General features: G+C 48.5%; 8 protein-coding genes, 2 long non-coding RNA genes and 2 pseudogenes across 15 annotated transcripts in view; 5 read left to right on the top strand and 7 right to left on the bottom strand.

The window, feature by feature from the left end:
• Nucleotides 1-15856, bottom strand: part of LOC120660752 — a 20912-nt pseudogene extending 5056 nt beyond the window's left edge. Inside the window, exons 1-6 of the transcript XR_005669720.1 lie at nt 14979-15856; nt 14046-14322; nt 8277-8462; nt 7936-8088; nt 7109-7529; nt 1-867 (exon numbers count right to left, since the gene is read on the bottom strand). The exon at nt 1-867 is cut by the window's left edge and continues 1287 nt beyond it. The product of XR_005669720.1 is annotated as an uncharacterized LOC120660752 (transcript). The remainder of the gene's footprint in view (nt 868-7108; nt 7530-7935; nt 8089-8276; nt 8463-14045; nt 14323-14978) is intronic.
• A 3503-nt stretch (nt 15857-19359) lies between these two features.
• LOC120658857 lies at nt 19360-20531 on the bottom strand. Its single transcript, XM_039937004.1, has 3 exons — nt 19851-20531; nt 19657-19737; nt 19360-19547 (listed from the first exon to the last, which is right to left on the bottom strand). The coding sequence occupies exons 1-3, from the start codon at nt 20433-20435 to the stop codon at nt 19443-19445; spliced, it is 771 nt and encodes a 256-aa protein (XP_039792938.1). The 5' UTR covers nt 20436-20531; the 3' UTR covers nt 19360-19442.
• Nucleotides 20532-27959: 7428 nt separating this feature from the next.
• On the top strand, nt 27960-29878 carry LOC120660750. Of its 3 annotated transcripts, none has more exons than XR_005669718.1 (3): nt 27960-28359; nt 28813-28941; nt 29563-29878. It is a non-coding gene; the product is annotated as an uncharacterized LOC120660750 (long non-coding RNA). The 3 variants fall into 3 exon arrangements; XR_005669719.1 differs by having other exon boundaries at nt 27961-28323; XR_005669717.1 differs by lacking the exon at nt 27960-28359 and having other exon boundaries at nt 28366-28941.
• Nucleotides 29879-32341: 2463 nt separating this feature from the next.
• Nucleotides 32342-38319, bottom strand: LOC120660749. 2 transcript variants are annotated; one of them, XR_005669716.1, is made up of 4 exons: nt 38083-38319; nt 37067-37147; nt 34485-34596; nt 32342-32978 (listed from the first exon to the last, which is right to left on the bottom strand). It is a non-coding gene; the product is annotated as an uncharacterized LOC120660749 (long non-coding RNA). The 2 variants fall into 2 exon arrangements; XR_005669715.1 differs by having other exon boundaries at nt 38093-38319.
• Nucleotides 38320-48086: 9767 nt separating this feature from the next.
• Nucleotides 48087-53348, top strand: LOC120662682 (probable E3 ubiquitin-protein ligase RNF144A). The gene is made up of 2 exons (XM_039941777.1): nt 48087-48544; nt 53282-53348. Exons 1-2 carry the CDS (start codon nt 48087-48089, stop codon nt 53346-53348), a joined length of 525 nt encoding a protein of 174 aa, XP_039797711.1.
• A 6578-nt stretch (nt 53349-59926) lies between these two features.
• Nucleotides 59927-62446, top strand: LOC120662681. Its single transcript, XM_039941776.1, has 2 exons — nt 59927-61275; nt 62356-62446. The coding sequence occupies exons 1-2, from the start codon at nt 59927-59929 to the stop codon at nt 62444-62446; spliced, it is 1440 nt and encodes a 479-aa protein (XP_039797710.1).
• Nucleotides 62447-78163: 15717 nt separating this feature from the next.
• Nucleotides 78164-80940, bottom strand: LOC120660748 (ethylene-responsive transcription factor 1-like). 2 transcript variants are annotated; one of them, XM_039939381.1, is made up of 3 exons: nt 80454-80940; nt 78524-79443; nt 78164-78415 (listed from the first exon to the last, which is right to left on the bottom strand). In XM_039939381.1, exons 1-2 carry the CDS (start codon nt 80758-80760, stop codon nt 78569-78571), a joined length of 1182 nt encoding a protein of 393 aa, XP_039795315.1. In that variant the 5' UTR covers nt 80761-80940; the 3' UTR covers nt 78164-78415; nt 78524-78568. The 2 variants fall into 2 exon arrangements, with proteins under 2 accessions (XP_039795315.1, XP_039795314.1); XM_039939380.1 differs by having other exon boundaries at nt 78164-78420; nt 80454-80939.
• Nucleotides 80941-93893: 12953 nt separating this feature from the next.
• On the bottom strand, nt 93894-103877 carry LOC120662680 (annotated as a pseudogene).
• Nucleotides 103878-106747: 2870 nt separating this feature from the next.
• Nucleotides 106748-109611, top strand: LOC120660747 (E3 ubiquitin-protein ligase AIP2-like). Its single transcript, XM_039939379.1, has 5 exons — nt 106748-107169; nt 107856-108069; nt 108410-108651; nt 108851-109060; nt 109165-109611. Exons 1-5 carry the CDS (start codon nt 107011-107013, stop codon nt 109312-109314), a joined length of 975 nt encoding a protein of 324 aa, XP_039795313.1. The 5' UTR covers nt 106748-107010; the 3' UTR covers nt 109315-109611.
• A 2227-nt stretch (nt 109612-111838) lies between these two features.
• On the top strand, nt 111839-118749 carry LOC120660746 (AT-rich interactive domain-containing protein 4-like). The gene is made up of 16 exons (XM_039939378.1): nt 111839-112928; nt 113015-113268; nt 113365-113556; nt 114046-114099; nt 114661-114749; nt 114823-115075; nt 115160-115216; nt 115824-115855; nt 116275-116410; nt 116486-116656; nt 116805-117401; nt 117499-117636; nt 117732-117830; nt 117976-118076; nt 118163-118253; nt 118342-118749. Exons 2-16 carry the CDS (start codon nt 113104-113106, stop codon nt 118471-118473), a joined length of 2307 nt encoding a protein of 768 aa, XP_039795312.1. The 5' UTR covers nt 111839-112928; nt 113015-113103; the 3' UTR covers nt 118474-118749.
• Nucleotides 118750-119207: 458 nt separating this feature from the next.
• Nucleotides 119208-119870, bottom strand: LOC120660745 (16 kDa gamma-zein-like). Its single transcript, XM_039939377.1, has one exon. It carries the CDS (start codon nt 119802-119804, stop codon nt 119340-119342), a length of 465 nt encoding a protein of 154 aa, XP_039795311.1. The 5' UTR covers nt 119805-119870; the 3' UTR covers nt 119208-119339.
• Nucleotides 119871-122675: 2805 nt separating this feature from the next.
• On the bottom strand, nt 122676-123688 carry LOC120662679 (50 kDa gamma-zein-like). The gene is made up of 2 exons (XM_039941775.1): nt 123356-123688; nt 122676-123256 (listed from the first exon to the last, which is right to left on the bottom strand). Exons 1-2 carry the CDS (start codon nt 123686-123688, stop codon nt 122897-122899), a joined length of 693 nt encoding a protein of 230 aa, XP_039797709.1. The 3' UTR covers nt 122676-122896.
• Between the last annotated feature and the right edge of the window lie 17809 nt (nt 123689-141497).

Below are 141497 nucleotides of genomic sequence, written 5' to 3'. Positions count from 1 at the left end.
TTGTTTCTGAAACTGATCGATCATATTCTCAAGGACTCCAAATACACTGTTGACAGCCATTTGAGTTGAGTCATCAAATCCAGTTAATGCATCTAATGCTTGGGTCATAGTAATAGGGGAAGGTTTTGACTCTTCTGTTTTAGAGACTTGCGTGCTTTGATCATCCACATTATGAGCAGCCTTATCTTCACTGGTGCGAATTGTGTCACCTTCCTTTTCTATTGCATGGGATTGTGGATTCTGATCTGCTGTAGAATCTGCTGACTGCCCTCTTTCTCTAGGAGACCCATTTGAGTTGGCCACTGATGGATCATCTGAAGCTTGTTTTGGAGTTGTTTCACTGCCCTGATCATCATAAGCTTGCTTTGCAGTCGTTTCGCTTCCCTTCTCTGTTCTATTCTGCTCTTCATTGCTATCGTTGGTTCCTGAGTCAGACTTATCTGATTTATTGGGTTGAGTTTGTTCACCTCCCATTTCTGTTACAGTTCCAACAGATCCAGAAGTTTGGGATGGCTTTCCTTGTGATAACTCCATGCTTTGTCCAGGATTGTCATCATTCATTATGTTAATGTTTTTCTGATCCCCGTCACCAGCGGTTGCAGAACTTCTGTTCTGATCAGCTATTTTGGCATCCTTAAGCCCACTATCATGGTCTGAATCTTTGATCTTTTCCTGGGTCACTGTCCTGGTGGTGGTTGGTCTTACACTGTTCCAGCCAAGTCGTTTCAATGCGTCTAAATTGAAATTTTCTCGTTTGGAATTTAAAATTTCAGTCACAGAAGTTGTAAGCTTTCCACGCACATCTTCAGGTACAGTTTCCTCTAGAGCTTTCACAAGAGTTTCGCCTTGTTCCACTGCTACCAGAACCTTATAACAAGAAACAAACATGTAAGCAAGCTCGATATATGTCACAAGAATCTAACAGGCAATATTTATACCTTCCCCAGAAACAAATAATCATAGTTTTCGTTGCTAAACAAAATCTGTATGTTTATTGAAAAAAAATTACTCTATGTACTGAGTCAATCATTTTAAAAATATAGCATAAAAGAAGGAAAAAGAATAAGAGAAACTAAGCACAAAGTTTTAAAAAATACAGCAAACTTAGAAGCTAATCCAATACTCCAATCTGGCAATTCCCTTTATTTAGGACATAGGGATGACTAGAGTTTTCATCTTCACAACCACTGCTTCCGTTGCCTAGCCACCGATCACCAAGTCGCCTCCTGCCGGGAACCGGTCCGGTGTCGGGCGTGCTTCCGCTTCGGCCACCGCAGCTCGACGTGCCCCATGGCGGACTCAAGCTTTCGCTTCGACAAAGCTCGGTCCCCGGTCCGGCCACGCTCGCCGTCCAGCGAGGAGACGCCCTCGCCTCCATGTTTTCTCCCGACTGGGCGATCTTCGTGGACCCTCCGCGCCGTGGCGCTCTGGCGGTCACCAACTGTCGACCTTCACCCAGGGCGTGGGTGCTCCATCACCCCTCCACCTGCTGCCCCCCACCGCTCTCCCTCCCCTCCCACTCGGGGGCATACTCCCACAGTCCACTTCGACAGCGCCTCCTTTGCTCCTCCCACTTCACACGCCCGCCGCGCTGCCTGGCGGACTGCCACTCCATTCGTCCCCGCTAGTGCTCCTTCCCCACCCGCCCTCAGCCCTCCCGCTGGACGTGGCTACGTTGAGGTCCACATGCCCTACGTGGACATGGAGCCAAGCCACCGCCTTGCCTACGCCTTCGTTGAGCCCGAGTGCGCTGACCCCGGCCTCTTCATCCACCTTGCTCTGGAGCGCCGGGGCGGGGACCTTCCCATTCGCCTAGCCCCTTCCTCCCATGGGGCCATGATGGTGGTCTTTCGCCATCCCTTCTTCAGGGAGGACACCATCCGCAGGGGCCCATCCACCATGGTGGGCGGACTCTGTGCCTGATCAAGCACGAGGAGGCCGACTTCCGCTTCACCCGCCGGTACAGTCGCATGGCGGAGATCGCCGCCACCAACTTCCCGACGGAGCACTGGACGCGCGAGCGCATTACGCATGCGTTCCAGGTGTTCGGGCAGGTCTGCGTGGTTGATCCAGACTGCATCCGCACCGTGGACGGCACGCGCACTGCTACCGCCGCCGACGTTGCCGACTTCTCCGCCGTGCGCGTGCTCGTCCTTCTCGGCGACGAGTGCGAGGTCCTTCCTCACATGGTGGTCCGCAACCTGGGAGGGGGCCTCGCCGGGATCGCTTGTGTCCAGGTGGTGAGATGCTGGTCCCACCCGTCCGACGAGCCGTTGCTCACGACGCACGACTTCTCCGACGACGGCGCCAGCGGCGGCAGCTCGAATCCCCGCCCCGTTGCGGCGGTGTGGTCTTCTCTGAGCCCCCACGCCCCGGGCACCGCGGGGGCTGCGTCGTCCACACGACACCCTGCTGCTCTGCCAGCACTCCCCCGTGGCGATGCAACATGTGTCGCTCCCTTGGTGCGGTGCTCTACCCGTCGGCTCCACTCTGGTCGTTTGTTTCAGGTGCCTCGACGACTTTGGCGCGCGCCGCGTCGCTCGTGGGTGTCCCTCGAGTTGTGATCCGGGACCTTCCCACGCCCCAGCGCCCACAGACTCCCCCACCTATCGTGCCCCCCCCCGAGATCTTAAGCGCCGGCGACGACGCCCAACCACGACGCTCGCCCTCCTGCATCCCCTCCCTCAACGACCTCAACACGAGGTCTCGGTTCGCCGTCGCCGCGTTCGTCACAAGCGCGCCTCGGACAGGGCCTCCAAGCTCCGCCGCAGCCGCCGGTTGGCGGCCAAAGAAGACCCCTTCTACGCCGACGCCGTCACCAAGGCTGCCCAGTTGGATCTCTCCCGGGCCTCCACTCACATGCGCGCGGCCTTGGCGCAGTCGGGGATCCTGGAACGTCCTCCACCTCCGCGCATTCCCTCGGACAAGCTCCGCTGCCTGGGCCGGATCTGCGGGCTTCAGGACCTGCCGGCCGAGGCCGGCGTGGCGGAGCAACCTGCCGCCTGATGCTCCTCAACCCTTTGTTGCTGTGCTCCCTGACGGGGCTCTTTAGGGACTGGCGGCGCTTGCGCTCCTCCCGCCTATGTGTTGTTGATTTTCTTCTTGATGCGTGTTCTGATTATTGTGTTCTCCCCATTGTTAATCTGTTTCTTCACTTGCTCTGCTGTGTTGGCCGGCTTTATACGTTGTTGGGGTCACGGTTTAGAGGTGACCGGCGTAACCTGTACACTCATGTTTGTAACGTGCTCAATGTTATGTTTGTTCTGTTACCCGGTGTGTGTCCCCCGCTCATGTTAAGCAAATCTTTCTCCTTTTTCTCTTGGAACGTGCGTGGGTTTGGTCACTCCAGCCGCTGCGAGGATGTGCTTGCGGAGCTCCTCTCTGTTCGACCTTCCTTCGTCTCGCTTCAGGAAACCAAGCTCCCTTACCTCACGAACGTCAAAAAGCGCTCTTTCCTCTCAGCCCGCCTGGCCTCTTGCGCCACGGTCGATGCCACTGGCGCCTCCGGCGGCATTTTGACCGCCTGGGACTCAACGCTTTGCACCGTCGTCTCTACGGTTGAGCACCCCTTCACCCTCACTACTCGCTTCGTTATGGCGGCAGACAACACGCGCATCACCCTCACAAACTTCTACGCGCCCACCACTAGCGCGGATCGCCCCAGCTTCTTTGCTGAGCTAACTGATATCAGCAACTCCACGCAAGGGCCCTGGATCATTCTCGGCGATTTCAACTTAACACGGTATGCTAACGACAAGAACCAGGGGGCTTTCAATGCCACTGAAGCCGCTCGCTTCAGCGACATTATCAACTCGTTGGCTCTCATTGAGATCCCCTTGGTCGATCGCGCTTTCACTTGGAGTAACAAGCGTGACACTCTCACCCTCATCCGCTTGGATAGGTGCTTTGTGAACACATTTTGGGATGCCACCTTTCCCAACACATCGCTATCCTCGCTCACTCGCGTTGCCTCTGATCACGTGCCCCTGCTGGTGACGGCGTGTTCCACTGTCCCGCGCGGCAAATGTTTTCGCTTTGAAAATTCGTGGTTACTCCGCCAAGACTTCATGGGCCGTGTTCTGCGCGTTCTCACGAGTTCCTTTCCCGGCCCAATCAGCCGCAATTTTGTGAAGCATCTAAAGTCCTGCCGCCAGGCCTGTAGGCTGTGGGCCAAGACCATCCGGCCTGTCGAGCAACACGCCAGGGACACCAAAATTTTGATCTCCGCGCTTGATCTCCTCGAGGAGTCTCGCCCCTTGCACCCTGATGAAGCTGCGATCCGATGTCTTGCCGTGACTGGACTGCAGAAGATCAACTCTGAGAAAATTGCTTACTGGCGTCAACGCTTTAATTTGAAGATTGCTACGGAATGGGATGAGAACTCCCGTTTCTTCCACGCCGGAGCATCTAGGAGACGGAGGAGAAACAGCATCCCTTGCCTTGAGCACGATGGTTCCACGGTCTCCTCCCACGAGGCCAAGAGCACACTTCTTTTCAACTTCTACTCTGATCTCCTCGGCACCACTCACACCACTTCCTGGTCTTTCTCCCTCCAGGATCTATACCCACACCTCACTGTCCACACCATGCCTCTGTATGCCCCTTTCTCCTTGGATGAGATTGCTGAAGCTTTGTTCGCCATGGACACGCACGCCAGCCCCGGCCCGGACGGTTTTGGCCCCTCCTTCTACAGGACCTTTTGGCAACATATCCGAGGTGACCTCTAGCTCTTATTCAACGACTTCCACTCTGGCGAGCTTGATCTGGATGGGTTAAACCGGGCCCTCCTTGTTCTGCTCCCAAAAAAGGATGGGGCTCGGACAGCGGACGCCTTCCGACACATTTCCTTGCAAAACTGCCCAATGAAGTTATTCTCCAAAGTCATGGTGAACCGGCTCAAATCTGCCATCCCCGCTCTGATTGATCCGGATCAGACCGACTTTGTTCACGGGCGCAACATCGCTGAAAACTTCGTGTATGCAGCCGACCTTCTTAGCTGCTGCCACCAAAGGAAAAAACCGACGGCTGTGCTTAAATTATATTTCAAAAAAGCTTTTGATTCAGTCAACTGGAGCTCCCTGGACAGGATTCTTCATGCTCGAGGTTTCGATGATCGCTGGTGTATGTGGGTTACCAACATTCTTTCCACCGGCAAGACCTCTGTTCTTTTGAACGGTGTTCAGGGGCGATGGATCACCTGTCGCCGCGGGCTACGTCAGGGGGATCCTCTCTCCCCTTACCTGTTCATCATCGTCACCGACGTCTTACAACGTCTGATTCAGCGTGCCTGCCGCTCTGGCGCCCTCTGCCACCCCGTCGATCCTGAACTTCCATGCCCTGTCCTCCAATACGCCGATGATACTTTGATCCTCACCAAAGGTGATGTGGAGTCCATGGTGGCCCTCCGATCGTTGCTTGATGAGTTCTCCTGTGCAACCGAGCTAACAATTAACTTCCACGAGTCTACCTTTGTTCCACTACACGTCCAACCAAATACTACTTCTCTTATGGCCGACGCCCTCGGATGCGGGTCCAATTTCCCTCAAACTTATCTGGGTCTTCCACTCTCTCCGTGGAAGTTGCGTGCCTCATATTACCAACCGCTTGTGGACTCCTTTGATCGGTATTTGGCTGGGTGGAAGGCCAAACTCCTTAGTTCCGGTGGACGCGTGGTTCTGATCAACGCCGTCCTTGGTTGCCTGCCTATCTACCATATGTCTTCCATTCTCTTGCCTAAAGGTGTGCGCGAAACTTTGGACGCCAAGCGGCGTGCTTTCCTCTGGGCTGGGGATGACCATTGCAATGGCTCACAGTGCCTACTGGCTTGGGACCGAGTCTGCACTTCTAAAGAGTCTGGTGGTCTCGGTGTCAAACGCATGGAGGATGTGAACCACTGCTTACTCATGAAATTCGTTCACAAACTCCATGAACCCGGCCTTCCTCCCTGGAAACGCTGGTTTCTTTCGCACTCCCCTAGTCTGGGCGGTCACTCCTATCTCGAACGCCTCATCTGTGCTAAACTCCCCCGATACCAGAGCATCACGACCGTTCGAGTGGGGAACGGCGAAATGACCTCTTTTTGGCACGATCACTGGCTGTTGAGCGATGATCTTGCCTCGGCCTTCCCCTCCCTTTTCTCCCACTGCCTTCACCCGGAGCTCACAGTGGCAGGTTTTTGCTCGTCTGACCTAGTGACACTTTTCCGCCCTCGGCTCTGCCGCTGCCGACACTGAACGCCGCAAGCTCCTTGACTGCCTTGCTTCCTTCCAGCTCCAGGGATCACATGACAGTCGGCGCCTAGCGATGGCTCCTGGAGAGGTTTTCACCTCCTCTGGTGCCTACCGCGCCCTACACCCCCCAGGGGTCCTGCCCACTGACTCCACGTTCATTTGGAACATGCGTCTCCCTAACAAAGTCAAATTCTTCGGCTGGCTGCTTCACCATGGGCGCCTGAACACACGTGCGCACCTGCTCCGCCGGAATTTGTGCTCCCCGGAAGATTCCACTTGTGAGTTGTGCCCTGATCTCCTTGAAACAAACACACACATCTTCCTCGAGTGCTCGCGTGCCCGTCAAATTTGGCATTGCCTGGATCATGTTCCGCTCGCTGGCCAGCTCCGCATGCCTTGGGTCCTTGGGAGCGGACTCCTTCTCCCTGAACAAACCCGACCTGACATCATGCTGCTCCTCCTCTGGCACATTTGGAAAGCTAGGAATGCGACGATCTTCGATCACACCAACATGACCCCCTCCGACGTTCTACGCCACATCGTCCACAACCTTGATATCTGGTCTTGCAGATACGGCCGACTCTCCCCTGACTTGGATCTTTGGAAAAACTGGATGCGCTCAAAATTTTGATGTAATCCATCTGTAACTACAAACCCCTCCTTGCCCTCTCTCACCGCCCTGTAATTCCCTCCTGGCCTGTCAGGACTTATTTGTACTGAGCTGTACGGAACACTCGATCAATATAATCAGTAGGTGGGGCTTCTTACCCCCCCCCCCCCCCCCCCCCCCCCGATATTGCTCGGAAAAAAAAGAGTTTTCATCTTCAGGAAACTGCAGACAAACTGTACAGCTGGGAAAAGTTAATATGTCTGCATACCTTCTTCTTCTGATCATCATTAAGAGTACCAGGCATTGTAGCATCTAGCATATTCATCACGAGACTTGCTGATTGTAGTGCCTGGCCTTTTTCAGCATCTTCAGAACTTTCTTCTGACTCTTCTTCTGGATCTCTGTTTACCCTTTCTACGTCACCATTATTTTTTAACTGCCCATTTTCATTGTTTAGAGCACTAGAATACTCTTGCAGAATCAACTAGCAGCCCATTTATTCCATGAGGAACATTATTATACAAAGTAATCTCAGATTGAGGGCGAAAACTATTATCTTTTTGAGCTTTCCTCTCATTCACTTGAGGTTCAACAAATACTTGACCTTTGGATGGGTTAATTGTGATGTCTACATCTTTGATAAGTGGATGGCGACCCGTCAGAAGAGCAAACTCTACTGCTGACAGCCACTGCATAAATTAAAATTAAAAATTTTGCTTGCCAGCTGAAAATGCACATAATACAAGAAGCATGTGCAGGAGATACATAAAAATGACAAAGGGACACTGCAAGCAACACTAGTGATTTTTTTTTCTTACAATTTTCATGAATGCTATAACATCTAATAGAGGCAAAAAAAAAAGGGAAAGAAATCGAGGTTGTGATTGTACATCAATCTTATGTATGTTACTGGTACTTCAACAAATTATCTATATTTAGAAGGAATACTTCTGGAAAATTAGTTGCTGGGACTTGTTGTGAAGAAATCTTGTTAATAACACCAAAATATACATGTGTACTGCTGGAAAGGTGGTACGAGTATGCTTCCATTTGGATTTTGGAGTCCTAGAGAAAAATAAATAAAACAGTGCTCACCTCTAAGGCAATATTCTGGCACCATAACACTGTGTATCTCTGAAAGGTGAAGATAGTGGAATGTACACAGGAACAAAGGAGAAGGTTTGTAAAAGGGTTCTCTGATATTGAACTGCGAGGTACTGAAAGAAGTGGCACAGTCCCATCATCGCTCTGCAGTACATGTCTTCAAATTAGATAACTAGAAAGATCGTGTTGAAAATGCATGAACTAGATTTCGTTATAATGTTAATTAACTTGTAGTTGTAGATATATAAGTACTAGAGTTCATAGTAATATGTATGCAAATAATAAGTTATTAATCTCTATCATTGTTTACATTGACTAAGTTAGAACTATACCTGTATAAATAGTAGCGGTATTTTCACATAGGCAATTGACAGCCTTGTGCTATTTTCAGAATAGAAGTCATCAAGATTGCAAAATCCACGTGATACCATGGATATTGCTCCATCAAAGTCACGCAAACTCCTAGCTGATAAAGCCTTTTGAACATTGAAATCTTTATCTTTACCTTGAAAGAGTTCCTGAAAGAATACAACATCAGTTGTTCGGCAAAATGTACTTACAGGGCAAAGGCTAGAAATACTTGTGGTAATGCCATGGATTATAGACATCACTACAATAGCAGAATGCTGGTTGTTAAGTATCTCAACTTTCACAGCTTACATACTGTGAGACATAATCTGCCGCTTGCCCACTCTTAATCTTGGTCAAGGTTCAGCAGGCAGTCTGCAGCAGCTTGCAGCAATTCTTGACTTATGGCACTAGGCCACTATTGTACAAATAGTGATAGAAGTCATCAGCCATGCTGCTAGTGGCATGATCTGAGCAGTACTAGAGTAGTGGGGCTGTACACAGCCATACCTTGTTGTACCTTAGAGTAGGTAGCAATTGTGTATAAATATGAATGCAATGCAATGTGAAAAGTCAGTTCATTTGCCACATCCTAGTGTCAAGCTCTCAGCCAACGCAGAGAGCAGTGTGCGTGTGTGTGCAGAGGAGCTCAGCTCTTCTTCAACCTTGAACTGAGGTGAGGGAGAGGGAGGTGAGCGTGTTGCTTACCTGGTCCTTGGGTTCCAGGGGCCAACACGTGGCATCAGAGCCGTACATTGTCGTTCCGGCCCAGCGGCTGAACGATGACAGGCGAAGACACCACCGCGACTAGCGCAGGCGACAAGGGCAAGGGCGCCTCGGAGGTCGTGATCAGGACGGTGCGGGAGACGAGCTCGCGGGATTGGCCGCAGCTCACTCGCACCAACTATGGCGAGTGGGTGGTGCTAATGAAGTGGCGGCTCAAGGCGCGCAAGCTTTGGACGGCCGTGGACGTCGGCACCAAAGATGAGGATGAAGACGTCCAGGCCATGGACGCGCTGTTGTCGTCCACGCCACCAGAGTTCCATGAGGCCATCGGCAACAAGCAGACGGCGAAGGAGGCGTGGGACATGCTTGCTTCGTTCCGCGTTGGCTCAGATCGAGCCAAGAGGGCCAAGGCGCAGCAGCTGTGCAGGGACTTCGACGACCTGAAGTTCCGCCACGGCGAGGCTGTGGAGGACTTCGCGCTCCGTCTCCAGTCGCTGGCGAGCCAGTTGGCAACGCTGGGGAAGAAGATGGAGGAGGAGGACGTCGTCTGCAAGCTGCTCCGCGCGTGCCCGGCCAAGTACAGCCAGATGGCGTGTACAATCGAGGCCACCTTGGACCTGGACCAGGTCTCGCTCGAGGACGTCGTCGGACAACTTCGCCTGGCCGAAGGGCGTTCTGATGCGCCGCTGGAGCGGAAGGAGGAGAGCGGCAAGCTGCTGCTCACCGAGGAGGAGTGGAACGTGCGCATGAAGCGGCGGACCGTGGAGAACTCATCCGGCCGCGGCGGGAACGCCTGCGGCAACAAGGCGCGCGGGAAGCCGAGAGGAAAGGGGAAGAAGAAGAAGAATCTCGACCCCAATGCTTGCCGCAAGTGTGGCAAAACCGGGCACTGGGCGAAGGAGTGCCCGGAGCGGAAGGAGAAGGAGGCCGACCTGGCTCAAGAAGAGAGCGACGACGACCACGCACTGTTGATGGCGCAGTACTGCGCGCTGCAGGATGGCGAAGCAGAGGAGGCGGACACGGAGCAGAGGACTGCGCCGCAGCCCGTCAACCTTGACGAGCCAGAAGCGCGGGTGCTGCTGGGCGCGGTCGGCGACGAGCTGGAGCAGAGGTGGTACCTGGACTCTGGGGCCAGCAACCACATGACGGGTCACGGGGAGCAGGGCCGCCTTCTCCGACCTCGACGAAAGCAAGACCGGGACGGTCAAGTTCGGCGATGGCTCGCGGGTCATCATCCGCGGGCAGGGCACGGTCCTCTTCTGGTGCCGCAATGGCGAGCACCGCACACTCCAAGACGTGTACTACATCCCCCAGCTGCGCTCAAGCATCGTGAGCTTGGGGCAGCTAGATGAGCGCGGGTCGGAGGTGCTCATCAAGGCCGGCGTACTGAGCATCAGGGACCGGGAACGGCGTCTTCTCGCCAAGGTAACGCGTTCCCGTAACCGACTTTATCTCCTGGACTTGAAGGTGGAGCAGCCGGTGTGTCTCGCAGCGGCATGCACGGAGGAACCATGGCTGCACGGAGGAACCATGGCTGTGGCATGGGAGGTTCGGCCACCTGAGCTTCGAGGCGCTCGGACGCCTGGGCAAGATGGTGACCGGGCTGCCACAGATCAAGCACGTCGACGAGCTCTGCAACAGCTGCCTGGCCGGGAAGCAGAGACGTCTGCCGTTCCCAAAGGCGGCCAAGTACTGGGCGCAGGAGGTGCTCTAGCTAGTCCACGGGGACCTGTGCGGTCCCATCACGCCGGCGACGCATGGTGGTCGGAGATACTTTCTCCTGCTCGTGGACGACTGCAGCCGGTTCATGTGGCTGCAGCTCCTGACGAGCAAGGACGAGGCGGCGGAGGCCATCAGGCTCTTCAAGGCGCGAGCAGAGGCAGACTCCGGGAAAAAGCTACGCGTCCTCAGGACCGACCGTGGCGGCGAGTTCACGGCGGTGAAATTCGCCAACTACTGCGCCGGGGAAGGAGTGGCGCGTCAACTGACGGCGCCATATTCGCCGCAGCAGAATGGCGTGGTCGAGCGGCGCAATCAAACCATCGTTGGGATGGCGCGCTCGATGATGAAGGCGAAGGCGATGCCGGCGGAATTCTGGGGCGAGGCGGTGAGCACGGCGGTGTTCATCTTGAACCGCTCACTGACCAAGGCCCTGAAGGGGATGACGCCGTATGAGGCGTGGCATGGGCGCAAGCCCAACGTCTCGTACCTACGCACGTTTGGCTGCATCGGGCACGTGAAGACCATCAAGCCAGGCCTCGGGAAGCTTGAAAATCGGAGCACCAAGATGGTGTTCCTGGGCTATGAGGATGGGACGAAAGCCTATCGGCTCTACGACCTGGCCCAGGGGAAGGTGGTGGTGTCCCGGGATGTCGTCTTCGACGAAGCAGCGGCGTGGCGATGGGACACGTCCGCGACGGGGGAAGCAGAGGGGACCGACGGCGGCTTGACCGGCGAATTCATCGTCGAGCAGCTGGTGATCGAGCGCCGGAGCGGCGCGGAGGAGGCATTGCAGGAGCCAGGGGCGGAGGCGGTGGAGCCGCCAAGTCCTGGCACGGCGGAGGTTCCGCCAAGTCCTGGCGCGGTGAGCTCAGCGTCCCCAACCTCCCCTGATTTTCCAAAACAGGGGACCCCGACAGCGGCGGCGGACCTTGAGTTCGCATCCCCCCGTCCACCTACTCGGAGTTCGTGGATGCCTACCACGACGGAGAGGAGCTCCGATTCAGGCGGGTGGACGACGTCATCGGTGATGCAGCGTTGCCGGGGCTGGCCTCGCATCTCACCGATCCAGAGCTCATGCTCATGAGCGCGGAGGAGCCGGCCACGTTTGCTGTTGCGGAGCGCGACGCGAACTGGCGGAAGGCCATGCTGGAGGAGATGCGGTCAATTGAGAACAACCGCACCTGGGAGCTGGTCGATCTGCCGGCGGGATGCCGGCCGATTGTCCTGAAATGGGTCTACAAGGTAAAGCGAGACGAGCACGGCGCCATTGTCAAGCACAAGGCTCGGCTCGTTGCCCGTGGATTTGTGCAGCGTGAAGGGATTGATTTCGAGGAGGTGTTCGCGCCGGTGGCTCGGATGGAGTCGGTGCGGTTGCTGCTAGCTCTTGCGGCGGCAAAGGACTGACAGGTCCATCACCTCGACGTCAAATCGGCGTTCTTGAACGGCGACCTGGAGGAGAAGGTCTACGTCAAGCATGCGCCGGGCTTCGCGGTGCCGGGGGCAGAGCACAAGGTGCTCCGGCTGCGGAAGGCTCTGTATGGGCTGCAGCAAGCTCCCAGGGCGTGGAACGCCAAGCTCGACACCACCATGGGTGAGCTTGGGTTCGCACGCTGCGCCACCGAGCATGCGCTGTACACACGACGACGGGGGAAGGAAGAGCTCATCGCCGGCGTGTACGTGGACGACATGATCGTCCCCGGAGCTCGGGCGCAGGACATTGAAGCATTCAAGTGCGAGATGGTGGCTCGTTTCAAGATGAGCGATCTCGGCGCGCTCTCCTACTACCTCGGCATCGAGGTGAAGCAGGGGAGGGACTCCATCGTGCTGGGGCAGCGCGCCTACGCGCTCAAGCTGCTGGAGCGGGCCGGGATGACGGGCTGCAAGCCCATGGCGACGCCGATGGAGGAGCGGGTCAAGCTGTCGAAGAACAGCACGGCGGCGAGGGTGGACGCAACGCGTTACCGGAGCATCGTCGGCGGGCTGCGGTGGCTGACGCATACTCGGCCAGACATCACGTTCGCGGTCGCGTATGTGAGCCGCTTCCTCGAGGACCCGCGGGAGGACCACTGGACAGCGGTCAAGCGGGTGCTGCGCTACGTCCAGGGCTCACTGGACATGGGCGTCGTCTTCCCCAGGCACTGCGGGTTTCAGCTGACGGCGTTCAGTGATGCGGACATGGCTGGAGATGTGGATGGACGGAAGAGCACTACAGGTGTGCTCGTCTTCCTCGGAGCCGCAACGGTGGCTTGGCAGTCACTGAAACAAAAGGTGGTGGCGCTGTCGACCTGTGAGTCGGAGTACGTTGCAGCGGCCACCGCGGCGTGCCAAGTCGTCTGGCTGCGCCGGTTGTTGGGTGAGCTCACTGGCGTTGAAGCTCACCCACCAGCACTCAAGGTGGACAACCAGCCGGCCATTGCGCTGGCAAAGAACCCCGTCCTCCACGACCGAAGCAAGCATATCGATGTGAAGTTCCATTTTCTTCGGGGCTGCGTCGATGGGGGGCACCTTGTCATCGAGTTCGTCGACACCGGACAGCAACTCGCTGACATCCTCACCAAGTCGCTCGGACGTCTTCGGTTCTCGGAGCTGAGGAAGATGATCGGCATGGATGAGGTCCAGGGCTAGCAGCAGGATTAGGGGAAGTAATGTGAGACATAATCTGCCGCTTGCCCACTCTTAATCTTGGTCAAGGTTCAGCAGGCAGTCTGCAGCAGCTTGCAGCAATTCTTGACTTATGGCACTAGGCCACTATTGTACAAATAGTGATAGAAGTCATCAGCCATGCTGCTAGTGGCATGATCTGAGCAGTACTAGAGTAGTGGGGCAGTACACAGCCATACCTTGTTGTACCTTAGAGTAGGTAGCAATTGTGTATAAATATGAATGCAATGCAATGTGAAAAGGTAGTTCATTTGCCACATCCTAGTGTCCAGCTCTCAGCCAACGCAGAGAGCAGTGTGCGTGTGTGTGCAGAGGAGCTCAGCTCTTCTTCAACCTTGAACTGAGGTGAGGGAGAGGGAGGTGAGCGTGTTGCTTACCTGGTCCTTGGGTTCCAGGGGCCAACACATACTAGGTCTATTTAGAGAAAAAGCTGAAATGAGACCAGTAGGGCTACTTTCTACAGTGACCTTCCACTTTATTTGGTGGAATGATATATTCACATGCCCACCTCTGAGGAGATTGTGTGCACATGAAAGCACATGGTAGGAAGGGGGACATTTTTTTTTTAATGTGCGTGCTTGTGTGTGTGTGTGTGGGGTGGGGGTGGGGGGTGGGGGGGGGGCAACAGGGTGATCACAACCAACCTTATTAGCGCGCAGAATATCGACCAAGCCAGTCGTGAGCTTTTGATCAAGAGCTATATGATGAGGGAACGATCTTGTTGCTTCATGTAGGTCAAAAGGGTTGTCGATACAAACAGCAGCAGTGAGAGGAGTAGACTCTCCAACTTCCACGAGGTACTTTGTCAGCATGTTTGCACCATATCCCCATCCAACACCCATTAGTGTTGTCCAAGATCTCTTGCTGTTTATGAACCGTACTGCTGTGCAGATATCATCACTGTCAGCTGCTGTAAATAACCTACATAAGCAGTTAGTTTAGAAGCCCTACAATCTAGAACAAATATACATCACTGCCACATCAAAATTTATGTACAAGCATCAGGAGGTACACTAATGCAATGAAGTGTAAAATAAGATGAGTGCATGATTGACCACATTAGAGTCCTCATGATGTTCCAAAACTACAGATTTTTTTTGAAAAGCTTAAAAGAACTAAATATTTTCAGTGTAAACAACAAGAACCTAACACTTATGGAAGATGACATTGTCTGAACTTAGCAGTCATGGTGCTAGTGACAAAGATTTTGACTACAGACTTGTCCAATTACATTTTTGTAGCATTTCAGTACTTACAATCACTAGATTGTGTAAGCAATATCGTCCAAATTCTTTGTAAACCAGCTTCAGAATGGACAGCAGTTATGCTAGCATATCTGTGGCATACTTATTTTCTATTGACCATAGAACAGCACAGGGCAAACATTACGATTATGGTACTACATCAGGTCGATGAACAAAAATGAGGAGTTTAAGTGCAATGAACACCTAAAAAGTAACTGCAAGCTTCTAGTTGTGGCACCAAGGAACTTGTTGTGACAGGCAATGATTTACCCCAATGTTTTCCAATTAAGTAGGTCAACAATTCAGCACCAAAAATGCAGAGAAGAATTTCACCTTGGTGTAGTGAGTGGGGAGCCGCCGCACCCTCTGGGGTTCATCACAATAGGAAAATACCCATTCTCCAGCGCATCCACCACGAACGCCTTGATGCTCCTCTCCATGCTCCCCTCGGGCGTTCCCGGCACCACGAGTACCGTGGGAATCCAGCCCATGCTCCTTTTCCAAGTCCAAATTGTCGGGCCCATCGAGCGCGATCACCCCGCCGTCCTCGAGCGCGACGCAAATCCTCTGGTAGGAGACGTCGCAGGCGCCGTCCCCGCCGCGCGCCGCGGGGATGCGGCCCCGGCTGAGGTTCACGTAGTGGCGCTCCTCGGTGAGCAGGCGCTCGTTGATGCCGTCGAGCAGCACGCCGCCGTCCTCGAACGAGACGGACGGGCACCGCAGCAACACGCACCGGTTGAACGGGGTCGGGCTGGTGAAGAGGATCCACTGGCCCGCGACGTCCCCGCACGCGTCGCCGTAGCCCTCCGGGTCGGGTGACGGCGGCGGCAGGCCGGTCCGGGGCGAGGAGGAGGAGAACCAGTAGGAGGAGGCGGCCGCGGCCGCGGCGGCGAGCGCGGCGGGGCCGACGAACGCGAGGGAGGAAGGGAGGCTCGCGAGGAGGTCCGAGAGGGAGGCGCGGGGAGGGAGGCGGTACGCGCGGTGGTGGTGGTGGCGCCTCCGCTGCCGGCGCCGGAGCACGAGGACGAAGGGCGCGGGCGCGGGCGCGGCGCCCCCGCGAGGGAGGTGCGGAGGAGGCGGGGGTCGGGAGGAGAGAAGCATCAGCGGCCGGTGCGGCGGGACGCCACGCGCCGAAGTCTCGGGAGTGGGAACGCGGCGGCGGCGAGGGAAGCGCAAACGGTGGTGGAGGGATGCGCGGAGCGGATTGGGGGGGGAGAGGGGGAACGGGACGTCGACGGTGAGGCGCCGAAGGCTCGCGGCTTTTCGAGGGAAAAGCTCCCGCAGTTCGTTGCCGTGGCGTCGACCGGGCCCACGGGTTCCGTCACCGACCGGTGGGGTCCAGGGCGTCGCGTGGAATGTCCGACTGCCATTCCGCGAGGGAGCGAAGCGTACGGCGACGTGGGGGCGACGAGCCCATGGGCCGAGATTTGTGTGGGGTGGGGAGTGGTGGGGTCTCCTCTCCGGCTCTCCCTGAGATGAGGTGGTGAATGCCGTAGCAGTCAGAGCTTCGGTGATGAAAACGGGGCACCGCGCGGTGGCGGGCATGCACGACAACCGGGGGAGAAAGGAGTTTCGAGCGGAGCGGTCCCGCGACTGTACCGTTCAACTCCTCGCTGGATTTTTTTTATTAAAATCGTGTTTGATGCTCTGGCTAATAATTCGCTAGCTAACATTAACTATTAAAAATTCTAACAAATCAGATAAGGTCAGTTTTAGTAGGAAATGTCAGTTAGCAAATGTGTTGGAGGAGTGTCATGGTGAATTGGTGACGATACTCCCGCCTCATCTCCTGACACCCATATTCTTTTTCCTCATAAATAACTCTATTATATTAGTAAATTTGCTGTTGTGGCATTATATTTAATGCTCATGCAGATGCGGAGGCTGCTGGTCATCACGGTGAGAGAGAAGAACGAGAGATAGGAGGCGGGTTGGCGGCTGCCGGCTCCCGGAAGCTGGATAGGTTGAGGGAGGGGTGAAAACTAGGATTGAGGGGAGAATTTTGGGCTATTAATGGGCCGCCATCGGGCATGATCTTTACCCGGGGCGTGCCCAGGTGGGCACTACGAGTCGGGGTGGTGGTCCAGGCATGGCCGGCTTAATCGTATCGAGCCAGCTCGGGCACTATAGCAAATCGTGCCCGGTCGTGCTTTTCTAGGCCTTTTCTAGGCCGTGCTTCAAGCCGTCCATTTGGTTTAGTCCATCTGGCCATCTATATAGCCATCCTCCACACCACTAGCAATCGTAGAGTCCCGCTCTCGGGCTATCCACACCGGGGCCGCTACCACTCCCTTCAGGAAGCGGATAGCGGAAGGACGAGCTGCCCCGGGGTCCTGTACAGGTCCCGCTACGTCCCGGAGGCTGCCAAATCTAGCGCAATAGCGGGCGTACGTTGCACTCGTGCCGGCCCCACCTTATATGCCTGCGGCGCCCTGCAACTGCCGCGCCTCGCAACTGCTGCTCCACCCCGCCGCAGCCACTACCCGGTTGCGCTGCCGCTGCTTCGTCCCGTCGTAACACCTCGCTCCACGCTGGTGCTGGGCACCGACGCTGTCGTCCGCGCTCGCTGCACGCCGGCCGCCCTTGTTCCTCCTCCTCCGCTCCGCCGCGAGCGCCCCTCCTCCTTCTTCCCACGCGTGCGCCGCCGCAGCTCCGTGCCGTGTAGCCGCAGCTCCGCCTCGCCGGCTGAGGGAGCAGGGGAGCGGGTCCCTTGCCTCGCGCGCACACCGTGCCGCCTCCCCCGTTGCTCGCCACCGCGCTCGTTGTCCTCCTCCTAGCGGCCGGCCAGCGAAGGGTGCCACAGAGAACCAGGAGAGAGAGAAGGCGGGAGGGAGGTAGGGGCGGTGCGTGCAGCTCGTGCTCGCCGCTCACGCTTGCCCGCGGCTCGCGCTCGCCTCCGCCGCGTGTCCGCGGAATGCCATGGAGCTGAAGCCGACGCCTGCCCGCGCCGCAGCTGCGCTCCACTAGCGCCTCGCCTGCCCACGCCGCACCCGCAGCCGCGCTGCCTGTGCCGAGGCCGGCCCGCCGCGCGCGGCTCGCTCTGCCGCGGCCGCTGCGCCTCACCGCCGATGGAGAGGGCCCGCTCGTCGGCGGCGAGAGTTGGGAGGAGCGCCGCCGGGGTCAGACCGCCTCGTCATGCCTGCTCCACCGCGTCGCACCTCCGCGTGCGGACTGCCCCGCCGTGGCCGCCCGCCGATGGAGAAAGCAGCGAGGGGGCACGCGGGCCGCCCCGACGTCTACTCTGCCGACCCCAACTAGCTCATGCGCACAGGCCAACGACACCGCACAGGCCGCGCCGGCCACGCTCCGCCACCCGGTCGTGCCGCTCCGCCCTACCCGCGACTGCGCGCGCCGCTCTGCCGGCGAGGGAGGGGGCGGAGGGCCAGCAGCGCTGGATCCGGTCGCCGGCGAGGGAGGGGGAGGAGGGGCGCCGGTGAGAGAGAGAGTGGAATGGAGGAAGACGATGGGGACTGTGCGGGAGGCAGAGGGAAAAGGGGAAAAAATGATGATGTGTGGGCCCGCAACCTTGTAGTTGGTATAGGGGCCGTTCAGCCAGACTGGATCCGCTGGGCTGGAGCTGCTGGGGCCCAGCCGCAGCCGCATGCTTTGCAGCCAGTTCAGCGCCTGCCCCAGCCCCAGCCAGCGATCATCCCACCAAATCGAACATGTTGATAGAGTACAGGTATAGGGGATGAACGAGTGCGAAAAAACTAGATATAGAGTAGAGAATTTCGATGACCGGGGAGAAATATTGCAAAGTCCTCCAATCACTTTCAAGTGTATGCACTAAGAGTTAAAATGACATCCACGATATGAATAGGAACAAAATGAAATATTATATTAATTTTAGACAATAAGTTTTCTAGAATGGCAGAGGTAAATAGTTAGATGAGCCCACTAGTGGAGAATGGGCATTTTGTCCCGATTTTCAACTCCCTTTGGTCCCGGTTTTCAAACCGGAATCGGGAATCGAATCAGAGATGTCTCTCTTCGCGTGTAATTTCCTTACCAACCCACCTACACAGTACATGTGACTTTGAATGGGATGTCTTTTTTTTAAACTAACACGTGAAAGACCCCACCAACTTAGACTAAATGCCCTTTTGGTCCAGGTTGGAGCCACCAACCGGAACTGGTTATCTTTTAGTCCCGGCTTGAACTACCAACTAAGACTAAAAGTCACCTTTTAGTCCCGGCACCTTTTAACCCCGGTTGGTGATTCCTGCAGGGAGTCCCGGTTGATAGTTACAACTGGAACTAAAACTTTCCGCCGTCTCATAGCCGTTGGATCCGGAACTAAAGTGTTTATTGGTCCCGTGTCTCATGGTGGCTGGAACTCATGTGCAGGACCAAATGCTATTTCTGTGGTAGTGGCCTCTTGGGATTTTTTTTCTAGTGGCAGACAGGAATGCATTTTAGAAGTGGGCTCTACCGTTGAGCAAGCTGCAAGGTTGAGGAGGCAATGAGGATAGAAAGAAGGTCCGAAACTCTGTCTGATCGACTACGGGAACTCTTCACATTTTAGTAGTAGAGATAGAGATGAGCTCCTCTTCTGTTCTACTATGTAGATTTGGCGTGGTGATGTCACGCGTTCTGTCCTATGAACTTCTATATATCTCATAATTGATTATTTGAATGTCGAAGCTCCTGCCCATTTCGATAAAAAAAAGTAATCATTTTACTATGTCTGAGTGTATTTACATCTTGCATTGGGATGAGGGCACCGAAAAAGAATTATTCTGCCTAATGTAAAAATTTTCACACAATTAAAAAAATCTGAAGCTGTGAGACTAAGTATCAGCATCCTAGATCGTCAAGACTAGCCCTCTTTCGTCTGGACCTCAAGTCAATCTTGATAGAGCACTTCTGCGAGATGTGAGGCAGTGAAGATACGACGAGAGCCTGCACAAGGAACCACGAAAATTTCATATCAATCGTCTGAAAGAAGCATGCGCGTCTGAACGTACAATAATACCACGAAACATTATATACATAGGCAATAGGCAAATACCTTGCGTGTCATCATGGACTTGATTCCTTCACGCAGCACAATGTCGGTGTAGTTGGTTCCAAACCTGCAATCCAGCCAAAACTGCAAAGAAAAAAAGAGAAAACGATCGAATTTCAGAAACATTATTATTTAAAAGAATAAAAAAGAACCTCAGAAGTAAGAGGACAAGTGTTGTGGTGGTCTGAACTCTGAACCTGAACTTTTGGCAGCGGGAAGTTCATGACGTGCGTCCGGGCGACGATGCTCCCGGTGACCCTGATCTCCATGTAACTCCGCCGCGCCGACAGCTCGCTCACGAGGAGCCGCGTCACGTTCCGCTCCGCGAGCACGGCGTGCATGGGCACCGTCACGTTGCCGCTCCGCGGGGGCTGGTAGAACGCCGGCACGTCCATGGCGCCGACCGACCCGTTCGCGTACGCCACGCCCAGCACCGTCGTGCCGTACCGTATCCCGACGCCGTTCGGGTTCCGCGCCGCGAACAGCAGCGACGCCACCGCGCACGCCGCCGTCCCGTTCGGCGACGCCGGCGGCGGCAGCCGGAGGCTGAAGGACCGGTCCATCTGGATGGACTGCAGGTAGAAGGCCGGCTTCTTGAGCCTCGCGACGAAGACGGCGACCAGCACGGCGGCGGCGGCGACCAGGAGGGTGACCGAGAGGAGCAGGTAGAGGCAGAGGCACCTGGCAGAGTGTGGATGATGCCAGTGGTGGCCATGGCTGCTGCTCTCCTTGTAGCTACTGTACCCTCGCCTGCTGCTGCGGCTGCTGGCACCATGGTCCATGGCTAGCTACGGGCGGCGAGATTATCGATCGAGGAGGCATTTGGATCGGAGGAGCGTGATGCATATATATGTTTCCGTTTTGCACACAATGCGAGGGGAAAGCATTGGCTCATCCCCTTCTCCTTGGTCGCAAGCCCCGTGCAAATACTTCACTTGCCTTTATTCCTTTCGTGAAAAGTTTGTGTGAATCTGAGATCCTTGAGAAAGAAGATGGAGCATCACTTGGAGGTGCAGCTAAGCAGGTGGCTGCTCGGCTCTGCCATCCGGCCAAGTGTTGACTAATGTTAGCCTACGTTTGAAACAAGGTTTTTCTTTTTTTTTAGTTCGATCGGAATTGAAGTGTTTTCTTTGAAGTTACTTTAAACATCTGTGCTCACTGCTCAAGACAGACCAATCTATTGTTACAGTTACAATGTATTGTCGTTTGGCTTGTCAGCCAACCAGTCAGCAGTGTTTTTCTCTCACATCAAATCAACACTAGCCACCAGTCAGTCAGTAGTACTTTTTTCATAAAAAATCAGCACTAGTCACCAGCTACAGACATGCGAACATATTTTGGAATTTTTTCGGAAATAGCTCAGTTCGGGGGAATTTTAAAAGTCCCCCCCCGAAACCCCCCTCCAAAACAAGTGGAATGGTTGATCAACCTACTACTAGACGGAATGGAATAACTACCGCCCACCCCCAAACCCCCTCAAGGGGGCTCTGAGGTTTATAATTAGGGAAAATTGGATTCATACCATTAAAAGATCTAGATTTTGGAAAAATACCATTGAAAGGTTCTAGCTCCCCTCAAATCCAGATTTTATAATGAATACAATTACGCCTAGGGCCACCTCTCCTACCTCCCCTCGCTAGGGGAGTTGCTTTGAGGTTATTAGGTAGTTATTTCATTCGGGGTTCTAGCTCTGCTGCCATGAAAAGCCAAGTCAAAAGAACTGAACACTTCCCTATACCTTTCCTGGCAGCATAGCAGAGGGAGCCAAGCCCTCGCCCCGGAGGGGGGATAGTTCTATGCTTTTCCTCTTCAAGTATTAAACCCGAACCACAGAACTTTGAGCTCATCTACACTTTCCGTTTCCACAAGTGAGAAGTCTAGATATAGCCCAATAAGTCATAAAAATGTGACATGTTCCGACATCATGGCTAATATGCAACTCAAACCCCCCCCCCTAATTTCTTAGAAAATGGTAAAAATGAATCGAGAGATTATCATGAGAACAACATCCACAAATAATACAATGATATTTTATCAAAATGATCAAACTATTTTTTAAAATTAGTTTGATAGCGAGACATTTGTGATGACTTCATCAATTTAAAAAATATGACTAGCTTAGTCTCTTGGATGTGTTTATAGACGTAGGTTTGCGTGCATGTGTTCATAGGGTTAGTGTACGTGCGTGTATGTGACTATGAGAGTATCTGTTGTACTGTATTTCATTAAAAAAGGCAATTAATTTTTTTTCAAGCTTTCTAGAATGTGATACACTTAGGAATAGCTAGAATATCTTGGCGCGGGAAGTATGGAGGCGAAGCTAGTATAAAAGTCAAGGTGGTGCACAATGCTCTCAGGACTTTAGAAACATGTAAATATTTAACTGATTTATATGGTCAAAATAAGATAATCAGTACTAAATATTTTCTTTTGCTTGGTGCTAGTGCACCACCCTACCTCAACATGGCGTCGCCCAAGAAAATAATTACTCATTCCGTCAAAATACAATGTGTGAATGCATTTAAATATTAAAATTTATAATCTTTGACTAATAATGAGCGTAATGTATGTTTTACAAAAATGACATCATTTGATTGATATTTAAAAATACTTTTGTATGGTGATGATTTGTTGTTATAAATATTGTAGTACCAGAGTAATTTAGAATCAAAGATTAATTTTTTACACCATGTCAAATCATTGATTATATTTTGAGACATCCCAGTTGATTAGCTTACATGATTGATTTATAATATATTTACCATTTTACATATGTTTTAATCATAAGTTATCTGGTTCATTGTTCTTGCTCAAATTTACTTTTTTTCTTGGAGGGCTCAACAGAGGGGGAGAGGGTATCACTTCTTTTTTCAAACCACAGGTTCCACTACAAGAAATCTATTCAACCGAGCATGCTCAAATTATGCTAAGGTGTATTGACCAGTTTGGAGTTCAAAAATTTCATTGGAGTTCTGCAGGGTTTTCAAGTGCTATTGTCTGGTTCTCATAGAGAATTAGGAAAAACCACCGCATTCCAAACAAGATGGCAGTTATAACGATTGATTCCACTATACAAATTTAATGGAATATAAGTGCCAATAAATCATTTACTTCATCGGACAATATTTCCATGTATAGTGTGTTTCTTATTAAAAAAACATGTAGTCCACATCCCCAAAGAATAGTGTGAACACACAATTTCCTAATCCTGTGTGAACACAAAAGATGTTTTGAGCACTAATCGATATTTTTACTTATCTCTATGCCCCGGCCCATTCTACTTTGGCTGATATATAGCCACCACTTTTCCAATGCGCTACAACATATGCACACGACGAGTTAAGACCACCGCCTCTTACCCTTTGCCATCGAGAAAACACATCTGTTGTTCGGGCCGTTCATTTGCCCTCGGTGCTGGAATCTCCTTCTTCTTGGGCATGACGCCCTTCGATCCCCCGCTAACCCTAAGGCCAGTCTCAGTGGAGTTGTCATGAGAGTGTCATGGGCATTAAATTTGCTGATGTGGCAGATGAGAGAGAAGGGGGAGTGTCATCACAACGACACTCTTCTGGCTCGATTACCTAGTTTATGATCTTGGTAACTGTATCGATGACACTCCGACTGAGACTGGCCTAATAAATCTCGATGCCCCACCCATGAGGCCCACCCAACTATCCATAGGTTGTGTTTGGTTTCTCCGGAACATGCAAGCCGAGAAAGGAATTTTGCATGCATAGAGTACTAAATGAAATCTATTTATAAAATCTCTTCACGGATGGGTGTAACTTTTCATGATGAATTTAATGACGGTAACTAATCGATGATTGGCTACAATGATGCTACAGTAACCATCCTTTAATTATACGGTCAAAGACCTCATTAGATTCTTCAGGGTTCCTAGCGCAAGGGTTCTGGAGTTGGTTTTGTAAACTGATTTTATTTAATACCTCTAATTAACGGTCAAAGTACTTTCTTTAAATCTTCAAGGAAGAAACCAAACGGACCGTCTCCGCAATGGGGTGCTACACAACCTCCTCATCCTACCCACTGCCACCGTCAAGCCAATAGCCCTGCTAGCTGCTACCCTCTAAACCTCAAAAGCCACAAAAAGGTTCCTGAATCCCGAATCCTAGCTCCAATCCATAACCAAACATTAGCCAAAATCTTGTTGGAGTTTGTTGAGGTCGCAGGAGTTGGAGCGGAAGTTCATCATCAGTTGTAAGGTAAGAAATTCGGTAAATTTTATGGATGAAATCTTTTCTGAATATATATGCACCGGCTATATCAGATCTAAGCACTACTAGAGAACTAGCTATTGCAAACGACCTATCACCGTCGATTCAAAACGAACCGGCGGTGATGTCTTATCACCGCCGGTTCCAAAGTAGGTGGACGTAGAGGTCACTAGAACCGGCGGTGATGAGACTCATCACCGCCCGAACCGGCGGTGATGGTGTCGCGGAGCATCACCAACAGTTCCAATCATGAACACATCACCGCCGGTTCGTAACACGAAGGTAGTGATAAGTTTGTACAGTACAAAATCTCAACCATTTTTTCCTCCCACCACCTTTCTTCTCCAACCCGACGGCCACACCAATTGCAGCTTTATCTTATGTTGTTGCATTAAGGTGATGTTTTACCACGCTAAACTAGTGTGGTAATATTTCAAAAAATGGTTGCAACAAAAAAATTATTATTGCCACGAGTGAAGTAGCGTTGCAATATATGAATATCATCGCAACATTTTCTAACTATTGCAATGTTTTTTTATTCATTCTCATGGCAAATAGAGAGGATAAGGGTAGACTATTAGCAAAATATACAATAAAAGTTGCTCTGGTGTAGTTCAAGCTAACCAGTAGCAACTTTTATATTTTCAGTTCTAATAATTTTTATCACAAAAATTATATAGTTGCAAGAGTACTTTATTGCCACCATTTACAAAAAATATGGTGGGTATATAACTTTAATTGTCACGATCATGTATGTTGCAACTGTAACCACTTGTAGCAAGAGTTCTCTTTTTTGTCGTTTGAGTGCACCAACTTGTGCTATGTTGAGTATTTGTCTCCTCTGTCTCCTCTCGTCCCCTTTCGATAGTAGCCAGGGCGACTCTCGTTCCGCCGCCGTTTCCGACGGCTCGCCGGCCGCCGTTGGAGGGGGGGAACCACCGGAGCGACGTGCGGTGTATATACCCTATACTAGTAGCTCTATAGGCGGCAGTTTAGGGTCTTTTGTGCCCCCGGCGGCGACGCGGGCGTGGCTCTTTTGTCTCGTTTTCGGCTCCGGCGACGGCGGATGTGGCTGCGTGGCGGCGACTTCCTCGTCTTTGGCAACGGATCGACGAGAAGCTCTTCCCTCCATGGCGTTGTGTTTGTGCGGCGGTGCTTTGTGCGGTGGTGGTGGCAGCGCCGTTGGCCTACCTGCGTGGAGGGATGTTCTCTCCCGGCGGCGCTGGAGTGGTGGGGGCGGCGCGGCCTTGGTGGAGTGCCTTTCTCCGTCCCTTCCTCCACTACGTTGACTCGTGCTCTGGGGTTGACAGCGGGGTTGGGAGATCCTTGTACAGGAGCTTTGGATCTGGAGGAGCTGCCGGCGGGCGTCCTCGGCGACGGCGATGACGGATCTTCCTGGTCAGTACCACTACGGGTTTGCTTCTCTTTGGGGAAGGTGTGCAGGACGGGCCTGGTTACGGTTTCTTGGCTCCGGGCGTTGGCGTTCTCGCCGACGGCGGCGGAGTCTCCCTCCTGCTGTGTTTCGAGGTGAAGGTGCCGATGTACGTTCTGCGTCCTTCAAGTGGTCGAGCGGAGTCTGCGGCCGCCGGATCTTGCGGCTTCAACATGAGTTGGCCTTCCTCGGCGCTCGTGGCAGGAGGTTTCTTCGTCCGCGGTGGCGGCGGCGATGGCGGCGCGGCGCGACGAATGGAGAAGGCTCGGGAAGCGTCGGGCTTTGCGAATAGGCCCTTCGGGGAGTTTGTTGTAATTTCTATTTTTCTCGAGGTCCTTTCTGTAATTGGGGTTGTACTGTGCGCCTTTTCTTAATGGAACAAAATCTGTTCGCAAAAATAAAAATAAAAAATAAACTTGTGCTATGCTAGTGACTAGCAATCTATTGGATTCATACCCTATATCTTAGGATTAATCATGCGTTTTGTGATGAAGTGATCATGGAGAGTCTCTTATTCTTGACTTTAGGATAATTTCTCATGAACACTCATCACGAGGGCTTGTCTTTTTGGTTGTCTGAGTGCAGCAACTTGTGCTAGGTTAGTTGTAGCAATCCATTGGATCCATACCCTTTATCTTAGAATTAATCTTGCATTTTTTTCATGAATTGATCATGAAGAGTCTTTTTTTTCTTCATTTTAGTACAAATTCTCATCAAAAGTTATCATGGAGGCTCATTGTTTTTAAGGGCTAGAATTCACATACTTAATTCAAGGTAGAAAACTAGCTATTTAAGGTTAAATTGTTGCCAAAATGATTATGATCTTGGTGTAAGGGATCTTTCTTAATTAATTAATTAATTTAGAGGGCTTTTCTTTTTTGAAAAGTAAACAGGCAGCATTTCATTAAGCTGTCATATCATTACATAGAGTAGACCAGAAAAACTCTGGTGGTACATGAAGCCATACAGATTCTGAAAGACGATCTGCCGATCTAGCAAGAACATGTGCTGCCTTATTACAACATCTGTTTACATGAATAAAGGAAAAAAGCCACAGTAGAAGTACAGACCACTTTTTTTATGTCTTCGATGATAATTCCAATATTGGAGCGGTCCGTGACTCTCGACTGGAGCTTCGTAATCAATGACTCACAGTCAGAAGCAATTATAATATAGTCATGAGGGAGCTGGGAAGCAAAGTTAACTGCTCTCCTAAAAGCAATGGTCTCCGCCAATTCTGGGTCTGTAATTTTGTCAATTCCCTGCTTGCAAGTAGCCAGAAAAACACCTCTCTCATCTCTAATGACAATACCCAAGCCCATGCGATTATCTTTGTGGAAAATTGCTGCATCAACATTGACCATAATCCACCCTTGGGGCGGTGGTTCCCATCTTTTCCGATTAAGGACATCAGACTTTCTAGGATGGGCTGGAGTACACCAATGCACAAGCACCATGTCAACATATGCTAAAATCTTCTCAGCTATGCAGTGGGGGTGCATTTTATTTTCTCCATTTCGCACAGCATTCCTGGCCTCCCAGATATGCCAAAAGGCTATGACAAGGATAGTAGCCTCCCTATCTGTGCAAGCAGCCAACATGTAGCACGTGTAGATTAATCTTTTGGCCCGACCCTAACTGTAAATCTGCAAAACTGATTTTAAAGCATTAACACATGTATCATCAGCATGTGTAAAGAAAATGCTATCATCCGCAAATAAAAGATGTGATATAGCTGGGCTAGTGCGACCATTTCTCACCCCCTTTAGACGAGCAGCTTGTTCCTCCTTCTTCAATAAGCAAGAGAGGCCTTCAGCACATAACAAAAATAAATAAGGGCTGATTTTAAAAACGTCCTAATAATTGTGATTATTAGGATGTTTTTAAAATTCATTATTCATAAAATCAGATGACTAGATATATGTAGCATTCTTAAAGTACGATTTTCGTTATGAAACTTGACAAATAAGTCCATATGTAGAGATTATATATTTATTAAATTTAGATTCACAGATGAATCGAAGATGGATATATGGTACGACATTAATTTTATGATCGGTTAGATAGACATTTATGCAATCTTTTATGCAAAAATACTTAGTATTAATTCTTTATATAATTCTTTATGTAAAAATATTTAGTATCAATTATATATACTAATACTATACTCTAATTGTTTGTAAAAATATAATATCACCGGCGGGTCGGGTCTGTACCCGACGGTGCAGACCAAGGGTGGATCCGACAGTGGTTGTTGTTTTTTCCCTTTTGCATAAAGGGGCCGTTTAGTTCCTAAATCAAAATTTTTTGGGTGTCACATCAACGGTTTGACCAGATGTTGGGAGGGCTTTTCGGACACTAATTAAAAAACTAATTTCAAAACTCACCTGGAAACTGTGAGACGAATCTTTTGAAGCCTTTGACTACATCATTAGCACATGTCGGTTACTGTAGTACTTATGGCTAATCATGCACTAATTATGCTCAAAAGATTCGTCTCGTCGTGTACATACAAATTGTGCAATTAGTTTTATTGTTTAACTATATTTAGCGCTGCATGCATGTGTAAAAAAGAAAGACACAAATTTCGAGGTGAAAATTTTTCGGAACTAAACACCCCAAAAGCAAAACGGCCAGAGCCCCCATCCGCGCCCCTCTCCTCCAAAATTCCCGTGCCCCTCTCCTGCCGCGCAAGGAGCTGCCGTGCGAGGAGGTCCACCGCCCGCCGTTCCGCCCCGCCCCGAGCCCCGAGGACCGCGCGAGGAGGCCCGGCGCCGCACGCGAGTAGGTTCCGCGCGTCCCCGCTCCGAGCTCCGAGGAGCTGCCGCACGAGGAGATTCGGCGCGCCCCCGCCCCGACCCCCGAGGAGCTGCCGTGCGAGGAGGTCCAGCGCCGCCGCCCCGCGTCGCGAGCGCGAGGAGCTGCCGTGCCGCCGTCGGGCACAGCCGAAGAAGCTCTGGATAGACCCTGACAACGGGCACCTGCAGCAGCGGCGCCCGGCAGGTAGGCCTCCGGCATTGGATTACCGTCGAGCTGCAGGTACTCTGCTCTACCAGGCTCTAGGCAAGTCTAGACGAGTGCTCGCAGTTCTGAATTCCGTTGATCTCCTCCCTTAAGTCTCCACTTCTCTGCCTGTTCGGGGCGGCATGGACCCCCGTCTCACGCTCGCTGGGTGTTCGACGTATGTCGCGTGAGTGTGGTGACTGCATTCGCGAGGTTGTGTGTGCTTCCTGCGACGCAGCCGTGCATTGGCCAATGGCCAACAACGTGTTGCAGCGCCATGGACGAGGCCGGGCCGTGTGCTGGGTCTATGCATGGAGGTCGTGAGGTCATCATGGCCGCTGTACCATACCAGTTTCAGAGCTGAACCTTTGCCAATTTCTTTGCTGCACGGGCATGGGATGGACACCATGTCCTCGATAGTATATCTGTGCAAGAATGATCAGCTGATTTCAACAAACTAAACAAATAACTATGCTCATGTTTCTGCAGAACAAAGAATCCTTGCCATTAATCAAAGATGTGTAACTGCCCATGAAGCTCAGAAGGCACTTTGTTTTGATGATCGAAGGAAAACAGAGACGAAGTAGAAGAGAAAATGAACAGCTGTGCTTAGCTAAGGTAACTATATATATTATCTGAAAAAATGAAGCATGATTTTCTTTTCCTAAAGCAATAACTTTTTCATGCAGAAATACCATGCACTTGATACTTAATGTATTCTAGGCATCATCTCTGAATTTTGAGGTATAATAGATAATTTGCAGGGCACAAAGTTAGTGCTATACGCAGTTGTGCTCCGTAACTGTGGTTTTGCATGTCACGGGGGCATAAAGATTGATATATCAAAGAAACAATGATGAAAAACTGAGATAATAGGTGGATTTAAATTTCTTACGGGGCTTCAATTTCTTTTTACATTTTCATCTGTCCTCTTAAAGACTAAACCAACTAGAACACCTTCGAGACAGAATGGATGGCTGAATTAATGATGCAAATCAGTCACAGGTCAAGTTAATCTTATCCATTATGTAAACTGGCTTGCTCAACGTAGGGAGCAGCAAAGCGTGCGTGGTTTCCTAGTTCTGCCTCTAACTAAGCCGATTCTCAATATTGGATAAATCTGCAGATATATGGCTGCCCATTTAATAGATGCAATTGCCAGCACACGGTGGTTTTCAGTTTTAGGCTGATTGTGTCATGGTTACTTTTGTCTAAATTGTGTCAATTTGTGCAATGCAGGTGACTGTTGAGAAGGCTTAGAGAAGTGATATTCCTGACATGGACAAGAAAAAGTCAGTTCTCAACTTCTCTAACTAGATACCTGAAGATTATTTCTACTTATCCTTTCTATGATTTGCCATAGAAAAATGGAATCTAGATGTAATGTATAGATCGTATCGTTCTTATCAAACATTGTAAAATAAATTGTGTATGGACTCTTTGTTTTAATCTTGATTTATGGACTGTTTATTTTAATCTCGATGTATGGACTCTTTCATTTAATCTCGATGTATGAGCTCATATGGTTGAATTCTACTACTATAATTATATATTATATATGTTGTACAAATGGTGCAATATTGTTATATGAATATATTTTTTTATGGGAAAAAGGTCATCACCGCCGGTTCCTATCTTGAACTGGCGGTGTTGATACCCATCACCGCTAGTTTAAGAAACAAACCGTTGGTGATGAGCACTCATCACCAACGGTTGGTGCCCTCATCACCAACGGTTTGTGAACCAGCGGTGATGAGCCCTCCCATCACCGTCGGTTTTACAACTGGCGGTGATGGCCCCTCCATCACCATCGACTTAAATTCAACACCCCCCAAACTGACGGTGATAGCCATTTTGAACTGGCGGTGATGGGGGCGCTGAAGTAGTGAAGGATTTATTTTTAGGTGGGAAAGAGGAAGGGGGTTCACAATTACCCGCCTTATAGAGAGCTATCTCGTTGAAGTGAGGCCTAGTTGTGCCAGTGGACGTGTGGCAAGGTGGTGGTTGATGGGTGCGCGACCGGCTCTGGGGAGCGGCTATTGGTAAAAGTCAGGACGAGTCTAGTTACCATGGGAGTGAGCCCGCATCGGTCAGGATGCCGTGTGGACGACGAGTGAGACATGGAGGGCACATCTTAATGATGTAGGGCACATCTTCATATGAGGGACAAGAAAGGTCGTGGCCCATTGAATTCCCATCCAACAGCTAAAACTATTTAGGTAAAAATATAAACTAGGGTTTCGTGATCTGGTAGAATAACGTGAGACACACTTTTGGATGTAAATATATCCCCTCTGTCCTGAAATATAAGGTATTCCAACATTTTTGGAGAGTCAAAGTTTTTCAAATTTGATCAAATTTTTAGAGAGAATCATAAAATTCATGCACCAAACAGATATATTATAAAAATATATTTAATGAATAATCTAATGGTACATATTTGATATCATAAATGTTATTACTTTATTGTATAAATTTGATCAAACATGTGTTATATTTCAGGACGGATGGAGTATACCACAATCTATAAAATCATGCGTTAGGCGCTAAACAATCTCTGTGTTTTGCACTCTCTGACCATTTTTCAACCACCCATGGCACGCTACTACGAAACCGGAACTAAAGTCTCAGGCTCGTGACGGTAAAACATATTAGGCCGCACAAGAATTGAACTTGAGACCTCTTGCCTTACAAACAACTTCCTTCCCACCCCACCTATATAGCACACATGACTCTATATAGGATGTCTTTGTTTTAACTAACCCTTGAAAACCCTCTAGTTCGGGTTGGTGGTACCAACCGACCCTAAAAGAACTAAAAATATAGTCCAGAATAGTGGTACCAACTTGGACTACTCGTATTAGTTTCGGGTCCAATACTGGTTGGGACAAATGTAAATGATCAAATAAAGCCAATGTCTACAGTAGCGACACACTTATTTTCTTTCCTAACACAACAACGACACACCGTGAATTTGTTTTTCTCCAACTAGGGAAGATGTACGTGCCTGCATTTAATTTTTCTTCCATCAAGCAATGATGTTATTTATTTTCTTTCCAAAAACAATACACATCTTTCTTTTCCTTCCATAAAACAATGATGTCAATTAATATCCTAACAAAACCATCAAGCAAAAATGCCATTTATTTTTCTTCTAAAAATAATACATGTTTTTTCCTTCCATAAACAATGATGTCAATTACTATCCTTCCAAAAGAAAAAATGACGTGAATTATGAGTTAACGTATGTGCAAAAGAAAATATATGTATACTAAAGGAAAGTAATACGTTAATACACGTCTTTCTTTTCCTTCCATAAACAACAATGATGTCAATTATCCTTCCAAAAGAAAAAAATGACGTGAATTATGGGTCAATGTATGTGCAAAGAAAAGTATGTGTATGCTAAAGAAAAGTAATATGTGGGTACAAAAGGTGGGTATAGGAAATTGCTGGTGTAAAAAGTAATAGGATTTTGGTGGAAAACATTGACGAAACCAATCTCCCCATTCCTTTCGTCAAATCTTTTGGCCTGACAAGTGGAGCCTCCGTGAGGGGTACGGTGGTCCTAATCTTGGAGAAAGAGTTTCAGTTGTTTCAACTTTTATAGTATACTCTCCCGTCCTGAAATGTAGGGCATTCTATGATTCAAAATTTGTCCACAATATAAGGCATTATAGGTTGAGAGTGGACCCAATCATTTTAATTGTGCATTATTTTTGGGTCTTCCCAATGGAAAGACGTGCATGCAACCATATAGAGAGAGGTGTATATGGGGAGGTGCATGGGAAAGAGCATGCTACTTTAATTGGAACATATTTAGTGATCCAAATAGAGTTTCAATGCTTAATAATTGGGTCTGCCTCCATGTAAAGTGACTGAGTTTTTATTATGTGTCACTGTATTTTTTGGGTAACTTATTTTTTGCTAATGTGTAAGTCAATGCCCTGGACCATTGAATGTCCATCCGAGGGAGCCTAATTATAAGTGGGCTTCGCTATGTTTTGTAAGTGTTGAATTCAAATTACAAGGAGCAAAGCCCAAACATATATTAACAACCCAAATATGACAAAGCCCTTAGGTGCTGCTCTCTCCTTACTGTTTCATACAAGAAAAGATAAGAAAACATGAGAACGTCAAGCATGTTCATATGACAAAGCCCATCGAAAGATGTCAACAGAAAGTGACCAGAATTTCACCACCAAGCAAATTGCCATCCAAAATAGAATAAGAGCCACCCTGATCTTCAATCCATATGCAGACTCTTGGGTGCTGGTTGATGTCATCATAGAAAGGCATCATCTCAACACTTTTAACCAAGTCAAAGAAGAACTTGAAAGCTGCCAACAGTAACATTCATAGCCCTCAAAGACTAAGCAGCAACATCATTAGGGCATTGGATGAATGCATAACTGCGAGCTGGTCAACAGCAATACGGTAATCTGGAACATTAGCAGATCCCACCAACCGTCCCGAAGCACAAACAGACAACATGAAAAGAATGCTCAAATCTTTAGAAGGTTACCACCCTAGAATCAGAGAAGACTGAGGACCTTCTTCAATAAAGATAGGTGAAAATGTCTCGAGCAACTGGAATGTCCTCACGTACAAAAGCATTGGGTTGAAGAGCTCGAGTCGGCATGTCTAAAGACAACCTAAAGAAAACAACCAAAACATAAGAGCCCACTCACAAGAAGCTAAATCAATTCAGAATAAAAAAACAAAAGGAAAAGCAAACTTCAACTTCACAGGTTTTATCTATAGTCAGTAAGATGCAAAATTTTCAATGGTGCCTGAGGAACCCAGTCAGATGCAAATTGGACATAATGCAAAATACCAGGAACAAATGCACTCTCCCAAACAAATGTGTTCAATGGAAATTTTTGAAATATTGCATCATTTACACATTGTTGACATACATCTCACGGTACAATCACCACTGTAACTTTAGATATTATAAACTGGAACTGATAAGAAATGAAACCATAATAATATATATCAACAGAAAATTTCTAAAAGCATAATTGGTTGAAGGGAACATAAAGAAAAACTAGAAATAAATCACCTTTCATATACATAAATGTATTTTTAAACTCTTAATCGATCAATTAAAAGAAAGATTTTGAACATGTAGCCAAATATTAAAAATAGAATAGGAATTAAAACAATATAGATGTATCACTCTACTTATATGATAATTCTTCAAGATTTACACTAGGATATGAACTGAAACTTATAAGTATCTAAAATGTAATTCCAGCAAAAAGGTACATGTAACTCAAATTCAAGAGTTAAAATGAACAGTAATGGATTGCAATATAATATAAGGTGAACAAACTTATATAGAATGCACTAGGTTACCAATGAAATTTCATTCATTTGATTATGCAGTGGATGAACATATATCACTAAAATGAAAATGAGCAGACTGCATGAGTGCATGTTTGGAAACTATAAAAAAATATAATTAAAAAAGGACTGGAAATAGTAAAAGGAAGAAAGACAAAAGTGAGAACGCTCAGGACAAACCTCTTCTCTACCACTTAGAAATGGCACAAAGTACATATAGGATACAAATTCCATAGGCAGTGGCAGGGGGATAAATAAAAGTGGAAGGTAAAAGGAGGGCAGAGAATTGAAAAGTGTAAGCAAGTCATAGCTCAAATTTATTAATACATTGCACATCAAATTAGAGCTATTGATCCTATTAGAAGTAGTATACGATCATGTTACCTAGTGTAGCCTGAATGTAACAAAGAGCAAAATAGCAACATGCATAACTCAAAGAGACAAAATATAGGATAGGAAAATTTAATACAACCTAACACTAAGCAGCATGTCAATTGTATATATTAAAATTTCTAATGTATCCAACCGGTGGGGAATGGGGAAAAACAGATCAAGGAAGCAGCACTAAAAAAAGCTGACACTAGTGGAAGTACAGTAATCACAAAATCATATACAAGAATGGTCTATAGTATAAAAAACAGAACTAAATAACCTTAACAACCTCATCTTATCTATTATGTTCTAGTTATAATCTTCAAAAATATCTTCTAGGAAACAAGTATAAAGTAAGCAGAAAATAATATAGAATAAGTTTATATGTACAGAATTCATATTGTATGAAGAAATCAACCATAAGCAAGCATAAATCTCACTTGCGCACCACCTCGGATCCCAAGAGCATCAAAACAAGAACATGGAGACAAGTTGATTGGTTCTCCATTTAGAAGTTGACAGCAGCACTACGATGGGAATGCCTTTCAACAACTACAAAAATATGTATTAAATAATTAGCTCCAAACAAAGAAAGAAGACAACAAATGTTTTACAAATGTGTCGTTACGGTACAAAAGAAATATGGATTACAGTTCATTTATATAATAGTTACGGTGTACCACACAATGTCATTATAGTATGCTTTGTATGTAATAAGTCAGCAAGAACTAGACATTAAAAATTTAAGGTAAGATGGAACACTACAGATAAACTAAATATGACAAATAGCTAATTTAGAGTGAAGCACATTTGAAGAAATTTTCAGCATATTTACATGCAATATTCAACAAAGACTCAAAGAGTAGGTATATATTTGGCAGAAATACAAGAATCATGCACTAGGTAGACACAAAAGTAATAAAATAACATTAATAGGTTGGCTATTCTGCAAATGCATCAGACAAAAAATATTAATTACTAAGCACTACAACCTTATGACACAAAGGGCGCAGAAAATATACATAATCTATAAATATGAAATAAACAATTGTCATTACAATTAGTAATCTATACCTTGACACAAAGGGCACACAAAGGAAATAGGAATTACAATTCATTTGTACATCAATTACAGTGTCACACATATTGTCGTTGTAGTGTGTTTTGTATGTAAATAAAACTATACATTCCAAAAATAAAAATGTAGGGTAAACAAATATTCATTAGGTTGAAAATACTGCTTAAAAAATATAGGATGCTGGCATTGTGTTTCAGTGAAATTGCAAGCTTCCTCTTGAGCATCTTCAATTTAGTGTGCAATAAAAATATAAAAAGGGTGTGTGAAGAATTAAAACACACACAAAAGAGGAATAAAGAAAAGTCTGCTAGGACATCATATTAACAAATTCATAGAAAATATCAAACATAAAAAAACAGATTGGGTACATCCAGAGGATATCTCACTCACATAGTGCTTGAACAAATTAAAGCAACATTGTCATTTGTCATCAGATTCATGGGAAAAAAGGGATATTGCACACATAGCTAGGTTAGCACATATAGATAGGTTAAACCCTTTACTACAAGAATCCTGGCTACAAGAATGTATAGATCAGAAACATGAATGGAAATGAAAAGTAACTTATACTAGAAACATGACACATGGTGAAGTTTTAATTATAATCAAGAGAAAAACCATCCTAAATTTCAATTGAAGAAACAATAAAATTTTCATTTTCGAAAAGTATATAATTTCAGCACCCACAGGGACCGCAAAACTGTGACAAAATTATAGCAAAGCATTCATCATGAGGCCAAGCAGCAAAGCACATAAAAAACTAACTACATATGAATGGTTAAGGGGGGCACGGGAAGCAAAAAGAAATCACAGCATCAGACAAGGATTTCCACTTGTCATGAGTTCACGATCAACCTTGTCAATGTGCATTTCTAAAGCCATAAGAATCATAAATGCAAAATACATAGGAGAAATATGGAAATTACACAAACTTCTCCAGATGTAAATTTAGAACAACGAGCATGCAATTTTTCCAATAGGAACTGCCAAACGCACCACGCAAATTAAAATGAATTGAAAACCATTAGCAACCAAAAAGAAAATCCAAGAACCTGTAGAAAAATAGACCATATCCCAACCTAGAATCCCCAAATACAACACTAACACACCACAAATCCAACCTAATTGGCCATGAATCGGACACAAACCAACTGGAATTAGACAAATCATACACTAACAGGTCACAAATCAAACCATTAGCAACAAAAAAAAAACCCAACAACCTGTAGAAAAAAAAGACCATATCCCAACCTAGAATACCCAAATCCAACAATAATAGACCACAAATCCAACCTAATAGGCCATGACAATTACAAGATTTGTTAACCACTAAAAAACACAATTACAAGATACAAAGAAAACTTTATGTAGCTTTCTAATATTAAAGTTGTGATTTCATAAACCCATACAAATATACCACTCACATAAGTCTTTCTTACAATTAGCATAATCATGAAAAACAATAAAAAGTTACACTTAACAAAGAACTAATGGTTGTTTGTAAACAATTTTTTCCATACAACTACATGTAAAAGGAAATAGAAAAATCACTATGCTTGGTCAAGTGGGCGTAACATGCATAAATACAAGGAGAGGTAGCACATAAGAGGAACAAAAAAAATACTTACACGAAACATCACAGTATAATGTGCTGTGGACTAATAACTAAAGAAATGAAATAATTTCAAGAAATTGGAGGATGGGTTGGGTGGGACATTAAATATGTTGACACCAAGAACATTAAAAGAATGTGCAATAAGCTCTAAGTTTTGATACTCATAGAGAGATATGCAGCTTAAACACTACTAGTGCCATCCAGTTTTTCTTAAATAATTAACCTATTTGAAAAGTGAGTCACTAGCAGCAAAGAATAAAACAACAACAGTGCTAGTGTTAACAGGAACACCAAACAAACTGGCATGATGACAGCAACAAAAACACTACCTCTCTGAATCAACACTTGCAATGTTGGTGTTCAGCTGCACTTGGTTGTGTGCCTCGTACCTCCCAAGGAGTAATTGATTACTTCATCATCCGTTCATCCCCATAAGAACTAGTAAACTGGAGAAGATGCACCTAGAAAAAGGAGTTGTCCATGATAAAGGAAGCTATTTGTATAGGCAAGCAAGACCTCGACATGCAAGAATTGTACATTTATATGACACGATCACACATGATTTGGTTAAAAAAAAGGTTGGCCCAGGCCAATGTCAATCCTACCACTCCTACCAAGATACAGTAAAACTCTCAAATTTCACAAAGCTACACCAGCAAGTCTACCCTGAATTTTTGGCAGGGAACAGAGTAATTTAACACTTACTGGCCACAACTAGGAATATTATAACTAACAGAGTCATATACTAGTAGGCCAACATATTGTTCGTTCCCGTGCCAAAATGTAAAAATCCATTTAATACTCTCAGACCCATTAATGCCTCTCATGGGCGTTATACAAATAAAGTCATGCATGATTCTAACAAACACAATATAGATAATTCTCGTTGTACCTAGAAGTGCTGGTTTCAATCAGATGCATATGACTGAGAGTTATAATTTTTAGTGTACCTGAAGAATCAGTGAGTAACATATACTGAGCTGCAGGCCATGAACAGAATCAAGACACGAACAATAGGCTTGTGCTCCACATCAATATGCCAAATCTCAATCTAAACAACTCTGATTCACACCTAATTTAAACTACAAGCTCCTCTCATCTAGGGAAAACAGATCCTGGAAGAAAAACTTCAAAGGATCATGAAACCACCATCAGTTTTGTGAATTTCATCAAACCCTAGGTGACTAACAAATCAAGGGGGGCAATAAATTGGTGAAGCTTAAGTGGAGAATTTGCTAGGGGATCTCCCTGGCAATAATCACAAATATCCTAACACCGATTTCCCCAAGAAATTTTCCTCAAATCGCACTCGAATCTGAGGAACAAAAGGCACCTAAAAAATCACCCGAAAATACCAGGAACAATCGGCAATATCTAGGGCCATCCCCTGCTTCCAATGTGAGCAGGCGGCGCCCGATTCGGTGATGGATGAAGCAACACTCCCTCCCGCCCTCCTGCTGTCGTGCGCGTGAGAGCAAGGAAGAGACTGGAGAGAGCAGAGCGAGAGAGGAAATGAGAGGAGTCAGAGAGCCACACAAGGAACAGACTGGAGAGAGAAGAGCGATAGAGGAAATGAGAGGGGGGACAGAAAGATAAATGAAAGTGGACTCGCAAGCCATTAAAATGGGCGACGACACAACAGAACGGGCCTGATAAGACTATGAGCATTTAAAGCGTCGAACAATAATCGGAAGATTCACAGCGGTGACTTACGCCAAAACAAGATTTCAGTCAACTTAAAAGGAGCAAATCTGTTAATAATTAGGGGTAGGAGAGTCATTTTCTACATAGTCATAATCTGTCATAAAAACTCCAGAATGCCCTACATTTCAGGACAGAAGGAATAGATAGATAGAAAATTATGAATTCAGGATTCGGGGAACACGCGTTTGTCTTGGGCGCTGCGTAACACCTCATTACTCCATCGGATGGGGTCCATCCCATATACGCGTATTGTTCCTATTTTTATGCAGGATTAACTTCGTCTGCATCCCAAATAACCTCGAGCGGCTGCAATGGAAGGAGAAAACCCTAGCATGGTCAGCATCAGCCGGAGGAGGAAGCAGTCCGCGATGCCGCCGCGGACGGAGCGGCGGAGAGCGCGCAGGCGCATCCCATGCAGGAGGATGTCGCTGTCCTGATGGAGGATGCCGCAGGTCGCCCGGATCTCGATCTCGACGCCATCGCGCTGGATGACGAGGCCATGGCGCATGCCTTGCACATGGAGGAGCTCATGCAGGTGGAGGACTGGGACCTGCGCCGCTTCGAGTTCGAGGAGCCGGACCTCGCCGGCGCTCATGGACCGGCGGTTTTCCACGCCACTCCGGCGGGGCAGGCCGTCAATCTTCAGTTCGCAGAACGGCAGCCAATCTTCGACGGCACCGCCTTCATCCAGATTGACGCGATCGGCGCAGCAGTAGCTCCTCCTGCTGGAGGCGTCGGCATGCAGGAGCTTGTTGCCGACCACGCCGCGGAGGGCCTGCAATTCTTCGCCGCCACTCAGGGCAACGCCACCGGCAACCAGCATGGCGCGCCGGCAAGATGTGGCGGCGGCTCGAGTGGCGGCCCCGGACCCAGAGCCTTCAACCAGACGGCGCGCCATGGCCAGCAGCCCGTCGGTGGCATCGAATCCAATCAGTGCATAACCATCCGTTTGAGCAGGGCCACAGCAGATGCCGTCATCTCAGCAAGATAGGCCGTTCTCGGCAGCGCTTCCTCCCCTGCCGTCCTCGCGGGCATGGAGGAAGAGCAAGACAACAGCTGGTACGAATCCGTCCTCCGCGAGGCTCAGAGGATGGAGCAGATGGAGGAGCCGGGACCCAATGAGCTATCTTTCCAGGCACTTCCGAGCTCCCAGCAGAAGCCCTGCTACAGCTCCACCAAGGGGTCGGGCTTCCAGCCGTCTGACATGGACCCCGACGACGAGCCTGGCCCGTCGACGGTGAGGGTGCCGCCTCTCGGCGACGACGAAGTGCCCAGGTTCAACTGCGGCATCTGCTTGGAGACCCTCCCCATCATGGACCTCTTCCACGGCATGCAGTGCGAGCACAGGTTCTGCGTGGAGTGCATGGTGTTGACAGCCAATTCTGGCAGTTCAGAGGCTGACCGGTCAGACCGGTCTGTCCAGTTATAATCCGAGTAGGCTTCGTTTTATTTTGGAAATTCTTGTATAAACCGACTTGGAGAGGGGTACGACTTCCCCGGCCTATAAATATAAAGGCTAAGGCCGATTGAGGTATTCCCAATCGAATCAATCAAAATATCGCATTACTTTTTTATCTCTCAAGCCCTAGTCTTTTCCAACCCTAGATTGCTTTCTTCTTTCGTCTCGACGACATTTGAAGACATTCTGAGTGGCCTGCCGACCTCATAGCAACCCTAGCCGCGCAAGCTCCGACGGGGTCCCTCCCGAGCTCGCATTTCTAGGTCTTCGCGGTTCTCTACTCCACACCAGTTAGACCGGTCTGTGGAACCGGTCAGACCGGTCCGCCAGTGCATCGCTGGTTCTAGCGCACTTGAGTGTGTTGGCGCGATTCTGTGTCAACACACTTTTTGGCGACTCCGCTGGGGAAAAATTAATCTGGTTTTAAAACTGTTCTAATCTACTCCTTGAAGTAGATGGGCTCTTCAGAGATCGACAAGAAAAACATCATCACGGCTACAATGGAGGAGCTCACCGAAGAGGAGCGCAAAGCCTACCTTCTCGTGGAGGAGCACGTCAAGGCACAATTCTTGAAGGGCTTCAAGAAGGATCGTAGTGGCCTCGTCAAGAGGGTGGAGGAGTTCGTACTACCATCTCTCAAGCTTAGCAAGGATAAGATTGAGGAGATCCCCAATGTAAGCGTCTCTCCCTCTGATATGTTTGATAGAATGTCATCCAGGACGGATCAAAAGATTATTGCTGCCCCTAGCCGAACTAATGAGTTGTCACTGTATACACCATCTCGCAATACTACTGTAGCGGGAGGGCCACGAGGATCTGGACCTAACCAAGGACCGATCCCGACTTCTTCACAGATGATGGCACATGGAAATTCTAATGCACACCGTTTTTCTGAGTTTTATACCAGCCAACACTATCAGGCCGATCTCCTTAAGTTCAAAGAAGATCTAGCAAATGCGATTAAAAGTAAGCTTGGGGTGGATATCGGTACTGCGCGTTTGTATCAAAAACCCTATCCCGCCGAGTTTGATTTTACCCCTTTTCCTGCTGGTTGGCATATTCCTGAGTTTACTAAATTTAATGGTGATGATTCTCGTACGACTTGGGAACACGTTAGTCAATATGTCTTGCAGTTGGGAAAAGCCGGTTTCAATGACGCTTTGCGTGTGCGTTTATTTTCTTTATCTTTGACTAGAACGACTTTCTCTTGGTTTTCCTCGCTTGCTCCTAATTCTATTCGCAATTAGGCTCATTTGGAGCATAAGTTTCATGATCACTTCTTTAGCGGGGAAACCAAAGCGAAATTGTTGGACTTAACATTGATTAAGCAAGGACGTGATGAATCTTCTTCAGATTATTTTAAAAGATTTAAAGAAATTAAAAATCGGTGTTTTAGTTTGACGATTTCTGAAAAAGATTTGGCGGATTTGGCATTTAATGGTTTACGTTCTTATTTGAAAGAGAAACTCGAGGGCTTTGAATATCATATCGTGAATTTCTTGCAAGTCAAAGTCATGGGTTTAGAGTTTAAACTTAAAAATGCCAAAGACACCTTCAAGCCTCATCTGTCCAACACGCATATTCTTGATCATGATTCAGATAGTTCGGATGATGATAGCAAGGAGGTATACGCTGCTGAATTTGTTTGGCCATCAAAGGCCAAACCCGGTTCAGTTCCGTCTTTCAAGCCGATTCAAAAGAATCGGCAAGAGGAGCTGAAATTTACTTTTGATGTTTCTAAATGTGATCGGATTTTTGATGAATTACTTAAAAACGGTAACATCCGATTGTCACATGCTATTCCATCTCCCGATGAGCTTAAACGACATGCATATTGTAAGTGGAATAACTCTACATCTCATGCTACTAATGATTGTAATATTTTCTGTCGACAGGTACAATCGGCCATTAATGAAGGACGATTGGTACTTTCTGAGATGCAAATTGACAAAGCTCCTTTCCCTGTTCATACGCTGGAATTGAACAATCCAAAGGTGCTCATTGGGCCGGAACAAGCCAAAAGAGCTAAGGGGAAGAATGTTGTCGTCGGTGATCCAAGACCGATGGATACAAGTGACAAAATCCTCGCCCGGGAAGTCATCAAGGAGAAGACTAATGATGGCAAGGATACTCTGAAGATCATAGTCAGAAATCCCAGACTCGGGGGGGTGCAAGGAAGCTCTCCACCAGAAAATCGGTCTGCTGATCAAGCACGACCGGTTAGACCGGTTCCTCCAGCCGATCAGATCGCTTTGGTGACCGTCCTCGGACTTTCAAGGCAAAGCATCCGGAAGTGGGTACTTGGAAGACCAACGAGGTGAAGGTGCAGGGAAGAACGGCTAATCAGAAGCTCACCTTCAACCAGTTGTTGAACAAGTACACAAAGGCCGTTCAAAATGATCGGCCGCTAAAAAAGAGACCGTGATCACCACCGCGTCAAGACCGTCTAGTGTCCCCAAGGAGGAAATCTAGCAGGCACAGGGGTGATGTTGTCACATTGTATTCTCCCCAGATGTGTGCTACCATGCCATGGGTGCCTCTGGCTTCAAATGCGACAAATCTGGCATGGGAGCATGGGTGGATATGGATGCAGTGCTTTCCGATGCCATATCTTCCACATTATCAAAGAGAAAGCTCCAGAGTACCTGTGCATGACCAATTGGGGCCATGACAATCTGGTCCAGTGCTGCAGGATGCACCGGTCAGACCGGTCGCCATGGACCGGTCATACCGGTCTCTCCAGAGGCCGGGCCAGGCTCCTGTTCCAAGGTTTGAGCATCGCGTCAAGGGGCAGAAGCCTGTTGCTGATCCAGAGAAGTCTAAAGCTGATGTTATTCAAATCGGTGAAATCAAAGTGCCCATAAAAGACACGGGCAAAAAGCCGATGAATATTGAAGAATCGGCTGATGTTCCTTCACAAAAGCCGCTCATAGCTAATGATCATGAGGCCGGTAGCTGCAAGAGCGCAGCGGACAAGTACCATCAGCCTAAGTGGTGTCCTTCAGGTTTAACTCATACACAGAAGAAGAAATTGCAGCGCCTTCGCAACAAAGAAAAGAAGGAGCAGGAGAAAAAGAAGATGAGGGATGAGGACTTCAACAGATACAGGCCCATGTTCTCTCAGAGCAAAGTTTGGAAGGTCAAGAAAGCTAATCAGACAGCCAGACCGGTCAGACCGGTCAGACCGATAGAGCCTACTGCAGAGCCAGCAGTCGAATCGGCACCGCCCATTTCGGTTACTTCTGTAGACGAAGCCCCAGCAGTTCCTCTGACAGCAGAAGACGAGGAATTGGTGGATTATGAAGCGTCTCTGGAGTGCACCAACTTGGAGATTAATGTGGTGCACTTGTCTTCGGATTACTTCGTGGTTCCAGAAGAGGATTTGGCTCATCTTCAGTTTGGGCCCCGTGAAGCTGTGTTCCAGAAGCCAAGCAAGAAGGACAACCATCTGAAGGCTCTTTACCTGAGGGGACACATTAACGGGAAGCCGGTGACTCGCATGCTAGTGGATGGTGGGGCCATTGTAAATCTTATGCCCTACTCGCTGTACAAGAAGCTCGGTGGCCAAGACGAGGACTTGATCAAGACAAACATGACGGTCAGTGGTGTTGGAGGGAGCGAGCCCCTTAGCGCCAAGGGAGTTGCTTCCATGGAGCTCACCATTGGGAGCAAGACGCTTGCTACGACTTTCTTCGTCTCGTAGGTGCAAGGTAACTACAATTTGATTCTTTGGAGGGATTGGATTCATGCAAATCAGTGTGTTCCTTCTACCTTGCATCAGTTTCTTGTTCAGTGGATCGGCAATGAGGTTGAGATTGTCCATGGAGACACTTCATCCTTTGTTGCTTTAACCGATTCGGATTCTATTAGTACACACGACAACGTCAAGTGTTTATCGGGCGTGGATCTGTCCGATTATGATTTGATTAGTTACACTAAGAATGGTTTTGTTTCTGCTGTACTAAAACCGATGGATAATTGGCTAAATCATTTAATGTAAATCAGATGAGTACAATAGAAGCTCCAGAAGCGACCAGTCAGACTGCTTGTGCCAACCGGTCAGACCGGTCCAGTCCGGTTCGGTGCACAGAGCCGACTGGTCAGACCGGACACCCTGACCAGTCAGACCGGTCCAACACAGAGTGGTTACAGCAGAGGCTAGATCAGTATCGGGCGCGCACGAACGATATGTGTGAAGCCATTGAAGATTCTGATGATCTAGACAAGCTGGGCCAAGGGTTTGCATCGGCCGATCCTTTAGAAAAGGTAGACATTGGTGATGGAACTATCCAAAAAAATTTATCGGCTGAATATAAAGCCGATTTGGTTAATTTATTGAAGGAATATGTTGATTATTTTGCTTGGGAGTATCATGAAATGTCCGGTTTAAGTCGTGATCTTGTTTAGCATCGTTTACCGATTAAAGCCGGTTTTAGACCTTATAAACAACCGGTTAGACATTTCAATCCCATTATTTATGACCGAATTAAAACTGAAATTAATCGTTTACTTGATGCTGGATTTATTCGGTCTTGTCGTTATGCTGATTGGATCTCTAATATTGTGCCCGTTGAGAAAAAGGATTCGGAGAAAATTAGAGTGTGCATTGATTTTAGAGATCTTAATAAAGCTACTCCCAAGTATAAATATCCTATGCCTATAGCCGATATGTTGATCAATGAGGCTTCCGAACATCATGTCATTAGTTTTCTTGATGGTAACACCGGTTACAATCAAATATTCATGGCCGAAGAAGATATATCTAAAACGGCTTTTAGATGTCCAGGATTTGTCGGCTTGTTTGAGTGGGTTGTTATGACTTTTGGTTTGAAAAATGCGGGTGCTACTTGTCAAAGAGCTATGAATTTAACCTTCCATGATTTGCTTGGTGTCATCTTGGAGGTGTACATTGATGATATTGTCATTAAATCGGCTGGTTTGGATCATCATTTACCCGATTTGAGACTTGCTCTTGAGAGGATGCACCGGTATGGTTTGAAGATGAATCCACTCAAATATGCTTTTGGTGTATCGGCTGGAAAGTTTCTTGGCTTCATTATTCATGAGAAGGGAATAGAGGTTGATCCTAAAAGAATTGAAGCCATGAGGAAGGTTGAAGCCCCTACATGCAAGAAGGATTTACAGAAGTTCTTGGGCAAGGTAAATTTCTTAAGAAGGTTTATATCTAACTTGTTCGGGAAGATCGATGTTTTTACTCCTATTCTTCGATTAAAAGATGAAACCGAATTTCTTGGGAGTCAAAACAGCAAGAAGCGTTTGAGAAGATCAAGATTTATTTGTCTTCGCCACCCGTACTCAAAGCACCTAGGAGAGGAGTACCTTTCAGACTTTATGTGGCTGATGAAGACAAGGTTATTGGAGCTGTTTTGACTCAAGAAACCGAAGGGAAGGAGTATATCATTACATATTTAAGCCGACGACTTATTGATGCGGAGACGAGGTACACATTTGTTGAGAAGTTGTGTTTATCTCTTTATTATGCTTACACCAAATTAAGGCATTATCTACGATCTAGTACTTGCATAGTAGTATGTCAAACAGATGTGATCAAATATATGTTACAAAAACTGATTTTGAGTGGTAGAATTGGCAAGTGGGCTTATGCTTTGGTTGAGTATGATTTGGCTTGTGAACCTTTAAAATCTATGAGAGGCTAAATTGTAGCGGATTTTATTGTTGAGCATCGGATTAATGACAAGCATGATCTAGAAGTCGGCTATATTACATGCACACCATGGAAGTTGTACTTTGATGGATCGGTTTGTGATGATGGTCAAGGGATTGGTGCTGTTCTTATTTCTCCGAATGGTGCTATTTTTGAATTTTCAAACCGATTGGAAGAAGAGTGCACAAATAACCAAGTTGAATATGAGGCTCTTCTATTTGGCTTGGAATTCTTGCAATCCATGGGCGTGAAGCATGTTGAAGCCTTTGGAGATTCTTTTCTGGTGGTGCAGCAAGTATCTAAGGTATGCCAGTGCTATAATGGTTCTCTAAATGCATATCTTGATAATTGCCTCGATATTATTTCTTCTTTCGATGAATTTATTATCAAACATATTCCGAGGGAATAGAATGGAAAGGCAAATACTCTGGCTCAGCAAGCATCTGGCTATAATGTTACGAAAAAGTATTTCAACATTCGCAAGCCGATGCAAACGAAAGCTGAGTGTCTAGTTATGGTAATGCAGCTATTGGTTCTGATTCGGCCAAGAAAGACGATTCAATTGTCTCGGCCGAAACTCAGGATTGGAGGGTCCCTCTTCTATCATATTTGAGAGATCCTGGTCGTGGAGCGAAGAGAAATATTCGGCGTTTGGCTTTTAAGTATGTTTTAATTGACGATGAGCTTTATCGTCGAACTGCCGAAGATTTGCTTCTCAAATGTTTATACTCGGATCATGTCCGGGTTGCTATGGGTGAGGTTCATGAAGATATTTGTGGTACTCATCAATCGGCTCCCAAAATGAAGTGATTACTTAGAAGGGCCGGTTTCTATTGGCCCACCATGCTATCCGATTGTTTTAAATACTATAAAGAGTGTGAAGAATGTCAGCGGTTTGGTGATTTGCAATTGGTGCCTGCTGCGTTAATGCATCCTATTATTAAACCATGGCCGTTCCGAGGTAGGGGGTTGGATTTCATTGGACAAATTAATCCTCCATCTTCAAAGGGGCATCGCTTCGTATTGGTTGCTACGGATTATTTCACTAAATGGATCGAAGTGGTTCCTTTGAAGAATATAACACATAAGAAGGTAATTGAGTTTATTACTGAGCATATTATTCATAGATTCAGCATTCCAGAAACTTTGACAACGGATCAAGATTCTTCATTTATATCAAAAGAGGTGCGTGCCTTTGCCGAATCTTATAAGATTAAGTTGCTCAATTCATCTCCATACTATGCTCAGGCAAATGGGCAGGCCGAGTCTAGTAATAAGATTTTGATAAAACTTGTAAAGAAGAAGATAGAAGAAAATCCTAAGAGGTGGCATGAAGTGTTATACGAAGCATTGTGGGCTCATCGTATATCTAGACATGGTGCTACTAAGGTTACTCCTTTTGAGCTTGTGTATGGTCAAGAGGCTGTTTTACCCGTTGAGGTAAATCTGGACGCATATAGATTGGCAAAGCAAAATGACATCTCTGTTGTTGATTACCATGATTTGATGATAGATAATATTGATGAGGTGACCGACAAGCGTTTGAAGGCTTTGAAGGAGATTGAGAAAGACAAGTTTCGGGGGGCCAGAGCTTACAACAAAAGGGTAAAACTTAAATCTTTTCAGATTGGGGATCTGGTTTGGAAGACAATTTTGCCTCTTGGGATGAAAAGCAACAAGTTTGGCAAATGGTCGCCAAGTTGGGATGGTCATACAAGATTATCAAAGTTATCTCCGGTAATTTATATATGGTGGAGACGGTGCAAGGTGAGCGTCTACCAAGGGCTGTCAATGGGAGGTACTTGAAGAAGTTCTATCCTAGCATATGGCAAAATGCATGAGGACGAAGATGGCCCGTATTGGATATCGCCCTTAGTTTTATTTTTTTAGACTTGTATGCTCTGTGTAAAACATGTACATCAGGATAGTTCTTGATTTTTGGCTTGTGAAACTCACCAAAAAGTAGGGGGGCATATGTTGACAGCTAATTCTGGCAGTTCAAAGGCCGACCGGTCTGACCGGTCGGGCCGGCCGGTCAGACTGGTCTATCCAGTTGTAATCCGAGTGGGCTTCGTTTTATTTTTGAAATTCTTGTATAAACCGACTTGGAGAGGGGTACGACTTCCCCGGCCTATAAATATAAAGACTAAGGCCGATTGAGGTATTCCCAATCGAATCAATCAAAATATCGCATTACTTTTTATCTCTCAAACCCTAGTCTTTTCCAACCATAGATTGCTTTCTTCTTTCGTCTCGACGACGTTTGAAGACGTTCTGAGTGGCCTGCCGACCTCAGAGCAACCCTAGCCGCGCAAGCTCCGACGGGTGTCTCCCGAGCTCGCGTTTCTAGGTCTTCGCGGTTCTCTGCTCCACACCGGTCAGACCGGTTTGTGGAACCGGTCAGACCGGTCCGCCAGGGCATCGCTGGTTCACATCGTTTTGACGATCTCCTGCGCGTTCTAGCGCACTCGAGTGTGTTGGCGCGATTCTGTGTCAACACATGGCCACGTACATCGAGGGCTGGATCCACGCCGGCGAGGTGCCCTTCCCGTGCCCGGACCCGGCGTGCAGGGAGGGGGAGGACAGCCGCGCCCTGCACCCTGAGGTGTGCAAGAAATGCATCGACTTCGCCGCGTTCGGCAGCTGGGGCTACCGCCTGACCGAGGCCGCCATCCCCGCGAGCCGGCGCGCCTACTGCCCCAACCGCCAGTGCGGCGTGATGCTCGAGACCACAGGGGGCAAGACGCCGGCCATGGCCTTTTGCCCGGCGTGCGGCCACCCGATGTGCGCCACGTGTGCCACGGACTGGAGCTCCAACGGCAGCGGCCAGCACGACTGCACCGAAGGACCGAGTGCCGTGCTCGTGAAGAAGCTCGCCGAGGAGCGTCGATGGAAGCAGTGCCCAAAATGCAGGATGCTTGTTGAGAAGACCTACGGGTGCAATGTCATGCGGTGCAGGTATCCCACTCGATCTCCTCCTGTTTATTTGCCTCAAGTTAAGTCTTGTGTTTATGCAAATTAATTATTCCGTCATGAACACTTCTTGGTGAAATTAGACCAAAAAAACTATCCAATATTGAAATAAATTGGGAGGAAATGAATTCGCTTCTCTGCCAACAATGGCAATAGGGCAATACAAAATCTTTGTTATATATTTCATACTTCATTGGTCCTTTAGTTCTTAAGAAAACTAGTTAATACTTATTCCGGACATTGCATCTTTTTTGTCAATTCATACTTCACTGATTTTACATCTCATCTGATGGTATAATGCACAGTACAATATCAATTTTAAGTCATGGGACCAATGAGTTCCCATTCAGGTTGGAGTCATCTCACACTCGAATATGAGTTCCTATTTCTTTTCCTTTGCACAGGCACCAAGTTTGTCTTAGATTGAGTGTTTTAGATCAATCTCTTATTCAAAATCCTGAATTTTGATTTGCAAGCCAGCAATTTTTTATTGTTCCGATGGCTTGCCATGTTTTTTTCTAAACTTTTTAACATTTTGATCTTGATGTATCTCTATCTTGATATGCTTGATGCAATTTCGCGCAATCTCAAAGACTCTTAATAACCCCTTGCTCCAATGTTCTGATGGTGTCTTTAGGTGCCATTTCGTCTTCTGCTACTCCTGCGGGCTCCCAACGGGACGACAAGCGGGGATGGAGGAAGGGCCCGAGCTGTGTCACTGTGCTGCGCTGCTTCATGCCGGCTGGCATCAGGAGCCCCAGTAAACAGCGCACCGCATCTCGCCGGCGCCGCGAGGGAAGGACGCCCGGCATCAGCTGATGCGTACCAGAAGTCTGAAGAACACATACGGCAGCTGCTTCTTCATCGTTTCTTGGACCTAGTGGGTTTGTTTTTTTTATAAGAAAGATAGAGATTACCTCAGCCTATACATATCTCTACTACTAAAAAAACTGCAAGGTATCGTCGACACCCCGCGACCGTGGCCTCGCCCTCCCGCCGCCCACCTCTGCACGCTCTGCCTCCACGCCGCCCTACCGCGTAACAAAAAAAATTGGAAAAAAGACTCGCCTCCCCCTCACGCTCGTCGCTGCCGCCGCTCTCGCATCCTCCTCGCGACACTCTCACCTCCCCCGCGCTCCTCGCCTCCGGCGGCCGAGGCCCAACCAGCAGTGCCCTCACCCTCCCCCTCTCGTTGGTGTCGTCGCCCCCTCTCCCCCTCTCGTTGGTGTCGCCGCCCTCCCCCCGCCATGGCCGTCCCGCCGCCACTCGCCGCCGTCCCCGCCGCCACTCGATGCGCTGCCCGCCCGCACAGCCACTGTGGCCACGCCGCCCGCCCGCCGCGCTGCCATCCCACCCGCCCGCTATGCGCCGCCCTCCTCCGCCGCTCGCTGGAGATCTGCTCCGCTCACCGCTCGGGCACGCTTGCGGCCGTGCGTGCTCGCCCGTGCCGTGCACGCCCGCGGCTGCACTCGCCCGCCGCTGCAGCCATGGATCCGCCACGGAGGTAGCAGAGGAGGGGTGGCCAACCGACGGAGAAGGAGGCCGAGGGGGTGCGGGAGGAAGTGAGGGGAAGAGCCGGCGGCTCCCGCACAGGGAGGGGAGCAGTGGCACGCCGGGGCTCCGCACGCCAGGGGCCGCGTAGTCAGGTTAGCAGGGGGGATGCGGCGGAGGGAAGGAGGGCTCGCCGGCGTGGTGGGGGGTCACGGCGGCCCAGGACGCCCTGCGGAGCGTGGCACGTCCGCGGCCCCCGCTCGCGGCGGCGCGGCTCGCCCGTGGAGGGGGCTCTCGGCGGCCCAGGACGTCCCGCGGAACATGGCTCATCCGCGGCCCCCGATCGCGGCGGCCCGGCTCACCCGTGGAGGCACAGCTCGCCGGCGGGGAAGGGAGGCAGCAAGCGAGCACGACGGCCGCGGAAGGTCCGATGGCGGCACGCACGTAGGGAGAGGAAGGAGGGAGGCTGGAGTGTGTGAGAGGGAGAGAAAATAGGGGAGGGGACCGGCCGTCGTGCCTCCACTGGAGGTCGCGGGAGGCGCCGCGCTGCCGCCCGCGAGGTCCGCCGGGGAGGAACCGGTCGAGGCCGAGCTCCGCCCGCCTGGAGAGAGGAGCTCGAGTGGAGAGAGAGAGAGAGAGAGGGAGGGAGAGAGAGAGGGAGGGAGGGAGAGAGAGAGGCGGCGAAGAGGGAGGGAGCGGACGGGAGGGAGGAGAGACTGTGAACGGGATGGAGGGAGGAGGGAGGAAGAATAAAAAATCTGAAGTGTGGAACCCACGAGTTTGTAGTTGATATAGAGTAGAGATATAAAAGATGTTTGGATGCAGGGAAACTGGTTATAGAGTAGAGAATCTGGATAACCAGTCATGAATATTTTCTTTATAGGATGAATATAAAGGAAGATGAGTGCGGATAGCCTTAGCAAATGTGTCTATTATCTGATTGTACCATATTTCTTTAAAATTATTTTATTTTATTCAAATATTGTTGTGCCCGTAGCATCGCACGGGCTTTTACCTAGTCGAAACCAAATCACCTAGCTGCTTATTTTATTACATCATGATGTGGGCAAGCTTGAGCCTAGTTGCTTGATTCATATAACATGCTCTGCTTGTAGCCACAGCCAATATGCAAGTGGTAATGGACCATGGCCATAAATACTCTCTTTACAATCCAATTTGACTCTTAATTTTTTAGCTCAAAATTATATAAAATTAGACACAGCCCTTAAATTATCTAAGTTAAAAATTAATTAAGGCCCTTTACCACCCCTAGATGCAACAGTTTGCCTGTGAGAGGAGACCTATGCTGGATTGGAAGAGTGAAACACATTTAGATGTCTTCGTATGTCTCCGCTTTTCTTTGGTGGCAAACGCTTAGAATGGCTTTTAATTTATTCTTATCTTGAAAAGCTTGGGTGTGAATTTGAGATCCTGCTTTAAGGATGAAGGACCGGACAGGCGACTACAGGGGTGAATGTGAGCCGATAAAAATTCTCCGAGAGAACGAGGCCTATGTCCCGAATTCAACCCGACGCACCTCTCTTCTAACCGCCAAAGCGACACACGCCAACAAGTGACGAGTTCACCCTAGGAACAGTTAGGAAAAACTCGACGCAAAGCGGAAGCAAGCGAAAGCAATCTCTCGAGTCAAACACAAGCGGAAATGCCGATTTATCAAAGCGCCGAAAAAGTTTCTCTCAAGACTAGCAAAATATATTTCTTCACTAAACACGTAAAGAGTTAGGCCTTGTTTAGATCACAAAACCCAAAATGCAAAATTTTTGTAAATCGCTTGCATGGTGTACTAAATGTAGTAAAAAATAAATCGCATTACACAAATGGACTGTAAATCGAGACGAATCTAATGAGCCTAATTATGACGTGATTAGACACTAAATTGCTACATTAATGCTAAAGTAAATATGCTCTAATGATGTATTAATTAGGCTCATTAGATTCGTCTCGTAGTTTACAGACGAGATCTGTAATTAATTTTGTGATTAGTCTACATTTAATACTTCAAATATTGAAGATGTTGTAGGCATGATTTTTCTCTTCAGTCATCAAACTAGCAGCTGCCTCCTGCAAATCACAAGTACACAAACAAAAATACAAGAGCTGTTGCCGTGCCCTGCTGCCCTTGGACAGTGCGCTGCTGCTTGCCTTGCTGCACGAGCGCCGCCGTTGCTTGTGCCCCTGCCTGCGCGCTCAAGCAGCTCCCCTTGCTCTGCGCCAAGTCCAAACCGAGAGCACCGCTCACTCTGCTGCCGGCCGCCGCATGATGCCGGGCCTCCCTTGTGCCTGCTGCTGGCCGCTGCGGGCCCAGCTCGTGCTGCAGGCCGCCCTGGGATCCGCACAAGGAGAAGGGCAGGCGCCTTAGTGCTCCTGCAGACCAAGAAAAACAGAGGCAAATACACACCCGACAGCACAAGACTCCAGTGAAACAAATCAAGCGCCCAAGACAAGAACAAAAGGCACAGGATTAAATCAATCGAAAGCCCAGAGGGCACAGGAGGGATGGGCCTCCATTCCCATCAATCCGCAGTACAAAAACTCAATGATCCATGGTAATTTCGTAACCCTTGTGAAGGAGGAGGAAGGGGAAGGAGAACAGCAGAAAGAAACATGAGAAGAGGGGCGACGGGATGAAAAGCCAGCCCAGGAACCAGCGCCCCCCCCCCACCCTCCTTTTTACTCAAGACTTCATCCTAAGAGCATCTTCAAGAGCTCTTGCATCTTGAGTGAGTTAGCTAAAAAAATAAAAAAAACTCCTATTCAACAGAAATTCTATCTGCCTCGTCTTCTATCCTCGTTTTTTTATCCGGAGGGTGCCGTTGGGCATCTTTGCCTAGCGTTGAGCGCTAGCCATCTCTTTTTGGATTTTGGAGAAGCCGTTGAATTTCATCTTTTTTTCGCTAGCTATTTCGTTTTACATAATAGCTATATCAGAATTTTAGCTATCCATAGATACAAGAGCTCTTGGATATGCTCTAAACCTCTTGCTTACGAGCAAAGAAATGAGCGCTACTCCCGATCTTTCTCATTGCTACAGTGAAGACAGGCGACTCCAGAGCGATTCGTAGATCCGGCGTCGATCTCGTCGCCCCCCCCCCCCCTTCCCCTCCGGCGGCCTCTCTGGCAGCCGAGGAAGGGTGGGTTGGCCGGATCGACATCGGATGCAGTACCTAGTATATGTTAGTATTAGGTTTGTAGTTTCTTTGGTTTTGGTAGGGTTCCTGGCGGCGGCTTCGATGAGGCCGCTGGCCTGGCTTTTGCTGCTCCGAGCTACTCCCTTTGAGGCCGCTGTCGACGGCGGGATCTTCAGGAGGAGCTTTGGAAGGGTTTGCCATGAGGGATTTCCTATGTGGCGTGTTTTCCCGGGCGGCGTCAGCGAGGCGAAGGCGGCGGCGTTGCTACGGAATGTTGTCTCCAGGCTTCTACCTCGCTCCGGTGGCGCTTTTCTCCGGCGTCGGCGGTGGAGTCGTGGAGTTTTGTGCTGGAGGTCGGTGACTGGCGCTTCTTTGCCTTGGCCAGGTGATGTTGCTGCTGGTCTCCTTCTTGTTCAAGGGTACGGAGCATGCTTCAGGGTTTGTGGACAGTGGCTAGCTGGATCTGAGCCAACCTTCCCTCGGTGACGGCGGTGGTTGTCTGTGGCGAGCTCAGATCCAGGAGCTGGAGGAGGCGGGGCGCGGCCCCAGTCGATGGGCGACCGCCGATGGCTTCTTCAACTTCGACTCCTCTCAAAGCCAATGTGGGATGGGTCTTCTTCAGCTCAAGGGGGTGCTCGTCTTCCTCTCCGGTGGCGGTGGCCGGTGGCGAGGAGGGCGACCTGAGGAGGTTTGCGGAAGATCTAGGGGCATAAATGTAAATTTTGTTTTGTTTGGGTCTTTCGCGAAGTTTGGTTGGCGTAGCTGTTCCTGTATCCTTTCCATACGTGCCTGTATCCGTATTTCCAGCTGTATGTTTTCCTAAACTAGAAATACAGACGCGTATTATCCAAAAAAAAAGACTTCATCCTAATGACTAAAGTACTCCAACATTAATATTTAAGATACACGCCCACGCAGGGGCAAGTTCGTCCAGATTTTTCTCGGAGCATCGAACGGACGCGGTGACTTCACGACTTTGCTTTGCCTCAATGCAAGCTTCGCGATCCCGCCATCTGTCCTCTAATCTCCTCGGGCACTCCGCCCCGATTCCCGCCGGAATCCTTTCCTGGGTTTTGAGGCCCAAACCCGGAAATCGTCCACCGATCTTCCGATCCTCAATACGTGTCAACACCATCCTCGACCGCCGAACGCCAAGTCTTCCCGAGCCTCCGCTCGACTTGCACGACCGCCGTCTTCACTTGGTAAACACGTTCACCCTGTGTACTCTTGCGCTTGTCGATGTCCCCAGACGTCAGTCATCGCAGCTAGTCGCCCGGCCTCCTGGTCCCTCGGTCCAAGCCCAGCATCCGTCCATAACCGCTCCCGGTCCATCGGCACGAACCCGCATGACCTTCACCTTCGCCGCCGACCACCGCCTCCGACTTCCACGCCTGCGCATCACAAACTAAGAGACATGCCCCCGGTTTTGAGGCCCAGACTGGAAAACCCTCGACACGCCCCACCTAGACGTGGCACACCCCACCGGGCGTGACTAACTAATCTCGACGCGTGTTCCTCATCCAAAGCCTCCGCCTTGACTTGGGATCCCCGCCATTTCGATCACCTCGTCGTCTTGACTCTTCATGCACGGTGTGGACCGCACATAGACTCCGCACGGTCTCTAGGTCCCTCAGCCCTGAGATGGTGCTTGCCTTCACCAAAGCTGTTGGCAGCCATGCTGCATCCCTCTAGATCGCATCCCTCCGGACCGCATCCCTTTGGACCGCACATTGACTCCACCCAGCTCTCGAGGTCCCTCAGCCGATGCCACCACTCGTCTTGACCTTTCTTGCCACCGCAAGCCATGCCGCATCCTACACCTGCAATCCGCAGCCAAGAGACACATCAACACACAACGGTTGTCAATCACTCATCACAAAGGGATGACCACCACTGGTCCTCAAAGGAGAAGATGGAGGTCCAGTTAGACAGGCTGCATGCTTGCATGATGCAACTATCTAATGGCACGAGTTTCTCTGCCAACCTCGAACCTGAACAAAGAAAACCCTATGTGCAACACTTCTGACCAAGGCGGTTGAACCATGAGTCACCATAATTCGACTATCTCCCTTGTTGACGGTTGGCTGACAAACCTACACAACCAGACCGAGAGCCCGAAACATAACCGAAACCACTTCTTGTCCTAGCCAAAGCGCATAGACAATCTGATCAACACCCTAACCAGTCCGACCAAGGATAACTTGATAGCACACCTACCCTTACTCCCTTTTCTCAACAAGACAATGGAGTTCTTCTCTTCATCCCAACATCAAGCATCCAAATCAGTACCTAAATGCACTATTCTTGATCCTTGCACCGTCATATCTCCCACGTTCCCATCTTTGCAACTTGTATCCATACCTTGAAGAGATATTTATACACCATTTTATAGATCATGTGTCTTTGTATATATGGACTGAATAGGCGACAAAGAAGAGCACTGAGTGGAACCCGGAGCCATCGTGTCACTACACATGTGCTAGGCAGGACCTATGTCTCTTGAACATTATGTTCTTATTTTGCTATTACTAAGTATTGATTTTTGCGTACGCTTGGCTCAACATAGAAATGCGAATTGTGTAGAACGTACCAAGGCATGTTCTATCTTATAGTTTAAATTTAGAATAACTATTCTAGCAAGGTGGAGCTTGAGCATTAGACAACAAAAAAGTAATGTTCTTAACCATGCTTAGATACTGATAGAAGTCTAGTGGGGGAGGGCCCCACTAGTTGAAAGCTTTTAAGGTGTAATGACTAATCACTAATAGCTACACGAAGATGGTTAAAACTTGATTAAGATTAACAAGCGGATTGAGACTCACGCAATTGTGGCATATTCATTGGGTTGATTCAGGACTAATTCATTGTTATTGTGGCTCTTGAAGACCTCTCCCTACAATGCATACTATGGGAGCGATAAACTAAGTATAGTAAGCTGCACCTTTCACTAGATGGTGTGTAGTTAGTGATTCCATTACACCTGTCCACTCCAGCCATTCTATTAGCATTAGGGATGGTATGCAAAAGGTTGATATATTGAATCTATGCTTATCTTGGAACAAAGGTATATCAGTTGAGCTTGCATCGTGTGAGTATTGGTGTATGCCCATATAGGTATGAACAAATTCAAATTGTTGCGCTCTCAGTTATGAGCAAGCTCTAGGGTGTTAGACTTTAGCATAGAGTTCTCACCAATAGTTGATGGAAGATAGAGCTCATATCACATAATAATCACTTTGGTTTCACAAACTGTTAGCGCTAATGTAGAAATTATGGATGCTATGTCTTTTCTACTATGTTATTCTCATATGCCCTTGCGGGTTATCTTGCTTAACTTTAATTCAACATGGGGTAGTTTCTCACATCAAACATTGAACCTCTCAAGTAGGATACACTATTAGAAGAGTCACATCATATGCAACTAAAGCTGCTAGTGGTCTATAATCTAGATTAAACTTGCAACAAACTATTTTTGGTAAACGCGCCAACATAAACCACTCCCGCAACCATCCCATCTCATGTGAAAATCAAACCACACCACACCATCAAAGGTAGAGAGGAAGGTGGAGATCTGCAAGTAGTACAAGAGCTTGCTGATGGTGGTGCTCTTAATTACTACGTACTGCTAAAGGCTAAGATGATGAGAACGGCTAGTCAAGCAAGCAGGCGGATGTGCACAGCAGGCGCCAGGCGCTGCTACTGCCCCAAACCAAGTTAAATTGTTTCTTTTGTGAAACCAAACCAAATTAAACTGATTTCTAGAGAAACCAATTTCTACCAAATTGAAGTAGGATCAAAGCAAAATTCAAACTTTAAATTAGCAACTTTATATGCAACACCTCATAAACCTCACACTTGTCATGTATGTAGTGGCTATATTACACACATCAATTGCACGACTACCAACATCTTTATCCCCTTCTTATTGTCTCCACCATTGAGGTTAAGTGGCTTCCTCATTGTATCCCTGAATATACAACCTCCACTTATCCTAATTATGTTTGTTATCATTGTTCAATCTCCAAACATAATTAATCTTAATGAGGATCCTCATCCTTGTTGTGAATAATCTTCATATTCAAGCATGAATTTTTTTTTGGCAATAAGCCTTTCGATTATTACTTCCTTCTACAATGATTATTTCATTAAAAAAATGGATATATGATGCATCTACAAAAATCAAACACAATTAGATGAGTTAAAAATGGGTTTTAGCATTGAGTTTTATATTGCTTTAAACATGTAGCAATGCATACAGGAAGCTTACCAAAAAGAATTGGGTGCTGAAATTTCTTATTAAAGCATGAGTCCTCGTACGACTACCTAGCACCCAAAGTTTAGGGCCCATTTGGAACCGCTCTCCCGTTTCTCCCACCTGCCCTAGCCCAACCCTATTTGGTATCACTGCCCAACCAGCTCCACTAGCAATTCCTCCGCATGTTGTACAGCACGGGAGGCCACAATGGCGGAAAAGGAGGAGGGCGAGTTGTCGGGGTCAACGACACTCATCCAGGCAAATGCAAATTGACCATCGCCTACGCGAATCGACCTCAAATGCCTTCAAATCAATCTCTAGCAAGCAGCTCAATCTCCAGTGCCTCTGAATCAATCTCCAATGAGCAGCTCGACCTCCAACACTTAAATTGTGCTATGGCAGTTCTGAATCAAACTCTGGTAGATGCGAATCGAGTAGATCAACCTCCAGTACCCGTGAATCATGCCCTAACGGCCATGAATCATGTGAATCAAACTCCAACAATTGCAAATCATCCACCTGACATCCAGCTATGAGGGGTACGAGACCAATGGTAAGGGGCCATGTGAGTAGAGAGGGACAATGTGGGTGGAGATGTGCAGCGCATACTAGGGTGAAGAGGGTGAAATCAAGAGCGAAGGAATGGAAGTGGTTATTTCTGCTCCTCCTGTCTTGTTGGAAAACATGAATTGATTCCCATTGATTAGGCCTGTGAGTGAGCCTATCAAACATTTGGTAGTACTCCTCGGATTCTCACTTGGAGCAGAGTCAAGGAAACAGTACCAAACGGGTCTTTAGTTGTAGGCAGTGTATCCTATGGAAACCAGCCATCATGTGCAAACTTTGGAAACTCCAATCAAGACCTTTGGATGGGCATCTGATGGATAGGGATGGAGGTGGGACAATTTTGCAAAGAACCGCCCCTAAACTGCCTTGCTAATCTCGTTTTTTGCAAAATCCCCCCAAATCACAGGGCACCCTACAGCCGCCCGCCGCGGGAATCGCGTCATTTTGTCTGGCCGCCACGGGTGGGGGGTGATTTGCAAAAAACAAGATTAGCAAGGCTAATTGCGGACGGTTATTTGCAAAATTGTCCCACCTCCACCAGGATGCCCATCCAGAGGTATTGATTGGAGTTTCTGAAGTTTGCAAAGGATGGCTGGTTTCCATAGGATACGCTGCCTTAGTTGTAATGGCATCAAACAACATTTGACATACAGATCCTTGACATGCCATCCTTGACATTTCTACTTTTCTTTATGTCCCATGGTTTTCATGACTGTACCTTGACTGGGATATTCATTTAATAAATGGAAAGGAGTGAGCAAGATGTAGAAAGATGGATTGGGGATATGCACTTAATTAATAAATTGAAAAGTGGTGAGAGAGAGAGAGAGAGAGAAATATATAGAGATGGATCAGTCAGTGGAGCCATAGAGCACAACAACTTAACTAGTGTGGGCGGCTAGTGAGGGTGTTGGTGCCACATTTCTCTCCCTTACCTCTATCGTCTCTCAATAGATCTACACAGGTGGGGGTGGTGAATTCCTCGTCGGAGCACGAGAATCGGCGGTAAGGTGATAAGCTCTCTCTCTCTCTCTCTCAATCTTTATATTAGAAACTTTGATGGAGGATGGGGATTTTGGGTTAGGGTTAGGACTTGGGAGTGGTTAGGGTGGGGAAGGGAAGGCTTACCCATGTCGAAGGTAGTAGAAGTAGCTCCTTAGAGGTTCAGGAGTAGGAGGTGTTGGAGAGTAGGACGGTGAGGTAGTGGAGATGCCACTCACCTAAATAGTGGGGGACATCTAGTGCGAGGTAGAGGCTACTGGTTTATCTTGTTTGATTGGTTAGTGGTGAAGTGGATGGTGATGGATCTGATGGCACTTATGTCACCAGATCTAGGTGGAAGGTAGGGGAATTGTGGCACTTGAGCTTGTGCTAGAATGGAGGAAGCGATGTTGGATTGGTCATGGAAGTGAGACGAAATGCATGGGACAAGAGCGATGAGGGCATTGGTCAGCCTCACCATCTCCATGTCCGACAGAAGTAGGGCTTCAAGAAGTGGAGCAGCTGGAGGCGGAGGGGGCCACAATCCACCGATTTGTTCGAGCGGTGGAGTTCTTGGAAAAACTAGATGAGTGAGGTATAGCGATAGGTTAAGGAAACTAGATTTAATTTTTTTAGTGCAACTAGTATGAAATTTGGCTGACAAATAAGCAACCCTTCAATCACTTGAAGAGAAGATGGATGATTTCTACAAAAAAAACTAAAGATTTTTCTAAAATGGTCAATGATTCTCTTAAGTTAATCTTTCACCCACATTTCCACTATGTTATTATGTAGCTCATGGTCCAGGGATCATCACCGTCTTAAACCCAAATCTTATGAGATATTATGGATGAAGAAAAATTCAATCCCCTCATCAACCACAAGAAATTGTTGGAGGAAGCCATCATCCACCATGCCGTGGTCATGGAAATTGAGGACGCCGACATGGAGGATGCTCACAGCCACACACAGGAGCTCGTGGCCATACCAAATTCGAAGGAAGATGTAGCTGTCCGTGATGGCACTGCCATAATGGGCATTTTGGAGGCAGGCACACTAGATGCTACCATGGAGGAGGAGATGGAAGAGGTGGAAGACGACATTGAGCAGCCCCTCCTACTGCCAATGAATGCCATGGTGCAGCAACTACGCCCCCTCCACAAGGACCTCCCTCGCAACACCAACATCACAACAACGGCCCCTCAAGCCACTAAGGACGAAGAGGATGTCAGTCACTCCAATGGCATCTTCAATGATGAGGATGAGCACTATGTGGACTATATTTCCATCATGGTTCAAAAAGAGCGCAATGATAGAACAGTTCCCTTGGAAACAAGGACTCAAGCACCTGCCAATGATCTTGACAACGCAACAAGGCAAGCTCTATTTACTAGCGCTGACTCCCAGGACATCTATCCTAGCATGGACGAAGGGGATAACAATGGCTCATACAAGTCCATCATCTATGACGCTCAAAAGATGGAGAATATGGTGGATCCAGGAACCGATAAAATTCCACCCCCACTACAACTTTCCAGATCTAAAGTACCCAAGGAGGAACTCGGTGACCACCATCCCTCTATAGAGGAAGACGATCCTGAACTATCCCTACAATACATCAAAAAGAATTGGGGCCACTATCCATCTCAACTCAACCCAGATGAACCTAGCCCATCAATAAGAAGGAAACTGAGGGTGGCCCCTCTCACCGATGATGATGTTGCCAAGTTCGACTGTGGCATCTGCTTAGAGACGCTTCTCATCTTCGACATCTTCCACGGAATGTCATGCCCCCACAAGTTCTGCGTGCAGTGCATGGGCACATACATTGAGGGTAGGGTCCACACTGGTAAGGTGCCGATACCGTGCCCTGACCCAACTTGCAATGAAGAGGGCAATGGCATCCTACAGCCAGAAGACTGTAAGAATTCCATTGACTTTGCCGTGTTCTGCAATTGGAGCGACAAGCTCACTGAGAATGCCATCCCACTGAATAAGCGTGTCTACTGTCCGAACCCCAAGTGTAGGATCATGCTTGAGAGCACCTGTGCCAACACGACACCATCCCAGGCATCGTGCCCGGTGTGCAACTGCCAAATGTGCACAACATGTAGCATGGATTGGAGCACCAATGGTAGTGGCCAGCACGACTGCACCAAGGGGCTAGAAGACAAACTCATGAAGAAGCTTGCCAATGAGCGCCGGTGGAAGCAGTGTCCCCGGTGCAGGATGCTTGTGGACAGGAATAGTGGCTGCAATGTCATGACATGCAGGTATTTGGCCTCTTCTCATCATGTTTACTTGTCTAAACTTTGTGTTTGCTAAATTCCATTGCTCCATCAAATACCTATTAAATAGAGGCGTGTCTGGAATTTGTCCTACGACATTATTAGGAAAAAAATGCATGCCTACTTCATCACACTTGACAATCTAGTGTAATACTGGCTATTTTTTAGTTTTACATATTGTTTTAGATTTGAATACCTTGCCATATATGTTTCAGCAATAGTATACATTGTTAGCATAAAACTTGATGTAAATGGTAGAACATTCATTAGTTAATAATTTATGCTCTATTTGTGTATTGGGGGTAACTATTTATTTGCTAGGTTAAGTTGATTTTGCAGATGGTTGATAAATAGGATAATTTTTTTACCATGTGTATCTTCAGGAACTTTTTATGTGCTAGCATAAACATGATTTTTGCAGTGCATATCAGCATTTTTTAAGTGAACATCTTGTCCATGTTTGAAATTCAAGTTGTTTAGGATGTGTATGCTTGCCATATAGGAGTATGTTACATCATTACTATACTTGATTCTTTTATTAGCATATAGCTTCATATAAATGGTAGAACAATTGTTTGTGTACATATTTAGAATTATTTTGTTCTTTGTTAGCTGTATCTAAGAATTATCCTTTCACTACATAAAAGGCAAATAAAAAGAGTAGGAATCCTACTTGAATATTGTAATTTGCACATGAAACAGTTGCAGTATAAAGTAAAAAAAAACTTTCGTGTTTTTGTAGAATTGGGCTTAATATATTTCACAAAGGTTGGGGATGATGGCCCAAAGCCATCCTTGCCCAATTTGCAATGTCATTCACATTTAGACTCTCTTCTTTGTTGTAATACATAAGATGTTAGGAAATCATGCTCTTGCCTCTGTTGATGTTGGTTTTTTGGTTGCTATCATGTTTATGCATGCCATTTTGTTTCTTATATCAATTCTACTTCCTCCGATGATTATTACTTACCAACCTGTCTGTTTGACTTATATTCATACTAGGCTACTAGGCCCAATGATAATCTCTCTAACACGTTGCACTTATTGTTTTGACACCATTTGCAGGTGCCTTGCTACCTTCTGCTACACCTGCGGACGCCTCAGGCAGTCAGTGCGAGAAGGAGTCGAGCTGTGTTGGTGCCACAACCGCAATTGATGCTCCAACCCCATTGCAGTCAAGCAAGAGTAAAACTACACCACACCCACACCAAATCGTCAGAGGAAGGGCAGTCGAAGAGCACCTGATGTCCGATGGAGTTGTGACGGCTTCGTAATTTTCCTTGAATTCAATGTTACTTTTTTAGTGTCATGTTTGTGGAGGCTTGCATCTGGCCATTTTCTTTCAGCACTTCTATTTGGTGGTCATTTTCATAAGCTATTTTTGTTTTGTATGTGTTCTTCCATTGCCTTGTTCTATTGAGTGCTCGGAAGAAGACATGGTTAATTCGTCAGGTCATGTGTGGATGAGAAATGTGGCCTATGCGGTAATATTTGATTATGTTACATTTGATATATATGTTGGTGGATTTAAAGTTTAGCATGGCCTTACATGCTTGTGATGTTTGCACCTCTTGTTAGCTAGTATTTATTTTTCTTGTATAATTTTGTTCTATCATTTCGTGATTATTAGATACTTAAAATAGTAGTATATTTCACTACTGTGAAGATTATTATATATTTGGTATTTAACTTAAACTTATGAATACATTAAGGAACATCATTTAGTTCTTAGTTGTTCGCACATAAATTCCATAGCGGCATTTCTATATATCACTCGGGTGCTTTTTCCTTACATTTTCACTCGGTTTAGAATGGTTGTCGTTTTTTCTAGTTTCGATTCATGTTATTCTTGAGGATGATTAATTAGCCCACTGATGTGTTGTGGGCAAATTTTGTTGATTTTTCAGTCCAGTACAATTTTGATCATCCTCCCTCCTAGGATGGACTCTCTCTCTCTCTCTCTCTCTCCCTCCATCCTGAGGATAAGTTTAGACCTTCTCTATCATACGTTTATGATGTTCGTAATCTATTGGTCTTTCTCCATTATTACACTTGATTAAGCTAATGGCCGTAGATTTTAGATTTTGTGGGGTCATGTGTTTGATGGGAAGCTTCGGGGTTAAGAGGATGTATTTGCTAGTATGTCGACTACATTTTTCATGATACTGCCTTTCTTCTGTATTTCTAGTTTCTCATTCTTTACTCATATTGTACCTTTGTAGAGCTATTAAGAATTTATATAATTTCTTATCCTCATATATAGGGTAATATTGTATTTTGTTGTTGTAGGAATACTCTTTGTGCAAAACCTACATAGGAATTCTTTTTGTGCAAAATCTACAAATCTTCCTTTTGATTATTGATATGGCTCACTTTTGCGATGGGTGGACTCAAAACATATATAATGAGAATAAAAAACAGTATATTGTAACCTAAACGGAGTCGAATAGAGTGAGAACATGAAAATACAATCTGCATTGAAGAAAACTCATTGCAACCAGTATGAGGCCTTCTTTTAATTTTGTAATTGTTCTTATTTGTGTTTCTAGTCAAATTATGTTCCTCAATAATTTTTTAAATATGTTATTGTTTCCTATTTTTATTTTTATTTGTATTTTGTGTTGGTTTTGAAGACTTACCAAAGTATGTTCACTATTTAGTGGAAAAGGTGTGGACACATCTGATCCAACCGAATGAGGTTCCTTTGATCTTGACATGAACAAAGAAAGACATAATTTGTTGATTCTTACTATTGAGGGTAGTAAAGAGCAAAAATAAGTGGATGTGGTTTATTATATTTAAAATGAAATTCAAAATAGTAGTCTTTATTACATTTAAAAGTGCAACCTAACAAAGACTTCTTAAGTCTAGATGTAGAAAGAAGACCATTGAGGTTGGTTAGAAAATTTTGTTACTCTTCATATTCTTTTCCAGTTTATTGAATGCCTTGCCAAGAATTGTGATTATCAATCAGAAGACTAATAATATAACATGTTGGTTTATGATTGGTTCAGAATTTCTGAGGCGCCATGAACATATTTGGTTCCTTGGATACCCCACCCTAGCTTAGCCCATGCAGTGCAAAAAGAAGTTACTCCCTATCCAGCATGGGCGGCGCCAGGGGTATGCCCCTTATTCCTTGGCACAACCAAGATTTGGGAGAAAAATACTAATAAGTATACATAGATTTATAATATCAACTATGGCTCATAGCCCAATACAATAAAGTCATGAAGAAAGCTCACAAATGCAGAAACTTCAATCGGTCCCATGATCTCGTCGCTGCTAAGTACCGCTTGCGTCCTGCTCTGCGAGTCGCGTCCGCCCTTGATGACTTGACCTCCCGAGTTCTGTCCAGTCGGAGCTCAGCGGGATGGCGGCTCTATGCTCGGGCGCTCCCCCACTCCGGCAACAGGTGGGCAGCACCATCAGCACCTCGCGTCCTCACCCCCATCGTCCATCGCTCGCGTCGTCTCCTCCTAGCGCAAGCTGTGAAGGATGGAAGGTGCCGGACACTGGCCCACCTGGTATCGGCGGCCAAGGCGCCAAACGACACATATTCTACGACCCTCTTCACCGGTAGCCCTCCTCAGACCACTATTTTCTGATATTATTTAATCATTCTTGTTTAGAACTTGTACTGCTTACTATCATAGATTTGTTATGGACATTATAACTTATCGCCATTATACTAAGTATTTATTTCGTAGTTTTTTATACATGGCATACCCAGTCGCAAATTCCTAGCTCCACCAAATAGATGAACTTTGTTTTTAAGTAATGCATGCTATCTTAATCAAAACATTTACAAGTTGTTAGGTCTAGCTTGTGCAGCCCCTAGCCCAATAATGCAGGCAATAACCACGCCCTCTTAAGCGCCAAGGTTACCTATGCTGGGCTACGCATGATTGGTCTTGGTAGGGCTGTTCATTTTTTTCCTTTATTCAGCAGTATGTCATGCTTCTGCAGTACCTTATGCCGTGTTAGATACTTTTTGTTCTTCCTTCCATAGTTCCTGCCAAGAGAGAGGTGCCTAAGGTTGCTAGCCTAAGTGGTGTCAGCAGCTGGTTGGAACCCGGCAGGTCGCGAGTTTGAACTCCAGTTGGGGCGAATTTCCTCCTGCGGGTAAAAAAAAAATCCTCCTCGCTGTGCTCGTTGCAAGGCATGGCTCTTGTGGGCATGGGCTTTCGGGGGTTTTTTCCGCGGCCAGTGAAGCTGTTGTCGCTTCCTCTTAATGAAATACGGTGGGGCCGTTTCAAACCCCCCCCCCCCCCCGCCGCGTTTTTTTTTGTTCCTGCCAGGAGGTAGTCCTGATTTGGCCAACTGCTTCAATTAGCAGGCTATTTGGATTGGGCTCTTGGTTTGCTTGAACGTTCTCTGCTGCTCACAAGGAAAGGTACCATATCAACAGAAAAAGTACCTCTTGCTACGCACTGTATATCCCTGCTTTTTACAGAGGTATTTCCTTTCTCCTAACAGCTCACAAGGGATACGTAGACTGGCTAAACCCACCCTCCCAGACCAATAGTTTAGCACTCAGAATATAGTTCGCCAGATGACACAGGGCTCCATGGCGACTACTACGAATACGATAGAGTACAACCTAATTCTTACATATTTATAGCTGCTTACTTTCTTTTTTTTTTTTGAATGAACGGGCACGAGACAGTGCCTATTTCATTGAAAGAGAAGAGTTTTTACAAGCCAGCTAGCCGGACAGAAAATAAAGAAACGAAGATCTATTCTCGCGCTAAGAGGGCTGCCAAGCCCTTGGCCCCTGCAGCGATCCGAATTGATGCTTCATTCTTGATTTTTGCCATGATGGTCGGAATCGAGGACTCGTGATGATTGAAAATCCTGTCGTACCTCTCCTTCCAAATCTCCTAGGAGACGAGAAGCGCAAGGCTGCGGGTGGTCAGCCTTGCGGGAGGTATTTGGGGTTGTCGAGATATTCTCCCACCATTCAAGTGGCGTCGTGCTCTGGGGCCATTCATTCGGGTGGAGGTTGGGTTGTCCCGTCCATGTGGCCACCTGACACCTGACGCGTCTCGAATAGCAGCAAGTGACAAGTAGGTGATGTGTTGTTTCCATCGTCGTTCTGCAAAGAGGGCAAGCTGGGTTATACTCCCACCCTCTACTGGCTAGCCTGTCCGAGGTCCAAACACGGTTTTGGAGTATTAACCATGTAAAAAATCTGCATTTTGGCGGTGCCCATATTTTCCAGACGGAAGCGACCGCCGGCACGGCGAAACAACCAGAGAATTGAGCTCTGTAGGCCGAAGCAGTGGTGTATTCACCGTGGTGCGTTAGCTTCCACGTGATGTGGTCTTCTCGGTCTGGCTGCAGTTCGGTCGATCTGACAAGGTTCCATAGGGTGACGAATTCCGTTATGTGCGCTGTCGTGAAGCCTGCCCGGTGATTCAGGTCGCGAATCCAATTGTTATTATGTAAGGCTTCTGCAATAGATCGCTTTTTCTTTTTTTGTTTTGGTGAAAAGAGGGGGGCTATGTCTTTAGGGCGTCTTCTGTGGATCCAGCCCGCGTGCCAGAAGTCTGTTTTCTTGTCGTTTCCCAATTGAATGTGTGCATGCTGTGGACAACAGTCTATCAATCTCATCACAAGGTACCTCCGTTCCTATCCAAGATTTATCTAGAGAAAACCACTCATGCCATAGCCACTGAAGGCACAGGGCCCGCGCAAATCTCTCAAGATCAAGGATACCTAGTCCACCACACTCCTTCAGCAGTGTTGTTTTTGTCCAGTTGATCTTGCATTTACCCCCTGAAATTGCCTTGTCGCCAGCCCAGAGGAAGCGCTTGAGGATCTTGTCCACCTCCAACAGGACTTCCTTAGGTGGTTTTAATGCAGTCATTAAGTAAACTGGTTGGGAAGATAGCACTGATTTGGTGAGACTGGCCCGACCAGCTTGTGTTAAGTTTCTTCCATTCCAGGTGGAAAGCTTTCCCGAAGCTTTGTCAATTAGAGGTTGGAAGTCCAACTTGCAACCTTCTAGGTGTAAGCGGTAGGTCAAGGTATTTTAGTGGGAAGGAGGCGCGTGCCACCGGCAGATTTACGAGGCTGGGTTTGATATCAATATTATTGCAGTCGATTGGTGTTACACTTGTTTTCTGGAGGTTTGTGTGTAGCCCTATTACCTATAAGTATTATACATAGTATAACTAAACTTTTAAAACCCACAAATATCTAAAAAGATTAAATGTAATTAGACTCTAACCGTGAGCCTTGGGAATGGAAGCACAAGTGCTGAAGAAGCATCTACAAGAAAATCTACACAATATTCTGCAGGTACATTCTTAGATTAAAACTATAGCTAATATACTTTCAATCGTCGCCTTTCAATTTCGGAAAAACAAGCAAAATAACCTATACGTCTTCAACTGCAGAGCATCGACCAATGGAGTACAAAACTGATTCAGCTCCATCCAGACACATACCTTCCTCAACCTACTCCAAGCCGTGCACTCTAAATTATGTTCTGTTGTAATGTGATCTATGTAATATATGTAACATACCTACTGCTATTCTCTACTTCAAATTCTACTACAATCATCTTTGAAACTCTGGTCCACCACGCGCCAATCACTAGTCCACAACCGTAGGATGCAGGAGGATTGATTTTCCCAAGATTTTCCAAACTCATTTCTTTCTCTCTGCTTTGCTCTCGTTGGGTCTTGTCCACAACCGTTTGCGTTGGCTGCGCTGAGAGTAGGCCTCGATAATTTAGCCCACTTCCCACTTTAGTTAAGGCCCGTGACCGGGGGGGCGAGAGCAGAGTCACAGGCTCACAGCCCATGCCTGCGATGACGGGTGAGGTGAGTGCCCGTCTGCCTCCGTCGCCGGCCCGCCCTTCTTGTGCTCGTCGTCAGAGTCAGACAGACCTCGAAGGAGACGCGCCGCGTGCTATCCGCCCTGCCGCCGGCTCCGGCTGCGCGGCGGACCGGCGGTGATGACAGACGGCCGGCCGATCGACTAGAGAGCGGTCACCACTCACCACCTCCTCGTCGTCGTGAGCGTAGCAAGCACAAGTTGAGCACGCACGATTGCGTACGATCGTGGCTGCGTACGTGTCCCGTGGCACGGTGATCATCATACGTGTCATGATGACGGTCGGTTGATGAGCGGCGCGCGAGCGCGCACGCGCCCACAACGCGAAGGCACGAACCAGCAGGCCTCTCAGTGTGTGGACAGAGAGCTGAATTTCTTCCTTTTTTTTTACTCACAGATCGACAGCAGACCGCTGAATTGAATTTGATTTCTGCGCATCTGCAGACTGCAGGTACAATGCATCGTCGCAAATGTAACATCATCCAAGCACTACACCTACACGGTGCCAAAAACAAGTGGCGCAAGTTGGTCCTCTACCTCGTACTCATGTGGGATCCGGAACCGGAAAGTGATGGATGCAGTGCATGAAGTATCAGGTCGGGTCAGTCGACGTGGAGGCTAAGGGACGACCTCCAATGAGACCGACCAATTTGGTGCACACATTCTTTTCATATAGTACTACTAGGATGTCGTTGTATCCAGTAGGCACGTTGTGTTCGTTTGGCTTGTCAGCCAACTAATCAGCAGTACTATTCTCTTATACTAATTCAGCACCAGTCACTAGCCACCAGCTACTAGCCAGTCAATAGTACTGTTCTCTCATAACAAATCAGCACCAGCCACCAGTAAGCGAACACAGCTAGAATCCCTGATTAGTGTACGTCCAAGGAAATAATGGAGAGGTCATCGGCCTCGGCCTGCAGGTGACTCGCTACATGACAAACCCAGTGACTGTGTTGTAAAATGCCACGAGGATATGAAATTTTCGCTGCTACAATAGATCAATCAGTTCGGCTTATCTAGTTTCGGTTTATTTCAGCTTATTTCGGCTTATTCTGTCTCATAATACTATTGAATCATGCCATGAAAATATATATATTCTCACAAGTAGGGTAATATTTATAAATACTAAGTAATATTTTATAAATAGTAAGTAATATTTATAAATACTAAAATATTGTTATCATAATATTTAAAGTAGGCACCAAGCCGTAACTCATACTCCTACGATCAAGTGGGCCTACGGGCTGCGCCACTACACCTCTGCTAGCTACTAGCTAGTACTGTTTTTCAGGCGGTCCCAAGAATGGCATGTCTCTAGTTAACCGGCCCTGCGCCGGGTACGTTACGTTGGTGACGTCCGATCCGTTTAGCTACTAGACGCCTAGACCTCGACGGCTAGACCTAGACGCACGCCGGCCGCCGGTGACGAATGCAAAGTATCTGTCGTCGGCCGGCCGATCTCCTCGGGCCGGGAAATCGCAACAAACTTCGTTCTCGCTGCTGCTGATCCAATAATTACCGTACGTCGTTAGGCGTTGGATCGAGATGGTGCGGCTCGGATTCAGACCCGGTCGCGTCGGCCGGGCCGACTGGAGGGCCCAGTTAGTTTAAGCCCATGTTTAACAGTAACCTTGGACTGCATGCTTTGGCTAACGCTGGCAGGCCGACTAGCTCCCGTGAATAGTTGCTAATGGTTTGGGTTGAAATGAGTTTAATAGATTAGTTGATATGGATTGTATTTGGATGGATTCAAATTAGTCTTATGTAATATATGGATTGGAGTGGATACGGGTGAGCTGAAATGGTTTTTTTATGCAAAATAGTATGACTATATATAAATGTCGGTCGCAAACAAGCCGGACCCTAGAAATAAAACATCGCGTTCACATTATAAAATTTTATCGAAATTGACTGAAATTTGTTGGAGATGGCTCAGTATGACTAGCAGCTACTTTGTGCAAAACAGTATAGCAAGAATTACATGTGGGTCTCACGTCAAGAGCCGGACTCTAGAAATAAAACATCGCGTTCACATTATAAAATTTTATCGAAATTGACTGAAATTTATTGGAGACGACTCAGCATGACTAGGAGCTACTCTGTGCAAAACAGCGTGGCTAGAATTACACGTGGGCCCACATCAAAAGCCGGACCCTAAAAATAAAACCTCACGTTCACACTATAAAATTTTATCGAAATTGATTGAAATTTACTGGAGATGCATCGGTATGACTAGCAGCTACTTTGTGCAAAACAGTGTGGCTAGAATTACACTTGGGTCCCACGTCAAGGGCCGGACCCTAAAAATAAAACATCGCGTATAAAATTTTATCGAAATTAACCGAATTTTGTTGGAGATGGCTCAGTATAACTGAGAGTTACTCTGTGCAAAACAGTGCGATAAAATCTACACTATAATTTTTTTTTGGGAAACGGGTTCTTATTGGGTTGTAACCATAGTTTGGCTAAAGTTTATTATATCATGAGCTGAAATATTTAGGTTGGATTAGTTTGTGGTGGTGGTTTGGAGTGGTATGGATAATATTAATTTTTCTAATAAAAATGGATTGGCGTGGGTATAGTTTGGTTTCCAATCCATTTGCGGGCTACCGTACCCATGGCCGCCCGGCACCGCCATGCGGTTAGCTCGCGTCGGCGGCGGCGCCGGCGCCGGCGGCGCCGTGATGAGCTCGCGAGTCGTGAGCTAACGATTTCGATCGTCTTTTCCGAGCCGGCTCGACATATATATTTGGATATACACGTACACGTACGTCGTGATCCCTGTCTCTTGTAGGCGTGCTTGCGTGCTCCGCGGCGCGCTCATGTCGATCGCAGCTAGCCAGGAGCCGCAGCCGGCATGGCGCCACATGGACTTAACCGGCCGGGCGATCAAGAGGGCAGCCGTACGCCTCCGCTAGGTAGGAGTATATAAGAGCAGGCGCCGTGCCGGTCCCGGCAACGCTGTGTCCTGTAGCGAAACGGCTCTACCGTCTGTGTACACATGAGCCGCCCGGCTACGACGCCGCCGACGTGCGCCGCCTAGCTCTTGCCTCTAGCTAGGCGCTGTGGCCGACGACGGCTGACGACGACCACAAGGCTAGCTCCCGCGCCCTGTCGTCGATCGGTCGATCTCCACGCTACCAGAAAAATCCACACTAGTACCGGTTATGAACCCCTAATTAGTACCAGTCGCTCACCCGGCACCCATCCATCGGTACAAAATGCACAAACATTTAGTACCGATCAGAGCGACCGGTACTAAATAGAGTGTCTGTACCGACCGGTACAAACTCCTCCCCTACCGCATCATTCGTAGCTTTTTTTTCCTTTCTTTTCTCATTTTCTTTTCCACAAGACACATGCCACAATCACAATAATCACAATCACATGAATCACAAGAATCACAAAAAGTTCACAATCATATGAATCAATGAACCACTTACAGATTTTACAAGAATACATGGACCACAAAAATCACAAAAAAATTACAATCACATGAACGAGCTAATTACAGATTTCACAGACTTCACATGAACAAATCAAAGTTTCATAAGAACAAAAAAAAAACACAACATGGAGCCGAGCCTCCCTACGCGCCCATGGTGGTCAGCGGCCTGCGCGCTGGCGGCCTGGCGGCGCCGCCCGCGCGCGCCTCAGCCGCCGGGGCCAGACCGGCTCCGCCCGCACGCCTTCGCCGCCACGGCCTGGCCACGCCTCCCACGCGCCCCTCCGCCGCCAGGGCCGGGCTGGCTCCGCCCGCGCGCCCCCGCCGCCGGGGCCTGGCGCCTTGAAGCGTCCCCTCATAAGAGAAGACTTAAAAGTGATACAATATTAGTCCCATGAGGCTTATAGTATTTTTATTACATCAGATGGTACATCACCATACAACTCTACGCGGAAGTGAGCAGTGAAGCGCCACTATCGCGAGGATAACAACTAACACTCACACAACGATATTCCTGCGCCATACGGAACTTCCTGCGGGTGACCCTATCCACAGGCAAGGTTGGGTGCAGCACGGAACCTCTACTCAACGTCTTCGGGAACGAAGTCTGGATCTTCCTCTGTAAAAATTAAGAATGGGGTGAGTACAAACATACTCAGCAAGTCCAACCACACCCACGGAGGGGGTATAAACAGAATATAATGCACAGGGTAAATCAAGGATAAGGCTAGGGTTTCATTTGCGGAAAGCAAATTTTTATGCAGGGGTTCATTTGAAAGAAAGGATTTTCAAAGGAAGTTTTTCCTTGTACCGGGTAACACGTAGTGTTGACCCACACAGGATCCAAGTTTTAAGCTGCTACCGGACTCCTCATCCGCCGTAGCACACGGCACAACTGCCGGACACTTTTCCAAAACCACTCACGCCAACCCATCCATTCCCAGAAGAAACACTAGTTATGTGACCACACCGTAACTCGTCCAATACCGTGGGCACGGCTATTCGAATAGATTCTTAACTCTGCAGAGGTGTGCAACTTTACCCACAAGCGGGGCACCACAGCACGATCACCTTAGTGTCGGTGCAGATCCCAACAAAGCTGTTACCCACCTTAGCTAGACCTGACTAGCCACCACGGGATCTACCAAGGGGTCATCGACCTATCACCGAGGTATAACCGGGGCATAAGTCACACATAGCATATCCCTTCTCCTTGGTCACCCGTTGCTCTCAGCTCTCCTGATGGCTATCAGACTAACTAGTGGGGTTTATGCTAAGCCGTTGCCCATTCAACAGTTGAGTGGTATGCACGATAGTGGAGTTAAGTGAGATGACATACCAACTCGGTCCTTAGTTGTGACAAGATGGATATCTCCCTTCCTTGCTCTACCACACGGGTATGAGCACACCATTTGGCAGTTCACACAGAAGTGCCATCCATCCCGTCTATACTCATCTTTTGAAAATTTCACATTTTTCCCTTCCCACACACACCCACACATTTTCTTTTTATAAAACAAGTCGTATCGTGTTTAAGGTCCTAAGCGTTCTAGCAGCGATTAACGTCCAAACAGATCACATTCAGACATTAATCTAGGTGGTCAAAGAATGGTTATAACAAATCAAGGGGTAGCTATCCAACCATGTTTGCAGCAGGCAAAACATATGCAGTTTTGTAAAATAGGCTAATAGGTTGTGTTTATAAAAACTAGGACAAAACATGCATCAAAGGGCGGGATTGAACTTGCCGTCTTCAAAGCCTTCCGGGAAGTCCTGATCAAGGTGCTGTCCTTCGGGTTCGGGATCGTTGAACTGGTCCTCGTTCACTTGCTCGCAGTACTGCTCGTCAACGGGTTCTCCCTCGCTCGCACCGTGATCTACGACTTATACAAACAAACACACAATTAAGAAAAAGAAATAAAGATTTTATCGTTGAGCTCGAATCAGAAACAATTAAGATATGGAGATAGGAGTGATATTTTTTGGCGGTTTCCTAATGGCATGGCCAAAACTTTGTTAGAAATGGCGTGGTAAAGTTTCAGATCGATTGGAGATTGTTTGGCTCATGAAATGATAGGTTATAGAGAGGTTTAGGGGTTACATAAGGAGTCAGGGACCTGTTTGTAATTATTTCTGAGAAGTCAGGGGCTTGATTGGTATTTTAGAAAATACCCGGGTTATTATGAAAAAAGTCAGGGGTTTATTTAGAAATATGCTTTTATGGGGGAAGGATTTATTTTGGAATATAATAAAGGGCAAGGATTCTTTTGCAAAAAGTCAAAAGAGTGGAAGGGCTCTTTATAGAATAGAGGGAAGGGGAGGGGGGTTTTGGCAAATGTGCCCTCCTTCTTCCTCCTCACGCGCAGAACAGAGGAGGGGGGGTGCTGGGCGCCGGCGGCCCTGGGGCTTGCGGCAGCCGGGAAGGAGGGGGAAAGGAGGAGGGGTGTACGGGGAATCGATTCCCCTCCTCGATTTGAGGAGTGGCGGCCCGTAGAGGCGGCGCCACGGCGGCGGCGCTGCAGGGTCCCGGTGGCGGCTAGGGCTAGGGGAAAATGACGAGGGAAGCGAGGGCACCCTACTGCTCTCCTCTCCTTGGGCTAGGATGGAGCGAGGAGGTCGGCCTACGGCGGCGGGTGGCGAGCAGCAGAGCCGACCGTGGCGGCGGCGCTGCGGGCTGGGAAGGAAGGCACGCGGTGGCGGAGGCGGTGATGGTGGCCGAGAGCTGCGCGAAGGTGCTACTTATAGGCCGGGAGAGGGCGGGGCAGGTGGCCGGCTCGCGAGCTCCGAGGACGGCCATTAATGGCACTTGGAGTCGTTGCGGCGTCGTGGAGCGGCGGCGCGATTCGCGGTGGCGATACGGGTGATAGGATGGCTCGAGCGGTGCGCCGAGGAGGACGAGCACGTGGAGGGGCCCTGGGCGCTGTGCTTGTCGCTGAGCGGCTCGAGCGGCGAGGCGGCGGCGCTGTGCGAGCAGTGCGCGCGTGTGCGTGGCCGGCGGCGAGGGCAGGCACAGGAAGGCGGTGGTGGTACTGACCAGCGGGCGGCGCGGCGAGCTTCGGGACCGCGTGGAACGCGTGTGGCGCTTGGGCAGGCGGCCGTGGCGTGGCGCGGGCGTCGCGGCGTCGCGGTGTGCGCGGCACAGGAAGGGGGAAAAATGATTTGAGCTCAACGACGAAAAACTTTTGAAAAATAAATTTAGCGCGTGATTTAATTTGGTGATTTTTTGGGATATTACACGCCTCCGCCGCCTTGCCGCGACCGGCTGGGGGCCTCCACGCCGAGGCCTGCTCTAGAGAGAGAGAGGAGAGAATGGATCTGGGGGAGAAGACTGAGAGAAGAGACGAGATTAAAAAGGAGAAGGGGAAGGGGAAGAGACAAGGCCGCTCCTGGCTCTCGTCAGAAGATTTTTTTGCACATTGTCGTGTTAGTACGGGGGCTCCGTCCGGTACTAATGGCATATTTTTTTGTATCGGGTGGTGTCTCTACCTGGTACTAAATTTTTTTGGTGTTATTTAGTACCGGCTAAAGCCACCAACTGATACTAAATAATTATCTCTCGACGTCAGTGATTTCTTTTAGTACCGGCTGGTGGTTCCAGTCGGTACTATTCAGCTCTCAGGAGCACTGTGTTTACTGCCCGGTACTAAATTGAGCTTTAGTACCGGACTAAAGTGCACCCGATACTAACATTTAGGGATGAATGTGCCATTTTCTAGTAGTGCCAGGAAGTCGCAACAACCTTCCTGCACCCAATCAAGCACGTCAGATAGTAGACTAACTGACGGCGGAGAGAAGAAAATTCAAGTTGAAATGTGGGCGCATGAACGTGAAGACAAACCAGGTCTCTGCTCCGATGATGCCTGCAAATTAAATTGATGCGTAACACTTGACGGCCGGCGAAGAGCATCTACGCTTCGAAAATTACTACAATATATATGCTGAGTGGTGCACGTATCTGATTAAGCCGATGAGCATGCAGCGCCGATAAAACAATGCTGGCTGCAAGTTGGTCCTTGACCACCTACATGTGGGAGGAGCCGGGAATAAAGAGGAGCTGCAGCCTGCAGGGCCGGATGCAGTGTACTAGGGATTGGCTTAGTTCATTAGTTGTTGACGAGAAGGTTAATTAAGAAACATCCAATATAATGACCTGCCAATCTGAGCTTGTTTAGTGCATATAGTACGCCTTCTTGTATGTTTGTCTAGGTAATCGAATCCCAGGTGATCTCAAGGGAAACGGGGAGAGAAGAGGGGTAATCCGCCAGGCTAGCTACTCGCTACACGACAAACTAACCCGGGCGACTTTTGCAACCCGGCCCGGGCGTTGGTCACCCTGCTCTAATAATTAACACATCCAGGCCGTATCTAACCCAACCACGCATGGAGCACGTACTTAAGCAGGAAGCTCGCAGAGGATTTGGAGCGCCGGAATCTATATGCACATGCATCTTTGCCGTTGCTAAGTTGTTCATCCACTTGCTTGTTCTGCTCAAGTGCTCATGGAAGGTCGACCCCAACGAATCATCGCTATTTCCCTAGCTGATCCGCCACTTCGTTCCAAAAAGGAACAAAAAAACTTTGGACAGAATTGTTTCGGCCGGGCAACCACTAGCAAAACCATATCATTATATTTTCCTGACAACTGAATGCATGGCACCCGATAGATTAGATGCAAGGGGTCCGTCTCGTTCGTGCAAGGAAATTATTACTATATTGTTCCTTGTTTCGTTCGCATCCTCGCTCGGCAAAAAGGAGAGAACCCTACCAGTGCAATTAGAGAAAGAGAGAGAGGGATCGGAGGTTGAGTTCATTGAACCTGAGGGGGGAGTGGGATCCATGCCAATCAAATGAGATGAACCGATCGTTGCGGTCCTTTTCCGCGCGCCGAGTGCTGGATGGCCACATCGGCACATCGCGGGCAGTAGGGCACGGCCTCCTGTGCTCTAGGCCGCGACGTTTTTGTCCCGTCGTCGTCCGCCTGGATGGTGATCGGGCATCTCAAGCAGGTCTGATGTGAGGTTTTGGTCTCATGACGATCCAGCAAAATATCCAACCCCAATGGAGCTTCCGAGCTGTCAGTTGCATGCTTATAGATTGGCCTCGAGTCGAGGTTCCGATCCGGTCCACAATTCTCAAGGGTCGTACCTTCCTGAATTCAGCCATTGTATGTGGCCGTTTGCAATCTGATGAGTGGTGGTGTCGTCATGACAGAGGCTTCGATGACACGAGTAGAAAAGAAGGGTCCATATATGTACAACCCTCTCAAACATTAATCCTCATGTTTACACAAAAAATTTCAATCTGCATCCTATTAATTACCTTGTCTGCTATGGACTTTTGGTACTCTCTCTCTCTCTCTCTCTCTCTCTCTCTCTCTCTCTCTCTCTCTTGGCCTTTAATGTGTTAAAAATATTTTGCTGCATCAACAAAGGTGATGAAATGGATGGCAACATGTGGAAGAAAAAACTTGTGACGAGACCATCAAAATTAGAGGGGGAAAAATGTTCACACAAATAGGCGTATATATAGGCTATTAATATCAAAAAAAAATTCAAACAGAACCGGCAGGAGAACTGCCTGTTATATTAATAGGAAGGAAATTTGCATCAATTTGGCCATTGGACGATTTCATAGCTATTATTTGAGATCATCATAAGTCGAAACGTCACGCTTGCCTAGTGATGGTTTCATAGTTGAGTGTTACACTTACAAATGGAAGAGGTTTAGACGTCTCCACGCAAATTATTGCCCTCGACGATCCGAGGTTGGAGTTAAGTTCTCCCAGAGACCCACTTGGGATGGTGGCCAGAGAAAGCTCGGGATCCAACCGCAGTGCACCGAGCTAAAATGAGCAGCCTCTGTCACTGACGCCATGGCAATAATTCCTTGAGGACCACAGCTGACAGCACAAGCAATAGCAACCATAGCAACATGCCCAAGTTGGCCAATTTGCTCCCTAGTTTTCCATTCAAATTAATCTTACAAGAAATCAGGGATGAAACGACTCTCCCTTGGAGCCTGAATTTTGTTCAGCGTCATAATTAATATTGGCACTTGCTCAAAAGATCATCACTAGGCATGTAAGGTGAAAAAGATTTGTTAATATGTAACTGCTACAAGTAAATTCAATATTTTGTTTTTGGTCTTAAAAAACTCATAGTACGACTTTGTGGCTGTAGAGCTCAGTGCCAACCTAGCTAGAAAAGCAAAACCCCAGTGTGCAGTTCACCACCTTTCTCAGTCGCAGTCCAAGATAGTACAATCATCTGTTCCAGTAGCTATCTCTCAACATAAAAAATGTCTCATGCATAAAAACATAGCACAGAACCTGCCCAGGTTCAGCTAATGCCTTGACCAGTGGCCCTTAAACAAACCCCAGCCGGAATCTAACGCGAGCTTATTCATTTATTCTCAGCAAAGAGCTGATCGAGTGAGACAAACAAGCCTTCACATCAACAACTGCAAGCCTGATTAGGTCTTCTGGATCTCTCTGGATTTCTGGTGCCACATATCGTCAGCTTTAGCCGGCACCAAACGTTTCCCGAAAAGAAATATTGCGTAGACAGCGAGACCAAGTGCTTCCAGACCAAGAGTGTTGCAATATAAAGCACACCATATAGTACATAGCAAGCAGTACGCGCATTACAGTACAGCAGACATGTGGCATGGTAGTTATTGAATCAGTCTCAAGCTTGCATACAGTACCATACTATAAACATTGTCATAGAGTTCCACGGCAGAAGCACATTCAAATCTAACAGATATAGCTACGGTACGATCCGCGACGAAATATAGCGGACATAACTGGCTCTTCAGCATCACCATAGGCAACTGACCTGACATGGAAACAAAATGAATCTTGAGATAGTCCACAAGCAACAGAAATAATTGTCCAAGAAGTATGCAGGGAAACCAAAATGGGCAGTAAGGAGGACTTACATTTTTCCGCAGCAAAGCGCCGCAATGTCAATAACCATGGTCCTCTCAATAAGCACCAGCTGCCATGAGCAGTTCATCGAGGCTCCAGAGATCCCCACTGCTAGCCCCGTCCTGTGGAGCATCATTTTGCAGAAGGCTGTCCATTGATGTGTCTGAGCTGCTCTCAACATAAGGCAATGGCAAATAGTTCATCTCAGGATCGAAACCAGACATGCCTCGTGCGAGATTGGGTGCACCATTTCCCTGAGGCACAGCTACACCATAATTGTTCCTCATTCTCTTTGATGCTTCACCTTGCAGGTAAGCGGGATTGGCATATGCTGCCACAGCATTATTGGGAGCAAAGACCGAAGTGTAGTCTGAGGTCATGGTCTCATCGTCCCACCCAAAGTCAGAAGAGCCATATGAGTTACTGCTCTGGTCAGAGAGCATGTTCTCCGCAGATCTCTTAGTGGACCCAAGAGGTTTCACTGCAGGGAGGAAACTGGCACCCTCAGCTGGCTTCACAGGCACCTTACTGTCACTGAAGGCAAACATTGCAAACAAATCATTGTCTCCATTGTTCAGATTACTGAAAGTCTCACCAGCACAGGCCTTTGGTGGAGGAGTAAGCTTTGTTGGATTGGCAGTAGTTGGCTTTAGGATTGATTTCTGAGCATCTGGTGCTTCATCAGGAAAATTGACCTTTGCCTTCTTGCCACGAATCTTTCGAGCTTCAGCGTCATATGCCCTTGCGGCCTCCTCAGCCGTGTTGTAAGTTCCAAGCCAAACACGGACACCCTTGCTAGGGTCTCGGATCTCAGCCGCCCATTTGCCCCAGGGACGCTGGCGGATCCCCCTGTACTGATTCTTCCGGTTGCGCTTTGCTGAGGTAGCAGTAGGTTCATCATGTTGAACAGTCTTTGGAGTCATCACACCATCTATATAAAGAGCACCTATCAGTTCGTCTCAATAAAACATATGGAATAGGCATGCAAGTTTTGTAAGGACAGAAGTAGTTGATCAATCTATTATTTATGATAATAGACCAGTTACATGTTAGATATGATGTCCCCTTTTGTGTCGCAAATTCAGGAAATTAAATCTTCAGATAATTTACACCTTCCACATCTAGCATGAATGGATCATCATCAACAATATATATAGTACTAAGGCGCAATTTAAGATGTCGCTTTTAACAATTTACACTTAAGAATTAAGTTCATGTGAATTAAAAGCACTCGAATCCTTCTCTCTTGACCATCAAATACTGTAAACCTATATTTTTCTTATAAAGAAAATTTGACAGGAAAAGAAGGTTAACCTGCATCTAACATCAACAATGAGATACAGTTAATACGGAAGAATTCCAGATTCCGGAACCTATTCCTCACTGGAAATTAACTAGATATGATACAATCGCTGTAAGATCCCTAATCGGAATAAATCGTCTATTCTCAAGATACCTTTGCATGACAACTACTTGTTTCTATAACTGCACAGTAGATCACTTATGTAGAATCATAAATTAAAAAATTAAAGCCTTAAATCTACCAGGCTTATCAAACCCGGTTCTAGCAATCGAGACACACGACAGAGCAAAGCACGTGAACTATCTTAAGAGCTACACCAAATACCTTCTCCATTTGTAGCATACTATGCCATTACAGACATATAGTACTAGAAATTACTCATGCAGCAGATTCTAGGACAAAAGTCCGTCTAGCCGCTGCATGAGTAGCCAAGAGATAGGATTTTGGTCTTGCAGCCGTACGCCCTGTCTGGCTGCAGCTCCATGGAATGGAACTCAACAACCATAGGATAGGAGATCGAGAAACAGCCCACCAAAAGAGGCATCGTTCTTTCGCCCGGCCGTCTAAGCGGGGTGTGTGCCAGCACAGAAGGAAACGAAACAAATAAAAAGGGGTAGCGAGTTTAATGCGGTCCTCACCAACTGCGGGGGTCGCCGCCTTGGCCGCGGCGGCGAAGGCGTACATCGCCGGCTCCGGCGGGGGGACCTCCTGGACCCCGTCGTCGCCGGCGGCGTCCGCGCCGTCGTCCTCGCCGAGCCCGCGCACGAACTCGCGGAAGTCGGCCTCGAAGTCATCCCCCACGGGGGCTCCCTTCCTGCCGGGCCCCGGCCACAGCAAGTCGGCCGTGACCCGGCGGGGCTGGTGCTGCAGTAGCTGCTGCTGCTGCTTCTTGGCCGCCGGCCCGGACGGCCGGATGAAGCCGGAGAGGATGGCGCCGCCGCACATCGCCGCTGCAGCGGGGTGGGGGTGGTGGATTATTGGTGGTGGGACGGGAGGGCACGGGCGGCACAGTGACGAGGCGTGGGGTGTGGAAAGGAGGAGGGGGTCTTTGCGGCTTGCTTTGCTTTGCCCCTCGCAGAGGGAGGGAGGTGGGAGTGGAGGGGGACGGAGATGGGAAGATGGTAGCTGGCCACCCAACTTATAATTGGGAGCCACGCTGACGCGCTACGGGACAGTGACATCAAAGGAGATAGCTGCGGTGGGGCCCGCTACCCCCCGCTGCCGTGTCGCCTACTCGCCTGGGCGTGTGCTGCGCCGCGGTGCTCCGGATCGTGGCTCCTCGTCGCTTCGGCGGTCTTTTTTCACTCCGTTCGGCTGGTTTCTAGCCTCCAGCGCTACAATAATTTTCTCTCACACTACTCCAGCCACCAATTCCAGCTCCAGTCAGTCTAATAATATCTTTCTCTCACACCATTCCAACTACAGCCTCCAGCTCCAGCCTGCCGAACCCAGTGATTTTTTGTTACCGCGATATAAACAATTCAGGTTTACCTCCAAGATTCCTCCTCTTTTACCGAAGAAAAAAACATTATAATTTCTGAAAGGGAAAAAATATAGTAAACCATAATAAAAAGGTGCATGCCGAGCATTTCTAGAAGACGCTACCTATTATTATATCATGGCAGTAAACGTTGGCCGATCGAAAAGAGGCTTTCTATCATGTGACGAGGCTCCGGTTCGGGCGGTGACACGCCAAACGCGAGTAGCTTGGCTCCCAAGGCGCTACTTGTGATGTAGTACTACTAGTAAAACGTAATAACGTTCCAGGAATGAAAGCAGCAGGTCGAGCATTTCTTGGAGACGTTCCACGTGATACAAAACGTTCCACAAAGTACCAGCGATGGTAAAAGCTCGCCAAAAGATGCTCAGCTTTCGGTAGAAAGATGCTTTCAGTCCGAAACAGAAACGCTGCATTTTTTACAAAAAAAAGAAAGAAACGCTGTTCCGATCCTGTGACGATGGCTCTCTGCTGGCTTTGCATGGGGCACGCAGTGGCACGCCAGAGGCCAGACACGAGAGACGACGCTCGGCTGGCGGACCATGATATCTTGCTCGTTTTCGTGCTCCGTTTCTCTCTTCGGGACGGGATTCCTGGCGGCCGCCGGGGGCCGTTCGCTAGCGCAAGAGGAGTGAAACCCGGGCGGGCGAGATGATGGCGCGCGCGGCAACTGGCAGCGAAACCCACGGGCAGAGCGGATCGGCGTCGCGAGAGACAACTGCAGCCTGGGCTCTCCCAAGGCGGTTTGGGATTTGGGAGGCTCGATCGCGATCGATGGGGCGTGGTTTGGTTTGACGTACGTGCTGGTAACTGCCGCCGGTGGAGCCGAGCGCCCGGCGCGCGGCATGATGGATCGCCATCGCCTGGTGATCCGGGCCTCCGGGGAGGCTCGATCGGTCGATCCTGACGTGACAGCCTTCTTCGATTATTCTCGACCCGGCCCGTTCCTGATGATGAATTCGGAGCACGAGCTTAAACCATCTTTCCTAGCTCTTTACCTTTCCCTACGTCAGCATCCTTTGTTTTCATTGCCGTAAACACCGCCGCAAAGCGCCACTAGACGATAAAGCAAGACGAAATGGATCGGAGAAACCTACGTGGTTCAATTCATCCTACCGTCATTAGTAAGTAACTAGGCGTATAGTCCGCACATTTGCGCGGCTAATATTGAAAATTTAAAAATATGCATGTCGTTCTATCCTTACTTAAAGATTACTACTTTTTACCATACATCACTTTGTTCATTAATGTAAATTATATCTTATTATTGGTTAAAACAATTCAAATATGATCTATCTATAATAACAATTTGATTTATTGAGCTTTAATAATATTATGCATATGATTATTTTTATTTTCATTTTATTTTGATTAATTGTTGTTAGCTTTAGTTTTTATTAATAGTATATGTTTGTAACTGATAAATAGCTAAATGATATTTTATATTTAATTTTTCATAATGGCATTGGTGGGTGATTTTTAATTAGACACGGGGTATTTTGGGCTAATTTTATTATAATGGCAGTGGTGGGTAATTTTTATTTTTCTATTTTTTTCTGATTAACGTGGGAATTTCTAGGCCTTGAGAGCGGAGTGGAGGCTCCGTTTATTGGCCAAATAATAAAATAATAGATAGATTTCTGTTGGGCTCATCTAGATCGATCGGGCTATACCTGTGAGAATCGACGGAGCTGTTTATGGAAAGCAATGGTTCCGCTTAGAACTGCAAATAAAGGCTCAGTCGTCTTCCGAACTGTAAGAACAACATTATGATTTGGAACGCATCATCATGGACAAGCATCCCTGGTCAGGTGCCCAAGTAATTGCACAAACAGGAGTTTTCAACCACTACATGTGGACCTCTAATACAATATACTTTTCCTCATTCCCATTAAACAAAAGTATTGGTACCTTGTAGCAGGGATACCCACTTCTACTGCAGTAAGACAGAACTCGTGTAGTCATCCGTAACTACACCATAATGGGCGAAGCAGCCGGGCCCCACGGGTCAGACTCTTACCTCACCGGGTCAATGGCCCCGGACCCGCTCCTCGCTCCGGGACAGGTCCGGAGACGCCACGTGTCCCTGAGGAGGGAGGCTCCGAGCCAACAGCCGAGGCCACGGACCCCCAATAGGGGTCCGGGACCTCCCGCGTCCATCCGGACCTCCCACATGCGTAGAACCAACATACCGCCGGGGGGGTCCGGAGCCGTCACGTGTCCCGCAGGTGCGGGCGCGGGTCTTCCTCTGGGAGACTCGCCCACCCACCGCATTCAATGCGGGTGGTTGAGGCGTGCTCTGCCGCCGCGGCACGTGGGGCAGCCTTTGTCAGGCCTCACTGTAGACCGCATATTACCGAGGTATACAGTGCAGCCGCATGCGCCGCATCCGCACAGAGCCCGTCTGCCGCATTAAATGGATACGACGGCACGGCACTTTTTCATCATGCCGCCTACACCGTAAGCTACACGTCCCGTTCAGCTACGCTGCAGACAACGCCGCAAGCTACACCCTGGCGCCGTTTCGACAAGACAGGGTATGGATATGCTGGACGGAGGATTCCCGCGGGCAGAGCAAGGAAATCCAGGAATGGGATCTCCTTCGCCTGCAACGCCATAATGTATAAACAGTATGTTATTTTATACTACATCGATTGGGCCCACTTGTCGGAGGCCCAACGGCCATGTACGCGCCTCCCTTGAGATATAAAAGGGAGGCGCTCGCTGCACACAGGAGGGCTCTGAGATCCTCAGACTCAGCTTGACAACACAAGCAATACAACACACAGTGGACGTAGGGTATTACTCTCCGGCGGCCCGAACCACTCAAAACCTGTTGTGTTCATCGTGTTCTCCCAACGAGATTGAACTAGTCCTAGCTAACCCCCGAGTACTCACCCTCTGGGCTTAGGCGGGTGCATTACGCCACCCGGCTGTGGGTTTGCACACCACGACATTTGGCGCCCCAGGTAGGGGAATTTAGTTGGTTTTAGTTCATCTCTTGCTCATCTCCATGGTTCGGGTGGCTGAGCACTCCCACCACGACGACGACGTGGAGATGACGGAGGGTGTGGCGTCATCCACGCCACATGCCTCTCGCCTCCCTGCTCCAGGGGCAACCGTGCCCGCGGAGCAGCCACCGTCGGCGGCGGCGCGCGCTGCACATCGGCAAGAGTCAGGGCGCCCGTCAAGGGCCCCCTCACAAGCTGCGAGCGGCGGAGCGCAGGCAGCAGCTAGGGAGTTGCTTCGCAACCCTCCGGCTGCTGCAGCCTCGCCAAATGCCATGAGGCAGTGGCGGGACGACGTTGATCGTCTCCTCCATCTGGCTCAGGCCTCCCCCAGTTCTGCAAGGACTGGGCAACGACCTCCGCCTGGCAATGCGGTGGTACCCTACCACCGGCGCCAGGGCGGTGCGTCGGCGTCCGTGCGCTCCCCCACCATAAGGGGCGCACGAACAGAAGACCTGCGGGCGGAGCTCAACCGCAGGCGTGCGAGTGAGGACGCCCGCATCTCCGTGGAAAGGGCGCGAGAACGCCGCCTCAATATTGAGGGCCGCAACCTCAACGCCGACTTGGATGCAGCGGCACCCAAGCCTCCGGTGAACGCCCGGATACAAGCGGGCACTCCGGTGGCTGGGGTGGGTTGCGCTGCGCTGGCGGATCACCTCCGCGCGGTGGCATGGCCGTCCAAGTTCCGCCCACACCTGCCGGGGAAGTATGACGGTACCACTAATCCGTCAGAATTCCTGCAGGTGTACGTTACCGCCATCACAGCAGCTGGTGGTAACGATGCCGTCATGGCGAGCTACTTTCATGTAGCCTTGACTGGGCCAGCCCGGACTTGGTTCATGAACCTCACACCTAGGACGATTCAGTCCTGGGAGGAGCTCTGTGCGAGGTTCACTGCGAGCTTCGCCAGTGCGTACCAGCAGCATGGTGTGGAGGCTCACATCCACGCTGTGAGGCAGAAACCCAGAGAGATGCTCCGAGCATTCATCTCGCGCTTCACCAAGGTACGGGGCACCATTCCTCGTATCTCTGATGAATCTATTATCACTGCTTTCCGCCAGGGGGTACGTGATGAGAAGATGCTCGAGAAACTGGCGACGCACGATGTGGAAAGCGTTACCACGCTTTTCTCCCTGGCTGACAAGGGTGCTAGGGCCGCTGAGGGCCGCGCATGGCACTCAGCCCCCCAAGGCGGAGCCGCCAAGGCTGGTGGCTCCGGGGCTACCGCCTAGGGCGGTGGCAAGAAAAAGAAGAACAGGAACCGGAGTCGCGAGGAGCCACATCCCGACGGTCCAGTCGCAGTGCAGCTGACTGCCGCGAGATCCAGAAACTCGCGAAGCGGGTCAGTGGGCGGCGTGAGCAGTCCTCCAAGGACGGATTACCCCCTCCTCGCCAGCGGTCTGGCAAGGAGAAAGCCTCCGACAGCGAGACCGCTGCCGGGATAAAGGAGCTGGGGTACCAATCCCCTGCTAGGGAGCTGAAGGGCATTTACCGCCACGACAACTCCGACTCCGACAACGAAGAGCGCCGCAAAAAGCTGTACGTAATGTACGACGGAAGCTGGGAGCTTGTCTCCCGGCGGGACGTGAAGACCCTTCGCCGAGAGGTCCTTTCGGTGAAGCCGGGGGTCCCGAAGGCGGTGCCGCACCACAGGTGGATGAACACCACCATCTCTTTCAGGCCATCTGATTGCCCGGAGAACATGGCCGGGGCCGGTGTACTACCTCTAGTCACCGCCCCTGTCATAGCCAACATCAGGCTCTATCACGTGCTGATAGACGGTGGGGCCGGCCTCAACGTCATCAGCTATGCAGCATTCAAGCAGCTGCAAATCCTGGAGTCCAAGCTGACTCACTCTCGCTCATTCTCCGGAGTGGGCCCACATCCGGTGTTCCCTCTGGGGAGCATCACTCTACCGGTCACGTTCGGGACCGAGGAGAACTTCCGCACAGAGAGCGTCCAGTTCGATGTTGCGGAGGTGAACCTCCCGTTCAATGCCATCATTGGCCGGCCGGCTCTCTACCGCTTCATGGACATTGCCCATTACGGGTATTTGGTCCTGAAGATGCCTTCCCCTGCCGGTGTCCTCACCGTGCGGGGCGACCGCACCGCCGCCGTCGCTGCAGTTGAGAGACTGCATGCTCTAGTGGCAGAGGCTGCACGTTCCGAGGAGGACCCATCCACCTCGCAAGCCAGGGTGCCTGCAAAGGCACCTAGGGTTCAGCCGTCTGATCCGGACAATGTTCCGGTAAAGATTGTGCAGATCGGAGCGGACTCCTCCAGGACCACCCGCATCGCGGGGAACCTGGAGGAGAAATAGGAAGACGCGATCATCACTTTCCTCTGGGCAAATGTGGACGTGTTTGCCTAGGAACCGTCACAGATGCCTGGGATCCCCAGGGAAGTGATCGAGCACCATCTGAGGATCTACCCCGACTCCACGCCGGTACGCCAGAAACCTCGGAAGCAGTCCGTGGAGCGGTAGAACTTCATCCGAGAAGAAGTCCGCAAGCTGCTACACGCTGGCTTCATCGAGGAGGTCCACCACCCCGAGTGGTTGGCCAACCCGGTTGTTGTCCCGAAGGCCAATGGGAAGCTTCGGATGTGCATCGACTATACCAGCCTCAACAAGGTATATCCTAGAGACCCCTATCCTCTTCCACGTATCGATCAGATCGTGGACTCCACCTCCGGGTGTGACCTTTTGTCTTTCCTAGATGCATACTCTGGTTTCCACCAGATTCAGATGTCTAGAGAGGATAGGAAACATACTGCTTTTGTAACAGTGGATGGACTGTATTGCTATATTGTCATGCCATATGGTCTGAGAAATGCCTTACCCACGTTTGTACGAGCTATGGATAAAATTTTCTGTAATCTAATTAGAGATATTGTTGAGGTGTATGCTGATGACATTGTGGTCAAAACTAAGGTAGGGTCAACCCTAGTTGAGGACATGTCCCTCGTCTTCGACCGACTATGCGCCACGCGCACGAAGCTGAATCCCGAGAAGTGCATTTTCGGCGTCTTGGCAGGGAAGCTGCTGGGTTTCCTGGTCTCACATCGAGGCATCGAGGCAAACCCAGCCAAGATCATGGTGATGAGGCCTCCTGGCCGCATCAAGAACATCCAGAAGCTTACTGGATCTCTGGCCGCTCTTAGCCGCTTCATATCGAGGCTGGCTGAGAGGGCCCTCCCCTTCTTCAAGCTATTAAGGAGGTCCGGTCCATTCTCTTGGACTGAAGAGGCTGAACAAGCCTTCCAAGAGCTGAAGCAGCACCTTACCTCACTGCCGGTATTGGTGGCTCTAGAGCCAGGTGAGACATTGTTTTTGTATCTTGCTGTGTCGGCAGAGGTGGTCAGCATGGTGCTGGTCGCCGAGAGGACGGAGCAAGCTCGCCTGGGGGACACCAGGGTCTCCCCGGCCAAGGATGGTAAGCCGGACCCCAGACATGGGGGTCCGGCAGCCACTCCTCTGTCTGAAGGTCCGGACCCCGGACAAGGGGGTCCGGAGGAGCCTCGTCCCAGTGGGAACCCAGAACCACTGGGGCCCAAGGACTTGACGTGGTGGATAAGGGCGAGCCGGACCCGGTCGCCAGGGTACGGACCATCCAAAAGCCAGTCTACTACATCAGCAAAGTCCTCCACGAGGCAAAGGCCAGGTATCTTGAGACGCATAAGCTTATCTATGCCATATTTTTTGCATCCAGGAAACTGCGCCACTACTTTCAGGCACACCGAGTTGTCGTAGTGACCTCTTACCCGTTAAGAGCGATCTTGCACAACTCCAACGCCACGGGCAACATCGCCAAATGGGCAGCAGAGTTGGCTGAGTTCCAGCTGGACTTCCAGCCTTGCCATGCAGTCAAAAGCCAAATCCCGGCTGATTTCATAGTGGAATGGACTCCTTCCCCAAGCAATTCTGGGGGTCCGGACCTCAACACCGGACCCTCGGAGCCGGAAGTCAGGACACCAGTCTTCACCGAGCCCCACTGGACACTCTTCTTCGACAGGTCCATCCGCAAGCCGTGGGCTGGAGCTGGTGTAGTCCTCATCGACCCAAACGGAGATCAGCTGAAGTACATGGTGCACCTTGAGTTCAAGGCCACCAACAACATGGCGGAGTAGGAAGCTCTGATCTTTGGCCTGACACAAGCCCTGTCTCTGGGGGTCCGGCAGCTTCTGGTGAAGGGAGATTCTCAACTAATCATCAAGCAGGTCCGAGGGGATTGCAGCTGCAACAATCCCCAGCTCGCGGCATACCTCATCCACGTGAGGAAGCTCGAGAAGGACTTCGACGCCTTGGAACTACAACATGTTCCCCGCGAACTCAACTCAGCAGCAGATGATCTCTCCGCGAGGGCATCTACCTGGGCATCCGTGCCCGAGGGCATCTTCAAAAGACGGTTGCTGAGACCTACCGCCCAGCCTGCCGAACTGGGTGTAGGGGATTAAGCTAGCACCTCGAAGCTAGCGGTCCCGGCGGCATTCCACCTGTGGTGCCCGCCCTGAGTTGTGTGCTTTGTTGAGGATCCTGGAGACCTCATAGAGCCACTCCCACCTGCTCAGGGAGGTCCCGATGCATGGATCTCCGAGATCCGGGACTACCTGAAAGACAATATCCTCCCTGATGACGATGTGTCCGTTGAGCGCATAGTACGATTGGCTAAACACTACGTGGTGGTAGAAGGGGATCTCTACCGCCGTGGCGCCAATGGTATCCTCATGCGGTGCATTTCAAAGGGAGAGGGCCACGAGTTGCTCGCGGAGATCCATGGAGGCGAGTGTGGAAGTCATTCCTCATCTCGCACGCTTGTTGGCAAGGCCTTTCGGCATGGCTTCCACTGGCCGACCGCACTCTAAGAAGCGGCTGAGCTTGTAAGGTCCTGCAAAGCATGCCAGTTCCATGCAAAGCAAATACACACACCGGCTCAAGCTCTGCAAATGATCCCGCCCTCATGGCCATTCACTGTATGAGGCGTGGATATCCTGGGGCTGTTCCCCCGGGCCGTCGGCGGGTACCGGTTCCTCTACGTCGCCATTGACAAATTCACAAAATGGCTGGAGGTTACCCCTGTGGTGAACATCACCAAAAAATCAGCAGTCGCATTCCTTAACTCCATTGTGTGCAGATTTGGTGTCCCAAACCGCATCCAGCTATGCTTTGCGTCCGTGGCACATCCCCGCAGCAATGGACAGGTCGAGAGAGCGAATGCAGAGATCCTCAGGGGACTCAAGACCCGCACCTACAACTTCTTGAAGAAGCATGGTGCCAAATGGGTTGATGAGCTTCTGTGCGTACTATGGGGCAACCGGACCACACCCAGCCGAGCCACCGGGGAGACCCCATTCTTCCTGGTTTACGGGGCTGAAGCATGCCTTCCCCCGGAAAATCACCTGGGCTCACCACGGGTCCAGGCTTTTGACGAATCCATGCAGGAACAGCTGCGGTGTGACGATGTGGACTTCGTTGACGAACGAAGGTGGCGAGCAACAATCCAAAAAGCATGCTACAACCAGGCGCTCAGGCGCTATCACCAATGGTTCGTGCACAGTAGGGAGCTCCGGGCTGGCGACCTCGTCCTGAGGCGGATCCTGAACCGAGCAGGGCTCTAGAAACTCTCCCCCAGCTGGGAGGGGCCCTTTAAGGTTATAGAAGTATGCCGGCCTGGATGCGTTCGCCTTGCCACAGAAGTTGGGGTGCCGCTACCCAACCCATGGAATATAGAGCATCTGCGTAAGTTTTACACTTAAGCAGTGTAGAGAAATGAATTTTTCCTTTGTAATAAGATAGAATTAGCGTGCGGCCCAGAGCGGTGGGGGTCCGTCCTCGTAAACCCGGCCTCTGGTATCCATCGCACCGTCGGCTAGCATTAATGCGCGGCCCAGAGCGGTAGAGGTACGCCCTCATAAACCCGGCCTCTGGCATCTATCGCGCAAGCCATGTATATCAAGTTGCAAACGAAAGATTTCCTCCCAGTTCTGTCTTTGTGTCAAATTTTATTTCGCATTTCGATTCTCGAGCTTTTCCCTTTCTAACCCCCGCGCGGACTTCCACTCTTGTCGCTACAGCTAAGATCTGTATTGAGTTGCTGGACTGCCGTACAGGTCCAGACCCCCTTTGCTGCTGGGACAGGGGTCTGAACCCCTAGGGACCCACTTTGGAGAGGGGGGTGCTTGTTTCCTGGGGTGGTCCGGAGTCTTGTGTAGCCGCTTAGCCGGTTCCGTACCCAAAGCCTACACGCTCCACCACCCTGTAACTAGTGCTCTAGTACCCGGAGCGGGGTAATTAGGGGCCCGGACCTCGTTCTAGCTCAAGGGTTGGCTTTCTAAGTCCTACACGGCAGGTCCAGCTCCATATCTCAAAGGATCGAGTACGACAGAATGACCTCACCCACTGCTTGGGAGGGATCTGGAACGACGGAGCCAGGTCCGGTAAAGTCGTGTTTATTTCCTAGAATGGTCCGGAGCCCTGTGTAGCACCTTAGCCTGGTTCCGTACCCTAAGCCTACACACTCCACCACTCTGTAACAAGCATCGTGCTGCCTGGACCTGCGCATCCGGAGTCTCGGACCTCATACTAGCTTGGGGGCTGGTTCAGAATAAGTCCTGCGGGCCTGCTACTTAGCTTCGACCTTGAGTGGTATGCAGATTAGGCCTAGACTGGTGGTAGCTAGCCTCAAACCATCGAGCCTACCTACCAGGGGGTCCCGGCATCCGCTTTAAGACTGCATGCAGATCGAGGTCCAGTCTCGGTGGTAGACAGACTCAAAACAACTGAGCCTGTCTCCCAGGGGGCCCGGAGCGTTCGCTTTGAGCTAGACATCACGGATCGATTCTGCATGCGTCAAACAGCTAAGTTGCAGTATCATTACTGCCATACAAGCGAGTTTGATTTTCCTCTCGGTAGTTTTTTCTGCTATACAGGGAATAAGTCGCTCGTTCGAGTTGCAATTTATGCTACACCTATGCCCAAGGATGCTTGCTCAACCTCATACGGGGGTCCGGAGTGTCTTCTTCAGCTCTAATGGCAGATAGGTGCTAACAACTGAACCTATGTACTAGGGGGCTAGGGCGCTGGGGTGCTGCATACCGCAAACCACAACAACTGACAAATAACTAACTTGAAATTTTCTTTTATTTAAAATTTCAACAAGTACAATGTTTTTACATCTACAAAAAAAACAAAAGTACTACTGGTGTGATGGCCCAGCTCCGAAATCTGTAGGCTCACGCTTGAAGTAAGCAGCGACGAAGTCGACGACGTCCCGCACGCCTTCTCGAGCAGAGGCCTCCATCTCTGCCACTGGACCATCGACCACGGGGGCTAGCGAGATGGCTGGGTCGTGGCTCCGGAGGCAGGTCAGAATGTGCTCCACCACCATCCGGATCAGCTCGCGGCCCTCGGCTTCAAGCTAGCCAGCAAGGATCGGCTCTAGACGCCGGAGTCTGTCTGAAGCAGAGTTAAGCACTGGGAGGGCGTCAGCAATCGAAGCTGGCGGCTCTGCCACTTGGATTGGACTCATCCCAAGTGGCACCAGCGCTGACCTCGCTTTGCTCGCCCAGTCGACGATTCGCTGGGCCGCCCTGAGCTGGTCCTCCTGCAGCTTCCGGACCGCCTCCTGGACCGCCTCCTCACCCGGGCGTCCAGTGCTGCCTGGGCCGCCTCCACCAGGCGGGTCCTCTCCTCGAGCTTGGCCTCCTTCTTCGCCGCCGACTCCTTCAGGGACTTGAGGGCCTCGTGGTGGCCCGCAAGCTGGAGCTCCATGTTGGTGGCGTGGGATTCCCGCTTTGCAAGGGACTTCCTATCCTTCTCGAGCTCCATCTCGGCAACAGCCTGCTTGCTGGCGGTCGCCTGCAGCTCCTGGCGCCATTGGTGCAGAGACTCGGAGAGCTTGTCGAGCTCCAACTTGCGGACCTCGAGTCCCTGGCTGTGGGACTCGAACTCGGACCGCTGCGCAGCGAGGCTGGCCACCTCCTTAGCAATGGCCTCCTCCCGCAGCGCCAGGGCCTTTTCCCGACTCGCCACCGCAAACTCCCGGTCGAACACCTTCCGAAGAATAGCTCGATAGGACTCAAGGTCGGCCTTGAGTTCGGACCGAACACGCGCAGCATGGGAGGCTTCGGCCTTCGTGCACCCCTCCAGGCGGGTGTGCCAGTCGTCGAGGCACTGGCGCTCGCTCTCCAGGGCTACCCACTCCCGCTGGAAGGCTGCCTCGGCGGTAGAAGTCGCCTCTTCTATGGTCTGTCGGACCCGGACCAGCACCTGGGGGAGGGGAACCGCATCCTCCTCCGGGGGACCCTGCAGGAGCCGCCTACCAGAGACCACCTCCAGCATTTCCTCTGCTGTAGGTTTGGAGCTGGGGGTGGGGACGTCCGACACAGATGTCGGGACCTCAGGTACCGAGGTGCTCGCCGTTGCTGCACCCGCTGCCGTTGTGCTCGCCGTCGCTGCGCCCGGTGTCGGCGCGACTGCCGCCGTAGCTGGGGCCTCGAGGGCCACCGCGTCGGGTGTTGCTGCGCCTGGCACTGGCGCATCCACCGCTGCCGCGTCGGGCGTTACTGTGCCTGATGCTGGCGCATCCGCCATCGCCGCGTTGGGCGTCACCGGGTTAGCGGAAGCCGCCGCACCCGCCGTCGCCACCGAGGCCCCAGTCACCTGGACCCCCGCTGACGAGCCAGCGGTGGTGGAAGAGCTGCCTGGGTGAGAGGCCCTGGCAATTAAGAGAAGAAGCCTTCAGCAAAAAGCGAAGCTCCGAGAATAAGAGGAGTGAGCGGAAGAACATTTACCCCGAAGCGCCGGGTCTCCAGCGCCCACGGAGGCCCGGCGACTGCCGCCGCCGCTGCTGCTCCCGTGGTGGCGGCGGAGGCGAACATTGCTGCTGCTGCTGCTCCCGAGGCAGCGGCGGAGGCGCACCTCGCGGCTACTGTTGCTGCTGCTGCTCCCGAGGCGGCGGCGGAGGCGCAACCCGTGGCTGCTGCTGCTGTTGTTGCTGCCGGGGGGAGGCATCTCCCGGCGGTGGTGGTCGCGGCGCGGCTACTCCGGGGGTCCCGCGAGGTCCGGGGGCCCGGGAGCTACCCTGGCCCACGTCCTCAGCAGTCCTCTGACGCTTTGCGGCGGGCTCTATAACTGGGGTCCCGTCGCCGCGGTGTAACCTGCGCCGGCCCGCTTCCCCCGACGACGCGCCGGAGCTGCTCCGAGCCTGGCTGGGACCGCTCGTGGCGGCACTACCAGCCACGGACTGCTTGCCCTTGGTAGAAGGGCCGGACCCCGCGGCGCTCGGCACGGCCTGTTCCCCGGACGCGCCAGGGATCCGGATCCCACGGTCCGGGTCGCCTCCAGTCTGGCGTGCTGCCAGCCCACCGTCGTCGAGGGTCGGCAGGGTAGCCAGCACTGCGGTCCTCAGGCGTGAGTCCTCGCAGAGGGGGACGACACCCTGAGGAAGGATCAGGTGCTCCGGGATGAAGGTCTCCCCGGTCACCGCCCGCACCAAGACCTCTAGGGCTTCCTGGGTCAGGTCGCTGTCCTCCCCGCGGTGGGTCCTGCTGCAGTCTTGGGGCCCGGTGAAGCTCTAGGCAGGACGCGACTGCTTCTTCAGGGAGGCGATCCTGCGCTTCAGGAAGTCCCTGAGCACATGCAGCGAGGTAAGGCCGCCCTCCGCCAGTGCCCTGATCTTGCTCAGAACGGAGTCGAACTCTGACGGCAGGGACGGCCTGGCCCTCCAGCATTGACGGTCGGAGGCGGGTCCCCCGGTCGGCATAACTAGGCGCTCGTTATCTTCGGTGGTGGTGATCACCCACTCCCTGTGCCAATCCTCCCATTTCCCGCCAGTGAGCCCGGGGATGTACGACGTCTGCAAGTCGCTCCTCGTCTGGAAGTAGTACGCCCCCACTTCGTCTTTGCCCTTCCCGGACTTCACCAGGACGAAGAAGTGGCAGAAGAGGATGACGCAGGGCCGCACCCCCACGAACATCTCGCACAGGTGGATGAAGATGGCCGTCAGGAGGATGGAGTGTGGTGTGAGATGTTGAAGCTGGAGGCTGAAATCTTCCAGAAGCAGCAGAAAGAACGAGGAGATCGGCAGCCCCAAGCTGGTGGAAATGTGCGAGATGAACAGCACAAATTCCCCGGCGCGCAGGTCACCGAGGGGAACCGAGCCTGCTCGAATCCCCCAGGCAGTCTCCTGTGGACTCCACCCTAGCAGGCGGCGCACCATGTTCAGCTCCTCCTCGGTCTGAAAACGACGGGGGCGAACAAGGGACGCCATCTTGCTATGGAGGCGAGCAACAATCTGTGCAGAAGAGCAGGGGGCGAGGAGGCTCGAAGGCAAAGGGGCGCAAAGGTTGGAAGGAAGAAGGCGAATGCGGAAAAGTAACAGCAGTATGCGGTTCGTCCCTTTATGAAGCCTGACCGAACCGGCGCGCCCCGAAACCGTCGCTGGAAGCCAAGCGACGCTCACGCATGGTGTTAGCCGCCCAGTCCATGACAAGGGGGCCCAGGCCAGCCTGTCAGGGAGAGCGGGTAAAAAACAAAGGTGTGAAAATGCGGGATCTGAACCGTCGCCCGCGCGCGAAGCGAGGCGGAAGCTGAGCTGACGTGCGCGCATAAAGTGCTGGCATGACCAGACTTTTCGGGGACTGCGCTGGTGGTAAATATCCCGTTTACTCCGGCCGCAACAATGCCGAGAGTTGCTCGCGTGACTAGGTGTACCACTGTATGTGGGGACCACGAGTCAGTAAGCCGTTGCGATGTGATGAGGCAGCGAAAAACCCGATGGTTGGTCAAAGCCGGTCAAGACTCCTGCAGTATGCATAGCCTAACGCTAGAGACTTCAAGTTATGCAGAGCTAAATCACAGAAGTGGCCCCACATACGGGTTTGTCACCTCTCTCGAGATGGGCTCGGGGGCCACTGTCGGTACCTGTAGCAGGGATACCCACTTCTACTGCAGCAAAGCAGGACTCGTGTAGTCATCCGTAACTACACCATAAGTGGCGGAGCAGCCGGGCCCTACGGGTCAGGCTCTTACCTCACCGGGCCAATGGCCCCGGACCCGGTCCTCGCTCCGGGACGGGTCCGGAGCCAACAGCCGAGGCCTCGGACCCCCATAGGGGTTCGGGACCTCCCGCGTCCATCCGGACCTCCCACTCGCGTAGAACCAACATACCGCCGGGGGGGGGGGTCCGGAGCCGCCACGTGTCCCGCAGGCGCGGGCGCGGGTCTTCCGCTGGGAGACTCGCCCACCCACCGCATTCAATGCGGATGGTTGAGGCGTGCTCTGCCACCGCGGCATGCGGGGCAGCCTTTGTCAGGCCTCACTGTAGACCGCATATTACCGAGGTGCACAGTGCAGCCGCATGCGCCGCATCCGCGCAGAGCCCGTCTGCCACATTAAATGAATACGACGGCACGGTACTTTTCCATCATGCCGCCTACGCCGCAAGTTACACGGCCCGTTCAGCTACGTTGCAGGCAGCGCCGCAAGCTACACCCTGGCGCCGTTTCGACAAGACAGGGCATGGATATGCTGGACGGAGGATTCCCGCGGGCAGAGCAAGGAAATCCAGGAATGAGATCTCCTTCGCCTGCAACGTCATAATGTATGAACAATATATTATTTTATACTACATCGATTGGGCCCACCTGTCGGGGACCCAACGGCCATGTACGCGCCTCCCTTGAGATATAAAAGGGAGGCGCTCGTTGCACACAGTAGGGCTCTGAGATCCTCAGACTCAGCTTGACAACACAAGCAATACAACACACAGTGGACGTAGGGTATTACGCTCCGGCGGCCCGAACCACTCAAAACCTATTGTGTTCATCGTGTTCTCCCAACGAGATTGAACTAGTCCTAGCTAACCCCCGAATACTCACCCTCTGAGTTTAGGCTGGTGTATTACGCCACCCGGCTGTGGGTTTGCACACCACGACAAAAAGGATAACACTCTTATTCTTTTATCGCCCAATACAAAAAAAATAGAGAAGAGGATGCACTCCCTCCAAGCAATTGACTTTACACCTATACGTGCATCTGACCTGGGTCTCAGGCCAGATCATTAGGGTCGAGCAGGTCAGCCCGAACTTCGCAACACTAGCATGCATGGATTCAGTTGCGCACACTTTTCATCTACACTAATGCACACAAAAGTCGCCTTCTCCCAGCCATGGGCAAATAAAACTTTCTATATGGCGCAGAGCTTCGCGCCTCGGCCCTTCTCTGAGGTTTGTTGGGCCACATAAATATGCGGCCAAACATATAAATTAATCATCTTCGCAAGAGCGGTCACCAAATTAAATTTTCGCGGTTCCTTTACGCCCCCCAGCCCAACCACATTTCCCTTTTCCCCCATCGAATCTGCAAGTAGGAAACGCCAGTGGCCAACTACACAATGCAGCGCCCTCTCCGCGTCCGCGCGTCGTCGTCACCTCGGCCTTTTTCTGGCCCTGTGTTTTTGGCACGGCGTGGCGTACGGGATGGGAGCGCCACACGAAATTTTAAGTCTGTACTTGTTTATGTGATCATCAGATGTGTCAAACTGTCAATCATGCACATACATGTATGTATGCATTGAACCGAGCGAGATGCTCCCGGTGCAGTGTTGATCAACTGAACGTACAATGATATTCTATCAAACAGAAATGCTGGGGGATTGTTAATATTTCCTCGCATAATGGATATTCATGTAGTGATGGAATAATTAAAATAAGTGGCAGATGAGATGAGATATAGACCTGCTTGGTTGGACACCAAAAGATTGGCATGCTAAAATATGGATATAGCAAAATGCGTGAGCATGCCAATTCTTTTAACAAAATCTTGACAATCAAACCAGTGTCAAAACTTATGAACTTGTCCATATCTTGGTACTAGGGATGCAAGTTAGATAATTTTTGGGGTTTTTGGTTGACCCAAAAAGTTGATAAAATGAACTAAATGACATTATGTGTAAATATTGAGAGGAGAAATGAATTAGAATGTCATGCCATCGTAAAATACCATTAGACCAGTTTCAGTGGGAGTTTCATGGGCACAATTACCTAGACTGGAAAACTAGGTAAATATGCTAGATGGGTTTCATGGTGATGAAACTCTCCTCACATCCCATGAAACTCCATCATTCTCTTCTTGCCATGTTAGCAAAATTAATAATATTTAATGCTATTAAATTCTTTATGAAACTTCTATTGAGATTGATCTTAGATACCCACTTGCATCCTTGTTTGGTATGGCATATTTTGAAAGCGAACTAAATTTTTTTTTGAACGAACCACACAAAATAGTGCGCGTTTTATTGATATAGCAGAAAAGTACAAGGCTACGACCCTGGAAGGTCATAGCCAGGAAAAAAGAAAAGAAAAACATAAAACAAAAAAACTCACCCGGTTGGATTGGGACGTCAACACGGGAAACTCAACTACTCAAACTCACCCTGTTGGATTGGGACGTCAACACGGGGAACTCAACCACTCAAAGTGGAGGAACACGCGACACAGACAGAAAGAGACTGAGCCGTCGCGACCAACCACCAATCTACACATGTAGTCGCCAAGGAGACACAAACCCGCGCCGAAAGAGAGAAGAGGGAAGCAGACGACACCATACCGAGCAGGCACCGCCATGCGGGACCTGTCGCTGTAGCACCGCTGCAAACGCCACACACCATCCGATAGAGTGGAACCGCCGAATCCAGACCTCACGACAGCTGCCTCGCAGTCGGCACCGCGAAAACACAACGCGCGGGGGCCTCGCCACACTCGCCGTTGGACTCCTCCTCGCTCTCGTCGCCACGTCGAATACACCGCACGCGGGGGCCTCGCCACATCCGCCTCAGTACTCCGTGTCTTGGATTTGTATATAAAATCGCCATCAAGACGATGCATCATGTTGCCCTGTTTCCAAAAGCGAACTAATCAGACCGATAATATCTCCAGCCGATCCCCTGATGGAATGTGGTGGGAGTGGCCGAGTGGGAGTACTATATATATAATGTTATGAGGCAGCGAGTCTGCTCTGATTTTAATGTGGCGGTAGAGGACAAACGTTAAGAAGCTACTCTATACGTATATGATTGAGCAGACTGCATTTTGTTCCTCATCATATATATACTGGTGGGCATAAACAAAAATAAATAGGTATATCATCGTGGACCGGTTCGACGCATGTGAGTTGTTGTTGTAGGTGATTCTTCGATGAACGAAAAAAGAGTCAACTCCACATGCAGAGTTCCCAAATGGGCTATACCAACTGAACGGACCTCGTGTTGCCGCGACAGGTACCATGCCTCGTGTGGATCGGGATCGCGAGACCACGCATGTGTGATCGACTCGTACCCTGTACTGTTGCCATCTACCATTAGGCGGGCGAAATGTTTGGGCGTGCATAGGGGATAGGATCATAGGATGAGGCCTCCCGGGGACCGGCGCTTTGGCAGATGGATCCAAGTTGATGATAGATGGGCGTGCGTGGGTTAGTAGTTAGCTCGCCAGAGATCGGCGCGGGCGGGGACAAGATCGGCAGGCACGAGTTGGTTCGCTCCTGTCGACCAAACGTGCCGCAGCTTCCCGCTTGGTGTTTCTCTGCGGCTCGTTTTCGCACACGTGCTCCGCCGCCTAGGCAGCAGCGCGTGCCGGGCCGCCGCGCGAGTGGCCGGGCATGTCCGCATGTGCAGGTGGCGTCCTGCTGGCGCGCAGCGGCGGCGGCGCGTGGCCGTGCGCCTGCCTGCTCGGCTGCTCCCGTCCCGAGCCCGCGGCCGTTGCGCAGCCCAGCAGGGATCAGCCAGCAGCGGCCAGCGCCGGTCCGTACAAAAGATGAGGCCGCCGCGTCAGCGTCGCCGCTCCCGCTCTCCCGCCGCGTATACGCGCGCCGTCCTTCCGGGGCGGCGTGCCGAACCCGGTTTCCCCGCGGCGGCCGCCGAGGCGTTCAGACGCTGACCCCAGAGGCGCGGGACGGCCGGGGGTGGGGTTCGCCGGCGAAGCTAGGTACCCCGCGGCGGGCGCAGCGCGCGTCCGTGGTTTTGGTTGGTTGTGGCCGGGCGGGGGCGGTCACGGATGATGGTGGTCGTCTACTCGTCTTGTCCGCGTCGGTCGGTGGAGGTTGCCAATCCGATCCGCGAGGATGTCACCGCGGGGCGCGTTGGGCTGAAGTGCGCGGCCCACGAGCCGGACGGGTCGGGGGGCCACGCAGCCTGCCGCGGAGCGAGCTCGAGCCGAGGCGATCCGCGGAGGTGCGTTGGGTCTGAAGCTTGCGGCCCACGCGCAAGCCGTTTTTTCTTTTTTATATTTTTTAAAAATTAAAATTTCAAAAATATATGTCCGTTTTCAAATATTTCAAAAATATACCCCGGTCGCCCTCCCATAGGGCGACAGGCCCAATGTGTAATTTTTTTTTCAAATTTGCAACGAAGTCCCTGGAGAGAAAAAAAAAGGCGGGGGACCTGTCGCCCCCCCCCAACGGGCGACAGTCGCCCTCCCCTCGGGCGACAGGCCCCTGTCGCCCATTGGGGGGGCGACAGGCCCCCCCTTTTTTTTCTCGGACTTTTATTTTTGCAGGGACCTATTTTGAGCTATTCGAACGTGTATTCGTCATCATCGTCGGCAAGATCTCGGCCGCTAACTCCTACCGCACGTTACTTGTCCTTCATTAAATCACGGAAAAAAATCGCAAGAACTTCCCTTATTTCACGAGCATTATGGAACCCACAAACATAATAAGTTCACATAAATAATATCTATAAAAACAAATGACAAGTAACCTACCACAATCATAAACATCGGATACAAATAAGCGGTCCACAGCTATCTCATTACAAATAAACATCATATACATCTAACCACCCCTAGGGCGTCGGACCCTCTTAGCCCTCTGCTGGGCACGGACATGTCCCTCGGAGTAGGTGAGAACATCCGGAGACCTCACCTGTCGCTCAGGACGCGCAAGGGGCTGCGGTGTCTGCTGCTGAGAGATCCCAAGTGGTGCTCCTCCTAGCTGTGAATACCCCAAGACATCGGGGTCACCTTGCGCGGCAGGCTCTTCTGGACTCAAGCTGTCGAAGTCGTCTAAGGTGAATGTCTCGTTATCTGGTCGAAAGGAGGAAGAAGAAGGTCCGGCGCCCGCATCGGGGTAGAATCCTACGCAAAAAATATGGATGTTAGCGTACGCTCGTATATTTCGTAATGACATGTAGAAACCGAAATACGAAACATAAATTAACCTGTGCACGCCGGTATCTGTGGCCCCGGTACCATCCCTGGATACGGTCCGCCAACTGGTGCTGTCCCTCTAAACATTCCAGTATGGCCGAACGCAGTAGCTGGATCGTATCCTGTATGTGATATTAGTAAATATGTAGGAACACTTGATGTAATTTTAAAGAGATATGTATGTTACCTGTACTTGGGAAGAACTGCGACGTCGGCCCGTGTATGGTCGACGGACACGGGAACGACGACGACGCCTGAGACGACCCGTGGCTGTCTTCGTACTGCACACGGCTTCCGAAGTTGTGCGTTACCTGACGCAACTGATCACGCTGCCTCGACCATGCCTCTATCTGCTCAAACTGGGTCATTGGGGATCCGGCACGTACCCTCTGTCTCTTCTGACTCATCTTGCTCAACATAATTGGTCTCTCTTCGAATACTCGGAGTTCCTTGATCTGCACAATGTTGGATTTCATTTTGTGTCTTATCCCGGATTTGAACAAGAATGGCCAGAGGCCACCCACGCTCTAGAGCTGCTTGCATGTACTTCTGCCAGTCATCAGTGCTGTGTATCATCATTAATTCCCATAATTCACTTTCTACCTCCCAATTAACAAGAGACTGGACAGTGATCACATGTGTCAACGGATCAACATGGAACCCACGCTGCAGCCACTTACATATGGAACCAAAACTCCTTTCCAGAGGTTTATCTATGCCGCTAGATGTGCGCTTAAAGGCAGAAAGATCTACTCCATTTGGCCCATACATAAAATTGTATTCACCATAAAATACTTGAAACTGCATTTTGCTCGACATATCTGTATATCACATAATACTTATCGAGTTATACTCTTTACTTCACTACCTTATTCAATAATCCGTAAAAACTAAGTATGGAATTCAACTATAACGTATAAGTATTCATAACTACGTGATGACTCTCGAATTCTATACTGCATATGCCAAATTCTATTCTAAATCATAATTAATTTATAAACATGTCTCTAATAGCACTGCAATTGTAATAATAAATGCGTAGAACTAATTTTCTAAACTAATTTACTACTATGTAACTACAAACTAAAGTATCATTGAACTCCTACTTAAATGGATCTACTATAGCACTAATTAAATTAAATTACTCATATTTAAATACGTAGTACTTAAATATAACAATATTTAAACTAAATGTACTAACCTGCAGATCACAAGTGCTGAATCCGGCAGGGCTTCGCCGCTTTCCTTCTCCTCAATCCTCTCTTTTTTTTCTGGATTTTTGGTGGAATTTTCGGGCTCAAATGAGGAGGGAAGGGGAGGGCTGGGGCTTTTATAAGGGGGGAGACCCCGGTCGCCCGCGGGGGGGGGGGGGGGGGGGGGGGGGCGACAGGCCCCCCGGTCGCCCGCGGGGGGGGGGGGGGGGGGGGGACAGGCCCCCTGCCGCGACTGTGGGCCGGGCCCAGCGGCGGTCGCCCGTGGGCCGGGCGACAGGCCCCTGTCGCCCCCCCAACGGGCGACAGGGCTTGTTTTTTTTTCTCCAGGGACTTCGTTGCAAATTTGAAAAAAAAATACACATTGGGCCTGTCGCCCTATGGGAGGGCGACCGGGGTATATTTTTGAAATTTTTGAAAACGGACATATATTTTTGAAATTTTATTTTTTTTAAATATAAAAAAGAAAAAAGTTCCACACGCAAAGGGTGCCCCACTAAGGCTGTTTCCAGCGGCCTCCGCTTGCGGATGCGGAAAGGTTGGCTGTTTCCGCAGCAGGGCCCACAGGTCAGACTGCGCAAAAGAAGTGGCCCTCCAGGAGAACGCGGGTGCGGGCTCGCATCTGCCAACTGCCGGTGGCGCGGTCGCAACCCGCAGCCGGAGCTGGACGCGGTCGCAGCCGCAGCGGCCGATGTGCAAGCCCAGGCCCGGCTCCGGCGCGGCGGCGTCGCGGCCCGCGGCGGCCCGCCGCTCCCCCTCCAACTCGTCCTCCGCCAAGCGACGCCTCGCCGCGGCCGGCGCCTCCTCCGCCACCGCCTTCACGTCCTCCTACTCGGGGGCGGCGCGGGGACAGGCAGCGGGCCGCGGCGCGGCGCCACCTCGTCGTCCGCGTCCTCCGGCCGGGCCTCCCTCGCCGCGGCGCGCGCCTCGCTCCCGGACCCGCCCGTACTCTACCCGTTGCAGGAGCTCGCCGCCGCCACCAACAGCTTCCTCGCCAAGCGCGCCGGGGGCGGCGCCTACTGGCGCTGCTCCCTCTGCGGCCGCGACGCGGCACTCGTCCAGCTCCCGCGCCGCCCCGGCGCCGCCGTGGACGCCGCCGCGCTCGCCCGGGTCGGCCGGTACCACCACACCAGCCTGGCGCGGCTGCTGGGCGCGCACCTCTACCTCGCCTACGAGCTCCCGCCGGGCGCCGCCACGCTGGCGGCGTGCCTGCGCGGCCCGCGGAACCCCGGCTTCACCGCGCTCCGCACCTGGGTCTCCCGCGTCCAGGTCGCCACCGACGTCGCCCAGGGGCTCGAGTACGTCCACCACCACGCGGGCGCCGTCCACGGCCGCGTCTCGCCCTCCGCCTGGCACCGGCGTCGGACACGACCACGGCGGACGGCGAGACGCGGCCGTGGACGGCGCCCGCGTGGTGGTGGACGTACTCGAGCCCCTGGGCGACGTCGGCGGCGACCTGGACGCGGGAGACCCAGGTGCGGAGCGCGGTGAAGCCGGGGTTCCGCGGGCCGCGCAGGCACGCCGCCAGCGTGGCGGCGCCCGGCGGGAGCTCGTAGGCGAGGTAGAGGTGCGCGCCCGCGGGGCACGCGCCCAGCAGCCGCGCCAGGCTGGTGTGGTGGTACCGGCCGACCCAGGCGAGCGCGGCGGCGTCCACGGCGGCGCCGGGGCGGCGCGGGAGCTGGACGAGCGCCGCGTCGCGGCCGCGGAGGGAGCAGCGCCAGTAGGCGCCGCCCCCGGCGCGCTTGGCGAGGAAGCTGTTGGTGGCGGCGGCGAGCTCCTGGAACGGGTAGAGTACGGGCGGGTCCGGGAGCGAGGCGCGCGCCGCGGCGAGGGAGGCCCGGCCGGAGGACGCGGACGACGAGGTGGCGCCGCGCCGCGGCCCGCTGCCCGTCCCCGCGCCGCCCCCGAGTAGGAGGACGTGAAGGCGGTGGCGGAGGAGGCGCCGGCCGCGGCGAGGCGGCGCTTGGCGGAGGACGAGTTGGAGGGGGAGCGGCGGGACGAGGGGGCCGCCGCGGGCCGCGACGCCGCCGCGCCGGAGCCGGGCCTGGGCTTGCACATCGGCCGCTGCGGCTGCGACCGCGTCCAGCTCCGGCTACGGGTTGCGACCGCGCCACCGGCAGTTGGCAGATGCGAGCCCGCACCCGCGTTCTCCTGGAGGGCCACTTCTTTTGCGCAGTCTGACCTATGGGCCCTGCTGCGGAAACAGCCAACCTTTCCGCATCCGCAAGCGGAGGCCGCTGGAAACAGCCTAACTAACTTGCTGCGATTTCTAAAAAAAAAACTAACTTGCTGCGAGGGCCGCGAGCGCCGTGTGCCGAGCTGTTAGGGGCTTAGGGCACCCGGAAAAAACATAGAATAATTCCTTTGTTTAGATGCACCTAAAATTCTAAAAAAATTGAAAGTGGGTTTTTTTGGAATTTTGTATCTAAACAAATCTTTGTAAATATGATATGTAAAGTTTTGGAATTTTAGTCCATATAAAGACTTTTGGCTCTTTTTGAACAGCTTGTACCCTTCCCGAGCCGCAGCACCTATCTCCTTATCCATTCGTCCTCCCGAGCAGCCAACCCTAGCCGCCGCGGTCTCCTTCCCTCGCCGCGCTCCCTGTCCCTCGTCGCCGCTCTCTCCTCCGCCAGATCCACTGCATCCACTTCCAGATCAGCCGTCCTTGTCCTTGTCAACGTCCTTGTCCTTCTCTCTATAAGCATATCGATCGTAATAGACAACTCAACCAACAGTTTTGCTGTGACATGTTATAAAGGCCATGTTTGGTTGTGGTGTGAAAATATTTTGATGAGAGAGAAACGATGCTTTGACCACTAATTAGGGGTAGTAAATAAAGTCTAATTACAAAATTACCTCCACAACTATGGTACTGTAGCAGTTGCTCTAGCTAATGAGGCTTTTGACCGTACGATTAGGGGATGTTTGAGCACGGTTACTGTAGCATCACTGTAGCCAATCATGATGAGACTTGGCTCATTAGATTCGTCTCGAAAATTTACACATATTTTTAAAAAAGTTTTGCAAATAGACTTCATTTAGTACTGCATGCGGGCATTCGTCTTTTAGTGAAATCTTGATGTGATTGTTAGCCAAACATGGCCAAAGTTTTATATGGTCTGCAACTATTTTATTGATCCAGAACCTCTCCCAGGCCTGCGCTCCACGTTCTCTGCTGGGCCCAAAAACCGCGCTCGTGGAGCCCTAGCATCAAATCATATGCTGTAGAGTGCCGCTGCATCTAGTGACACTTTTTTTTTCTCTCTCTTCAACGTGGACCGCTATAGAGAGTTGCTATCCACCCGTTAGCCATACTCTTCAAGTAAATATTGTAATAGATTGTAAGTAAACTGAATGTTGAGGTGTAGAAAAAAGAAGAGGAGAGAAGAGAAGTGGGTTGTAAGCTTACAAACGACTTCAACACAAGAACTAAAAAATTTTATGAGAGAGACAAATGAGTTAGATATTAATAATAAATAGCTAACCATTATACAAGTGTGTTAAGAGATAGTCTGTAAGAATTTTTGTAGCTAGCAGTAAACTAAATTATTAACCTTGCTCTTAAAAGTTAGATGGGTGATTTGCAGTCAATGCATCATAGATAGAAGTGACAATAGACAGGGTACTTGGTTCAAGAAAAACAAAAAAATATATAGCAAGTTAAAAAAGTCGTGTTTTTCCAAATCATATTTTCAAATTAAAATCCAATCAGGTAGAGTGAAATCCAATCACATCACTAGGTTTCTTATGACGGAATTTTCAAAATAAAATCACATATGAATATATTTGAATAACTTTTTTGGTGTTAAATACACAAAAATTATATTATAAAGCTAGAATAATTATTGAAAAAAGTCTATATCACCCCTCACATATGGGGGTGGAGTACATAACCCCCAACCTATGAAACAGTCTATATCACCCCCTGAATTTCTCAAGACCGGTCAAATTATCCCCTAAAACAGCTTTGAAAAATCATAGTAAACCACAAAAAAATCATAAAATAAAAAAATCCAATTGTGTTGGATTCCAAATGAGTAGATCTACACAGTAAATATATAATATGGTATGCTTTAATATATTTTTTTACAACTACGAAGAAAAGTATAGATCTAAATCTACATAAAAAATATAGGGAAAATTTGATTCATGCCACCACAACTCCGTGAAATTGGGTTTCATGTTCAAAATCATGCCACTTAATGGCATGGATTTCAACATGAAATCCAATTTCAAGAAGTTGTAGTGGCATGGATCCAACTGACCCAAAAATATATTAAAGCATACTATACTATATGTTCACTGTGTAGATCTACTCATTTGGAGTCTAACACAATTGGATTTTCTATTTTATGATTTTTTTAATTTACTATGATTTTTCGAAACTGATTTAGGGGTAATTTGATCGGTTTTGGAAAGTTCAGGAGGTGATATAAACTGTTTCATAAATTAGGAGGTTATACAGTCCACTCCATAGGTGAGGGGGTGATATAGTCAGATCTCTACCGCTCGATGGCGGCCGCGTCCGATCCCAGTTTCGGCCCAGGTTACTTCGATCCATCGTGTCGGCTCGTGCAGGGCAGGTTCCCACCCGGCCGTCACGCCGCCGTCTCAAGTTTAGGATCTGATCCGATCCCGTAAATCTCGTAAACAAAAAATTGTCATATCGAATGTTTTGACATATGCATAGAGTACTAAATGAAGTCTATTTACAAAACTTTTTGCATGGATGGGCTGTAAATCGCGAGACGAATCTAATGAGCCTACTTAATCCATAATTTGCAACATTGATGCTACAGTAATCATCCGCTAATTATTGATTAATCATGAATTAATTAGCATCATTAGATTCGTCTCGCGATTTACAACCCATCTGTGTAAAAAGTTTTATAAATAGACTTTATTTAGTATTTCAAATTAATAAAAATACTTTAAATTTTTTTTTGCAACGGAACTAAACACGGCCTTAACATAAAAGCTCCCCATCCATCAGCCGCGTCCGCCGATCCACACGCCGACCGTGCCCGCCTGGCCACCGTCGTCCCGCGGGTGTTTCTTTCCTCTCCTCCAAGCCAGCGCCCGCCACCGCCCACCGCCCACCGGCGCCCGCCCGCCTCCATTTATACCTCCTCCGGCGAGGCAACGCACGCAACCCTTCCCATCCCTTCCCTCCCCCACCGACGAAGGCGACGAATCTCGGAATCCCAATTCCATAGAGGCGGGATCGATCGGAATCAGGGTACCCCGCAGGAGTCCAAAGCCTGCTGCCGTGATGTCGGCGACCGCGGCGGACGAGGCGGCGGTGGAGGCGCGCCTCCAGGCGCTGCGGCAGATGCTCGGGAAGAAGCAGCAGTTCGAGCAGGCAGTCGCCGACCTCGCCGCCGTGGTACGGGACCGCTACGCCGGCGCCTCCCCCGCACTCCGCAAATCGGTAAGGCCGACCCGACCTGGCGACCTGACCTGCCTCTCTACGACAAGTGCTCCTGCCAACTAGCTAGATGGAGAATACACGTAGAATTTGGTCGGTAGAATACGAGCTGGATATGTTTTTATTGCAACTGCTGAATTTAGCGATGGGGTCGATGGGGTTTCCGTTTAGTAATTAAGTGTACGAATTTGGTTAAGAAGATTGTCAACGAGGGACTTTGTAAATTTCAGTGTTCTTCAATAGATGGTGGGTGCTATTAGTTTTCATGAATAGTAACATGACTGGATTTCAGAGCAACGCTATTTGTTTCTGTCAGTAGATGATGAACTTCAATGTATCAATAGTTGGTGAATGTGTTAGATTTCTTCAAGAGATGGTTAAGAGTGTCAACCAGCTTGCTATCTGACTATCTTACTGCATCTTGACGTACTGTAACAAAATTGTGTCTTTGTTTGTTTGCACATAATGCAACAAGCAACTCCTTTTAAAATTAAGGATGGCTCGAGTCATTGTTCTAGAATGGTTTTGGTTAAAATCATTTTTATAGTACAACTACAGAACTATGTTTAATCATTTTGAAATCATTACTCATTTGGACTGCTACAACTTTTAATATCCATTTTGTTCACCCTTGACTGTTACAAGTGTCATTGTCTGTGTTTATTTTGATCATTTGTTACTTTTTGCAGATGTATTCAACAGTTTGCCGTGTTGCAACGGTGCTTCAGACTAGATATACAGCTCCTGGATTCTGGCGTGCTGGTCTGAACCTCTTTGTGGGAACTGAGAAGCTGGTAACTAATCCTGCTGAAAAGGAGCACTTGAAGAGCTGCATTTCAAGGGCCCGGGAGCATCTTGACGAAAAAGAAAATGAGGATTCCATACCAAGCAACAGAGAAGCAGGTATATACCATACAAAAATCTAAAACACATTTAGATTAATAAACATGGTCTAAAAATCAAAAATACAAAAAATCTTGTAATGCAACATCCAAAAGTGTTGACAAATACACACCAAGCCCTTTATGGCTTTATGATATGACTGGGCTGGTGGTAGTGGTACAGGAACATAAGCTTTAGATGCCCACCATTTGATTAGATGGCATTTGTTGAATTATCAAGTTGAGTATGTAAATACGAAAAAGAGTTGGCATATTTTTGCAATGCACTTATATACCATTTCTCCTAAAAAATCTTGACCCTTATAAATATTTGTTTGCTAATAAGATGATACTTTTCGCAGACACCAGATTTCTTTTTGAAGGACACCTTACTGTGGGACAGGAGCCTCCACCTCCAGCATGGCTTGTTGCCGATAACTTAGCACGGGAATTGAGCATACTAACTGAATCCTCTGGGGGTCAAGATGGGAACAGCAATAGGATAGAGTCTAGAGCCGAGGATGTGACACCTGCTATAATGAACTTCTTAGAAAGCATATCAGGAAACAGGGATCTAGAAACTGCCTTGGAAGAATCACTGCAGGTAGGCATAAATATTGATCATGAGAATCCAGTTCTTTGGTATATGCTCTCTCATGTTGTCCTTACAGTTTATTATGGTGTAGCTTGTATTCCAGCTGCCACACAACTTTCTACTGTCATGATCAAAGTCTGCTTTAGTTAATTGAAATTGTACTAAGATGTATGAATATTGATCTGGAGTATCACTTTTCTGTTGCCAGGGAATCATTGAGCATCCACCCAGGGCACCCCCAGCCTCAAAGGAAGTTGTTGCCAATTTACCTGTCCTAACAGTTACCGAGGAAGTCATTGCTAGATTGGGCATTGAGACGGAGTGTGCTGTTTGTCGTGAAAACTTGGTTGTGGATGACAAGATGCAGGAGCTGCCGTGCAAGCATCTTTTCCATCCTCCGTGCCTGAAGCCATGGCTGGTAATCTTCTCCTAGACCCTTTGAATAATTAGATCTGGAGTAGAGTAGCATTATTATTTCAAGTCAGTGTAGCTAATCGGTCATGATCTTTTGTTTTCATTTAGGACGAGAACAACTCATGCCCGATCTGCCGCCACGAGCTGAGGACAGATGATCATGTGTATGAGAGCAGGAAGGAGCGCGAAAAGGAAGAGGAGGAAGACAGGAGGGGAGCGGCAAATGCTGTCAGGGGTGGAGAATTCATGTATATCTGAACTCAGCAGTAGCAGAATGTAATCCCTTGCTGAGCTTTGTGATTTCCTGATGCCTCGTTGTAACTGAAGTTAATAGCGCCTGTCATTCTCCACAAATTTGTCATGTTGGTACTGGCTGGTCAGGCTAGACAATGCAGTTCGTGATGGATGGTGTGTTGTTATCTCACCTGTAAATCTGTAATCAATGTGGCCTGGCAGAGCGCTGTTTGATCAGAACTCGCAGCGCCTATCTGCTCCGGCATGGCTGCCAGATCGCTGATGAAGCTTTAAGGCAAAGGTTGGTGGAGAGATTGCTTTTAGTACTCTCCATCTTGTTTGAATTTGGACTCAAATATGACGAGCCAAAAATCCTCGCCCCCAGATAGGCCCTCAAGCACATTGAAAATCTATGTGTATACAGATATGTTGTACTCAGCGGTGGAGCTAGGGGGGGGGGGGGGGGTGCTCCAGCCCCCCTACCCCTCTACAACCCATGGACCCCCCCCCCCCCCCTCCCAAGGTACCCCTACAAATTTCAACCATGAATCAAAAGGAGTAGGAGAAAAATGAGGAAAAAGAAGAAGAAGAGATGGAAAAGAAGAAGAAGAGGAAGATGAGCCCCCCACCCCAAGTTCAAATTCTAGATTCGCCACTGGTTGTACTTATTGACGTCGACCGTTCTTTATCCCATTTAGAACTAGGGCATTTTTCTTAAATTTGAAACTTCTTTTTACAAAATCGCCAAATTAGTAAAAGTAGGTTAGTTCAACTTAGATAAAGCAAACAAAAATTGCTTATATTGGAAAAAATAGGTTAGTTTGACTTAAATAAAGAAAAATAAATAAAATGTTTAAATTTTAGGACGAAAGGATCGGAGTAGATGCAAATGGTTAGTTATCATGTACCAGTGTGCTGAGAAGAAAGGCTGGTTTAGGTGCAAAATTCAAAATTCCAAAACTATCATATTGAATGTGTGCGGCACATGCATGAAGTATTAAATCTAGACGAAATATTGCATAGTTTGCTTGTAAATTATGAGATGAATCTAATGAGTCTAATTAGGCCATGATTAGCCACTAAATTGCTACATTAAATATATGCTAATTACAGATTAATTAGTCTTAATAAATTCATTTTGTAGTTTACAGAGGAGTTCTGTAATTATTTTTGTGATTAGTCTATGTTTAATACTTCAAATGTGAAAAGATTCTCTTTCAAAAATTTTACACGGTGCATCTGATCAAGGCTGAAGTTTGTGGAGGAATACATATTTCTTGTTTAATGAGCGTGCATATTTATCAGTGCGTGCATATTTATCGGTGCTAGGAGAGGCAAACGAGATAGCACCGATGTAACTATGTAAGAATGAAAAGTATAGTTGTTGGGGGGCCAATATGCATTGTATATATTCATGCTATGGTTCTCTCCAGGCGTTAACCTAACTTAATATGATAGATGCAGTTATATCTTTAAAAATAAAATACTAAACGATGGACTACAGCTATCTATGAAGGCCATAAAGTGAGAATGTTGCATAACTAACCTCTGTGAAGGATGCAATCCATGCTACAAAATCTATGTCGAGCACAAACTTTTATGACAACAAGCGCCCACACTCTCCTTGCTCCATGGAAGGCTCACTTGGGTACTATCGTGAATGGGCTTCCCTCCCATTTGAATATTTATTGTCTGTGAGTGATGATCATCTCTCCCTTATTAGCAGCGGTGGAGCCTCCTACCTTCAATTCCTGCATCTGCCCCTACTTATTAATTCAACAATACTTCTCCTTTTTTTTGTTTGATAGATCATCCATCTTCAAGAAAAATGAAAAGTTTAGATGGCAAAAAATTATGAACCAAGACAGGGAATTCTAAGATGGGAAGTTCAAAAGTTTTGAGTTGATAGAGAGGTTTCCGTTTAAACTTTGAATTCAACATAAAGGTTTGAATAAGGTTCCGTTTAAAATTATGTACTTGTTATTTGCCATTGTTCTCCTCTATAACGTGGCTTTGAGACTGACTCCACTAGCTTCACGATGATAACTATGTAGGAGTATGTGAGCACTCGAAGATTATATAAATTTTTAAAGATAAGAACCAAATTGAAGCGGTTATTCTTATGCTACAAAAATTACCCTCACCGCAGGCGACAAAGAAATTCGATAATAAGCAGTCTATTCGGTTGGCTGATCAGCCAGGGCTGGTGGCTGATTTGTACACTGTAGCAACAGCGTTATGTGTCAACGGTCACCCGTCCAGCCGTCAGCCCAGCCACTTCCACCCATCCGAACAGGCCAAGATGGTTAGCGGGGCATTAACTTTGTTCATTCACTGTCATAAAAATAGTGGCACGACCAACCGCACATGGGCCGATGGGCCCCCATCTCATGCAGACGCCAGACGACGGCGCCCAGAACAGGACCCACCAGCCAGAGACAGGCGCCCGTCCCGTGACGCTGACGGTGACGGCGCGTGAGCCCGGCGTCGCTCCACCGCTGGGAACACGCCGAAACGGATCAAACGGGCCCTTCGCTCCCAGCCTCCCACGACTCCACGAACACCACGAGCGAGCAAACCAACCCCGTGCACGGTCCCCGAGTCCCGATGCACTCGAGCGCCCAAGCCCGATCCCCGATCGAAGGCAAGGTAACCAACGAACCCTACGCCACACCGAATCGATCTGCACCGAACACCCGCCACCGAATACCATGCAGCAGCAGGCCCAAAAGCAGCAGCAGGCAGAGGCAGCATCCATCCCCCATATTCCGATCCCGGCAAAAACAATTCTTCCAGAAAGAGATTATTTCCCCCCAAGCCAACCCAATCCCGCTCCCGAAATTCCTAATCTTTTAATCCGTGTTTTTCCTGCGGCCCGCGCCCCTGGCTGGGAGCAGTAATGAAGCGGAGGAGGAAAAGGAGAAAACGAAAAAGCGCCAGGAAAACAACGCACCAGCACCAGCGGGGGACATCAACGCATCGACGGCGCGTTACTAACGCGATCAGGAAAGGATGCAGCAGGCGATGCGTGTGATTACGAGAGGGTGAGCAGGCGCGGGGCTAAAATCCGAGCAGGAAAAGTCCGCGAGAATCTCCCGGCCGCCCTCCCCACGCCCGTCAAAAAATCCAATCTTGACGCCTCTCCCTGGGCGCGCCCGGACTGTTCCAAAGTTTGCGCCTCTCTGCGATGCGGGATTGTTTCTTGGCTGTTGGTTGGCCGCCGCTGGTAATGGGAGGAGTCCCGCCTGCCTGATCCGCCCGCTGCTGTTCCCATTTTTTTCTACGGGTTCTTGGAGGGAGATCTTCTCTCGCTCTCGTCTGGATTGCGCTTCGTGTGGTTGGTTGGTTGCTTCTGCTGTGTGTTTGGCTCGATCGGGATGGGGGCGTGGGCCGATTCGCCACCACCACATCTACTAGGCCTCTTCTTTTTTATTGCCTCCGCAGTGGGATTTGCTTTCGCGTTGGTGTGAGCTATTTCCGCAAATCGTCTAGGGCTGGCCGAGGCGCCGTGCGTTCTCGCGCACTTTACTCTTCCTATTCCCCCCTTCGCCCCCGGATCGAATCCGCTGCTTGCCGGCCGCGCCCGGCCGTCCATTCGAGCTGCGCCGCCACCGATTCCGCCGCAAAATCGCGCCCTGGTAAGGTTGCCCGCCCAGATTCGTGGGGTTTCGCTGCGGATTTGGTTGGATTTTGGGGGATTCCTGATCCGGTTTCTGTGTCGCAGGGCTTGTTGCATGAAGGCGTGAGGCAGATTTGGAGAGGAGGGGTTTCTCTTGTCCGGCCGCCGTCGGGGAAGGCTCCGACCAGCCAGCCATGTCTCAAATCCAGAGCTTCTCGCGGAGCAACTGCGTGCTCCTCGCCGTGCTGTGCGGGAAGCACGCCGAGAAGCGTGTGACGGCAGCGAGGTCCGGGCCGGAGGCGAAGCGGCTGCGGCCGTCTTACCCGTTCCCTGAGCTTAGCTCGGCCGGCAGATTGGAGGTCAGTTGGGGGGTGTTCTCGCTTGAGTGTGGTGATGGTAAATTTTCTGCTCCCCCTCTCTTTGTGTGAGCTGAATGAAGGGGCTTTCGAATGCAGGTGCACACTTTGTTCAATCCTACACCTGAGCAGTTCCTCGAGGCGCAGCGAGTGGTGCAGCCCAACTTCTTGTACATCCAGGGGCAGCAGCTTGAGGATGAGAAGGAGATTGGCTCGCTTGTGTGGGGGGATGCCGATGTCTCTGACCCGCAGGCGTTCAGCACTCTCATTAGCCCACCATTCCCCACGATAGTAAGCTCTGGGCTTTTCTCAAGTGTGTGCATTGTTATTATTTGTTCATCAAATGATGATGGCAGCTTGTAGCGCATTTGGCTGTTAATTGAACGGTATATGCCATGATGTGATAAAAGCGACTTTGCCATTATGTTTGTTTCGCTATTGCATTTCACAACAATTGCCTATTACTTGAACTAGCAGGCTGATTGTCTTGTCTTACAATACCCATGTCGCAACTACTTGAGTAAGCTTGGTACTCTGGTGCTTAATCCGGTTCCGAATAATTCAATACAAAAATTATAATTTCTGACCGTTCCACGCACCATACTATAAAATGTTTCATCTAGATAATGGAAATACATGTTGTTTTATGCGCTTCACATAAATGCATATGGAACATGGATTGTACGCAACCTTTGTGATGTTCTGTTATATTATTTATGTTGCCACATGGACCCAACTCTTTAGATTTTAATGGTTGCTGATACCATACTCTCAACACAGGTATATCTGGAAGTTCCTATTGGTGAAAAACTTGCACAAGCAGTTCATTCAAAGGTAGACAGTTTCCCTGTACAATAATCGCATCTCTTGAACAACTAGAATATTACTCATCATTTGCAAAAGAGTGATTTTTTGGGTTGCATGCAGTCAACCTATCAACTTATTTATCATCAATTATTTTGTGTATATTGAGATTGAGCATTTGAAAATGTCATGTGGATTTATCTCAAAATACTTTGATACCTATAATTTTGCTATGGTTTGTAGATATACTACTGTAAAATTACTACTCAAAAGTCCCGCTGGACACTGTATCAATGTCCAAAATATATTTTTTTGCCTTTTTATTACTTGAGTGGGTATTTTCCTGCTTCCCATAGCAAATCATGTTTTTATGGATTTTAGTTTTGCTTTGTTTTGTTCGACAACAATGTCATGTTGCTCCTACCTTATTGTTTACAAATCTATTCATGCCAATTTTTCCTCCTTATGTTTCTTAACATCTAAACAAGTTGTTAAGTCATTAGGTGCCACATGTTCGTAATTTATTGATTGAAGCAAAACAAATTTTGTTATTTTTGGAGCTTTGCAAATGTTGATATTATTTTATTTCAGGGGATCCCGTATGTAATATACTGGAGAAATTCATTCTCATCTTATGCTGCATCTCATTTTCGCCATGCACTGAATTCAGTGATTCAAAGGTATTCTCCCTCCGTCTTCAATAAGATCCAAATCAGTAGAAATGTTAACTGAATGGCTCATGCTTGGATGCAGTTCGGTGAGCCATACATGGGATGCTTTTCAGCTTGCTCATGCATCCTTCCGTCTACATTGTGTAAGAAACAATCATGTGCAAAGTGTTAAACTTGGTCCTCGTCTCCTGGGGGATGCTCCAAAAATAAATATAAGCCCACCTGAGACTGAGATGGTTGATGAAGAAGTTTCTTCTGAAGTGACCCCAGCTATAAAAATATATGATGAAGAAATAAACATAAAATTACTTCTCTGTGGAGTGCCATGCACCTTGGTAAGCTTTTATATTTATGTCCAAACATTATTCCTTATATTATTCGAATGCAAACTAATGATTCTCTTTTTTACTCTCCCATAGGATCCTTGTTTATTGGGCTCTTTAGAAGACGGTCTGAATGCACTTCTGAATATTGAAGTATGGACTATAATTCTAGCTTACAATCCCTATTGTGTGGAAACTTCTTTTTTTTTTTCTTCTTGGAAGTGACTGATGATTCCTCAGTCTTAATGCTGTCCTGAAATACACTTCATAGTCCATAAAATTTTTGTTTGGAAAATTACTTCTCAATAGATATGATAAAAAGTATTGCTTTTTTTGTGTATGTGGTAGTAATTCAGATATATGGAAAATGTTATGCCTTTATTTCAGTACCCATGACCTGTATTCACTAATTTGCGTGCATATTTACTGTAAGGACCATATAATAAAATCCAGTTAGATGTGCAACCCAAAGGCAGATCACATATAAGCACTACTAGATAAGTTGTGTGACTGCTGTTTGTCAAGGAAATTACTGAACTCCATTTGCAAGATGCATTTTTTCATCTATTAGTTGGTCTATTTTTATTAATCAGATCACAATTTTTGGATTTCTTGTTCAAAGGATGCTGATATTAAAAAAGAACCATGCAAATATTAGATGTTCCATGTTGGTAGTTATGAAATTCTTATATAAAACTTCTGATTTATTCTTGCATCGCTTGAAGAGCTCATGTTATGATTGGCTTTTGTTTTTTCACAGATTCGTGGGAGCAAACTGCAGAACCGAATCAGGTATCTTTGATTGTTATCTGATATAGTTCTAGTTCCTTTTATCTTTATATTGATGACTCTGTGAGTTATTGATCAAATTTGGTTGGCATGTTGTCATGCACAATTGTGTTGGTAGTTCATGCTCAATTTGTAGATGCGTATTATTCTCTTACGGTTTATTAGAAGAAAATGACGATGGTATGTCTAGAAACATAACATTATTTATGGGAAAAATGAGCAAGTGAGCCTTCATTGATAAAACCATTGTATTAAGAAATGAGCCTTTATATTTGCTATCTACCTTCTGCATGTCAAAGTTGCCTCAATACTGATATCTCATTGTGTGAAGAAACTTAAATCTGTCGTTAACTGTCAATGTGCCTTTGCTGTAGATTGTTTTCATCAGCAAAAACTAATTTGTTGTTTGTCCTGTCTGGCAGTGCCTCTCCGCCACCTCTTGAAGCTGCATCCTTACCACGTGGGATGGTTACTATGCGCTGTGATATCAGTACTTGCAGTTCTTCCCATGTGTCACTTCTCGTTTCTGGTAGTGCACAAACTTGTTTTGATGATCAGGTACCTATTTCTCTGACTTAGGATATGTTTTTTTATCCTGCTGCAAAGTAATACAGTGCTCACCTGTCTGTGCAGCTTCTAGAGAGCCACATCAAGAATGAAATAATCGAGAAGAGCCAGCTAGTCCGTGCTCCCTCAAATAATGAGGATAAGTTATCATCAAGTGAGCCTTTAACTTCCATGTCCATGGCTTGTGGGGCTTCTACGTTTGAAGTTTGGATGACACTACCTAAGTGGGCAGCGCAGGTTAGTTTACAACACTTGTTGCGTATAGTATGCATTCCTTAGAATTTCATTATGTGTTTATGTTTGTTTTTATCATATTTTCTTTCACTTGTATGATTGAATGAGTATTTGTTCATCTTGAACTTAATATTCTTCTTTGAATGTTTAGGTTCTGAAGCATCTAGCACCAGAAATATCATACAGAAGCTTGGTAGCACTTGGAATTGGTTCTATTACTGGTACTCCTGTTGCTTCATTTGAGAGGCGAGATGCAGACCGCCTTCTTTTCTTTTGCACAAGTCAGCGCAAAGATTTGGTTAATGAAAATGGTCCATATTTTCATCTGCCAAGATGGTCAGCCTCGCTTACCAAGGACAGAACTAAAGCGGCTTCAGAATCAAAACCAAATCTGTTGGGTAGAAATGGAGTTGTAGAAGACAAGAAATACCTGATGGAAGGACCTTCCTCGTTCCCATCCTTCAAGGCTAAATTGAAACCTGCAACAATGAGGCCTATTCCTCATTCTCGAAAGCAACAAATGCATCCTTTCATGGGTTTACCTGAAACTGCGCTTCATGATACTAGTCTGGTTAAGCCAAGCTTGCCAGTTGCGCCACCTGTGAAGCATAGTTTAGTATCTTCTGCCCCAACCACACATAGAAAATCAACATCAGGGCCATCTCATACTCCATCAGTCATTCAATTGAATCCTCTGCCAATGAAGAAACATGGATGTGATAGGTTGCCCATCCAAGTATGCTCTGAGGTACACATCTTGAACCTTCATGGGTCATTGCGATCATATAATTCTGCACAACTACATAATTAGGCTAGAAGTATGATCTGCTCTTTACCTTGTTTAGGAGGACTTCTTGAAAGATGTTATGCAGTTTTTAATTCAGCGGGGCCACAATCGACTTGTACCTCATGGAGGACTTGCTGAATTTCCTGAGGCAATCCTTAATGCCAAACGCCTTGATCTCTATAACTTGTACAAAGAGGTAAATATTGACACTTATTTTTTGCGAACTAATAAGGTCAAAGAATAGCATGTATTTCAGCTTGTTTCCTGATAAAGATTTTGATTCTCTTCTAGGTGGTATCTAGAGGTGGATTTTATGTGGGCAATGGCATAAACTGGAAGGGTCAAGTATTCTCAAAGATGCGCAACCATACTGCAACAAATAGAATGACTGTATGTATTTATTGTTCGGTTCTCTGATATTTTTCTTTACCTTCTGATCCTGCGTTTTAGCTTCTTGCTGAAGGACTGGGGACAACCTTGTATTGAATCTAGTGAAACTGCATTCTAACTGTACTCCTTTTCTATATATATTTAGGGTGTAGGGAACACATTGAAAAGGCATTATGAGACATACTTGTTGGAATATGAGTTAGCGCATGATGATGTGGATGGTGAATGCTGCTTACTTTGTCACAGGTTTGATGGCACATTCATTCAATCTGTCTGCTTCAATACTTGTATTTTCATGATTGAATCTAAGACCTCCTTTTATGTAATTCCAGTAGCGCACCTGGTGATTGGGTGAACTGTGGTTTATGTGGTGAATGGGCCCACTTTGGTTGTGACAGACGACAAGGGCTAGGCACTTTCAAGGTAAAAAAAAAGAAAAGAAATTCATCATCTTACCCTTTCCTGAAGTCACTAGCTTTATTTCACGAGTTGCTTGCTTTTTTTTTTGCAGGATTACGCGAAGACAGATGGATTGGAATACATCTGCCCCCATTGTAGTCTAGCAAACTACAAGAAGAAGCCGCCGCCGCCAAAAGTAGCTAATGGTTTTGCTAATGCCGCATCTGTATCACGAAATGTTTAATTTTCATCTTAGTTTTCTTTACTTTTTTTGGCCCCATGTTTTGTGGGGGGAGAAGAGTCATTAGAGTAGAAAATAGGCTGATGGAAAGAGAGGGGAGAGGGCCTCGAAGGTATGTAGTATTTGATCTGTATCATCCCATTAATTTAGTGGTTATGAGGTTTATATAGCATGTAACAACTGACAACAGACAGGTGCCTACAGTAGCTGTTGGTTAGATGTGGTAAGCTTCTGTTTATACAAGTCTTGCTGTGTTTATATTGATGCAGCACTTGTTTCCTTTGCCTCCTTTCCTGAAACATTTGATGGAACAGTCGTGCACTTGAAAGCTGCTGGGTGCTAGCAAAGCGATGCATTTGGTTCAGTGACTTTGCATTCGTACGGTTTCTGTTGTTACCTTCTGTCAAAACGGACCTAATAATGGGCCAAATTTGAATGAAATGGGATTTCGACGTGGCTCGTTGTTGTCGCCCCTCTTGACATTCGGTCCAAACTAGGACATCACCCCCCTGTTAACAAGTGCGAAGCGTGGCCTCCTGTTTCTTCCTCCTTCCCTTAGCTCGTCTTTCTCGTTTCTTTTGCAAACGAGCGGTAGCGTAAGAAAGTTGCTCGTGATTTTTCCTTCACTCCTCTTTCTCGTTTTTGTTTCACAACCATTCTGAATACTTCTGAATACTCGTTGTCACATTGATACATGGTCGGAAACTCTTTATTGTTAACAAGAGGGATCTCGTTGACATGTTGTAAGGAATTATATATATATATTCCCAATTATTCATGTCATTGCCTCACACATGGTGATGCATAATGACACTTTATTCCCCCATAGCTAGCTAGCTAGCCAGCGGCCACATCTTACATTAGCTCATTTAAGGCACACCGCCGGCGGCGGCGCCGCAGGGAGGCTGCTGGTGCATGCCACAGGCCGCCGTCAGCTGCTGCGCAACCTGCGCCGCCACCATCGCCGCCTGGCCCTGAGGACCATGGATCCCGCCGTACGGCGGCTGCTGCTGCACCATCTGGAGGACCATGGAGTAGACGGCGTGGTACTGGTGCTGCGGGTCCACCTGCCTGAGCTGCAGGCAGCACTGCTGCCGCAGCATCTGGCACTGCGGCGTGCAGTAGGGCGTCGCCATCGGGCTGCACTGCTGCCTCAGCAGCTCGCCGCACTGGGTCAGCATCGGCAGCTGCGGGTAGGTCGTCTGCTGCGGCTGCTGCTGCTGGCACGGGCACTGGTGCAGCGGCGGCGGCGCCTGCGCCTGGCCGCACGTGTGCGTGGAGGTCGCGCTCACGGCGAGAGCTACGAGGGCGAGGGCAACGAGCACCGCCTTCATGGTGTTAGTAGCTAGCTGTAGGTTCGGTTGATCTGTTCTTTGGTCTATCTGTAAACCGAGCTGGAAGATCGATGGTGGTGGTGAAGAAGAAGCGCTAGGCGTGTGAGGGTTATTTATAGATATTGATGCTTCTTGTACCTTGCAACGATTGCTTTAATTAGCGGACGTGTGTGGATATAACGAATGACTCATCACTCACTTTGGAGCAACAAGTCGAGGTTGATCTCGATTATTCGCTCCGTACTTTCGCATGCCTCATTTTTGTTGGGTTGTAGGTGCTGTGTTGAGATAAAACAAATTGGACATGTAAGCTTGATCCGGCTTTGTCAATTCACTTTACACGTCAATGAATAGTGTCTCTCCTGCTTTTTCACGAAACTAACTTTGTAATAATGTGGTGTGGGTTGTTTGTAATGTTGTGTGAGCTGTTATATTAGCATATATCAGGTCAGTGTGACTTGGGCATGACTCACTATCTCTCATGTGCATAGAAAGGATCCGTTTATACAGATTCAATGTCTTCACGTGCAACTGAATTTGCAACGTGCTGTGATTTGTTAAGATAACAGCAAGCTTTTTTTTAGGGCATATAACACCTAAGCCTTACTGCCAAAGGTTGTCACATGTTCCTCACTTTACGTGTTAAGTTTGATCCGTAGATGAACATGTATTTAAGAAGCAACCTACTGGTATCGTCCAAGCAACTTGCAAAAATCCACCAGACAAGCCTAGCAGATATCTAAAACTTGTGACTAGTTTCAGAGAGCTTGCGTTGCGGGGTCTCTGCAGTGATCTGTATTTTATTACGTGAAAGCATCTAGGCCGATAGATGCTCCATGGTAAGTTTCAATGATTAGTGGCAATCATATGTGATTAACAATTGTTTTGAAGGAATTATCTTATACCGGTTAAGTCGCATATGAAATATGAAAGAAGAACTCTCAAAATTCATGATCAACGACAGACTCAAATTTCCAAGATTAAGGACATTTCTAATTCAAGTGTCACGAGGAGATGAATGACACTTGATTTAGTTCAGATTTTATAGTTTTTAGTTCGTTACCATACTATAATGATGTTCATGAGTTAGTAGCTTGATCTGATTTGAGTTGGCCTTAGAATTCTTGCACACTTGTTTAATAAGTTCAGCTCAAGACAGCCCAAAGAACTCAGAGAAACACTTGGAAGAAGAAAGAATCGAAGAACGAATCAAACCCAAGTCAGAAAGGGCAGAAAACTGAAAACTCAGTGACACCAGATTTTCTGGTGGGCCATCGGATCATCCTATGACTCCTGACCGGAAGGTCCGATGCCTTAGGACAGGGCGAATACACTGTACACCTTGGATCCAGTTGGAAAACTCAGTACCACCGGATAATCCGACGCCCCAATAATGGGCATCAGACTAAGCACCGGACTTTCACTCAGAGAGCATGTTTCGCAGGTTTTAAAAACTCCTATTGCACCTGAAGGTCCGATGCCCATCAGACCAAACACCGGGCTTTCACTCTGAGAGCATGTTTTGGGGTTCTTGGAAATGTCTTCAGCACCGGCCGATCCGATGCCCATCAGATCAAGGAACTAGACTAATATCGTCAGAACTGTTACTCTGTCAGGGCTACAACGGCTACTATTTGCGGTCAGAGTGACCGGAAGGTCTGATGCTACCCCATCGGAAGATCCGATGCCTCCTAACTTTTTGCAGAAAGTTAGTAACGGCTAGGGTGGATCTCTACCCTTTATAAGGTGGTTCCCCGGGTCATTTGAGATGCCTTTGGACACAGTAAACACCTGAGGACACTCTTGTGCTAAGAGAATTCTAACTTTTTGCAGAAAGTTAGTAACGGCTAGGGGGGATCTCTACCCTTTATAAGGTGGTTCCCCGGGTCATTTGAGATGCCTTTGGACACAGTAAACACCTGAGGACACTCTTGTGCTAAGAGAACAAATCTAGAGCTTGCGCTTCATCAATTTCATCAAGAATTCATCCTTTGGAGAGTGGCAAGTGTGCTTGAGCTTTGGACCAACTTAGTGAGGGTCAAGTGAAGGCTTAGGAACTTGTTAATCTTGGTGTTTGACGGCACCTAGGTGGTCTTGGTGATCGGAGGATCTTGGTGAGCTCTTGGAGTTTGTGGGAGTCCCAAGACAAGGAGATTGTACACGGTGTGAAGCTCGCCGTTCCGGAGATGGAGAAGGAGCATTCTTAGTGATCACTTGCTCTTTGTGATGCAAGGGAGCTCAACCCTTTGTGGGTACTCCAACATGGACTAGGTGGAGCGTCAACTCCTCGATATCATGGGAAAAAATCCGGTTGTCTGGTGCCCTCACTCCTTTCATTCAAGCATTTAAATTCAGTTTTATCACCTTTGTTGTTGTTTCTTTTGCTTGCTTGTTGCGTAGGAGTTGATCTTGCTAGTGTGACTCTTTATCTAGTATGTTCTTGATAGTGTAATCTCCTCTAGGGCGATGGACATGCTAATGTGTTTTCATACCTAGGACTTATTTGCTAGTGTGCTCTAGTTGCTAGGTTTGAACTCTAGGTTTGGACAACACTAGTATAGGCTAAGGACCGATTAGATTTGAAAAAGTCACAATTCAACCCCCCCTCTTGGGCCTAGATCCATACATTACGTACCCGTACAACATATATATTATGTAAAGGATACTTCATGCCAAGTTTTCCCTAGCATATTTTATATTCGTATTTTGAAATATAAAAAATAGAGCTAAAATAGGATTTATCTATATCTTGGATAGACCTTGTTGACTGTTTCAGAATCATATGGTCCACACTTCGGGTACGTATCCAAGCCCCGAGCCAAATTAGGTGTCATGATCCAAATGTATTGAAGGTCTGATGAGGCTGTGTCATACAATTTGTGACCCAAAATCCAACATATCTTCTTTAAATCCAACTTTACAATTCCATATATAAAGCACCCATGATCCTTCATAAAAATATAGTAGGCATCACACACATTGGTTTGGTATCATCACAATATTCAGATACCATTATTCAAGCATCATTGATGCATGATAATTTATTTCTTAATATTCACTATAAAATATTACGGCTTACTAGCCATAGTGCCTTAATAGCGGGTAGCATCCTTGTGGCATGGATTATTTTGGCCATACAAGTGGTACATGCCGCACATTGATGGTAGGTATTGTGCTGCCATCAATATGGCCATCTCGCTTTGAGAAGCCTGCTGAGGCCCATAGAACCCATATGCTTGTTGTTTGTCCTCTTGCTGCTGTTGGTGGTAGGTAAATGACCGAACCATGCTATTGATTGCTTGGTGGAGGTACCCTGGCTTGATCTGCCTAAGCTCCTGGCAACATTGTTGTCGTAGTACTTGGCAGCTACTCGGTTGTAATAAACGTGATTGGAGGAAAGGCATTGCTAGCGGGTTGCATTGCTGTCTTAAGAATTCATGACAATTGTTCAAATTTTGGCTACCACTATAGTAGTTGTAGCTACACCTTGTCATCTGTTGCTTCTTATTGTCTTGCTGACTAGTTTTTTGCTCGTAGCTATATTGACATGGTTGTTGTTGCAATAGTGGCTGGTTATGGCGCTGCTGATAGTATTGATGCTGCGGTGGTTGTTGCTGCACTTTATCTTGATATTGCTGGGGATGTTGTTGTTGCGGCTGGTCATGATGTTGTTGTTCTGACTGCTCATGATGCTCTTGTTGGGGTTGTTGTTGCAAATGAACCTTCTGTTGTTGGTGATGTTGCTGTTGTTGTTGTTGTGGATGATTTTTCTGTTGTTGGTGTTGCTCGTGACCTTGCTCACCACAACTGCAAGGTCCAATTTGCATGGAGGTAGCACTTGCAATGAGAGCCGTGAAAGCAAGGATCACAATCATCTCCTTCATGGTTGTTGGATTGGTATCGCCGATGTTGTGCTTTTTATTTTGGTGTCTATAATTCCAAGCTAAATGGATATGGTGGTGGTGATAAAACGATGTTGGAGGCTTACTTATAGATTTGATGGCATAATTTCTTGCCTTTAAGCATGCTAATGCTCGTACGCTACTACTTTTGATGACTGTTTTCTTGGAAGTATGACTCATCACTCATTTTACATATAGATTCAATGGTGGATATGGATTCATTTTGTGCCTTTGTGGAGCTAACTTTGTTGTTTCATGCAGGATTAGGTAGCTTGCTATGGCATCACTTTACATGTCATGGACTATTGTCCTTTTCCCTTCTTGATAAAGCTAATCATATAATGTTGTGTGAGTTGGTTGTAATGTTGAATGAGCTGTTAGATGATATCGGATCAATACAGATCTTCGCATGACTCACTGATTTGATATAGATGCAATGGCATAGGAACTAGATGACTCCACTTTCACGTAATTAATAGAGTGTTAATGATTTCATTTTACTATTTGACTGTCACTTTGTGGTCTGACTTTCAATAATCAAAGCCCTATAACCAATCATATTGATTCACAGCTAGACTAATTCATAGGTATCCTTCAAGAAACGAGATTAGAAATCAGTCAGTCAACTCCAATTCTTAAAGAAACAACGAGTAGAAGTCTAAACATTGTGACTTGGTTCCATAGAGTTGGTGAATCGTGATGTCGGTGTTTACCGCCCAGCCTGCTCAGGGATACTCTTTGCAGTAAGATTTGTAGGTAGGGATCGACTGCTCTGGAACTGGATGGTGCAAGGAACACAAAGATTTAGACAGGTTCGGGCCGCGAGTTGCGTAATACCCTACGTCCTGTGTGGTTGTTTGTATTGCCTTTAGCTGTTGATTTGAGGGGGTCCCTGCCCGCCCTTATATATCCGGGGGGACAGGGTTACATGGAAAGTCCTAGCCGAGTACAGTTGGAGTCCTACTACAACACAATCGGGTAGTTTTCTTTGTACTGCAGCTAGTTCTACGCCTATTCGGGTAGTTACAAGAGAGGTAAAGTACATCCATGAGTTATCTCTTACTTTAGAACGTTCTATGCCTATAAGCAGTCCCGCTGCCCCGGGTCTGACAAGCCCCCGAGCTCTTCGTAGCCGAGTCCTGCAGGCATTGAGTACTTGGCTGGGCGTCGTCGAGTACTTCAAGTAGTCAGAACGTCCTCCTGGTTGTTTCTGAGCCTTCCTTCGGATACATCGAGTAGTCCCCCAAGTACTTCCGGTTGCTTTGAGGCTGTGAGGTGCTCAAGCTCTGAAATCTTTATCATATATGGTGCGTGAAGTATTCGCGTTCCATATGGAGTAGCCCCCGAGCCTTAGGTTGAATCGCAGAATCAGGCTGAGGGTCACTTTAGTCTTTTTCCTTCATTTTTTCCAAAAGATTTGAAAAATAAATCTCTGATGTACGTATCCCGCAGCCCCCGAGTCTTGAATTTAAATCTCTCAGTTTAGATTTAAGAATCAAAAACTCGTGGCAAAATATGTGATGAAAACCTCCCAGAAAAGTAAACCATCCTTTGATATTCCAGGTATTCACGAAATTGCCATCAAAGACCATATAAACTCAATCTGTAACTTCTGGGGCTTTCATCCTCTTGTCTCCTGGCCGCCGTCACTTTCAGGTTTACACTTCCCAACTGCCTGTAATATCCATTAACCCCTCTCGTAGCCCCTGAGCCTAAACTCGTGACATTGAGATGGCTCCCAAGAAGAACAAATCTGAGGTTGAAGATGAAGCAGTTGCAAATCTTTCGACGGGATGGCGCAAGAGCAAAATGTTCCAAGCAGCTGTGCAAGAATTGGAAAATATGGGTCTTCTCCAGAGTCAAGCTGTGATCCAATGGCGCGCAGGTGAGGGAGAAGATTACCCTTTTGAAGGTACTCTTGAAACCGTTGTGTTCCGTGATTTTGTGGAATGCGGTCTTGCACTCCCTGTGTCTGAGTTCTTCCATGCTCTTATGCAATTCTGGGGAATCCAATTGCATCATGTGACTACCCAACCCATCTTGCATCTTTCTATTTTTACTCATTTCTGTGAAGCATTCCTTGGTATCCTTCCCCACTTCCACATTTTCTAACATTTCTTCACCTGCACCCGTTCCAAATGCCGCCAAACCCGCGTTGTCAGCGGATGTGAATTAGTACTTTGTTTTGAAACCCGAGACAAGTACTTAGCTTATGATCCAGCGGATAAAGGAGCTGAGTGGAAAAGTTTCTGGTTTCATGTCGGGAATTTTGAATCTCCACTTCCAGAAAGAGTTGCAGGCGCCCCCCAAGTCCAAGCACACTGGTCAAGTGCAGGACCCGGTGGCAAACAAGTTGAGTGCATCCTTCGCGCCATTGCCAATTTCAAGAACAAAGGAGCCACTGGTGATCATGTGGTCTTCTTCTTTGTGACTCGTCGGATCCAACCTCTCCAACATCGAAAACATCCTACCTTCAGATATGAAGGTACAAAGGATCCTACCAGGCTCTCGCCAGAAGCAATGGCTTATTCCGAAGCAATCAAGAGATGTTGTAAAGTACTCGATAACTTCGACAAGTCTCTGAAACTGCCAGCACTCTTTTCGGCTGTTAATCCTCCCGAGAATACCTAGGTAAGTGTTGAGCCACACTGTCGAGTACTTGTAGACAAGGGTTTGGTCTTTTGACAAATCCTTGCTTTTTCTGCAGAAAAATTATAAGACATGGTACTGCATGCCTCCGACTTCACAAAATGCTGCTCCTTCTGATGATAGCAGGAAACGGAAGGCAGCTCCTGGAGCTTTGTTACAGAGGAAAATTCACTGTCCCGACAGTGGCCAGTAAGAATCTAACATTCTTTAATTAGATCCTGTTTGCCTCAGCCTTCTTAGTTCGAATTTCGCTTGGCTAGAATCCAATATCTCCCAGCGCATGAAAAAGGTTAGATCTAGGATTTCCGTAACTGGGTACAGAATGATCCAGAAACATCTACTCGATCAGCCCCCGAGTCACCAGTAGTTGGATTGATCGAGAACTCAACTGCCAATTTGCCGAATACAGACATGCCTGGGACGTCAAATGAGTCAAATCCTGAAGCACCCAAGCTTACTCCTGTGGCGACTGAAGGTATCACAAGTGCTGCTGGAACTAGCAGTGGTAGAACTGAAGGATTGAGAGATCCTGTTGTTTGAGTAGTACCCTTCCAGTCTATGCCGCAGTCTACCCAGGAGGAATTGGGTAAGGAGCTCTTTGATGATCCATTGTTGTCGATAGACAACGTGAAGAAGCTCACTCGAGTAGAGTGCTCGCATGGAGTAATTTTTATAGTTGATCAGTTAGGATGAATCCTGTCGGATTACCCAGATAGAAAAGCTTTGTAAAGATATCCATAAACTACTCTAGCAAGCGAGTAGGGTGTCCTAACCAAGGACTGGAGTAATTTCTAAGATAGATCTGTTAGGATGAACTTCGTCGAGTTACCCAAAATGAAACCATATTAAAAATATCCAATAACTACTTGAGCCAGCAAGTAGGGTGTCTATCACGTAGACTGGAGTAACTACTAAGATTGAGCAGTTAGGATGAACCCCGTCGGGTTACCCAGAAGGACAAAATTTAGTAGTATCCATATTTACTCGAGCAAGCGAGTAGTTTTGCCTTTAACGCAAGGCTGGAGTTCCTTATAGTGACCTGTTAGGATGAACTCCGTCGAGTTACCCAAGTTGGATAAACTAGTAAAGGTATCCATACACCTTCTCGAGCCAGCAAGTAGGTTGCGTCCTTATATTGAGGACATCGATGTGGCTTGTATAGTCATCCCGATGGGAAACTGTGTAAGCTATCCTAAATAGGTTATCCAGGTCGGTATGAATCTGTGTATAGTCATCCCGATGGGAAACTGTGTAAGCTATCCTAAATAGGTTATCCAGGTCGGTATGAATCTGTGGAGATTATCCTGGTTGGAAAAACCTTTCGGAGAGTAGTTGGAGATGGTGCTGCCAGGTTGAAAACTGCCTTTAATGTAGTTGAACAGTTGATGAAAACCCTTGCTTTATTAAAAAGATCAACTGACATCACCATGTTGCTTGGATCAAGGATAAAATATGCGCAAGTGCTTGATATTCCAAGAATTGGGTACCTCATTACCATCTGCATCAGTGATTCTGTATGATCCGGGTCTTGTGACTTTAGATACGATGAAAGGTCCTTCCCATCTGGAATTTAGCTTGTGCAGTCCTGTCTCGTCTTGAATCCTTCGTAGAACTAGATCTCCTACATTAAAAGATCTTTGCCGGACATTGTGATCATGATAGCGTCTGACTCCTTGAAGGTATCTAGCCGATTGGGTCAAAGCATTGATCCTGACTTCTTCAGCTGAGTCTAACTCAAGTTGTCGAGCTTCATCTGCCTCTCCTTCTTGATAGGCTTCTACTCTTGGAGACTTCCACATGATGTCTGCAGGTAGTATGGCTTCTGACCCATAGGTGAGGAAGAAGGGAGACTGTCCAGTTGCTTTGCTAGGCCGCGTTCGCAGCCCCCGGACCACATGGGGTAGTTTTTGAATCCACTTGCCATCTTTCTTGGTATTGGCGTCGTAGAGTCTCTTCTTCAAGCCATCGAGTACTAAACCATTGATGTGCTCTACTTGACCATTTGCTCTAGGGTGAGCTACTGAAGCATATTTGACTTCGATGCAAGATTTGTCACAGAAATCCCAGAAAGACTGTGACGTGAAGTTAGAGCCAAGATCTGTGATGATGGTGTGAGGAAAACCAAACCGGTGAATGATGTCAGAGATGAAATCCACTGCTCTATCTGATGAGATTTTGACAATGGGCTTGTACTCGATCCACTTGGTAAACTTGTCGACTGCTACCAGCACATGATTGAATCCTCCTGGAGCTACGGTAAATGGTCCGATCATGTCCAAACTCCGATGGCGAACGGCTACGATGGAGGGATTGTGATCAGATTGTGTGCTGGGACATGAGTCTTTTTGCCAAAAAATTGATAGCCAGGGCATCGTCTGACAAGGTCTTCTGCGTCTGAAACACCTGTTGGCCAGAAAAACCCCGACCTGTAAGCCTTGCCGACTAGTGTCCTTGATGCGGTTGCCGCAAACTCCTTCGTGTATGTCCCTGAGGATGTCTTTGCCTTCTTCAAGGGTAACACACTTCATGAGGATACCGGAGGCAGAGCGCTTGTAGAGGTTGTCGCCGACGAGGACGAAACCCTTGCTTTGCCTGATGATGCGAGCAGCTTCGGCGCTCTTGGCATCAACGTGTGGTGGAAGTTTGAACTCCTTGATGAAGTCGATAAACTGAATCCACCAGTCTTCTTCAATCATCAGTACTTTTCTGACTGTGGTCGTGGCCTCCGCGTCAGTAGCTTGTTGGCTTTGTACTTTGACTGATGGATGATGAAATTCATGAACAAAGACTCCAGGTGGAATGACTGCTCGAGTAGATCCGAGTTTGGAAAGGACATCAGCTCCCACGTTATTGTTACGGTCCACGTGGTGGATTTCCAATCCTGAGAACTTGTTCTCGAGCTTTCTGATTTCTTCAACGTATGCGTCCATTGTATCCTTGTTGATGTCCCATTCTTTATTTACTTGCTGGACGACGAGTAGAGAATCGCCATAGACAAGTAGTCGCTTGATGCCAAGGGAAACTACTATGCGAAGCCCGTGTAGCAGTGCCTCATATTCTGCTTCATTGTTGGAGACTTTGAACAAGATTTGGAACACATACTTTAATTGTTCTCCCTTGGGGGAGATGAACAGAACTCCCGTGCCGCCTCCGTCGAGCTTGAGTGAGCCATCAAAGTACATTACCCAATGCTCAGGGACGTTGTGAGGTGCTGGGATTTGATTTTCCCGCCATTCAGCTAAGAAGTCGACTAGTGCTTGTGACTTGATTGCTGTCCTTGGCTTGAAGTTGATTTCCAAGGCTCCCAGTTCAACTGCCCACTTTGAGATTCGTCCGGTGGTGTCCTGATTGTGGAGTATATCCGCCAATGGGAAGTCAGTTATTACTGAGATCTTGTACTCGTTGAAATAGTGTCGAAGTTTCCTAGAGGTGATTATAATTCCATACAGGACTTTTTGAATTGATGGATATCTAACCTTTGATTCAAAGAGTACTTCACTGATGAAGTAAACTGGTCCCTGTACGCCATAAGCGTGGCCTTTCTCCGGACGTTCGACTACTATCGTGGTGCTGACCACATGAGTAGTCGCAGCGATGTAGAGGAGTAGTTCCTCGCCTAGTAGTAGATCTGTGAGAATTGGCGGCGACTGGAGATGATGGTTGAGGTTCTCGAGTGCTTCTGCAGCTTCTGAAGTCCACTCAAATTTGTCTGTCGCTTGAGAAGCTTGAAGAAGGGTAGGCCCCGTTCACCAAGCCTGGACAAGAACCGGTTCAAGGCTGCCATGCAACCTGTGAGCTTCTGGACGTCCTTGATAGTAGCTGGGGCGTCCATATCCATGATGGCATTGATCTTCTCTGGGTTGGCTTCGATTCCTCGGTTGCTGACGATGAATCCGAGTAGTTTTCCAGAGGGTACGCCGAAGACACTCTTGGTTGGGTTGAGTTTCCAACAGAATTTTCGGAGGCTGTTGAAGGTTTCTTCTAGGTCAGTAATGAATTGATCCTGGGTCTTGGTTTTGATGACAACATCATCGACATAAGCTTCAACATTGTGATATAGCTGATCAGCGAAGCACAGCTGTATCGCACGCTGGTAAGTGGCGCCAGCGTTCTTCAACCCGAAGGACATGGTCTTGTAGGCATATGCCTCGTAAGGGGTGATGAATGCCGTCTTGATTTGGTCTTCTTCTTTCAGGGCGATCTAATGATAGCCTGAATAGCAATCGAGGAAGGATAACAGGACACACCCTACTGTGGAGTCGATTACTTGAACAATGCGAGGTAGCCCGAAAGGGTCCTTTGGGCAGTGCTTGTTTAGATCGGTGTAGTCGACGCACATCCTCCACTCATTGTTGTTCTTCTTCTGGTCAAGCACAGAGTTGGCCAACCATTCGGGATGGTAGACTTCTTTGATGAACCCTGCTGCGAGTAGTTTCGCCAGCTCCTTTTTGATGGCTTCTCGCTTGTCCGGGGAGAAACGCCGTAGGCGCTGCTTCTTTGGTGTGGCTTTGGGGTCGACTTTCAGAGCATGCTCGATCAACACCTTGGGCACCCCTGGCATATCCGCTGGTTTCCACGCGAATACGTCTCGGTTGGCCCTAAGGAAGTTGACGAGCTCGAGTTCCTATTTGTCACCCAGGCCAGCTCCGATGATAGCAGTTTTAGAGTCATCTCCCTCTTGTAACTGAATAGTCTTAGTGCCCACGTCACCAGCTGGTTTGACCGACGATTGGCTTGGCTTCTTGGAGGGCATCATGTCCTTGTTGAGAGATAGTTCCTTGGCGGCAGCGAATATTTCGCTGACAGAGCTAGGAACTCGAATTGTGGCAGCATGATCTATTGCTTCCTTGTCACATTCGAAGGACTTGAGGAGGTCTCCACGCAGGGAAAGTACTCCTGTGTTGCCCGGCATCTTGAGGAGCAGGTACACATAGTGTGGTACTGCCATGAACTTAGCTAGTGCAGGTCTTCCTAGTATGGCATGGTAGGAAGATTCAAAGTCAGCTACTTCGAACTTGATGTACTCCGTTCGGAAGTTTTGTTCTGTATCATATGTGACTGAAAGGGTAACCGAGCCGATCAGTGCAGAAGAATTTCCAGGAACAATGCCGTAGAATGGGGCCTTGCTTGGAGTGAGTAGGCTCATATAGTTGAGGCCCATCTTAGCCAATGTACTCACAAAGATCAAGTTGAGCCCGCTGCTACCATCAATGAGTACTCGAGTAAGCTTGGACCCTTGGACAACTGGGTCGAGTACTAGCGGGAACTTTCCGGGTTCAGAGAAGCTAGTCCATTAGGGCCCTGGAGAAGGTGATGGGGACCTCGCTGTATTTTAGTGGCCTCTAAATTGCTGGCTCAACTGAGAGAATTTCTCTGAGTAAAAGCTTCTGGGCTCGCTTGGAGAAGCTGGGATCTCCTCCTAATATGACGTTGATGATGTTTTGCGGCTGTTGGAACCCGTCGGGGTCTTTCTTGTTGTTTTCGTCATCCTTGTTCTGCTTTTTCTTAGGAGCATCTGGAGGTATCGATTGGAAGGATTTGCGCAAGATTGTGCACTCCCACATCGAGTGGTTGCTCTTGGGTTGGATTGGGCACCTTTGTTGTGAAGGATCTTGTCGAACTGATCCTGCGGCTTATCATTCTTCTTACCACGCGGGGTGTGATCCATAGTACCGATAGTATCGTCAGGTTTGCACTTGCGCGCTGGATCACGCTGCTTGCTGGGGCCTCCACGGTCATTGTGATGCTTCCCATTATTGTCGTTGTTACGACGTGGGAAGCGGCTGCGCTCTTGCTCCTCTTCATCTGCCCAGCGCTGCATCATGTCGCGTAGCTCTACTACCATTTTGGGGTGATTGCGCCCAAAGTCTCTGTATAGAGACTGGACAGTAATGCCACTCTGGAAGTAGTCGATGATGTCGTCATCGACGACATTGGGGATGGTGGCTCTAGTGTCGAAGAAGCGCTTGACGTAGGATCTGATCGATTCTCCTTGCACCTGCTTGCACATCGACAAGGCGTGTCGAGTGGCAACTCGATGTAGCGACCCTTGGAAGTTGTCGATGAAGGCCTTCTTGAGATCATCCCATGAGTGTATGGACTCGCGTGCCAAGCTTTCAAGCCACGTGAGGGGTGCAGGCTCCAGGGCCATCGGGAAGTAGAGGACCTTGGTGTTGGTGTCTCCTCCTACAACACTAATAGCGGTCGAGTATAAACGTAACCATTGAGCAGGGTCTTGCTTACCGTCGTACTTCTGGATGTTCGTTGGCTTGAAGTCCTTAGGGTACTCGACATTGTTGAAGACTCTGCTGAGGGCTTGGAAGCGATCGGAGTTGTCTGCAAGCTGCGATCTGCGTCTTGCGTTGATAATGTCATGTGCGTCCACTATGGAGTTGGTTACTTCTTCCCTGTTGTGGCCGCGGTTGTTGTTGCGACTTGGCTGAGGCCTAGGAGCTTGATTTGCCGGTGGTTGGCCACCCCTGGGGCGATGAAAGCTTGCGACTTCCTGGTCCTCTTGGTTTCTTTGATTTTGTTGCTCCAGCTGTCGGTGATGGCCTCCGGGAGTACGGCTTGCTTGAGGTATAGCTGTTGCAGTGGCCCTCGACCGGGTACCATGAAGCGAAGACAACGGGTTTTGTCTCTCGAGTTGTTCAACAGTGTTTTTGGCAAGGTGTATGACACATTCCATCGTCGGGTTTTGAGGCATCTGCATGAGCCGCAGGGTTGCTTCTGTCATTGTGGCGATAGGAGTTGTAAAGACTGTTTCCGCGACGTTGTTGAACTCGTTGTTGAGGTTGCGCGGTGGAAGGCGAGCACGCTCAGCGGTTCGATTCCTATGTTCTCCTTTGCGTTGATTTCTTGCCCTGCAAGCTGTGCGAATAGCTTCATCCTCGTCCTGTGGAGCATCTCGGGTCAAATTGTCTTATGAAATCTGATCCAAGGCTTCGTTGGGATCGTGCTGGCTAGGAGCACCTCCGGCTTGTTGGTTGATCACCGAAACCCGACGTTCGGGAGAGAAGCTTTCTAGGTCTAATTCGTAATCAGCTTGGACAGTTCCTCCGGACCCAGTTTCCCTCTCGGTTACGAGGGGAATACCGTGTTGAAACGGGAGATCATCAATGCTGGCAACTTCTCGAAGGTTATCGAGTAGTTCTGCGAGTGTATGACTTTGGTAGGATTTGAGTTGGATCTTTGCCAGCGCATTGGTGATGAAATCCAGGCTGTCTTGGGATGACTTGACTGGATCTTGATATACGTTGAAAACGGGTGCCTCCCTGCTAGCGGTGACTGAGTGGTTCTCGACGTAGAGGAGATGATCCAAGCTATTTTCGTAGATGAATCTGATCATCTGTTTGTAAGTAGACGATGCATTGTGCAACCCGAAGACAGGTTGAGCAAGAGGAGTCTCAATCCGAGTAGAATTCGGTTTGAGATCAATCTGAGTCTGAGTAGAACCCGAGTTGTCTTCGAGTTTCATCTCGATCTCTTTGGTGAGGTCGGGAAGCAGCATGACGCCTTGATCATCTGATCCGGCGAGCTTGCTGAGACTTTCTGGTGTGGCTACCTTCAGCGTGGGTGGATTGGTTAGGTGGCTGTCAAAGCCGCCCGAACCGTTTGCGACGCAGACCCACGAGCCGAAGACGAAGGTGGCGCCTTGAGGAGGCACCATGGTGCTGAAAGCGAAAGTGGCCATCGAACTCGCCGATGAACTCGCCGAGTCCCCTACCTGGCGTGCCAGCTGTCAGTATTTACCGCCAAGCCTGCTCAGGAATACCCTTAGCAGTAAGGTTTGTAGGTAGGGATCGACCGCTCTGGAACTCGATAGTGCAAGGAACACAAAGATTTAGACAGGTTCGGGCCGGGAGTTGCGTAATACCCTACGTCCTGTGTGGTTGTTTGTATTGCCTTTAGGTGTTGATTCGAGGGGGTCCTTGCCCGCCCTTATATATCCGGGGGGACAGGGTTACATGGAAAGTCCTAGCCGAGTACAGTGGGAGTCCTACTACAACACAATCTGGTAGTTTCCTTTGTACTGCAGCTAGTTCTACGCCTATTCGGGTAGGACTTTCCATGAGCTATCCCTTACTCTAGAACGTTCTGTGCCTATAAGCAGTCCCGCTGCCCCGGGTCTGACACGTGATGCCTTGCATGTGATCATTGCACCTAATGTGTTGCTAAAATTATTGTTTGGTCAAACATATCTCTTTCGCTAGCTAAAATTATTTCAGTGAGTACGGAAAGCTAAATAACACCAAAATGCCATGTGAAGACTTGGTTTGTGCTACTCATGGACTCAAATGGGGCATCAAAAAGTGATTACTACTAATGGTGCATATCTATGATTAATTGATCAACTATTGTAGGTCAGGCTACATAGATCCATAGCCAAATTTGAAAACATATTTTTCTAAGTTGCTCTAATAACATTATGGGTCGACTATTACACAAACCTTTGCATTGTAGAGTTAGTAGTGTAACTTTGTGTTTTGTATTGCTCCTTTGACTTTGTTCCTTCTATCTCAGAGTGGGCATAATTAACCAAAATGGAGAAATCCAACCGAAATTTATTCGAAACCGAAATAACTAAAATCAAAAAATTCGATTCCCAGTTACAATTAATAGAATTTATCTAGGTTATTTTGGTTCCAGAACTCGGTTAACTGACTTTACTGAGATGCACCAAAGAGGCCCATTGGCCCAATAACGCTCACAAAACAACCCAGACCCAGGAACTAACCCTACCTATATGAACCCTGAATTGACCCCCCAACCTTAGTCCCCACCCCACCCCACCCCACCCCACCCCACCCGACCACCCAACCCAAGCCGCCACGACCATCTTCCACCCGACGCCTAATCTCTGACACCTCCTCCCATCCTCACTATCTGCATCCTAATCCTCCTTCCTCCGCTCCTACTCTCCTACTCGGAGGGTGCGTGCGGGGTTCGACGGTAGAGTGCGAACTCGGGGTCTAGTGGAGGATGGCGTGTGTGGGGTCCTGTGGCGGCGGACGCGCCCCATGGTCGCCGGCGACATTGGTTGTCACCCACCCGGCCGCATTGGGCCAGTGAGCACGGGCTACACCAGCAACATGTAGGTGACGGCGGCGCGGCACCCTCGAGCAGGCAAATATGGGGCGTCGCCCTCTGTCCAGATGAGTAGCTATGGCTAGCGGAGTGTTCAATGCTTTTGGTTCTTTGGTTAGATCCGGAAGAAACGGATCATGAAGTGTTCGGTTCTTTGATTTATATGAACACCACTACATAAATCTTTTCAGAGGCGGTTGTTTCGGATTTTCAGATGTGGGCAGACCCAAACGCCTCTGAACTATCGCCAGTGTTAATGCCGTATTTTCAGAGGCGGTTTTCCGCCCGCCCCTATTAATAGGTTATAAAGAACAAAACAAAACCATCGGGCCCGCCGAGCCCATTGAGTGCCACATCCGCGCCGCCACGGTGGCCCGGCGCCGCACGCCCGCCGCCAATGCACCGCCATGGGGGCCCGCCGCCGCACGCCAACTGCGGCCGCCGCCACCGCGCACCACGGGGCCCGCCGCAACACGCCATCCGCGGCCGCCGCCTCCGCGCGCCACGGGGGCCCGCCGCCGCACGCCCTCCGCGGCCGCCAAGTGTAGCCCTCCTCCGGGGATAGCCGGATTCGGCCCCCGCTCGCCGGATCCGGCCCCGGCTCGCCGGATCCGAGCCACCGCCGCCGCCGAGCGAGAGAGGGCCGCCGCGTTGGGGCGGGGCGGCGTCGGGGAGGGGACGACGTCGGGGCAGGGGCGGCGCGGGGAGGGGACGACGTCGGGGCGGTGGCCGCACGACGTCTGTGCGCGGGCGGCGTCGGGAGAGGGAGAGGGAGAAGGGAGAGAGAAGCGCGCATGAGAGAGAGGGAGAGTGCGGCCGCCAGAGAGAGGGAGTTAGGGTTTGAGGGAGGTAGGGTTTGTTATATACTTCTCTCAGCAACTGGGCTGAATTGGGCTTCGATTGGGCCGGTCCATTAACTGAGGCGGTCGTGTTATGTTTGACCGCCTCTGTTAATCGATTTTCTGAGGCGGTTTTCATAACTGCCTCAGTTAATAAAAAATGGCTGCCTCTATTAATGCTGGGCATTAACAGAAGCGGTCATTTTTTGTGCCCGCCTCAGTGGCCTTTTTTATGTGCCTCGCAAAATCCAAAACTGTAGTAGTGGAACCAAACGGTTCTCGTTCTAGAGAACCAAATTTTGCTAAAAACCAAAGAACCAATCGGTTCGGTTAAACCGAATGCCTAGCCTGACTTCTATCTATTCTTAATTCAGTTTGCAAGCACTCCACTACTAAGATGGAAATATAACTAATACTGTTATTAGTCATATTTTTAGCTTATTGAGCTGACATTTCTTTATCTCATGGATACTTCAGGAATCCCATGCAACTTGACTTCCTTTTTGTGAGACCTTTTTTACTATGCTCTCAAATTCACACAAACTTCCGTTGGGAGGGTACTCTAGAAGTACAATGAAAGCTATACATTCCTCCTTAACACCCCCCCCCCCCCCCGGCATCATTCTCCCTCGCATCTCTAAGTTTCCTTCCTATTAATTAAAGCACTTTTTATTTTGAGGTGAATGTATATCCACATGCTTCATCATTTGGGAGATCAGCTTCTAACATTTAGTGCCACATAAGGGATCTTTTATTACTTTTAGAATTACTTTTGATATTGTTCACATGCCACTGTTCATACATGATGATGTTTGATACTTTATTGCTTGGTTATGCAGTACGCTAGCATAGCTACAAATGTTACACGCTTCTTAAGTAACACTACCAGAAAACAGCACACCGTTATGGATTCTCCACTGCTACCACAGACCTCACAACCGTACCTCTTGTGGCATTACACAAGTAGTCACAACTCCTTTTGTTGACATCACAAATCACTTGGTTAGAGGCGGATCCTGACATCAAAGACAATCTTTTGTGGCATTACACAAGTAGTCATCTCTATTGCACCCATGAGATCATTGCTTGTGACGAACAATATTTTTTCCTAGATTAATAAGATTTTATAGGGGTCAGCTAAACCCCTTAAACCCACCTAGCTATGCCCCTACAATTTTATACCATTTGGCTCGAGTCTATGCAACCTATCTTTTGCGCTTTGACTTCTATAAAATAGATAAAAGATTGCTAGCAACTCTGCGCTTCCGTACGTGAAGCAACAGGGAATTTTCCACATAGATGTTTCTCTATCTAGCACAACAGCTATTGCCAACAATATCTGTAATCACCAACACTCCACCCTTTACCATTTCATTGCTGAACAATGGATAACTAGGGCCAAGGATACATGCATCCACTGTAACATCCCGTAATTTTACGGAATGTTATATTCTTCAAAGAGTAAAGTGCACACCCGATCCTTAAACTTGTATGGGTGTGTCATCCTGGTCCACAAACTCTTAAAACAACTAATTACATCCATAATCACAGTTACTGTGTCGTTTAAGTCCATAAACCCAGCCAGATGCCGTGCACTTTTGCGATTAGGCCCTTCCACCATTTTCATCCCTCTTTCCAGCCCAGACGCCGTTCCGTCCCGTCGCTTCTCCCGCCCCGTCCGCTCGCTTCCTCTTCCGCATCAAGCGAGAAGGGAAGGGCGGCGGGTGGCCAGGGCGGACCGAAGGCCCGGCGCCCAGAGATCCCACACCGGGGGAGGAGAGGAGGGCCACCGCGCTGCAGGCCACCGGTGCCGCGGCACTGCCCTGTCGCGATGGTGGCGACCCTGCGGCTGAAAGCGGCTGCGCCTCCTGATTACGGTGAGTCTAATATGTGTTTATGTATTCTCGTGTAATCGAATTTGGTAGGATTAGAGGATGCACGTGAGGTAGAAGGCAAGATTTAATTGCCGATTTTGACTAAAATGTCTAGGTTTTGGGGAATTTTCTATTGACTGCAATGTGCATAATTTCCATCAATTTGTTCTGTTTACTGTAGGTGATCGTAGAGATGAATTCACAGTAGAGATTCACCATGGTGGTTTTTTTGTTGGTTATGGAAGTCTCAGATCATATGTGGATGAAAGTGTGTCTTGGTTTGATTTTATAGAGGCAGATACATGGTCTCCTTTGTGGTTTCCGGACTTTGCAGAGCAGTTAGGCTATCATAACAATTCAAGTTTGAAGATATATTGGCTGCTTCTAGGGAAGACATTAGCAGATGGGAAGACATTAGCAGATGGTCTTCGTCTTATACTTTGAGATACTGACACCAATGTAATGGCAGCTTGTGCACTGGATGTGAAAAATCTGGTAGTATATTTTGATCATGAGGATTTGTATGGTTCAGTCAATTGGGATGATGTTGTTCCAAATCTAGTGTCTGAATTGCCAAAGGTCATCAGCCCATGCAAAGTGCAGTTTGCAGAGAAGAATCGTACAGAAAAGTTGCCTGTTTTCTACATAAATTTGGATAACATTAGAGTGGATCAAGCTGTTGACAATGAGACAAAGAGTGGTAGTAAATATGATGAGCTATGGGATAGTGATAATGAGATAGAAGAGGGAGATGCAGATCTTTTTGAAGACCTTGTGTATTCTCATGTGAATATGATTAAAGATAACAAGAAAGCCAAAGGAAGCATACTGAAAACACTGATTGTAGCTAGACCTGTATAGGGAATTGGTGAGGAGGACACTGATGATGAAGGTTTAGACCTTCCAGAATCTGATGGGGAAGGTGATGTGAGGCTGAGGTTTACATCTTTCACTGAGGAGGACATGCAGAACCCTACCTTTCATGTTGGCCTAGTTTTCCCATCTGTCTAGAAGGTTAGAGAAGCTATCACTGAGTATAGTGTCAGGAATAGGGTTGAAATTAAGTTGCCAAGGAATGACAAGACAAGGGTAAGGGCTCATTGTGCTGATGGCTGCCCATGGAACCTATATGTTTCATGGGACAGTAGGAGTAATTCCTTTGTGATTAAGACTTATTATGGGGTACATAATTGTCAAAAGGAATGGGTTCTCAAGAGATGTACTACAAAATGGTTGGCTTCAAAGTACATTGATTCCTATAGAGCTAATGACAAGATGAGCATCACTGGCTTTGGAAGGACAGTGCAAAAAGACTGGAACCTCACACCGTCAAGGAGCAAACTTGCTAGAGCTAGAAGATTGATAATGAAGGCTATTCATGGGGATGAGGTGCTGCAATTTAATTCCTTGTGGGATTATGCAAATGAGTTGAGGAGGAGTAACCCTGGAAGCTCCTTTTACCTGAACCTTCAGGGCAACCTTTTTAGTAGTTGCTATGTCACTAGATACTTGCAAGAGGGGGTTCCTTGCTGGTTGTAGACCCTTAATTTGCCTTGATGGATGCCATATTAAAACTAAGTTTGGAGGTCAGCTTCTTACAGTAGTTGGTATGGACCCTAATGACTGCATTTATCCTGTTGCTTTTGCTGTTGTTGAGGTCGAATCATTTGTTACATGGAAATGGTTCTTGGAATCTTTGAAGGCGGACTTGCAAATTGACAACACATTCCCATGGACAATAATGACAGATAGCAGAAGGTATTGTACTTATTTCTCATGTTGATTAGTTATAACATTTGTCATGTTGTTTGCTGCTCTAACATTTGTCATCTTTCGGGGTTTAATCCCAGCAGTGAAGGCAGTGTTCCCTGAGGCAGAACATAGGTTCTGTGTCAGGCATTTATATGCTAACTTCAATGAGAAGTACAAAGGAGAGGTTCTGAAAAAGCAATTATGGGCATGTGCAAGGTCTTCTTCAGTTCAGCAGTGGAACAAAAATATGGAAAAGATGAAATCTTTGAATGTGGATGCCTACAAATGGCTAGAAAAGATGCCTCCTAATACATGGGTAAGGGCTTACTTCTCAGAATTTCCCAAATGTGATATATTGCTGAACAACAATTGTGAGGTATTCAATAGCTACATTCTAGAAGCTAGGGACTTGCCAATACTTAGCACGTTGGAAAGGATTAAGTGCCAACTAATGACAAGGAACTACAACAAGCAACAAGAGATAGGAGAAGATATACAAGGTGCTTTTTGTCCCAAAATTAGGAAAAAGGTTGCAAGAAATGCAGAATTTGCAAATATGTGCTTTGCTTCACCATCAGGACAGGGTGTGTTCCAGGTGCAGATAAAGGATTACCAACACATAGTAGATATCAATGCTAGGACATGTGATTGTAGAAGGTGGCAGTTAACAGGGGTGCCTTGTTGCCATGCTATCTCATGCTTGAGAAGTGAGAGGATCCCACCTGAGAGTGTCCTTGCTGCATGTTATTCTGTGAATGCTTTTAAAAATGCTTATGGAAGCAACATTTGGCCTTGCAAGGACAAAACCGAGTGGGAAAAAGTAAATGGGCCTGAAGTATTACCACCAGTTTATGAGAAGAAAATAGGCAGGCCACCAAAGTCTAGGAGGAAACAACCACAGGAAGTCCAAGGAAAGAATAGACCTACACTAAGTAGGCATGGTGTGGTCATACACTGCAAATATTGTTCAGATGCTGGCCACAATTCTACTGATTGCAAGTATAAGAAGATGGGGTTTACTTCAGAAGAAGCAAAAAAGTTAGTGGCCGCAACACGTGCTACGTTAGCACAGGAAGCTGAACAAGCTGCTGCACAGGCAACCACAAACCAGCAGGCAGAACCAGAAGTACAACCACATGAAGAGTGTCCTATCAATCAGGAGTTGAGGCAAGAAGGACAGGTTGAGCCCATGACACAAGCCAGCACAACTCTATTGAGTCAGATGATAGGGGAGGTAATATGCACTAATTGATTGCAAATTAATATTTTTTATATTCCTATATGTGTTAACCATTTTTTTCTCCAGGGTTCAGAACCTACATCACTCTCTCAACCTCAGGGGCCATTGCCGGATAGTGCCTTCATTACCAGCAATCAACCTGTACAAAGACCTATAGCACTGACTACATGCACAAAGGCAGGAAAGGCAGCTTCAAGTAGGCGTGGTGTGGTCATACACTGCAAATATTGTTTAGATGCTGGCCACAATTCTACTAGTTGCAAGTATAAGAAGATGGGGTTTACTTCAGAAGAAGCAAAAGAATTAGTGGCCACAACATGTGCTACGTTAGCACAGGAAGCTGAACAAGC

Source organism: Panicum virgatum, chromosome 2N, assembly GCF_016808335.1.
Source record: "Panicum virgatum strain AP13 chromosome 2N, P.virgatum_v5, whole genome shotgun sequence".
Classification (NCBI taxonomy): Eukaryota; Viridiplantae; Streptophyta; class Magnoliopsida; order Poales; family Poaceae; genus Panicum; species Panicum virgatum.
This window is presented reverse-complemented; position numbering and strand designations above follow the sequence as displayed.

Coding starts and splice junctions, on each gene's coding strand:
- LOC120658857 (XM_039937004.1), bottom strand. CDS start 20,435: ATGGACCATGGTGCCAGCAGCCGCAGCAGCAGGCGAGGGTACAGTAGC. Junction 19,738..19,850: donor TCCCGCTGCCAAAAGTTCAG/GTTCAGAGTTCA, acceptor TTTTCTTTGCAG/TTTTGGCTGGATTGCAGGTT. Junction 19,548..19,656: donor AGTCCATGATGACACGCAAG/GTATTTGCCTAT, acceptor TTCCTTGTGCAG/GCTCTCGTCGTATCTTCACT.
- LOC120662682 (XM_039941777.1), top strand. CDS start 48,087: ATGGCCACGTACATCGAGGGCTGGATCCACGCCGGCGAGGTGCCCTTC. Junction 48,545..53,281: donor TGCAATGTCATGCGGTGCAG/GTATCCCACTCG, acceptor TGGTTTTGGTAG/GGTTCCTGGCGGCGGCTTCG.
- LOC120662681 (XM_039941776.1), top strand. CDS start 59,927: ATGGAAATTGAGGACGCCGACATGGAGGATGCTCACAGCCACACACAG. Junction 61,276..62,355: donor TGCAATGTCATGACATGCAG/GTATTTGGCCTC, acceptor CACCATTTGCAG/GTGCCTTGCTACCTTCTGCT.
- LOC120660748 (XM_039939381.1), bottom strand. CDS start 80,760: ATGTGCGGCGGCGCCATCCTCTCCGGCTTCATCCGGCCGTCCGGGCCG. Junction 79,444..80,453: donor GGCGGCGACCCCCGCAGTTG/GTGAGGACCGCA, acceptor CTCTTTATATAG/ATGGTGTGATGACTCCAAAG.
- LOC120660747 (XM_039939379.1), top strand. CDS start 107,011: ATGTCGGCGACCGCGGCGGACGAGGCGGCGGTGGAGGCGCGCCTCCAG. Junction 107,170..107,855: donor CCCCCGCACTCCGCAAATCG/GTAAGGCCGACC, acceptor TACTTTTTGCAG/ATGTATTCAACAGTTTGCCG. Junction 108,070..108,409: donor ACCAAGCAACAGAGAAGCAG/GTATATACCATA, acceptor TACTTTTCGCAG/ACACCAGATTTCTTTTTGAA.
- LOC120660746 (XM_039939378.1), top strand. CDS start 113,104: ATGTCTCAAATCCAGAGCTTCTCGCGGAGCAACTGCGTGCTCCTCGCC. Junction 114,750..114,822: donor CTGAATTCAGTGATTCAAAG/GTATTCTCCCTC, acceptor GCTTGGATGCAG/TTCGGTGAGCCATACATGGG. Junction 115,856..116,274: donor AAACTGCAGAACCGAATCAG/GTATCTTTGATT, acceptor CCTGTCTGGCAG/TGCCTCTCCGCCACCTCTTG.
- LOC120660745 (XM_039939377.1), bottom strand. CDS start 119,804: ATGAAGGCGGTGCTCGTTGCCCTCGCCCTCGTAGCTCTCGCCGTGAGC.
- LOC120662679 (XM_039941775.1), bottom strand. CDS start 123,688: ATGAAGGAGATGATTGTGATCCTTGCTTTCACGGCTCTCATTGCAAGT. Junction 123,257..123,355: donor AGCCACTATTGCAACAACAA/CCATGTCAATAT, acceptor GGTAGCCAAAAT/TTGAACAATTGTCATGAATT.